A 141,673-nucleotide genomic window follows, 5' to 3' on the forward strand; every position below is an offset into this window, starting at 1 on the left:
GTCCTGAGTGAAGTTTGAAATGTTAACAAGCCGCTGCAGACAGAAGATTACAGAGCGTCCTGGTCCAGAACCGAACATGAAACCAGCAGGAACATTTGTTTACACTGAAATGTCACAGACGGACCTTAACGGAGTTTCTCCTGTCCAACGTTTCAGTCGGCTGACGACCAGCGGAGAGGTTTGACCTTCGTCAAGGAAATCACAGACAGGATCATGGATCTGGTCAGCAAGAGGAGCGCCAACAGCAGCATCATCAGCGCCATCGCCGAGGTCCGTATCCAGAGACGACAGAACCACGACGCCAGCGGTGAGTGTCTGAAGGAGGAACCAGCACCGCTGCTTCTGCTGCAGCCTGAAGTGGATCCGTCTTCCTATGGGACAGAAAGTCAACGAGCACAATGTCACACTTTATTTAAAATAACATGACAGAATTGTTTTTGTAGCTGATGACAAAATCAATCATCACAATACGTTTGATCAGATCTCGATATTGTGACGATATTGTCAGATGACTGTAAGCTCCAGTGTTTCAGTCTGAGGTGTTCGCTGACCTGTTTTTCTCTCCGTCATCAGACCACCTGGTTCCCCTGCTGGTTTCCACGGTGATCGTTGTGTGGGCGTTGGCCATCGCCTCCATGTTGCTGTGGTGCGTGAGGCGGCGGAGGAAGCCGAGCGCCCACACGGGCGTCAGCACGCAGCCGTCCTCGTCCTCTTTGGCTCCCGCCGCCGAGAACAACAACGCCCTGCAAAACAGCGTCATCGCCGCCCGCGAGCAGCTCAACCACATCAAGAACCCCATCGAGAAAAACCCACTGAACCAGCACCACCAGCAGCAGCACCACCTCCTCCTCCATCACCACCTCTGCGAGGACAAGAACTCCGTCAATGCCAAGATCAGGAAGTCAGACGCTGGGAGCCAGTCGGACGAGGACGAGATGGACAAGAGGCTGCAGAAGGCGAGGTTTCCCCGGGCGCCGCCAGCGTATTCACTGGTAAACTGGGAGGAGCGACCGCACCTCCACCTGACAGGAAGACCTCCGCACTGGAGCAGCAAGCAGGACAACAGGCAGCTGCAGTCGCAGAGTGTGAACAGGACAGAGTACATCGTATAACCAGCCGGCTCACAGGGACTCGATACTCCAGAGACGTTGTGACCTCGAGGGGATTTCTGCTTATGCCTTTTTTTATTCTGTTCTGTTTCTGTTCGGAACTGAACTTCAAGATGGATTTTTGTTGTTTTAATTTATGTTTGGACTCACACTGGTCCGAGCGGTCCACTGCGGTTGGCTGGATCTCCGATTATGTGGACGCCTTCGCAAAAACACCAGAATTTAGTTGTGCAGGAACCCGACGGCTCCGTCAGGATCTGAATTTGGAATTTAAAAAAATATTTATTTAGTGTTTTTGCGGAAAGTCGATATGAAGAATCGTCCTTGTAGAATGTTTCTGTATAGATTGTAAATATTTTTTTTAATTAATCATTGTGTATATTTAACTTAACTGTTCAGAGCCGTAAGATATTTCTTTTTTATTTATGAGTATTGTTTCAAGTCGAAGCTTCTCGGGCCTCCGACTTCTTGTTGGAAATATTTTCTTGAGATACTATTTGTCGGCGCTGTAAGTGTTCTTGAAAGAATTGTTTATTTGTAGCCTTTTGGATTTGGGCATTTTTGTGCCTCGACTGAATGTTTCGTACGTTGTTGTTCGATGGCGTTTTCTCGGTACGTTTGCCGGGATGTTCGAGTACTTCCTGTAGATGGAAGAGGAGGCGGGCAGAGACACATTTTGCTGCTGACATTTCTTTTTATACAGACCAACATGGTGGCAGATGTTTTCCTTTTGCTACTGAAAAATTCTTCAAGGGACGAAACTGTTTTTGTAGCGATTTGTATATTTTGTTCAGTGTAAAAATGAGAGCTGAGAAACAGGCTTCAGATCCTGTTTGTAACAATCTGATCAAAACTGCTCAATTAAAAAAGGAGCCCTGTGGAGTTTTCTTGTAAAATCATTGAGTGTATTTCCTTCATTAAATCCCCTCATCCTCTCCTCCTGATGATATAAAGTCCTCCTCTCCTCCTCCTGATGATATAAAGTCCTCCTCTCCTCCTCCTGATGATATAAAGTCCTCCTCTCCTCCTCCTGAGGATATAAAGTCCTCCTCTCCTCCTCCTGATGATATAAAGTCCTCCTCTCCTCCTCCTGATGATATAAAGTCCTCCTCTCCTCCTCCTGATGTTAATATAAAGTCCTCCTCTCCTCCTCCTGATGATATAAAGTCCTCCTCTCCTCCTCCTGATGATATAAAGTCCTCCTCTCCTCCTCCTGAGGATATAAAGTCCTCCTCTCCTCCTCCTGATGATATAAAGTCCTCCTCTCCTCCTCCTGATGTTAATATAAAGTCCTCCTCTCCTCCTCCTGATGATATAAAGTCCTCCTCTCCTCCCCCTGATGTTAATATAAAGTCCTCCTCTCCTCCTCCTGATGATATAAAGTCCTCCTCTCCTCCTCCTGAGGATATAAAGTCCTCCTCTCCTCCTCCTGATGATATAAAGTCCTCCTCTCCTCCTCCTGATGTTAATATAAAGTCCTCCTCTCCTCCTCCTGATGATATAAAGTCCTCCTCTCCTCCTCCTGATGATATAAAGTCCTCCTCTCCTCCTCCTGAGGATATAAAGTCCTCCTCTCCTCCTCCTGATGATATAAAGTCCTCTTCTCCTCCTCCTGATGATATAAAGTCCTCCTCTCCTCCTCCTGAGGATATAAAGTCCTCCTCTCCTCCTCCTGATGATATAAAGTCCTTCTCCTGATGATATAAAGTCAGGTCCACAGAACAGTTCTGAAGCTTCACAGTAAAACAGAGTTGCAGCATTCTGCTGAACAACTGAAGCAGCTCAGACTTGATTTAAAACAGAGAAATGACCACAGAAACATTCTAAGTTTAGGGACACACGATACATATCACTTCAGAACATCTGATATTACTGGATGATAATGAAATAAATGGATCTGATAATCTGAAGCCAAACTGCTTTAAGGCTTGTCAGCAGTCCAACAAGAACCACAAGGAAGACAACTAAAAGATGATGCTGGTGGAGTTACATGGAGGTTAAAAGGTGATTATGTCAGTGACCACAGATCAAGATGGCATTTCAACATTTAAGCTCAACTCAACTGGATATTTTTTAGAAGACCACTGAACATTTTCCAGCTTTGTGGCCACAAAATCAGGTATTTTAAGCCAATTACTCACTACACTCAGGCACTGTACAGCCCTTCAGGGCTACACTCTGCTGTCCACTTTTATCGGAAGGAGAAAAATCATTCTTTTGAGGACAACAATGTGAATGTCTTGTCCGTAGAAGACAGATGGTTTGAAAAAGGAGAGAAATCATCCATCTACGTCAAACTGGAATGACCGTGTTTGAACAGACAAGGTGGACTGAGACATCACTGATCATCACCTACAGTTCAGCACACAGGTGGCCCTAACAACTCTGAAACCCAGCTCACATGTGTCCTTAACTACTCTGTAAGGACACTCCCACACCATGGAAGGACACTCCCACACCTTGTAAGGACACTCCCACACCATGGAAGGACACTCCCACACCATGGAAGGACACTCCCACACCATGGAAGGACACTCCCACACCATGTAGGGACATTCCCACACCATGTAGGGACACTCCCACACATAGTTTAAAGCCAGCAGCTCCTCCAGTTAGTTAGTGAAGTGAAGACGCCTCTTGGACGAGAGGTGAAATGTCTTACAATACAGCGCTCAGAAATATTTACATTCTTTTTACATAAGATGTAAGCATACTGTTCTTTACTTTTAATTGTAATTCTGATGCATTTTTCCAGATTACTGAGGTAAATACAAATCAATGGCTGCCTGGGAGGCTGGAAGAACAAATCTGAACATCATCAATAATGTAAAACGTGTTAATTGTAGTTAATAATCTGAAACATGCAACAACACACCAGCTGTCAATCACTGTTGGCACTAAAGACACATATGGTGAAACCCTAATGTCACACACACACACACACACACACACACACACACACACACACACACAGCCCAGTGTCCCTTTGTTTTTTTGGTGTTTTTAATGGTCCGACTCATGAAATCTGAACCTTCGCTCTCTCGCCACTTCAAAGCCGCTGGCAGCGCAGAGCTAACGTGATCATCAGGATCACCAACGCCTGGCCGCCTCCGCAACGTTCCACTAATCCATCTGAGAAACCCGAGTCCGCCTTGATGTCGACCACGGAGGGGGACGGCGCTGACGGTAAAGTCTGGATGTCAGAGTTGATGCTACGAGCCTCGGTGGAGCAAGGCACCGACATTAGCCAAGGGGTTGAGGGTTCAATGCCCACTGTGACAAACTGCATTAATAATGTGAACAGATGTGGAGCTGTAAGGTTTCAACCCTGAGAGAATCAATTCAAAGTTCAGCTCCAGTCTGGTTGTTATGGCTTTTGTAATATTAGAAGTAAGTGTTTTCACAAATTGCTCTGTAAGGGGTGTGGCTGAAGTGTGTGTGTGTGTGTGTGTGTGTGTGTGTGTGTGTGTGTGTGTGTGTGTGTGTGTGTGCGCAGCAGTGTGACTCAGCTGTGCAGAAACAGTTGTGGGAACTGCAGGAGTCTGGAGACGGCGAGCAGAACGGGCCTGACGTCAACTCCCTTGGGCTGAACACAGACGAGTAAACGAAACGACCGTCATGATTCCTGACATGTTTTACTGTCGCTCCCTCATTCTCTTTGTCTCTCTCCACTGTGTTTTCTAAAAAAGCTCCAACATCTTGACTCAATTTCTCACAATAAAATCTGCAAACAGAGAAAAAAAAAACAAGACGTCTGCACAAAGAAGCTGGTTCTCGGAGAAAAACCTCCCACAGTGCCTGAACACACACACACTCAAGACAAAACTCCTCCTAAACGCTTGTTTCTTCCTCGACATGCTGTCAAACTGAGACGCCACATCACGTCTCGCCACGTCCAACCCCGTCGCCTCAGTAAATGTTGGACATTCTGCACAACACAGACATGTTGAAACTTTATGTTTCAGGGCCTGATTTCTTTCAGTGATGGTCCTGGAGCAAGTTTTGGAAACTGTGACTAAGAATCTTCAGCAGTGGTGGAGGCAAAATGTCCCCAAGTTTTGGACCCAATCTGAAAGGAACCCAAGGAAGGTTTGACTTAGTTTTTTGCTTCAGGAGCATCACTGAAACTGAAAGGTAAAGTTTCATGACATCACATGTCTGTGGTGTGCAGAGTGTACAACATTTATTCAGGAGACTGGTTTGGTCCTGGCGAGCGTGGCGAGGAAGTCGGTCACACCTGAGGCTGCTGAGGGCGCAGGCTTTCAGACCTGAACACCAAAAGCAGTAAGCAGATGAACCACGGGAAATTACCCAGACTCCCTCATAAAAACACTCAATTCTGTGAGTTGTTGAGTTTAGGAGGAATTTTATTAACTTTGTGAAGCTCTGTTTCTGACAATTTCAATGTTATTTGGACCTTCTTGTAAATTTGGCACGTTATTGCCTTAAGACGCTGCAGCCTCCTCAGCATCCATGCAGATACAACTAGCAGCTACAAAGACTGACTTTCACGTCTCCTTTAACACAAAAGGGACAGACTCTGACATTACAGGAACATCGAGGACAAACTTTGGTCCCAGACCAGATTGTTAGTCGAAGCAAATCAAGATCTGAGTTGGTCTAAACTTGCTGTATTATGAGCCGGTTTAATCTTTAGGGTTTGTATTATTCCTGCTGATATCTGATATACAGCTTCTCCTCTGACGATCATTCAGATTCTTCACAATCAAAACTCAGCTGAGGCCAACAACAGTTTTGTTCCAGCTGACCTGACGCCAGATCCTCTCGTCCAAACTGCAACTCTGAAGCCACAGCAGAGACCGTCGTACATACCACAGATTCCCATCCCAGTGTGTGTGTGTGTGCGTGTGTGTGTGTGTGTAATGACTACCACATGCTGCTGTGTGTCAACCTGAGTGTTTGTTTCCAGTCTGACTCACAGGATAATGGCCGAATTTTGAAGCGTGTGCATCTCCAAAGCCACATGATGAAGAACAACACGATTTGGACTTCAGCAGCTGAGATGAGTCATCATCCAACCGTCCGCTGCCTGCCAGTCCGTTCGGGGGCATTTTCAGAACCGACTCGCTCTAATCGGCTCAGTCCAGTTTGGGTGGTCTGTTGTTTCTAACAGATATCCACCGCTCCGAGTTCAGCCTGGTTCACTGTTCCCAAACGGAGCAGTAGGTAGCGCTGACAGGAAAAGTACTGCTTAGGATGCAGTTTCTCTGCTTTGGTTTTGGGGTAAACATCTGCGGTGTTGCTCATCAGCCTCAGGGATCCTGAACCTGGAAGAGAGCCACGTGACTGTGGGCCGCCAAGCCACGGTATCCACAATGCACCGACATCCTCAGAGCAGAGATGGAAATGAGTTTGACACCAGCTGCATTAGCCGTGTTTTGGCAGAACGACCTGAGGTTTTATGGATTAGTTGTAGTTAAAAACAGGGAAGTGGAAGAGTTAGTGCAAAGTCAGGATCAAAGTCAGAAAATGGAAATTAGTGTTAGAAGCTCAACACGAGGTCGGGCCGTTAGCAGGGTGGTCTCATCTCAACTGACAAGGCAGCAGGTCGATCTGTACAACCTGAACATCGTCTACAACCTGAGCGTCGTCTACAACCTGAGCGTCATCTACAACCTGAATGTCGTCTACAACCTGAGTGTCGTCTACAACCTGAATGTCGTCGCCACCTGAACGTCGTCTACAACCTGAACATCGTCTACAACCTGAGCGTCGTCTACAACCTGAGCGTCGTCTACAACCTGAACGTCGTCTACAACCTGAACGTCGTCTACAACCTGAACGTCGTCTACAACCTGAACGTCGTCTACAACCTGAATGTCGTCTACAACCTGAACGTCGTCTACAACCTGAGCGTCGTCTACAACCTGAATGTCGTCTACAACCTGAACGTCGTCTACAACCTGAACGTCGTCTACAACCTGAGCGGCGTCTACAACCTGAGCGTCGTCGCCACCTGAACGTCGTCTACAACCTGAGCGTCGTCTACAACCTGAACGTCGTCTACAACCTGAATGTCGTCTACAACCTGAACGTCGTCTACAACGCAGGTTGGTCTCATCGCCCTCTCAGTGTCGAGGTCATCAAGCTTTAACTTTTACAAACCATAAATGTGCGTTTGATCATAGTAACTGGATTTACTTTGAACTTTTTATTCCACTAATAATCAGAACAAAATATAAATAATACCAACACATTAAAGTCCACTTCATGTAACCATGGAGACTCAAGAAGGAAAAGTAGAAGAGGAGGAACGGGGAGAGGACTCATTATTCAGCTGCGTCCTCCTTCAGCTAATCAATATCAAATTAATCCTGTGAACATGCTGCGACCTCTCGGGGACACGGGGCTGATTGCTGCTGCTGGTTTAAACACAATCTGGTTATAAACTCAGAGAAACAGAAAATCCGCCTCTTTACAATCAGACAACAGCTCTTTAAAATGTCTTTGTTCTCATTCTCTTCTCACAAATAATGATTACTAAATTAATATTTGAAAATTGAGATGTTTGCAGTGACATGACTGCTGATGAGCTGCTGTCTGACTTAAGTTTTAGAAACATCAGGATTAAAACAGTTTCAGTAATTAAAACAGTACAAGTGAATCATGTTGATGTGTTCTCCACCGTCTTCTGTGGCGCTCTGATCTTTAAATGTTTGGTTTTCTGCTACAAACAGCCAAAGAAGCAGACAATCCTCAGCAAGAAGCAGGGCGTGTTCAACATGTTTGAAAGTTTAAAGTGGATTAAAGACGAAACCTGTTACTCACAAACATGTTCAGCATGCTGTTGAGGCTCCACACAGCTGATAGGATGAAGAAAGGTCACTGAGGCTCCTGGTGGACAGGTGTGGAACTACGACACATCTGGAGCTCCCTGTGGTGCGTTCAGGGGCTTCTCAGCAACGTGTTAAATCAGGAATATTCAAACATATTAGACATTCACTGTTACAACAACAGAGATCTGAACTGAACAACAGAGCTCATTAATCACATTACCTTCACACGGCGAGATCACATGAACAGGAACACGGCGGCGTGGAGAGTCTGAAGGCATGAGGACGGTCAATGACTCTAATCGTCTCTCTGAGGGATAATGAGACATCGATTTGTGATTCAGCAGAAACAGCCAACACTGTCTGCAGACTGGTTCTGTGACCTCGTTAAAGTTATTGATCCAGAGGAAAAGTTTTAATATATTCAAACAGCCTCTCATGTAAAAACATGTACGGCTGTTCGAGCTGCGAGGACGATCGGTCGGTCCAACACAGACAGTCATGGTCCCCAGAGACTAAATCAAACTGATCATGTCTGTAAAGTCGGTACTGTGCTACTGCATCTGGTTCCTGGTCTGGTTCTGGGTCTGGGACCTGGTCGGCGTTGAGGTCTAGTACTGCACCTCCAACTGTTAAAAAGTCAACACATGCAAACCTGAGTGACATCACCAGGTGATGAGATGAATCTGAATCTGACCACAGAAACATTAAATCATCAAAAATGCTTTGAAAATGTCTTTGGTCCATTAAAATCATACAAAATACTGGCCTGTCCTGGATCTGAGTCTGGTTCTGGTTCTGGTTTTGGGTCCTGGTCTGGTGCCGTACCACAGTGAGTTTGAACATGCCTCCCCAGGTGAAGGTCTCGGCTCACGCTGACCAGCACGGAGAGGCGCTGCTCCTCAGTCGGACTCTCCAGCGCCACCTGGTGGACAAGCGATGCCACGACGGCTGCAGTCAGATCCTGAGGCCTGCAGACGGTCGCCACGACGACCACGCTGAAACACCTGGACCAGAACTGAACACCAATCGACGGTGACCACGAGCAGTTGATGTCACCTGATGAGAGTCTGCTGAGCGGACAGTGTAAATAAATCTGGTCTGAGATCAGTTAGTGATGTGTTCTCTGCTACAGACTGATCATAGCAGACGAGCTGTACGAGACATCTGATGTTGTTTCTCTGTTTTAAATCAACTCTGTTTTACTGTGAAGCTCCAGAACTGTTCTGTGGACTACGACACTGTATTTAACTTTTTGGGTGAACTGTTCCTTTAACAGCTAATAAAGCAGTGTATGAAAACATCACAGCCTCAGTTTTCAGTCTGTGTGCGGTCTCATCTGATGAGGTTCAGTCTGGATTTCAGGTCCAGCAGAGGATCCAGACCCTGAACTGTTTGACTGAGGGAGTCCTTGTCAGGCTGCAGGGTTTCGATCTGGATCCTGTAACCTGATCTGTAGGAAACAAACACGCCGAATGTCATGGCAGTTTTTTTTAAGATAGAAAATGTTTTCCGTTCCTCTCTGATGAGTTACGGCCCAGTTGTTTCAGCTGTTCCCCTTCAGCCGAGTCCATCAGAACTGGACATTAACACAAGTTTTCTGAGATGTTGAGTTAAAATATGCAAATTAACCATTATTGTGTGAAATACAGAGTAAAGGCATCAAGTCCCAGAAAAGAAATGTGAACACTGAATAAACTAAAATAAATGCTTACATGTGTTTTTGTCAACAACCAAGAAAAGGAGGAATAATGTTAGGAAACTCCATTAAAACTTAGCAGAACTCTCTGTTGGCACTGGATCACTGTGGTACTGAAGAAAACATAAGAACATGATGTCTCTAAGGCAAGTTCTGCTCATGTTCTCGTGCCAGTCTGCAGGAGAGAACACATCACAATCTGATCTGAGACCAGATTTAACCCTTGACGGTGTAAAAAACATCTTTACGAATCATTCTTGCTGTGAAGCTCGAGAAACGTTTTGTGACTTTCGATCAGCATGTGGGACAAAGATGACTTTTATTGGGGTTTCCTTGGGGTGAACTGTTCATTTAACTACCAGTGAAGGTGTGTATTTCTGATTCCACACCACCTTTAAAAGAGGAAAGTCAGTGCAAAAGGTCAAAAGGTGACTGAAGCTTTTCCACAGGTTGACCTCTGAACACTTTGCTCTCCCATCTGATCACTGAGGTAAAGCTGGAAAATAACATGGAATCTTTGAAATAACAAGTCGATTAAATAATCCTTGAAGCCAATAAGAACCAGAGATCTACAGAAACACAGCAGAGAAATAAGGTTGTATAGTTTGTTTACAATCTGTAATTTAACCATCATACTGTCCCACTAACTGATGGCTGGTTTGGGTCTGAACTCCAGATTCATGACAGTAACATCTTTGCTTCGATAAACATGGTACTTGGTGTTAGATGAACTCAGAGCTGGTTCTGTTCTGCCTGGACTCCTTTAAACTGTGAATCTAAGATCAATAAGGACACATTTTGGAGTAAAAGCCACAGCGTGATCGATATATTTTTGTTTTAATGTAGTAAAACAATTAAACATCCACACATTGTTTATCCGAGCTGTTTCAGTCAGCAGCTTTACTCCCCGTCAGCTCACAGGGAGTAAAGCTGCTGACTGCATGTTTTATTACCTGATTGATACTTCTGATCATTTTATCAGTCTGCTGATTGATTTAAAATCACAACACAATCAAATCAAAGAGGATCACAACAAAAACTGTGACAGAGCAGCTTCGTCACCACAGTTTAATCATGTGAACATGGAGGATAAGTGAGTTTATCAGTGAGTGTTGCTCTCGGTCCTCCTCTGTGGTTCTGTCCCACACAGCGAACAACCATCAGTCCAGTTTTTCCTCTGCAGGTTTCTGTTTGAGTGCCGCCTCAGAGCGCACCAAGCTCTTTATGGCTCTCTGCATCAGCCAGGTGGTCAGATGGATGGAGAGGAATGCTCCGCCGGCCACCCACAGCCAGTTCCTCCTGATCCAGCTCTGAGGCTTCATCCTGACCCGTCTGCAGGGGGGACAACCAACAGAAACTTTATTCATACACAAGGAGAGAAACTACAGAAGATGAAACTACACAGAACTGTTAACTGGACACTGATGAGCTTCAGAGAGAAGAGAAGTCATGAAAGCTAGTAAAACTATATTATATGTCGCAGCTCTCAGGATGAAGACAGCAAACAAGCGGTTCTGTGGTCCAGTGATCCGGCACCAGAACAAAGTTTACCATCGTCATATTACAGTTATTAATTACATCGTCACTGTGCAGCCTGCAAACAGCTGTGTATTCAAAATATGTTGTGTCTTTTCTTTCACTTGCTTTCATAATAAATGCCAGCAGAGGTTGTCGAGGACATTAAACGTCCTCACAGCAACACGGAGACTCATCTACTCACTAGTCCGTCTTTACAGGCACTTTAGTTCCACACTGTTCTAACTCTGACTTTACAACTTGGACACTGATCAGTTTATAGACAACCTGGATAGTAATTGTGCAGTAAGACTCTAAGTGGTGGAGACGTTTCAGTCATGTGACCGTGATGTCGTCTGTTTGTAGCCTAACATTAGCTTCTTACTGCTACACAGTTAATGTAGCTTCACACATCACAGAGTGGAGTTCATCTGTGGAGATTATCTGGATCAACAGAACCTGGACGGATCAGAACCCAGTTCACTGATCCCACAGAGGAACCAGAGAGATGCTAACTTCTATTATTTCCAGAAAGACATCATACTGCTGCTCTTTATCACAAGATGGAGATCGTGAAGTTATTGAAAAGATGACAGGATCAAGCCAACACCACCTTCATTTATTCCATTTACTTCCACCTTTGTATGAGGCTTTAAGATGTTATTAGAAAAAAAACATTTGATGAAACTGTAACAAGCTTTTAAGTTTAAAGTTCTGTTCCTTTAAACTGTGTAAAACCTGCACTGACTTTGTGTATATAGAATGAACTTTGCAATTACAGGAGTTGTCTTAGAGCATCACCTAGAGGACAGAAGAGGGACTGCAACTGAGCTCAGCCTGTTAACTGAGCACAGACCTGCAGGTGCTGCAGACTTCATACCTCAATCTGAGTTACTTGCTCTTGGCAGCAGCAGGAGCAGCAGGTGCAGCAGGTGCAGCAGGTGCAGCAGGAGCAGCAGGTGCAGCAGGTGCAGCAGGTGCAGCAGGTGGAGGAGGCGCAGCAGCAGCGGGACGTGTAACGTAGGCGACAATGCCGGGCTCCGGGATGAACTCCTCTCGGTCTTTACGCAGCAGTGGGTTTGCCTTTAGGTTGTACCAGCCCCAGTGGATCATCCCCAGACTCGTTCCCATCACAATCAACACCTTGTAGCTCTTCCAGAACTCCCGAAGGCCCATGACTGACCGGGACCAAGCTGGTGAAACACAGACGAGGATGAACGTCAGCGTGATCAACAATGGAGAACAGAAATGTGATTCTGTTGGTGTCATTAAACCCAAACACACTGACAACTCACACTGACAGTAATTTGTCTGGGAGATCTGTAGATCATATATCACTGAAGACATTTAACAGGTCCAAAAGATTTAATGAAAAACCAGAAGAGATGACAGACACCTTTATTTTCTTACAGATGCCGACTGGGATTTATAACTGTTCAGTTCAAAGTGAAGTTTATTATTTCAGAGCACTAAAAAGTTTGTATTTAAGATGCTCTGCTACAGATCTGTGTTTGATAATCATATATAAGAGACCACTGGGAAAAACTTAGATCATCTTTGAAACAATCAAAACAATAAATCAGTTTTTTTGAATGATAACGTTTCGAGGCTAAATAATTAATTAATTTGGCTGAACTACTGCAAAAGAATCATCACTTATTTTTCACAATACATTCTGAATATAAGTCTGTTGTCTTGCAAAAATAAAACTCCAAAGCTTCTCTGAAGAGAAAATGTGCTGATTTTCAGTCTAAGCCAGGTGTGCCTCACCTACAGGTAGCTGCTATGGGTTGACAGATGCAGTTTTTTCAGGGCCAATACAGATTATCAATAATAAATCAGACTGATAACAGATGACTGGAACTGATCGACACTTCAAATCAACCTTCAAGCTTGAGAATAATCTGTGAACAACTACGAACACCATAATTTCCTCAAGTGTTGTACTTGTGAACAAATAAACAGGTACTTTGCTTCAATATTTTAATTTTCTGCCACTTAATACTTTCATTTCATCTTATTTGATGAATTTAATCTGCTGGTCAGCTGTTACTATCATCACATTGTCTCAGATCAGAGCCAAAGTACATTTAAATTAATGTATTTAATCAGCAGTCAGACACAGAAACACTGATAATCAGCCAACCAACTGTTATATTACAACGCAAACCTGCTAACTGTTCAGCTACATGCTCCACTGAAGCTCCAAAACAACGAGGAACACGTTGAACTGAACAGTAAAGTTTAAATAACACGCAGTTATCTAACCTGCTAACAGGGAGCTAGCAGGGCTAGCAGCGTCATGATGCTAACAGGCTGCTAGCTGCTAACTGTCAGGCTCGTCTGTTGTCTGTTTGAACCGCCGAGCAGCACAAATCAAACTTTACTCTTCATTAAAGTAATAATCGAGTGTGTGAGGACATGAACGAACAGCGCTCACCTTCAAAGATCAGCCGCCGCTCCTGCGCCGGGCATCATGTCCGGACCCCGGAAGTGAAGCTGCCCGACCAGCTGCCTGAACGGATTTACCACCGGAGTTAAGGTTAAAATCAACAAAATGATTTAAAGAGCAAATAATTTAATGTAAAGCGTGTTTATTCATTGTACATCGTTTGAGTGTTTTAAGAGAGCAAACGAAGAAGGCGATGATTTTATTAGGTTTTACAGTCAGGCAGCCGTGAAATCTGTCACGTGACTTTTATTGACGGACGTTTTGTCCTTTTATAAAAATGAATAAATCTATGTTTTTAAATGTTCGTTTTCACTCTTAAACAAATTAAAAATAAGCCAATAATTAAAATACAATAATTAAAGGTTAATTATTATTTTCATATTATCAACCATGTAGCGGATGTCACTGCATTAATGTTGTTACCTATTCGACCTACATGTAGATACAATGAGCCTTATTTATATGGAAATGAAACACAAATTAAGGCGGCAGAGTTTAACAGATGTATTTTGAATTTAAATTTGTCAGAAACGTGAGATTAAAATATGGTTTTAAAGTATTTAACATCTTAATTGTTAAAATCAATGTATAAATTATAATGTATAAGATTAATGGTTGATAAATCTTATTTTGCAGGACATATTTGTACAAATATATGTTTAAATATATGTTTTATATATAGAATATATAGAACTGCTTGTTTTTCTTATTCACTAATGTTATGTTGGTTTGTTTGTCTAAGAAAATGTTCACGTTCTAAATAAAGATTTCAGTCAATCAATAGATGAAAAATATTGTTTTCACCTGTCTGCTCTCCTGAAGTGGACACCTTGCATGAAAAGTTTAACAAAGTTTTCAAGGTTAATTTATTTAGCATTTTACAAACCAGGTCGCACAACGAGATTTAGCATCCGTTCCTTTATGTCTCATCAGAGAATCAGAACAAAACTAAACTTCCTGTCCTCACTTCTTCAGCTCTGTAACAGTGTGTTAATAAGTGTTGCTGGGTCTCGTCTTCATCACAATAAATCATAGGACATATTTCAGAGCATCTCTACTGCTCTGCAATATGTCCTGTGATCAATCACCGTTTCTACTTTAATTCTGGAAACTACTGAACAAACACTTTTCTAATTAAAGGCTCTGTTCAGTACTAGAACAAGATATTCAACCTTGTTGTTGAGAAATCATTCAAAGATTAAGGACATAAAACAATAACTTGATTCTGGTTATATTGGCCAAGTTATTGTAATCATATTACAATATTGCATATTTGTTCAATGTTAAATAACTTTTTTTAACAGTATAAATACAGATAATTTATTATGTGCTTTACTACCAGAACATTATTTTAAAGTATTGAGACTCAGAACATGCCAACAACATGATTATTTACACACAGATGATGGAAATGAACCAGAAATAACTAGAATGAAAAGCAATCTTTGATGCTCAACTTCATGAACAATAATAACTCATCTCAGTTATAAAAACTGTGGAATCATATTTGTAAAAAATGAAATGATCAGTACACATTTTTACACTCACCTGATTTTAAACCTTTTGAAGTGTGTGTGTGTGTGTGTGTCCTACAAAGACACTGAGGAACCAAATGACCTGAACCAGAACCCAAATCCAGGATAAAGAGGTTGAGTGAATGTGGTGTTGAAGGTGTGGAGGTGGATCAGTGAGTCAGAGACTCTGTAGAAGGACAGAGTGCCAGCAGGACAGTCCACATACACTGCTACTCTGTTAGAGACAGAGGAGGAGGAGGAGGAGGAGGAGGAGGAGGAGGAGGAGGAGGAGGAGGAGGAGGAGGAGGAGGGGAGGTCTGTTCTTCTGTTATTGTGCCAGACACAGTAACTACCACCATCAGAGCACAATATGCAGCATATTAATCCACAAACATCAGATCGTAGCGTCCTCAACACATATATGACATATTACTCCAGTGATTTATTAGGAGGAAAATGAATCCAATCAAATGAATCAGTTTTACTTTTAAAAGCTGTGAATTCTGATTACATTGACCTCCATCTCTGTCGTAAAGGAAAACACAAATACAAATGACTTAATTCAAGATATTTATTGAACTCTTCAGGGACATGGAAGATGGATGAGCACCAATAAACATGTATTCATATGTACATATATACAGTTAGAGTAGATAAATGATAAGACAAGAATTAATTGTAAATTCAGTCATTAAACTGTTGTAGACAGGATGAATTAAATAATAATATCCAAAATTATTCAAAACTGAAAAAGGGGGAACACTTCACCACGATCAGTAAAAGCAACAATCATTTAAGAATGAGCTCTTCATCAGCTCTCCAACAGAACACATGAAGATGGTTATTTCCTTCTTTGGTGGTGGATGAGCTGATGATGAGGTGAACTTCTGGGAAAGTGCTGAGCCTGACAGGATCAGGCTAAGACCAGGTCTGTCTGAGGCCACGGAGGAGACACAGCATGTGTTCTTCTGTCTGCTTGTGTTCAGTGACAGGCTGCACAGTTGTGATGCATGAAGCCAAAAACACTTCAAAAGTCAGAAAGTGAACTAACTATAAAGGAGGATCACAACATTCAGGATGTCAAGGAATTTATAACATAACACAGAGTAACAAAACATAACTAATAAACATGTTCATATCTGTAGCTAAGGATTATATAACAGAGGAGCACATATTCAATAATACAAGATAACAGAAGTCAAATCATTAGCAAATCATACTGGTGACTATCTGATACACTCATGTCACACTGACATGATATCATTGTGTTATCACTGTGCTACTACCAAAACTCATCAGAGTGGAATCCTGTAAATCATGATTACATGATCTGAAACACAAGATAAATATATTTATACATCAGTAGATAGAAAGAGACATTTCAGACTCTTGTGGTGAGGAAAGGAGAGGAGCAGGACGAAACACACTCCAACAGGAATGTTGCTCACCACACAGTTTACAGCCCTGGAGAGGTTAAATGGTTCATCTGTGTGGATGTAGTCTGTTTCTAAATAGTGAATCAAATCTGCTTCCATCCTCTAAACCTGAGATCCCAAACTGATGTGAAAAGACGTTATTTCAATCAGAAGAGACATGTGAATGAGAAAGTCAAATGTTTATCCTGACAGATGATGTGAGATGATGAAGTGTTGACAGAACGTCTTTGGCTCTTGGACTCTACAGGGAGATTTTGAAATGGAGGTCCATCTGCACATAACAGCAGCTCTATCAATTTTACATTTACATTTTAGGGCATTTAGCAGACTCTTTTGTTAAAAGTGACTTACAGTGGTTCATGCACCCCCATTTGCTGCCAAAACAGCCCTGACCCATCGAGGCATGGATTCCACTAGACCACTGAACGTGTGCTGTGGTATCTGGCGCCAAGATGTTAGCGACAGATCCTTTAAGGCCTCTAAGTCGTGAGGTGGGGCCTCCATGGATTGGACTCTAATGTTAGATTGGACTGAGATCTGGGGAATTTGGAGGCCAAGTCAACACCTCAAACTCGTTGTTGTGCTCTTCAAACCATTCCTGAACCTTTTTTGCTTTGTGGAATGGTGCATTATCCTGCTGAAAGAGGCCACAGCCATCAGGGAATACCGTTTCCATGAAAGGGTGTACATGTTCTGCAAAAATGCTTAAGTACATGTCAAAGTAACATCCACATGGATGGCAGGACCCATGTTTTCCAGCAGAACATTGCCCAAAGCATTACATTGCCTCCGCCTCCTTCTTCCCATAGTGCAACCTGTTGCCATGTGTTCCCTAGGTAAGCGACGCACACGCACCCGGCCATCCACGTGATGTAAAAGAAACCGTGATTCATCAGACCAGGTAACATACTAACATTGCTCTGTGGTCCAGTTCTGATGTCCACGTGCCCATTGTTTGCACTTTAAGTGGTGGACGGGGTCAGGGTTAGGGTTACACAGAAGACTGCAATGCACTGTGTGTTCTGACACCTTTCTATCAGAACCAACAATTTGAGCAACAGTAGCTTATCTGTTGGATTGGACCACATGGGCCAGCCTTCGCTCCCCACGTGCATCAGTGAGCCTTGGTCACCCATGACCCTGTTGCCAGTTGACCACTGTTCCTCCCTTGGACCATTTTTGATAGATGCTCACCACTGCAGACCGGGAACAACCCACAAGAGCTGCAGTTCTGGAGATGCTCTGACCCAGTTGTCTAGCCATCACAATTTGGCAATGCTTGCCCATTCAACACATCAATTTGGAGGACAATATGTTCACTTGCTGCTGAATATATCCTACCCACTAACAGGTGCCATGATGAAGAGATAATCAGTGTTACTCACTTCACCTGTCAGTGGCCAAAATGTTATGCCTGATCGGTGTACATTCATACACCGATGGTGGTGGCTGCCATGCAAGTGCCGACCAGCACATCAGGAGCAGTTGCAGCACGTTGACCAAGAAGAGACAAAACATCTAAACCCGAGTGTGTGTGTGTGTGCGCGCGCATGTGTGTGTATGTGTTTCCCTCCTACAGACACACCGAGGAACCTGATGACCAAAATCTGAACCCAGGACAAAGAGGTTGAGTGAATGTGGTGTTGAAGGTGTGGAGGTGGATCAGTGAGTCAGAGACTCTGTAGAAGGACAGAGTGCCAGAAGGACAGTCCACATACACTGCTACTCTGTTAGAGGAGGAGGAGGAGGAGGAGAAGGAGGAGAGGACTGTACTTCTATTACTGTGCCAGACACAGTAACTACCATCATCAGAGCAGCCCAGACTCCAGGACTGATTATTCCATCCAAACAAACAGTCATCACCGTTTCCTCTCCTGCTGATTCCTCTGTAACTCACTGATATAAGAACCCTTCCTCTCCACTCGACCTCCCAGTAACAGCGACCAGTCAGATCATTTCTACACAGCAGCTGAGGCCAGGAGTCAAACCTCTCTGGATGATCAGGATATGGCTGCTCCTCTGACACATACGTCACCTTCCTGTTGTTGTCAGACAGTTTGAGGTTTCTGTTTACTGTGTTTGTGTCCACTGTGAGTTCACAGACATCTGATGGAGAGAACAAGACACAATACAGCAGCAGTTTATCATCTAACACAGCTGATGATTTATTTCTTGCTTTATTAACAGACTGACTGTTAATTAGATCAAATCTTTTTGGATCTTCTTTCAAACTGTTGAATGCAGATGCACAAGCTTTTGATTTAAACTACTTTAACATGTGCTGCCTTGTTTTCATAAATCAAAGTGAACACACACTTACATTTCCTCACACCAGGTTTCAGCCTCTGCTCTCCACCATGTTCCACCCTGGAGGGAGAAACAAAGTCAGAAGTCATCAATGATCTTCATAAAGCTTCACTCAGATCACCATTAAGACAAAACAGCTGCATTTATAAAACAAACATACATACACACACTCAAACTTTACATCAAATATTCACAAACAACAACTAAATAATTAAAAGGTCAGACAAAAATATCTCTTCCCATCTCAGTGTGGACTGGGACTCTCAGCAGATCAGTTACCGTCTTCACTGTTATCGCCAGTCCTCAGCTTGTCAGTGTGACAGAGAAACAGTGTCTGAGCTCCTTTATGTTTGTTCATACCAGATAGTGTTCAGTCTCCAGTCTGGATCCTTGAGTCCATCCAACAGCAGCTTCACTCCTGAGTCTCCTGGATGATTGTAGCTCAAGTCCAGCTCTCTCAGATGGGAGGGGTTGGATCCCAGAGCTGAGGCCAGAGAAGTACAGCCTTCCTCCGTGATCAGGCAGCCTGACAGTCTGGACACACACACACACACACACACACACACACACACACACACACACACACACACACAGATTTATGCAACATTTGTTTTTTTAATCTATTCTTTCCTCGTCAGAATTTCAAAGCTTTGAAATTTGACCACTTAGGCAGCACAAGAAGTTGTTAAACACAAAATGGACATACTAACAAAAAGTTCATATTTTGTGCTCATCTAAGCAAACAGTTGCCATCTTCTGTTGAATCTAGACAGAGCTAGCACAGTGGAGAAGAAGAGCAAATGTGAGCTGCAGTTTGTGAAAATATTGGATTTATGAATTATCTACACCTCAGGAAAATCTCTCTTCACCATTCTCAGGCAACAGAATCTGTGAGATCATAAAATCAGCTGTGAAGATTGTGACTGAATCACAGAGTGCTGAGGTTTGTATTGGAAATTATCCTTTGTGAGGTAGAGAGTAGCTAAGTCTCCAAAGAATTTTAGACTTAGCATGATGAATCAGATCTCTTTAATATGTGCCGCGTGAAGGGAAGACAAGAGTGTTCTCTCTCATCCCCAAAATGTAACTGACTTAAGTAAAAAAAGGGAGAGGGTTACCAGCATTTACACACGTCATTAATCATCTCTTCCCCAAAACAACTTCCCTCTGAGGTTTTGGTTGATCATGCCTTTCTAAGGCAAATAACCCTGTGGTGTTTGATTAGGACAGTAAATGTAATCTTATCTACCTTCCTGTAACACCTCATGTAGAGAGAAATGCCCCTTATGTGACTTTCTGACACTTCCATCAAAATGTATTCTCCCCTCTTCCTCTCACATCCTGATCATTTTCTTTACAGCACATTGATTACTTTATGTAAAACTATGTCATTTCTCACAGGTTAAAAAGGAGCAACGTCTCCACCAACTCTTAGGATAAATATCTGTGTGATGTTCCATTTTCTTCAGCAGCTAGTTTCTCACTGTGTCTCTCAGCTGTTTGCTGCGGGGCAGGTAGTGTACAGAGGGTCTGTCAGAGCTTGTTTGACGAAAACAGCTGCTGCTGGAAAAGGTGACTGAATGAAAACAGTAAAGTTGTGTGTTGTAAAAGCATTTCAAATGTATCCATTTACACCAAAAAACACAATATTTCATTCAAGATAGTTCTTGTTTGGTAAAAGCTCCTCATCCACCACAGTGCTAGCTATAACTCATGTTATGGCAGTCATGAGGGGCAACGGAGAATTTTTTTTTTCTGGTGACCTATTTTCTAACTTCTAAAAGTTTTTTTTTCAAGAGAATAGAAGAGCTTTCCGTGAGAGACTTTCCTGATTTTCAGAAAATAAGGCTAATTTCTGTTCTTGTTATCATCGGCTGTGGCAGTTGAGGTTTTTTGTTGTTTCTTATCCCCCCCCCCCCTTCCCGCCAAACCTCACCTTCTCCTTTCCCTGCGTGTGTCTGTGGGTAAGGCAGCAGTGTTTGCAGCAGTGGAAAGCGCACTGGCAGATGGTCCACTAATCAACCTCTGCTATTTAACCCTGGTTTCAGCTCCAATCCAGTGCTAGATTGTTTTGTCCTGTATGGTGATTAGATCAGTGCTCTATCTATCGTCACAGCATATTTCCAGAGTGATTTCATGTCTTGATGTCACCACCAGACAACCCAGCCTGCCTGCTGGCCCTCACAAAGGCATCGTGAGAGACGTTAATGTACGGATCTTTCCAAGCTACTCCATTCCTATGACAAAAGTTTTGAAAGGAAAGGTGAAGAATTCCACTCAGGTTAAGGAGAGGATCCAAGCCACAATTGTTCACAGGGATGGTAAGCAGCTGGTTGTCTTACTTCCAGTAGAAGACCAAATGGACAGCGGTGCATCCGGAGACAAAGTTCAAACCTAGAGGTCAAAGTTTGACTTCAAAGTGGCGATCTTCCAAGTGTTTCCATTGGAAGGTCGAGTGGGAGGTGTCAAGTCAAACTGGAATGAGAAAAAACTGGAAAACTGGAATGAGAAAAATATCACGAGAAATTGTAAAAGCGCACGGGACTGAAAATGGGCGGAACCGATGTGCCTGCCGAGTCCCACCCGGGGCTTTTAAGAGGGCACACAGCACCGGAAGCGGGGAGCAACAGAAGATGGCTTGCTGTCACAAACTTGAGCAGTAGTAAGTCGAGACTGTGCCACGATTGCCACTAAAGGCATGCAGGACTGATGGTCTACAGCACCCGATTGGCAGCCGGTAAGGAACTGAGCTCTGGATGAACGGGAAGAGACGTAATCTGCCGCTGATGCAGATAACGTTAGCTTAGCTTTAGCCGCACGGTCGGCAGCGAGAGACTCTATTTAACCCTTTAATGGTGTCGGTAGTGTTTGTTATTCAGGTGAAGTGTGTCCTGCTTGTGTGTGGTAGAAATCATGGTGAAGATAATGTGAACTTATTTCTAATGCTTTAACATTATGTATGGTGCTGGTTTGAATAATTTCACTTAAGTACTGGGATAAAATAATTGTGGTAAAATGTTTAAATAATTGCACTCTAGACACACTGTAAAATAATTATGAGAAAGTGTTTGTATAATGTGTGTACTATAAAAATGGTTAAAATACGATAAATACTATAGAAAAATATATAAAAACTGGGTTAAAAAATGGCTTGATAAATATGATAAAATGTGTTAAAAAGCAGTTAAAGATCCACATGATATTAAGCTAAAGAAAAAAAAGTAACAGTGTATATTATTTATATTTTCATGGAATGTACAGATGTGTAATTTTCTATTTATTATATTCGATCACAGTAATTTGTATATTTTCTTCTTTTGTGGTTTGAAGGTTTTTCACCTGCTAAGATACCAAACTGCTAAAATCCACAATCCAAATACCTTTTAAAGAAGTGGCTGAAGAAATGAAAATGGAACTGCCAAAATAAAAGGAGGAAAAATGGAAAAGAAGTTTGTGGTTATTGAGTGAAATCCAGTTCATCATCTCGGGGTAGACTAATCAGGTCCCTTTCAAGCAGGGAATCTGCACAAAAACATTAAAAGGCTTGACAGTGTCAGCTACTCTTTCATGAACACTGCCCCAAATAAATACTGTTAAATTGATTTCAAGCCTCTGGCCTCTGCATTTCGGGTCCAAACAAATCCTCACCAGCACAGAACAATCTGGCCAAATGGACCCAGTGGTGACCAGACACCTGTGTTATGCCATTACCTCACAAGGAGTCATGGTTGGACACCATGAGCAGACTCTCCGGGAAGTGATGGATACTTTATGTGGCTTAATTTCCAGTGTAACACAACTTGGAGGCTGCATGGCCAAGGTGTGCACCCAACTGATTTAATTCTTTTCTGATACCAACCTTTTACCTCCACCTGCTGCACCCTCACTTGCAACTGTGGCCAATCTAATTTAAGATTGCACAATCCTCATATCACCTGGTCTAGTTCCAGAATAGTGAGTTTGAGTGTTCACTGCCACTCTGCTGGCTTCCTCCTGTAGTCATTTGACTCCTGCCATTCCAGAAGCTAGTGACCTCTCCTCAGTCCCCTCTGACTATCATGACCTTTGTGACATATTTAGTCATAGTTAGACTGTGCACCCTCTACCACCTCACCGACTTTACGACTATGCCATCGACCTGCTTTAAGGTGCCACTTTTCTAGCAAGCTTGCTCTACAACCCCACCCATCCTGAACAAGACACCATGGAGGGCTTTATAAATGACTCCCCCGCTGTCAGACTCATTCGCCCGTCCTCCTCACCAGTATGGGCGGGGTTTTTCTTTGTGCAGAAAAAGGATGGCTCTCTCTGATCTTGTATTGACTATAGAGGGCTTGACGACATCACTATTAAGAACAATGCCTATTACCCCTCATAGACACCACCTTTGGACTACTTCATCATGCCACCATCTTCTCCAAGCTAGATCTACGCAATGCATATCATCTGGTGCGTATTCCCGAGGGAAGACAAATGGAAGACATCCTTCAATACTCCCCTTGGCCACTTTGAAAATTTGGTCATGCCCTTCGGCCTCACCAACAAGCCTGCTGTCTTCCTAACCCTCATCAATGACATCCTCCATGACATGCAGAGCCAATTTGTTTGTATATTTCAATCAATTTTTTTAATCTTTTCTTCTTCTTGAGGTTCTTCAATGAGTGGGGGCAGATGAGGATTGACCCCTTTAAGGTGCAGGTGGTGGCTGACTGGCCGGCCTTGGAGAGCCATAAGCAACTGCAATGCTTGCTGGGTTTTGCCCTTTTCTATCGACTTTTTATTTGTGACTACAGTACTGAGGCAACACCCCTCACCCAGCTCATTTACACCAAGCTCATCCTTTCCTCTTTTGGACCAACCATAAAAACCTTGCCTATCTATGCTCAGCAAGGCCCACTGGGCATTCCTTCTGGGTCGGTTCAACTATACCTTCACTTCTGCCCCATCTACAGTAACATCATACTAATGCCCTCTCTCATAAGTTCTCCATCTCCGCAGAAGGGACTCTCATCAAACTGATCCTTCCCCCCAAGCATTTGGTGGCCGTAGGTGGGACTTGAAACGGTATACACCGACACCAAGGAGTTCCACTCTGCCTGCTTGGCCTGTGCCCAAGGCAAAGCCTCTAATCTTGCCTGTACTACTGACCCTGGCCCCACATCACCGTGGATTTTGTCACAGGTCTGCTGCCCTCTAATGGTAACATGGCTTTACTCACTATTGTGGCTGTACATTTTTTCCTCCTGCCTAGACTCCCATGTGCTCTAGAGACCACTATCCTGCTAGACCTAGATATCTAAAAGCTCAACGGGATCCCTATGGACATTGCGTCAGACAGAGACCACAATTTATTTTCCAGGCATGGAAGGCCTTTTTCAAGACAATCCATGCGTTGGTCTACTCGGGCAATCACCCTCAGATCAATGGGCAGACGGAGCAGACAATTCGGGACTTGGAGTCAGCGCTGCTCTGTGAGAGACATACGGTCTGAGGATTTATGTGGTGCTCGTAAATTTTGTGCTGGTGCTCGTTAAATTTTCAGTCAAGAGCACCAGTGCTCGGAGTGGCAGAAGTTAGTCTGGAGCCCTGCTACAGATGTTGAATGTTATCATCTAAATAGACTAAAACTTGTTTATACAGCAACATTAAAAGGTTCTTTCTTAAACAGAAGCCGAATCCTGACCTGAGAGTCTCCAGTTTACAGTGAGGACTCTTCAGTCCAAAAGACAGCAGCTTCACTCCTGAATCTTGCAGATCGTTGTTACTCAGGTCCAGCTCTTTCAGACTAGAGGACACGGAGCTGAGAACCGATGACAGAGCATCACAGCTTCTCTCCAACAGATTACAGCCACTCAACCTGAAGGGAAATTAGTGACAAAGACAAACACACAATACTGTTTTCGTCTTATACAATGTAAAACACAACACATTCATGGGTTTCCTGGCTGAGTCTTTATAGTCTCAGGTATATTACTGCAATCGCTCAACAATTTATACAATTAAATGAACTAACTAAATTATACTCATATCTTTGGGATTTAGTCTGACCTGAGCAACAAAGTGACAGAGTTGCTCAACTGATCAACTAATCAATCTGATCACATAATCTTTGGGCTTTTATTTAATTGATATTTGATAAGTGGAAAAAAAAACCCTATATGTGTGATACAGTATCTGTTCACTTACAGAGCTTTGTTGGAGGCTTTGACCACTGGCAGCAGCCTCAGAAGAGCCTCCTCTGAAGCAGAGTATTTCCTCAGATCAAACACGTCCAGATCTTTTTCTGACGACAGTAAGATAAAGCCCAGAGCTGACCACTGAGCAGGAGACAGTTTATCTGTGGAGAGACTTCCTGATGTCAGGTACTGTTGGATCTCCTCCACTAGAGAACCATCATTCAGTTCATTCAGACAGTGGAACAGATTGATGCTTCTCTCAGGAGACAGATTCTCACTGATCTTCTTTTTGATGTATTTCACTGTTTCCTGATTGGTCTGTGAGATACTTCCTGTGCGTGTCATCAGACCTTGTAGGAGAGTCTGATTGGTCTGCAGTGAAAGACCAAGGAGGAAGCGCAGGAACAAGTCCAGGTGTCCATTTAGACTCTTTAAGGTCTCGTCTACAGCACTCTGGTAGAAATTTGCTGGTTTAGGTTTGTCTCCAAGTAGTTTAGACCACCGGGAGTTTTGTTTTCCCTCTGCCACCAGATTGACTCCAGAGTTCATGAATCTCACATGTACATGAAGAGCAGCCAGAAACTCCTGAACACTCAAATGGACGAAGCAGAACACCTTGTCCTGGTACAGTCCTCTCTCCTCTTTAAAGATCTGTGTGAACACTCCTGAGTACACTGAGGCTGCTCTGATATCGATGCCACACTCTGTCAGGTCTGATTCATAGAAGATCAGGTTGCCTTCCTGCAGCTGCTCAAAAGCCAGCTTTCCCAAAGACTTAATCATCTTCCTACTCATTTTATTCCAGTGTGGATCTGTCTCAGCTCCTCCATCATACTTGACATTCTTCACTTTGGACTGAACTAACAGGAAGTGGATGTACATCTCAGTCAGGGTCTTGGGCAGCTCTCCTCCCTCTCTGGTCTTCAACACATCCTCCAGAACTGTAGCAGTGATCCAGCAGAAGACTGGGATGTGGCACATGATGTGGAGGCTTCGTGATGTCTTGATGTGGGAGATGATTCTGCTGGCCTGCTCCTCATCTCTGAATCTCTTCCTGAAGTACTCCTCCTTCTGTGGGTCAGTGAACCCTCTGACCTCTGTCACCATGTCAACACACTCAGGAGGGATCTGATTGGCTGCTGCAGGTCGTGTGGTTATCCAGAGGCAAGCAGAGGGAAGCAGTTTCCCCCTGATGAGGTTTGTCAGCAGCACATCCACTGAGGTGGACTCTCTAACATCAGTCAGGATCTCAGTGTTGTGGAAGTCCAGAGGAAGTCGACACTCATCCAGACCGTCAAAGATGAACACAACCTGGAACTCTTCGAAGCTGCAGATTTCTTTGGTTTCAGTGAAGAAGTGATGAACAAGTTCCACCAAGCTGAACTTTTTCTCTTTCAGCACATTCAGCTCTCTGAAAGTGAATGGAAATGTGAACTGTATGTCCTGGTTCGCTTTGTCTTCAGCCCAGTCCAGAGTGAACTTCTGTGTGAAGACTGTTTTCCCGATGCCAGCCACTCCCTTTGTCATCACTCTTTTGATTGGTTCGTCTCTTCCAGGTGAGGATTTAAAAACATTTTCTTGTCTGATTGTTGCTTCTGGTCTGTGTGGTTTCCTGGATGCTGTTTCAATCTGTCTGACCTCATGTTCATCATTGACCTCTGCAGTCCCTCCCTCTGTGATGTAGAGCTCTGTGTAGATCTGATTCAGAAGAGTTGGGTTTCCTGCTTTAGCGATCCCCTCAAACACACACTGGAACCTCTTCTGAAGGTTAGATTTGAGTTGACGACGACAAAGTGCAGCAACAGTTTCTGAATGAAACACAACACATCAGTGAGTGGATGTTAGTGTGAAGAAGAAAAGAGTTTATTGAGGAAAATCCTCTTACTGCTCTGCAGACAGTCAGCCAGCTCCTCCTGCTTCATCCTCCTCAGGAAGTTCAGTGTGATCTTCAGAAATGCCTCTCTGCTGCTCCTCCTCTGCTCCTCCTCCTCACTGTCCAACACCTCCTCATCCTCACTCCTCTGCCTCTCTGAGTATTCTGGGTGATCTGGACTCAGAAGCTTCTGGAATTTCTTACACTCGTTCTTCACAAAGGTGACAAGGTTCTCCTCAAGATGCTGCAAAAGAGTAAAACTTCAAATGTTAATTGATACATTTCATTTGCAGCTGAAGTGAAGTTGTTGGACATTTACACACCTTAAATATGGAGTCCAGGTCTGTTGGATGCTGTTTGACAGACTGATATTCAGGAACCGCAGAACCTTTTTGTTGCTGAACTCTGGTAAGAACAAAATATGTGATATTTTCTCAATATAAACACATACACATGGTTGTGTCAGAGTGCTGCAACATTTCAATTATATGGTTTCCTGTGTCACATAATCACAATCAGCAACACTTTTCATATCATCGTCTGATGTTCACTCTCTACACATCACCTCTGCTGTCACTTTTTACTGTGAGCCAGGTTCATCATATAATCCTGCTCTGAATTTCTCACAGGATGACACTTAAAAGACTGAGTCACAAACATGTCATGTCTAAATGTACAAAAACTCAAAAAAGACTTTCACTGTCAAAGTAGAAAGACATTAAACTTAATCAATAATAAATATATTTTCGTGCTGTGTGAGAAGGGTTAGGGTTAAAACTCTCATTGACTGTTTTACCAACTAATTTGAATCATTTCCTTCAGTTCAGATCAGAGTCGTTGTCACTTTGTGTTTTTGTTGTCACTTCTTTTCCTGAACTATGTGACTGAATCACTGTTCACACAGCCCAGCAGTTGTCTTCAGTTCAGTACATTGTTCTGCCTGCTTGTCAGTTATAATTTCAGAGATCCTCAGATTTCTTGTCAGACTGTGACCCATAACCATGGACCTCAATTAAAAGCAGGCTGAACAGTCCTAGCTTGTACTTCTACTCAACCTCATTCTTTACTTCATCAATTCTTCTTTGCTCCTGACCCATTGCAGCATTCTCCATCTTGTATTAGACATTTTAAGTAATTGGCTGCAAAATGTGAGAAAAGACTGAAAAATGTTCATCACAAGTTTCCATAAGGTCCATAACTCAAATATATCACATTTACACTGACGCAGAAGATTTAAAAGCAACAAATCATCACCTTTTAGAAGATGGAACCCGAGAGAGATCAAATGATTTGATCTCATTTGATCACTTCCTTCTTGTATTTACTGCTGATTTCTGAGAAATCTTGAATACTAAATGTTTCTCTTCGAAGAAAACATTAAATCAGTGGAGTGTGAAAGTTGAGACCAGCTCACAGATCATTCTATATCAGAACTTGATAGAAGGAGAGCTGCAGAACAACAAACTCTTCTGGTTTACATTCTTACCTTTCTTCAGCAGAGTGGTCTCCATCCTTAAAGTTAACCGGCCAACTCATGGACCGGTCACTCTTCATGGACACTCCGCTGGGTGCAGGAGAGTCTGATCTCTGCTGCTGAACTCTGATAGAAACAGACAGACAAACAAACGCACATCTCAAACCTTCAACCACAAATTTATGTTCAAATGTATCAAAATCTAAAGTTGATTTAAAGAGAAGACATCCAGAAAAACCATCAGAGTTTGATTATCCAGTTTGGGACAATAACCAAAGTTCATATTATAAGATCATTCCTTCAGTTTGAAGCTACAACCCTTTTTAAAATGTGACATGATGAGATAAGAGGAGGTGGACAACATCACAAGAGACTTCTTTGAAAAGAAAAACAGTAAAGTAAAACACTGTCTGAATGTTATAAATGAAACGTTCCTCCAACAACAACATTGTTAGAACATGTAGAGAACATGACGAAATGTTACAGGAACGTTCCTGTTGGCTGGGACTATGTTGACTTACTGAGTCTCTGAAGACTTTTCTTTAAACTCTAATGGTTGTTTCATGGATGTGTCAGTCTTGATGGACACACAGCTGAATCCAGGTCCAGGCCCAGGTCCAGTTCCAGGCCCAGATCCAGGTCCAGGTCCAGGTCCAGGTCCAGGTCCAGGTCCTGGTCTCCGCTGCTCTGTGCTTCAACACAACACACACAGAGATTTGAGTGTGAATCCTGATGGTGCAGTGATTTGGGTGCTGAGCTGTGACATGGAGAAGAGTCATGGACAGTTAGAGATCCTCATCTCACCTCTGAGCTTTGGTCTGGCTGTCATGTTCCCCACACAGAGTGGTTTTAGAGGGAGGGACTCCCTCCTCTGTCTCCTCACACTGATTCATAGCAGAGCCCACCAGAGACTTTCTACCTCCATCTATAGGAAACACTGGAGCAGAGCTCAAACTGTCAGTTCATTCATTGATCAGCTGATTGACAGATCGTTACAGGACAGTATTTTGAATCAGTTACACTCATTTGTTTGCTTCAGAGTTCTTCAATGTCTTTATAATTTAAGCCTTTGTGTTGCTGGATTTCAGATGTATCAATAGTCTGAACAGATGATGGATTGCTAGAAAAACTGATGAAGCTAATTTGATACTGAAGATAATGGTCAGCAGAATCCTGAACTGAGAGAGAAGTAAATTCTTGTGAAACTGTTGATGCTGAATGGTCGTTAGCCAGTTTCAGCCAACTTGGCTGTGGTGAAGTCCTCAGTGAAGAAGGTGGACACCATTTCAGCCTATGCCTCCCTGCAGACTCTCCACTTTCTGGCCCTTAAGGTGACCTGGATCATGCCAGACAACACTGCTACTCCAGCTGCTCTCTCGACTGCCTACTCACTCTCACACTCCCCAAGACAAACAGGTCGAAGAGGAGGAACAGGGCTCCTCAGCACACCCATGTGGTCCCACCGGGTCCTTCCCCTGGAACACCTAACCAGATCTCCATTTGAATTCCTTTCTATCTTTTTATTGTTACTTTATCGATAGTGATCTGTTGTTCTTTCATTCTTGTGACAAATTAACTTATTGTAAGTCTTGCTGGATAAAAGCATCTGCTGAATGTCTTAAATGTAAATCTAAATGTAAGAAGCTTCTCATTGATCCATCAGGAGGAATCAGTTGAGTGGAACCTGCAGCCAGGAAGCCAATCACAGAGCAGCTGGTGTAGTTCTGCTGTCAGTCCACTAGATGTCCTCAGTCATCTGCAGTCAACTACAGAGCTGCTCAGTAAACACATGAACAGGCTTGTTTCCAGATGATCTGCTGACAGTTTCCCAGCAGCCTTCAGTCTGTACAGGAAGTCACAGAAACACTCACTTCCTGTCACATCTGATTCTGATGTATTAGAATGTTATCAGACCAGATATCACATTATATACAGTCTACAGCTGGTTTAATTATGACAGGGTCGCCTGTTGAAACTCTTCACAGACCATCTGTGATTCTGTTTGTGCTTCAACCTCCATTTTACAGAAACTCTCATCATATCAGTGTTCTGCTGTTGATAAATCAGCTGAGCAGACATGTTGCTCCTAAACTACATCAGTACACTGAAACAGTCAAACAGCAGAAAGAAGCACAAGACTTCATTATTAATCTGTCAGAATTACATCTGTACACATGACATGTTATAATGATTCACTGTTGTGTGTGTAGATCAGAGAAGTCAGAGAATTAACAGCTGATGAAGGTTCAGTCAAAGAATAACAAGTTTCCAGGCTGTCAGACCGGTTCTGACAGAAGCTCCTCTCTCAGCAGAGAGTCGCTCACATTACAGTCTCACTTGTTTCCTGCTGTTGATCAAATCAAACTCAGCACAAAAAGGCTTGTTTTGGTCTTAAAGTCACATCTCAGAGAACAATTAGTAAATTAACTCACGAGTGATTAAAACAGTAATTAACAGTGTTGAAAGAATTCATCTCTGCTCTCGTCTACAAGTTCATCATGTGTCCACAAAATCTAACAAATGACAGCAGAGTTTGTTCATCAGAGGTGAGTCATGTTACCTGTCACAGTTCTCACCTGTTAAAGTCCAGATGAGGTCAAAGAGTGGTTCTTCCTTCATCCACAGACTCTGACAGACGCTGCTGGTCTTCGCTCTGTTTTCATTCAGTAACAACACCATTAATGTTTGGTGGCTGAATTTAAAGAGTCCTTCACATGTTGTCACATCTTAATACACAACTCACATGCTGTATGTATGTTGAGAGAGTCGCTGGTTCTGCAGAACTGGACCTTCTCTTATTGTCACATTATAATATGAATAAAATCACAGTCAGACAGAAATGAAGACACAAACAGTCTGATAACACGAGTCTGTACAGGAGAAAAGACACAAATTACACATAAAACTGACATCAAAAACACACATTTACCTTTTTGTCTGCAGGCAGAAATCATGTGAGTCTCATGAGATGAAGTGAAAGAGACGAAGAGAGAAGTGACGCTGCTTTACTGGCTCTTTTCCTAAAGTAAGCAAAAGTTCTGTTTTTATAATCTTTCTAAGTTCCTTATTTTTTGTAAAAACATTTTTTTTCATAGAAAAACAGTTCACTTGGTTTCACACGTAAAATACTTTCAGTTTTTTTTTTAACTCCTCGGGCTATTTGTAAAGTTTTCACAGATGAAAAAAAAGACTTTGACAGATGATCATGTAAAGTGTTTTTACCACCAGCTGTCAGCTCATCAACACAGGAGAGAAAATCATTCAGATCAGACAGAAAATAGATCACCAGAGATAAAAACGTCTTCACTGACCCCTCAGGGCTTCCGTACCTCTCACCGTCCTCTAAACTGACGTCAGTAACATGAACTTTACTGGTAGAGAAACTAAGTCTCGTGTATCGATCAGCCGGTATCAGTTTTCATAGAGACGTAAGCCCCGCCCCTTCCGGTTCCCCTCATAGACATTATTGATCAAACATTTGTCAGGTAGTGAATGAAGAGAGACGGATCATGTGTTGGACTTCCTCTTCATGTGTGTAATTCATGACACAATTCAAACAGGATCAATACATTATTTGTCTCTTTCTTCACTACCAGACAAAGGTTTTTCAAAATAAGTTTACATGGAGTTCACTGGGAGGGGCGGGGCTTCAGATGTTTACTTCCTCCTTTAATATCGTTTATTTTAAAACTGAAACTAATCTACTGTTTCCATCAGTCATGTTAGAAGATCCTTCTCTCGCTCTCACATTAGTAATAATGTCAGAAAAAACATCTTTACAGACGTGTTGCCTTCATCTGGACGAATCGATATTCAGTGTGAACGAGTTTAATTCAAACGTTAAAGATGACTGAAGCTAAATAAAAACATCTGCGCCAGCAGAGGTCGCTGCTGTGACAGTGAAGGATCATCTCATTCATGCTCTCCTGCTCTGAAGGTCCAGCTGGTTAATATTCATGAGCAGCAAACACTATGATGAGCACACACACACACACACACACACACACACACACACACACACACACACACACAAGCACACACACACACACACACACACACACAAGCACACACACAAGCACACACACACACACAAGCACACACACACACACACACACACACACACACACAAGCACACACACACACACACACACACACACAAGCACACACACAAGCACACACACACACACACACACACACACACACACACACACACACACACAGCGAGGAGAGAGGAGGAGGAGTTTGTTCCCGTTGCTAGGAGATCTCAGTAATGAGCTTCGTCAAATTGGACAAATTCAAACCGGAACCTGGAGACATCATCCTTCAAAATAAAATAAAACATGGTGAAAAACATCAGCCAATAATTTTCTCTTAAAAAGCAGAAAGAAAATGATACAATTAATAGAAAATTAAAACTACATTAAATAATTTGAACAACTGAATGAGTTTTGCTTGAAACTGTATTTTCTCACTCTTCTTCTTTTCGTGTTTTTGAAGCTGGTTGGTTATATGACAGTTTCCCATTTCTTTACACAGTCCTTTGCGTTTTTATTGAACACTGTGAGATCCTTTGAGCTGCACTGGTTCGGTATTATGGGGCAGACAAGGCAGTGCTGCATTGTTTGGTCCTCTTCTCCACATTCACAGGTTATTCCGCCAGTTTCATGGCTCCATCTGGCCGTGGCAGCTTTTGACCACCCTGTTTCTGTTCTCAGGCGGTTGAGCGTCTTCCACCGGACCCATGATGCTTCTGAGCCTGAGGGAGGCCTTCAGAGGGAGGGACACCCATATCAGTAGGAGGGGGGTCGTCCTCAAGCCGTTTTGTCCATAGTTGTTCATCTTTTTATATTAACTGTAGTAATGATGTGTTGAACAGTGATGAAATGTTACTACATTGTCTCGTGTACTGTGGGCCGACAGACAGTGTTGAGGCAAATATTATACATTTAAATTCACTACATTTATTTAATGTCTTTAGTCACTTGTTACTGTGCAGATTACATGCTGCTCTGAATATCTTAAAGGAGACATATCGTGTCAGTACAAACACGGCTCCTGAAACGCCTCGTCAGCAGCCCCTCCTTTAATTTGACTTCTTGACATCACCATGTCATTGTGTCACACGTCCGTATTATTTCTGTCTATGCTCACAGTAGAATGAAGCTAACTGGAAGCTTCGCTGCAGCAGAGGACAGTCTGAGAGAACTGATGTGTTTTGTGATCTTTAATGTTTGTGAACGTTGTTTTCTAACATAATAAAACTCTGGACATGAAACAGAGCAGGACGTGTCTCCTTTAAGAATTTTACTCGGTACAACTTGCACAGGTGACTTTTAATAGCGTGATATTTAAACAGGACATCTTCACTTTAACTCAAGTATGATGTCTGGTTAGTTTTCATCGCAGGAAACAGGCTGCTGCTCCTCCAGACGAGGCTTTTATTGTGAAAAGCTCGTACCGGACGTGCCGTTGTGCTCTCCGGCTGCGGACCGACCGGTCTGCGTTGACTGAGCGGTTGTGATCCGAGCAGCGCTCAGTCAGACGGGGGGTGGATGTACCGGAGCGGGATCACGGCTCCTCCTGCTCCATCAGCACCAACCTGCGGGTCTGTTGGTTTGTTGTTTGTTTGTTTGTTTGTTTGTGGGAGCTGCTTCCGGTCCGCCTCATGACGAGCTGCTCGCAGTCCATCCTCCTCTCGTGTCTCCAGAGAGGTCGGACCGCAGACTGAGAGGGAGGCCTGCTGCTCCACCGCAACAGGTCTGAGAGGAGCTGGACCACAAGGAGTCAGAGCCAGAAAACAGATGAGATAAAGAGGACAGAGACAGACAGCAGAGGAAGAGGAGCAGGAAGAGGAGGAAGAGGAGCAGGAGGAGGAGGAGCAGGAGGAGGAGGAAGAGGAGGAAGAGGAGCAGGAAGAGGAGGAAGAGGATGGTGTGAAGGTGTGAAGGTCTGAGCTGAAACCTGCCATCATGATGCCGGTGAGTGTTTTCTCTGATCCATTCATCTGGTTTTCCATCTGTTACCGTCTCCATGGTAACACACATCCTCATCAGCACCACTCAGCTGTGACTTTTATTATTCATCTGCTCTAATGTGAGGTTAGAGTGACGGAGCCGGACCTGCTGCTCAGGGGAGGTTCTGGTTCTGGTTCTGTGAAGTTAATGTGGTTTCTACCATCGTTCATGTGGTTCTAATGTGACATCATTCTGTTATTAATGAGTCTCTGAAGTCATTTACTTTCTTCAATTATCGTTAAAACACACGCTGCATATTTAATGATCTAAAAACAAAAGCATGAGTAGAGAGGTGCTGAGCTGACAGACTCCTTTAATTCAGTCAAGTCTGATCCAATATCAACTGAATCAGGTTTAAATCCACTTTATCCAGATTTATATTTGAGTTGTACTCAGTCTCAGACACCAGCCGCCTGAATACACCTCAGTTGTTTCATCCAGATTCTTCTGTTACTCTCAGAGAAATGAATGAAATGATTAATGAAAAGCGTCTCTCGCCGTGTTAAAGAAAGTGAGAAGACGTTTATGCATCCGTCCTTTCATCTGGATCAGCACACATCTGGATTGTGGACCCGTCCACCGACAAACGATGGGGGTGAAAAACAGAAGCTGTTAGTGATGGTTGTCATGTTGTGTGAGCAGCTTTAACCACACAACTGGAAATGTTCCTGGTTTTCATTTAAGAAATCTGATCACTTTCATATTTCAGTGTTGAGGTTGTTGCTCAGAGTTTCTTGTTGTTTCTGTCGTGAGAGTAACACCTGGAACAGACAGACGAATCTCACAGCACTTTCCCACCATCATCAGTGGGTCGACACAGGTTGTTTAAACACCAGTCAACCTGCTAAAACTCACCTATCGACCCCAATCCCCCAATCCCGTCTTGTTATACTTGTCAGAGGCATTACATCGAGCATCACCGACGTCACGTTTCACATCACGAATGCAGCAGAAACAGGAAACAACACCAGTTCAAGTAAACACAAGCGGGCAGGAGGAAGCCTGGAGGTGTGTGATGATGCTGCGAGCTCAGCTGATAAAAACCTGTGTCGACCATCACTGAGTCCACTGACCCGGTGTGGATGCAGAGGTTACACATTCTGTCTGCACACAAAAGCCTGAACTTAGCAAGTTTGGGATTTTAAACCAGTGGAAAAGAGTCATCCTCCAGACTCACGCCAGTAATGGAGTCACATTTAAAGGTGCGATGTGTAAGAACTGCTGCTAACTGTGTTCCTCTGATACATCCGTGATCTGTAGCTACATTTAGCTTCAGTTAGCCGTGCAGCTAGCCTGACTTGTGGTGTTTATACTGTTAGCACATGCTGGGAGAAAGAGGTTTACAGGCTAGCTGGTTAGCATGCTAACTTCACGCAGCACACGGACGTCTTTGACAGAACGTAGTCAACACAGTTGTTGCTTCACATTCTGTTGGTGAGATTATTTGAATGATTTGAACAATAATTCTCACACATTGCACCTTGAAACATTCATCTGTGAGTCAGAAGGTTAAACGCTCCTGCAGCATCACGGCTCAGAGAACGAGACGACCATCTGAGATTTCAGTTTGTCTTCGTCCTTCGCTCCGTCCATGATGTCTGTCATGAAAGTTGATGTTTCTCTTTACTGCTGCACTGACAAGGTTGCGAGTGAAGCTGCTGAAATAATCTGAAGTTCATTTTGTTCCCCCTCACTATAACTTCAGCCCAGCGGTGGTCCTGATCTGTCGTCTGTAACACTGAACATTCACTTTAAAGGATTCAAGACAACAAGTCACGTTAATAGACGTAAAACAACAAGATGTCAGTCCAAACGTCTGAGACCTCCAGTAGAAATTCTTCACTTTTCTATTTGTTTTGAATATTAAACAGTTTCACAGCTTGAGCAGTTTTTGGTTTGTCCCCCGTCATGCTGAGCTGCACGGACTCCACAAGTGTAAAACCTGCTGACTCGTGTTATCCCGGCATTATTCTGACTGTGCTCCACAAAGCTTCTTAGCTTTTCTCCGTCTTCAGGCGCCTCCAGAAATGATGAATGTGGTTGAGGTCAGGTGACTGTGGAGGACAGTCCAGGACTCCTCGGTCCTCTCTGGTCTTCCTGCCTCCTGCACTGCTTCACCTCAGTTCTGTGAAGAAAACATCACGTTTCACTGTGACTGTCAACCATCATTCTCTGTCCTGATGGCTGGTTCTGGTCCTGCTTCCAGTTGAGATTCTGGTTCCAGTTTTTACCAGCTGAGCTGTTCATAAGCTTTATTACATGCTGTGCTGTGGTCATCAAACCCTAGAACACGAGTCTGCCTGAGAGGCTGGGACGATGGTCTGTAATGTAGCTCTCCAGGTAAAGCGAACGCCTCATGCAGGCTGCTCAGGTTGAGGCTCAGGGTTCACGGCTTTTGTTGCCAGGTAAAAAACCTCTTACAGTTCTTTATACAGCTGTGACGGAAGTAGAACAGATGTCTAACATTACATTATAACAACGTTTGAATTTTGAAGCCTGTAGGATCAAAGAGACGTTTTTTGCTCTGTGTGTAATGAAGCGACGGTAAAACATCTTAAAGGTCTGACGTCGGGTCACAAGGATGAAGGTCTGACTGATCGTTTGTCTCTGATGTTTTCATCACTCAAAGCTCAGGTGAGGTCTGAAGGTTCAGGTTGGACCCAGATCATCTCCATCAGCAGCTCACAGCATGTCGGATCAGAAAACACTGAACTGTTCTCAATTACAGTGTTCTAGCAGTGAAACTCAAAATGGCTGCAGTCACACACCAAAGCTTTGCTCGGATGTAAGAAACTGAACGTGACCAGAGTGGATCAGCTGTGAACCGACCGGGAACAGTAAGTGTGTTTTCTGCAGGTTTGGTCAGGTTTCTTCCTCCTGCACATCAAATGACATTTAATACAGGAACATGTGGAGGTGGAGGAAGGTGTGTTTGGGGAAACGGAGAGCTGAACTTCTCTTGTTTGCAGACCTTATTATTATTCAGACGGTTGAGCGTGACGCCGTCCACGTCACGGCTGACGTCAGCTGCTGTCAGAGAGCATGCTGGTCCAGTGAAGGTGAGTCAGGTGTGTCAGTGTTGGAGCTGCAGCTTCACCTGCTCATCACGTCCATGTTTCCTCCTGCTTCCTTCAAAACGCAGCACACCCGCTTCATTACATGCCGTCCTCACAGCGGTGCAGGCTGGGAGCTGGAGCTCACCGTGCTGCTTGGTTACTGTTGCCACAGAGACCAGAAACACACACACACACACACACACACACACACACACACACACACACACACACTCAAGGTCATTTATGGGAACAGTATTATTTCAGTATTCCTCAGGCGATGAGGAAGTGAAACAGGGAAGTTTTAACCTTCATGTTCATTTCCAGCCGCTGCTGATTCTGGCGGTTTGTTGGGTGTTTGTGGGCTTTGATGTCACGCCGTCCTCGTCGCCGTGCTCTCACACACCTCACCTGTTTGGTTTGGTTCACACCAGCTCTGATGTGTTCGCCTGCAGATTGTTCAGCTGTCAGTCACACCACATGAAATATTGCTGCTCTGTCCTGTTCGAGGTCCAGCGTGACAAACGATCTGTCCCTCCAGGATTTCACCAGCTTTTTTGGGACTGTTGTGACCTAAAATTCCAGATTTTGAGGCAGAAAATGCAAAAATAGTTTTCATTTTTCTTCTCATGGTGTAATAACACCCACATCCTCAACACTTTGTCATTCAAACTACACTAAAGATGACTATGTTTTCTACCTCACCTCGACTCTCAGCTCTCAGAGTAAATGATACATTAATAAAGTTTATTTATATAAAACAGAGTTTACAAAGTGTTTGACCAACACGCAAAAGCAGGAAACTCAAGAAGACGAACTTACAGAATAAACTGTCGACACAAGGAGGCCGAAAATGTACAAACACACAAAGTCACAAAGTTATTAATTACAAGTAAAGTGATGAAACAGACACAATTGTTTTGTGTATTTCAAACATTTCTGTGTGTTTTGTGGCAGAAAAGTTGACTTGATGATGTTTTTGTTCCGGTGATAAAACCTTTTGTGCAGAAGTGAAGCACGAAGATTTCTTTGCTCAGTCGTTACAGAGCGAGTGTGGTGACGGACGTGTGACGAGGAAACTGAGACGGTCGGTCAGATTTTATGGGTTAAGTTAAGTTGTGCTGATTAAACAGTTTCTGGTTCAGGTTGACTTTAGGTTGCAGGGTTGGAAAACTGAGTAACAGCTGCTGTGAGTTTTGACACCAGGAAGAGAGCTGATGATGTTTCAGAGTGTCCCGTCAGCGTCGTGTTCACAGCTCTGGGTTCATTTCTGATACGCCAAACATCAAAGTTCTTCACTCAAACACAAACCAGAGTTATATTGAAGTTTTTTGGCTTCAGCGTTGGATTCATTCTCCCTTTGGACCAAACCACTACGGTCCCTCCAGTGCCTGAGACAAAGCCAGGAAAACAGTCCTGTGTCTGAGTTTCCTGTCACTGTCACATAGAATACATGATGAGTGGAACATCAGTCAGCAGTAATGAACCTGAGGCCGAGTACAGACAGAAGCGTGTCTGTAGAATAACATCACCATAAACCAGGACAGATAAAAAGACAGCTACCAATTTTGGTAGCAAGTGTGTTAATGTGAAATTTGAATGTGAATCCAACCAGATGCCCAAATCTCAGAAAGCTTTTCCCTCACTGGCTGACTGTGGAGTCGGAGTCTTTACTGGCTGCTGGTTAACTGTATTAGTTAGTGACCTCACGGTGAAGCTGGAGCTGCCCACAGGGACGAGCCAGTAATTAATCAAGGCTAATCACTGACGAGGAAATATGAGTGAGTTATCCTGATGGGTATTTTAAATGTGCAGCGGGCAGCCAATCAGAACACAGCCCGGTGTCAGAGTGTCAGCAGTGGTTCAGTGAAGCGTCCTGTGTTCATGTTGTTGACTGTGGTAGAATCCTGAACAGCAGGCGTGTGTGTGTGTGTGTGTGTGTGTGTGTGTGTGTGTGTGTGTGTGTGTGTGTGTGTGTGTGTGTGTGCGAGTCGTTAATCCAATGCTGGTGCGTCACGTGACCCTGTCGACCATATGGCTCCAGCCGTCCACGCCGCCTACAAAACATTTGGGATGTGACCTGCAGTGTGCCAGCTGCCGCCTCGTTTCCTGGAGCAGAAACAGAGTCGCAGTCTCAGCAGGACGGAACGAGACGCTCTGACTCACACGGGGAGTTTTAAGTGTCGCCTCTTGATGTGATGTGATGTGAGATCATGACAATGTTGTGTTATGTTTCATCATCTCACAAGAAGCTGCTTCAGCTTTGTTGGTGTAGCTCTGAAATTCAAACATTGCTCCCCTGACGCTTTTCTAAGTTAAGTTGAGGGTTAAGATTTGATTTTATAGTCGAGTGGTTCTGAGAGGCCGACAGGAGGCTGAAGACAGAAAAGCAAATATTAATCAGACGATCAGAGCTGTGTGAACGTCACCTCTGATTGACTGATGGAGGCTGAGTGAGGATTGAGTGCTGATTGGTGGATGAGCTGCAGGTGTGCAGGATGACTGGCAGCAGCAGGCAGGTGGAGCGTCAGGCCCGGTCCACACACACACACACACACACAGGTAGCTCTTAAAACGAAGCTTCCGGACACGTGTGTTGATGTGCTGTCGGTACACCAGGGGGTTTCTGGCTTGTCTCCTTTATTTGGCAGACTTCTGATTGGTCCTACAGTGACATTATATCGTCACCTGTCCAACCAGGAGCAAGATGGACGCGAGACACTGAGAAACACAAGGAAGAGGTCCGGATGTGTTCAGATCAGATTCAGACTCGATACCGATTATTAGACATGAAGGCGAGGACAGAAATATGTGACGGGGCTGATTCTAATGTGCATCTTTTTTTATTGTAACTTTTCTTTTACTTTCTTTTTAATGCATCGTGTGTTGTGTCCAACGTGTTTGGTTTATTCATGACTCGTCTGAAGGCCTCAGATTAAGGTTGATCCCTCCTGGGTACGAGGTGGGACGGTGAGGTCATGTGCTCGTTGTAATACATTATGTAAAATCTGGGTTGATCTGAATATTATAGACTAAAAAACAAAAAGATCAAGGAGACTGAAAACAGATATTTGGGTCCGATGTGCAGAAAAATGAAGTTATTTTCAGGTACTTGAGTATTTCCATGTTTTGCTCCTTTATTCTTCCTCTTCACTACATTTATTTAAAAACCTCAGTTACTTGCAGATTCAGATTACTCGTGTTTATAGGCAGTTAATTGTAACGTTTAACCAAACATAAAGTGTTTTAATTAGTTTGTTTTATCAGCAGTCAGACAGAAAATCACAGATACTGATAATCTGTAGTATAAAACATTCATGTTTGTCCTTCAGCGTCGCGCTTTAACAAAATAAATCCATCTGTCTTTTTCATCAGAAGAAGCAAAATGTCTGACAGATTGATCAGATTCAGATTTTAGGACAAACGTCTGTAATTAGAGAATAAGACATGATAACATGTTTTCACTTCATGTTGTTTTGGACGTGTGATCCTGAGTGTTATGAGGAAAGAAACCAGAAGTGTCCGATGACAGTAAACAAACAGACGTGACGGTTAGTTTTCTTTGTTCAGTTATTGGAGGAGTTGAACTGTCACACGTGTTGGTGTGTCGCTGCCGTGACGTCTCGTCATCGAGCGCTCTCTCAGGATTAGTCTGCAGCTTCACTCTGATGACTCCTCATTGTTTTTGGAGAAGCTGCTGACGTCTTTCAGACGCTCGCGGGTCGTTAATTTCCTCCTCGCAGCAGTGGGGGGTTTATGGGCTGGTCGCTGGTATTAACTAGCGTGATGCTGCGCTAATTCCTGGAGCGGATTAAGAGCTGCAGCCCGGGAGTTTAACGAGTCCCGGCCTGCTGACAGACAGACATCTTGTACTGCAGCTTCCTGTTTTAAGCGTTCAGTGTTGATAACATGACCAGAAGCTGATCTGAGTGGGAAAAAGACTCTGTACACTGAAACAAAACTTGAAGGGTCAGTCCACTGATGTTCATGTCCTTCCATGAGGTAAACACGTGTGAGAGGCAGATCTGGAACACAGTCGCATCAGATTTAAGACACTTTAGCTTCAGTATGTGCGTCTCTGTGGTCCTGTGACACTCTGATGACTGCAGATGTTGGCGGACAGCAGCTTTACTGTCGACACTGAGTATAATCAGTGTTTTCAGCACAGACGCCTTCAGTCTGTATTGAGCTTCTGTAACCGGCCCTGCTGACAGCAGGAGGTCTCACCCCACCTCCCTGTTGTCGTCCTGAGGGACAGACAGCCTCTCCTCTCTGGGCTCTGATTGGCTGCAGTTTCGTGGTCGACCTCGGTTCGGCGAGTGACGGCAGTGACCCATTTCATCTGAGAACCTGAAGGAAGTTTTGGCGCTCCAGTTTCCTTCAGAGCTGAATGTAGGACAGCAGCCTCTCCCTTGATTCTATCATTATTTTTATTAAAGGGGAAACTAAAAGGTCTCTTGATTAGCCTACTTAGTTGTTCTGCTGACACGAGCGCTGATTAAAGTGCTTGAGCTGACAGAGAAATCTCCCAGCAGCCACCTGTTCAGACCAGCTGATGGGCTGCAGTGCTGAGTGACGTCCACTCGGCTGTCTGACAGGCTTTGAGTCTGGATGTGTCATGTGGTGACCAGTGATTGATTGGTCATAACAAACAGCTGTTCCTGTATGAGGTGGCTGATGAAGGCGTCAGACTGTCAGCGGCTGTAGATACGTGTCTCCTCACACTGGCTTCAGTTTGGTGAAAAGACAGCAGATGTTTGTTGATGGATGCAGCTCAGACGCAGAATGAGGACGGAGGAGAGAAGACACAGCTCAGAGAGACATGAAGGACGAATCACAGTTAACATCAGCAGCTGCTTCACCATAATGTCAGATTTCCACCACAGAGAAGCAGCGTGACGAGACTTTTCTCGCTCGTGTCTTTACCTGAGCTTCATTTCAACCTCAGCCACAGCCGACAACATCTGCACGTAAATGATGCTGCAGTCAGTCTCTCCTCCGCCAGCCACCGAACAGAAAGGTCAAAGATGGCAGCTCGTTTTTCACGTCACGCTAAGAGGAGCGGCGTGAAGACGAGGACTGAAACCAGCTCGGTCTGTCAGGAAGAAGATTCAGATCCTCACACTCGGCGCCTCCGGCGAGCCTCCGAGCGAGCCGCCGCTCTGCACCACCCTGCAGGATAAATAAAGACTGGCGGAGGCTGAGCGCTGCCTCCGCGCAGGTTGGCGGGCTGTGGGAGGCGATCTGGCTCCGGGCCTGACAGCAGATACCCTGCTGGAGTACCAGATGGCCCAGTGCATCATGGGAGTTACAATGTGTCCACAAATATCTGTTTTAGTCTTAAATAGCACAAGGAGCTGCAAGAAGGTGAAGAGGGCAGGTTTCATACTGGTTTAACTGTCAACACAATCTGTTAGCAGACACGCTGTCGTCTGCATTTCCTGATTCAGACACTCGGTTTGAAGAAGAGCTGAAAACAAATACTCTCAATATAATAATCAACTCAACACTCAAAGCACTTCACTGTAACATGAAATTGAGTTTAAACTAAAAAGGATATAAAGGTAAGACTCAGACAGGAAGGATGAAGAAAAGTCAGCTCTGATGATAAACTGATGCTGTACCAGGCAGCAGAAAACACACGACAACTGCAAACATGCAAAACTAAAGAAAGTACAATCAGCTCCAGTCGGCAGGTCACAGGATCACTGCTGCTGTCGGGCTGATCAACAGGAATGAGGATAAATCTCCTGTTTAATCCCACAAGTTACAAAGTCGACTCTGAGCTCTGAGTTGGTGAGCAGCTCCGGATCAGAACCACAGATACTTCTGTGGTTTTTAATCTGTGTTTGTTTTCTCCTGCTCTGACTGACTGTCATCAGTCTAATCAGTGTTAACAGGAAGTGACAGTCCAGGACTTTTCCAGGTGAAACCAGTGACAAAAGCTGAAGAGTCTAAAAACACAAATCATCAGATATAATATCCACCATGAACAGACCTGAGCTCAGCGTTCTGAGTGATGCTCCGACATCCAGCTGACATCATCTGTGAGGAAAACATGTGTAACGCCTCTGCTGACGTCTGTGTCTGCAGATGTTCCTCACCGTGTACCTCAGCAACAACGACCAGCACTTCAGCGAGGTTCCCATCACGCCGGAGACGCTGTGCAGAGATGTGGTGGAGCTCTGCAAAGAGCCCGGAGAGGGCGACTGCTACCTCGCTGAGATGTGGAGAGGCTCGGGTGAGTTTCCAGAGAAGCATCCAGACATTTTGAAGCTTGTTACCTTGAGATCATATAATTATCATCACACGTCTCTATTCTGCTTCTTTAACCAATCAGAGCGCGTGGTTGGAGACGGGGAGCGGATGTTGGAGGTGCTGCAGCGATGGGGGCAGCAGAGGGGGGAGGTCCGCTACCTCCTGCATCACCAGAGAGCTCCAGGACGGGAGTCAGGTGAGGGAGGCAGTCAGAGTTTGTGTGTGGGAAGCCAGTGAGAAACAACATTTACATGATCAAAACAAACTCTGTGACATTTGATTTGTCCGTAGAAACTTTAAACTGATGTTACTGATGTGAAAAGTGCTCGTCAGCAGTGAAGTCGCTTAGAGGAAAACAACAAACTTGTACAAAGAGTGAAACTGTGAAACATCTCTGACTCTCTGACTGAAGTGAAACCACTGAGTATAAAAAGATGAATGTTCCTGGCAGATCAACAGCAGGATCAGCTGCACAGTAACAGAGCAGTGTAACCACAGTAGATGACTGTAATCAGCTTACGACTGAAGGGAGTCGAGTGCAGCTGCTGCTTTTTTCATGGATTGTCATTTGTTTGTTTTTCTGTCCTAAAGAACGAGGAAATCCTCTCCGAGCTTTCAGTCGGCTGATAAACAGTCCGAGTCTCGGATCATTTTCAGCTTCACGAAGGCTCGATTCTTTTTTTAAATATTGTTTTAACCTCAAAACAAATCATCAACCCAACAACACGTCAGGCCTTCTGTTCTCTGACTGATCACACTGAGGAAACAAACTGCAGATTCATTTCATGAACCGGCTTTTAGTCAACGTTCGTCAGACTGAATCCACATCAGATCCTCTGGAAGTTCAAGTCAATACATCAAATATTTGACTATCTGACAATAACAGATATTTGTTTTTTTTAAATGTATCCAATTAAAACAAAATACTGGTGTGAGAAAAATTCATTTAATTACTACAAAAAAAAACTGCAAGAAGACATTTTAGTCGGCTGGAATTTGTGTCCAGTTGTCGAGGATCTCTGTGATTAAAGAGATTAAATAAATGACTTGATATTTTCATCCCTGGTCAGAATGAAGCATCCAGGTTTCTTCCAGAAACAGGCTGAATGTGAGAACTGATCCTCCCACTCTGTTTTCACACCACTCACAAACATTTTGTTTTTTCCTCTGCAAGAGGTTGTGAATATCTGCTTCAGTCAGTGATTCAAGTGATGATTCAGTGATCTTTAAAGCTCTAATATTTAACATGTCTGCACACAAATGGTTAGATAATTAAACAGGTAGTAATGTTGCTGTATGTTTCGCTCTGTTCTGGACTTCTGTTGCACATTTTTCCAACGGTTGGAATCTTTGTTTGTTAAAGACGGAATGATTGAATGTCATTTTTTCTAAGGTGACAAAGTTTCGGGTGATTATATGACAATGAAAACATTATAATCAATATCGTACTCTGTTTCTGTCAATCAGTCCCCCAAATCCAACACACAGCTTCATCAACAAAGCAGCAGACAGATTAAAACCCTCACTGGATCATCCAGCTGGCTGAAATGTTCAGCTGTGTTTTCTTGTCCAGGTGGATCGAGAGCTGCAGACCAGCTGATGAAGAGGAGTCAGGGGAAAACTGAGAGATGTGTGGAGAACGGGGTGAGAGCGCATCCAGGACCTGTTTAGCTTAGCTTAGCTTCCCTTAGCTTAGCACAAAGTCTTGAAGCAGAGGGAAACTGCTAGCCTAGCTTCTCCGTCCAAAGACAAGCAAAATCCACCTCCAAGTTTGTTTAAATGTTGTATTTGTTTTATTTGTTTGTTAATGTGAGAAGACACATTAGCAGCATTTAGCTCTGAGCTGTTGTTGGATGGTTTGTCTGCGAGCATGCTAACACTCACACACTGCAGGCTAACAACAGTGAAGCTACAGGAACAGCTTTGTGCTAATGCACTCTGAGGGATCTGATCTACTGTCCGTCATATCATCACTGTGTCGTATCTTATCTGCCTTTAATCCTGCTCAGTGAACACTGCGAGTGCCCATGTCTGTTTCATGCTGTGTGTTAACTTGTCATCAATGTTTGTGCGACGCCCTCTCCTGCTACTGCACAGCAAATCTACCTACGTGTATTAATACAGTAAACTGAACTGAACTGAATTGAAGTGTAACATCCAAACAAAATGTCAGAGTCCTCGTCATCTGCGCTGTAGTTTGAAACCACAGAAAGTTGCGTAATGCGACTTTAAATACTGCAGGAGGATGAAGGCTGCATCTCTGAAAGTTTGTTCATTACAAGGTGAACTCTGACTCAGTGTGTGTGTTGTTGTGTGTGTGTGTTGTTGTGTGTGTGTTGCAGGTCTCAGCTCCTCGTCTGGACGTGACGCTGAGCGACCTGCAGGATCTGGCAACCCGACAGCAGCAGCAGATCGATGCCCAGCAGCAGCTGCTGGCCTCCAAGGTACAACACGCCCAACACACTGCTGCTAACGCTGCTACTGCTAATAACACCATCACTGTCACGCCCTTGCAGACACACACAACCCATCAAATTCATCTTCCGCTGCTTTCCCAGACACTTCTGCTGTTTCCACCACAAACAGTGAAGGTATTATGTGGTCGCTGCTGCTGTTTCGAGTGCGACACCATGACCTGCTGATACAGACGTATTACCTGACTGACTGAGTGACTGATGGTGCGTTCAGTCCAAATGCAAAGAGAATATAAATTCACTTTACTCACGCGTCACTCTACCTGAGGCGGACCGGTGCCCAGATCTCAGCTGCGAGTAGACTGAATGAATCTGTCTCACCACGTCAGTATGAACCCAGAACAAAGAAGTTTCTCTGTGATCAGACTTAGTAAACAGATCAGAAGCTGAAATAACAACATTGTGATGTAAAAAGTCTGAACTCTGAACGCTGCATCACGTCTGTCGTGCTGTGCTGAGACATATTTCCATGACTTACCAGGTAGTCTGACTTCCTCGCTCACTTCCCTCCACAGCAGCTGCTTTTCTGTCCGGGCTCAGTAGAGAAGGTGTGTTATCGTACAGCTGTGTGTGTCTGCAAACAGCCATGATTAATGATTATCATCCTGTCTGCCGCTGCTGTCGGGACAGCAACGTTAACGTCAGTGTTAATGTCATCGCAACACATCACCACGCAGACGCTTAGAAACCTGTCAGTCATGCCGCACGCCACAAATAAATACCGATCCCGTCTATTCACATCTATTCATTGACTTTGGACGTGATCTAATCGTGGATGTTGTGTTTGTGGGCGTCTCAGGAGCAGCGGCTGCGTTACCTGAAGCTGCAGGATCAGCGGCAGCAGCAGCAGCAGGAGGTTTCTGAACAGGAGCGACTGCGGCAGCTCAGAGAGAACGCACAGAACCAGGAGGCCAAACTGAGGCGGGTCCGGGCCCTCAGGGGCCAGGTGGAGCAGAAACGCCTCAGTAACAGCAAACTAGGTCAGTGTGACGGAGGTCTGGGTGACTGCATGTGTGTGTTTTTACATTTTGTGGGATTTCTGTGTTAAAAGTCACATTTATCAGTTTAAAATGTGGCTGCAGTGAAGAAGAAAATCAATCAGCAGCATCCTGAAGTCTGAAGTTTGGGCGCATGAGGTCATATTTACATTCCTCCTCAGAAACATGCACAGAATGAAGACCGGAGGTAAAGATTCAGTTTGCAGCACACAAAGTAACAGGCGTGAAGACAAAAGGCCAAAAAATAAAACAATAAATTAGTTCACGTTGCTTTTCAAACACCATGTTGGCTTTAAGCACTGGAACGCTGTGAACAGTTCAGTGCTGTCACCTCGCAGGGTTTCTGCTGAGCTGCTGAAACAGAGTTACCACATGCAGTTTGTAATTAAACTGAGTCACCACAGCAGCAAACTGCCCCTGTGAGTACCAGCCGGATGTGTTCAGTCTACATCCAGTTCAGGTCATCAGTTCTGACCCCGACTCTTATACAGATGACACGATGGTTCATCCTTTAACATCTGTCCAGCTGTTTGTAGCTTCTCTCTCAGGTTTGCTGGCTGATGAAGTTGTGTGTGTGTGTGTGTGTGTGTGTTGTGTTTCAGTGGAGGAGATCGAGCAGATGACCGGGCTGTTCCAGCAGAAGCAGAGGGAGCTGCTGGTGGCCGTGTCCAGGGTGGACGAGCTGAGCGACCAGCTGGAGGCGCTGAGGAGCAACCGGCTGGAGCATCCTCTCCCTCCTCCTCATCACCACAGCACCTCCTCCACGGCTGAGCTGGAGCGCCTCTACCAAGAGCTGCAGGTGAGACGATCAGACCTCCAACATGGTGTTATTTAAATTAACACCATGATTACAGTGTGAAGTGAAACTTGAACCAGACAGTAATACGCTTTTTATGATTTAGTAAATCCTTTATTGATCCCCGCTGAGAAATGTGGTTGTTGGATCAGCAGAATGAGAAAGTAGAAGAACTAGAAAGGGCAGACACCTTTATAAAATACCTGGCAGGTGATTGGATGAACCATCTGTCTATCAGAGACCAACTTCAACCAGTCAGGTCAACAGTAGGAGCTCTACTGCCAGCAGAGCCAGATGGTGAATCAAACACAGTTTCTGTCAGTGTCACTCTTTTCTCTAATGTAATGACATAAACTCAGCAGTTCTGAAAGAGTGATGCTAAAGTGGCTATGCTAACCTCTGGAGGAGCCGACACACACCTCAAACACACCTGTAGCTGCCGGGAGTTCCTCAGAGGACGCTGAAGAAGCCTGGACATCAGGTGACCAGCTGATCTGAAGTCAAGCTGCCTCACAAGGTGTCACTGACTTTATACTTGAAGCAAAGTTCACGATCAGATTGCCTGGCGGTAAAAGTTCTGCCTCAACACGAGACTTTACCCTCTTCATCAGAACTCACCAAGAATCAGATCCATCAGTCCTGACAACAACCGTCATGATGGAGGAATTTCTGCACACCGTCTAGCTTGAACCAAGCAGGGCAGCAAAGCTAACAAGCTAATATAGCTTTTGCAGTATTAGCTTCCTCCCTTCTTACCTGTTCTTCACTGTGCTTCCTGCCCGACTTCCAGTTGAGGAACAAGCTGAACCAGGATCAGAGCGGCAGGCTGCAGCAGCAGCGAGACAGCCTGAACAAGAGGAACCTGGAGGTGGCAGCAATGGACCGACGGCTGGCGGAGCTCCGGCAGCGGCTCTGGAAGAAGAAAGCTGCCCTGCAGCAGAAGGAGAACCTGCCGGTGAGTGAACACAACCCGGACGGAAATACATCAGGGGAATACACATGATTTCATGATTTCATTCAAGTTGTTTAATGTATTATAGTTATTTTCTACATGGATTAAAGATCCACACCCCCCGGAGGAGCGCCAGCTTCTGAAGCCAGTTTTACCTAGTGGCCAAACTGTGTAATTACATCTTCATGTGAAGCACTCAGGCCAAAAAAATACCTGTGCTGACTGTGTGATCAGGAGTGCTGACAAGAAGCTGCACATGTGTCAGCATCTGGATCCCATCCTCGTTAGCGGAAGGCTAAACGGGAGATAAGCGGCCAAATCAGGCCTCATTTTCTGAATTAGGTATCTTAAAGTAAGCAGCGTATCAACAGTGAAGATAACTTTCCAAATCTCTCTCCTGTCTGCAGGCGTTACGCTCCAGAACAAACCTGCAGCTGATCATAATAAATGTTTCTGTTCCTCCAGGTGGCTTCAGACGGAGCAGCTCCTCAGCACGGCGTTGTCTCCAGAGTGGCGGCGGTGGGGCCGTACATCCAGTCGTCCTCCACAACAAGCTCTCAGGGGCCTCCGGTGCCGGCCCGACAGGAGGTTCTGGTGAAGCCGGCGTACCCGGATGGCACCGCCACCCTGCCCATGCCCGACTCGTCTCTGAAGCCGCCTCCCAGACCAGCTAAACCAGCCTCAGGTACTGAGGGTGAACTCATTTATTGCGTCCTCTGTCCAAGCTGAAGCATCGCATTCTGAACATACCGAACGTTTCTTTTCTCTTTAAAGGTTTCACCGCTGCAAAAACATCCAAACTGTCCGACTGGAGCGGCTCGTTTTCTGAATCCGGTGGAGGTTACAGCCACGCCTCCACCCTGCCTCGCATGTCCAGCCTCAGCGGCCACAGCTCAGGTCAGTCATGCCTCCATTTTAGTTACAGGGAGGCTTAACAGGTCTTTGTTGAAAGATGTTCTAACATTTCTTTGCCTTTTTTTGTAACTTTAACTGAAAAGTGTCATAAAACTATTGTACTTTAAAAAACAAACCCAGAAGGAACAAAGCAGCTTTGTGTTTGGTGAAGTCAGAGAGTGGAAGATGATGGCTGCCCCTATTGCAGGTGGTAAAACCCCCACAGACCAGAAGGGCCTCTCTGGGTCTGATGTCCCGCCCCCTGTCCCGTCACGGACCAATCACACTACTGAGAGCCTGCTCAGGGACAATCAGGTATCAGTGAACTCACTCACGTTCTTTACCGTTACAAACTTCACGTCCATTCATCTTTGACAAGGTGAAATAATGAACTAGATCCTCACGGCAGCAGAATCACTTTTGTTTGAGAAGTTAAAGCTGATGGATGGAATAAATGAAAGGCTCTCTGTTTCTGTTGTGATTTATTCATTTCCTCTTAATCTCATGCTCTTTATTTCTGTCTTCACCTCCAGACCTCGAGTAAAGGTCTGTCCAAGATGGCGGCACCACCTCCAGTTCCCAGTAAGCCCAAACCGTTCTCCTCCTCTGGCCCGCCAACCTTCTCCAAACCCCCTTACAGCACCGGGACCTTTCCTGGGAAGGTGCGTCCAGTTGGTGGCCACCTGAGGGCTCCAGGTGTTCTCTCCAGCCACAGCCACACCCTCCCTCTGCCCAACAAACAGGAGAGTCCGCCGGCCGCCGCCATACGACCGTACACGCCCGACCTCTCGGAGGCTGCCCCCACCGTGCTGCAGAAGCCTCAGACTCTGGCGGCTTCGTCCATCTACTCCATGTACACCCAGCAGGCCACGCCGGGGAAGGGCTACCAGCCAGGCGGCCAGGGCACACTGCCCCGCAGCCAGCCCAGAGGTAAGTGACTGACTAACGAATTGATTAATATTTACAGTTGGATGACACACGTTGGTTTTTCGTTCTGATGTCACTGTCTCTGTCCCCTCACAGTTTACGGGAAGCCAGTCCTCCCGGCCAGCGGGGGGCATCAGTCTGCCGCCTCAGACGGCGGCGTCATGTATTCTGGCTGTTGTGTGTCTGACGGCAGCGAGGCTGACAACAGTTGCCTTGGTAACGGTGAAGGTGTGGGAGCAGAGACGGCCGAACGCGGCACCCCACGACCGCTCAGCCCCACCAAGCTCCTCCCCTTCCTGTCCAACACACACAGGAACCCGAGCGATGCCGACCTGGAGGCCCTGCGCCGCCGGCTGCACCACGCCCCCCGGCCTCTGAAGAAGCGCAGCTCTATCACAGAGCCCGAGGGCCCGGCTGGACCCAACATCCAGAAGCTGCTCTATCAGAAAACCACTCTGGCTGCCATGGAAACCATCCCTATGGAATCAGCCGGTCCAGCTGGGACTCGTCCTGGGGTTCACGAGGACGGGGCCGGCGCTGCGGACGTAACGTTCAGGGTCGACGACAACACAGGAGCTGGCTACCATCAGCCCCTCGCCGAGAGTCCTGAGGACAGCCTGACCCCGCCCCCTCTGCCCCCCCGCTCACCCATCCCTGACCCCGCCTCCTGCTGCTCCCTGCCCCCCCCTCTGGAGGACAAGGACGAGGAAGAGGAGGTGCGTCGCTCAACCTCTGGACCTCAGGACTACTTCGCAGATGAGTTCCCCCCCTACCCTCCCCCACCATACCCCACCAGTAGTGAGGCGGAGCAGGGAGATGATGTCATCAACCTGCAGCCGCCGGAGGTCACAGGACAGGTCACAGCGCCGCCGGTGAGTGTCACGGTATGATAATGGCTGAAACTTCCTGTGCTCAGCAGACGGAGGAGCATTTCTCTCAGTGAACCAACCCTGAATAAATGTAGGTTTTAGAAATAAATAAATAGATAGAAAGTAAAGAAGTATCACAATAACTAACACAGTTAGTGAAGTCGTGTCCACTCTCAGTCTCTTCATGAACGATACCGGTCCCTCTGAGAAAGAGGATCAGCGTCCTATTACCGTCCAAAACTCAGGTTCAGTGACATCACGTACAGGAAGTACGGTCACTTCATCTGGATGATTTTTTAAAAACCTCCTTTGTTTCTCTCTGTTGGTTTCATCATCGCAGGGTAAGAAGTCGATCCTCCGTAAAGTCGGCTCGGAGCGGATCGACCACAACATGCGGGTCAAGTTCAACCCGCTGGCTCTGCTGCTGGACTCGTCTCTGGAAGGCGAGTACGACCTGGTTCAGAGAGTCATCTACGATGTGAGTCGCACCAATATGACACAACTCAGTTTTTACAAACGCATGAAGTTTTATATATATTACATTTATATATCAGAGCTGCTATCAAATGTGACATTGCAAATATGCTAAAATCTGTTCATTTGGATTCTTAGTGTTACATTATAATCGAGATTAACAGTAAAGAAATATACTGGTTGAAATCAGATTGTATGAGGAGCAGTTGATCACACGTCTGTCCTGCAGGTGGACGACCCCAGCATGCCCAACGATGAGGGCATCACGGCGCTGCACAACGCCGTCTGCGCCGGTCACACCGAGATCGTCAAGTTTCTGGTTCAGTACGGTGTCAACGCCAACGCTGCAGACAGCGACGGCTGGTGAGTTCGAGTCAGAACAACGCGGACCATGACGCCATGTTGAGTCCTCATCCGTGCATGTCACCTTTTTTGTGGCTAGCTATGTCGCATGATGACACCCGGATTGTTAAGCCCTCCTGTCTCCTCTCCTCCAGGACGCCGCTCCACTGCGCCGCCTCCTGTAACAACGTTCAGGTCTGTAAGTTCCTGGTGGAGTCGGGGGCGGCGGTGTTCGCCACCACGTACAGCGACATGCAAACAGCCGCCGACAAATGTGAGGAGATGGAGGAAGGCTACGCCCAGTGCTCTCAGTTCCTCTACGGTGAGACTAAACATAAAGCGGCGGGCTGTGCAGGATGTTTGTGGATCCTTCTGTGAGTTTTTAGGAGTCAGTGAGGATTTTGAAGGTGATGAGGGAGTGCAGGGAAACCACAGACACTCCAGAGTCCATAAGGAGAAATTTGAAAGAGTTTAAAGAAGTTCAAGGTGTTTTTAAGAAAGTTAATCATCATGTGGTCTTTGAAGTCTCTCAGAGGTTTGCAAAATCCTTTGAGGGCATCATGGAGCCTCCCAAAAACCAGTGAAACAAACCGTGAGAATGTTTGAATTCTTCTGAAAAGAACCTCAAAGCTCCAACTGACTGGTCAGCATGCTAACTGTAGTAGATTTCTCCGCAACAACAAAAACATACCTCTTTAAAAAAATGTCAAAAGTCATATTTCTTCACATTCTGTTGATCATTTTAATTAATGTTTCATGGGTCTAACCTTCCAGTCGACTCTCTCTGTGATGTTGTTGACTGGATGCAGTTTGTAGACGGTTCCTCTCTGTCTGTGTCCCGGCAGGCGTTCAGGAGAAGATGGGCGTGATGAACCGCGGCGTGGTGTACGCTCTGTGGGACTACGAGCCTCAGGGCGAAGACGAGCTCGGCTTCAGTGAGGGCGACTGCTTGACGGTGCTGAGGCGGGAGGACGAGGTGGAGACGGAGTGGTGGTGGGCCAGATGTGGGGACAGCGAGGGCTACATCCCCCGCAACCTGCTGGGGGTGAGCTGACTGTCCTGACTGCTCAGAGACACAGTGACCGTCGTACAGTACAGAAGCTGGTAGCTGATGTAAATGATCAGATGCTAACAGACCGCTGTGTTAGCGGTTAGCTCGTCAGCTAAAGCCTCTTACCAGTTAGCTCTGTGAGCAGTTGCTACAGTCGTGAATCCATCTAACCGTCGAAGTTGATCGAACTTTTGAGATTTCACCAAAAACAGAAAGAAAGAAGGAAATGAAGGCACGTTTCATCACCTGGTGTAGAATAAAGTCTCCTACACAAAGTGTTGGTCAGGAGTTTGTGGTGAAGGTCACGTTATGTGTGACTGTAAGAGAAGCAGAACCAGAGGTCACAACCAAACCCAGTGTGTTTCCCAAGCACGAGGAGGAAGAAGAAGGAGAAGAAGAAGAAGGACAGAGACAGAGACAAACTGGAGACTTGATCACTGTCTTTGAATTAAAGTGTTTAACAGTAAAACAACAAATGAAGCAAATAGTGAAATGAAAACATGAATGTTAAACTGATATTTAAACGAGTGCGTTCAGAGAAGCCGATCCAACAGTTTCAGCAGAGTCGCCTTTTTCTCTGAACACGTTACAGATATTACAGGAGACATTAGTCAGATATAAATAGTCTAATGATCTGTAGAGAATGATTTGTAAACTGTTAGATTGTGAAATAAAGTCAGTCAGTCTGACGTCCTGCTCTGTTCTCTGAGCTCCACAGGGATTCGAACCGTCGACCCCGCCTGTGTACACTTTTCCTTTTTTTCCCCTAAATCTCATGAGTTTTAATCAGGTTTAAAGGCTCTGAGGATCTCGTTACTCAACAGTCTTATGTAAGAAGAGTCAGTATCTTAATGATGTTTTAATGAGAAGCTCTCCTCTCCTTTATTTCCCAGCTGTATCTGAGGATCAAGCCGCGACAGAGGAGCCTGGCTTAACCGCCGGATGACAAATCCTACAAAAGACCAAAATGTTTGGAGGAGGAAGAGGAGGAGCAGCCGAGTCAAACCTCCGGAACGGGCCAGATGTTTTCTGAACTGCCAATCGGACCTTTTCGACCTCAGAATGTCACAACAACAGATTATCACTTCACCAACACGACACGAGCATTCGTTAAGGTCCATTTATTATTCTGTTTGTTTTCTGTTGAGGGTTTTTCCTTATTTCATCGAGTAGTGACGGCGGACGTGTGGCGAGAGGGAGCGGCGGTACGGAGACACGAGGCCGCCATCTTTGATTTTATTGTTGAAATTAAGGTATTTAAATTTCCAACAACAAATGTAGCAAACACTGAAATTGAAACACATTTTAGGGAGTTTTTACCACATTTGGAGTCTGAAAGTTCTAACAGCCTCTAATTTTTACTTTCTTGAGTTTTGTCCCTAAAATGTTGTTTTTCTTTTTGGATGAATACAAGATGGAAACTTCTGGGAACTAAATCAAAAGAGAGATTAAGTTTCATCAGCTCATCTGTTGGATTTACTTCATTGATTTATTTCTTAATAACTTGTAGTCGCTCAGACAGACTCGTGTGTGAGCGAGCTGCCGTTTGTTAATGTTAGTTTGGATCTGTGGGTGAAGGAGAAGCACTTAACAAATGTTTTGTTTTTTTATGTTAATAAAGTTTATTTACAAGACTTCCTGATCAGCTGCAGCTCAGAGTTTGTGTCATTTTTTCATTCACTTTCACAGGTGCAGTCTGTAAGAAACAGAAACAGGAAGCAGCAGATCAACACGAACTCCTGATGAATGTAGCTGCTAATTAGCTCAGTTAGCACTGCAGTTAGCAACGTAGCTAGGTCTGTCTAACTTTGGATGTCACTAACGATAAGCGATGCCTGTTGAAATCTGTGAATTGTAAACTCGTCCACACTGGACTTGAACCGCAGCGCCACCCTGAGCTGAATGACATCATCTCCCACAGCAGCGTTGGCGGCTCGTGTCTGATGGTACCACCAGAATTTGGTGCTGATTGGTTCCCGAGTTTAAGAGATATGGCTGCAAGTTTAAATTTTCTTAAAAAGACATCAGATTTGCAGAAATATCACGTCATATTGTTTCTGTAGCGCCACCTGCAGGTGGACTTACATCACTCGACAGGTTCTGTGTGGCTCAACAGAACAACATTCACAGATTTGGTCCAAATCAGATTAAATAATGCCACAGGTGTATTTCTTCAGAATGTCCTCTCAGACTTTTCAACAAGAGTCCTGCAGTTGTTTGTTTTTATTGACAACCTGGTGACTAATGTACCTGGTGACCCGCCAAAGTAAAGTGTGTCTGTGGATGTTTGGTGCTTGTTGTTGGTGTGATACACAAAATAATGATGTGAAGTTAAAGAAACAGCAGGGAGGGAGACGAGCGCCAGGTGTTCCCACTTCACTCCTCTGGGCTCCTCCCAGCGAAGCACCTGGAGGAACAACAGCAAACGACCACTGCTGAGGAAAACCTGTCTCTGACTCAGACCAGGTAACGTCTCAGTGTTTCCTTCACTTTATGTGAAGTTGGAGCATTGTTTCAACATCCAGCCGCTTTTAGATATTTTAAAACAAAATACTTACATTTTATATCTTTAATTCTTCTTTTATCTGTTATGCAATTTAATGTTGGTAGTTTCTTCTGGCATGTTAATATTGTGACAGCTCTGATAGAAGCTCAGTTTTTATTATATTGTCCCTAAATTATGGAATTCTCCAAAATAAAAGCCTTCTGAGGCTGTTTAGGGTCATGGCGAGAGTTCTTTGAGGAATACTTGTGTTCCTTCACAATAGTTTGGTTCCCTCCACTGTTTTCCATCTATAATGGATCGATCACACGGACCTGCTGATGTGAAGATGAAATCTGAGGAGGATGGAGAAAAAAAATAAAAACACCTTCCTTCCTTAATGTTCGACTTTCTGCAGAAGTAAGAAGTAAACGCAGGAAGACATTTCAGTCATGGTGTTACAGTTTATTTATTATCTAGAGGGACGGTCGGGAGAAACAAGCTGATGAATCTTTGAAGGTCTCAGCTCAGCGTCCACGTCTTCAGCGTTCTGCAGAATCAGCCAGCGAAGGTCTCAGCAGACCTCGCCGCATCGACACACATGCAGAGTCAGAATACAAAGTGCAAAGTCAACAGTAACTCCATTTGAACAGTAAGCAGTTTCAAACGCTACACAGGATCCATGGAAAGTACATTCGATATTTAGGTTTACAATTGCACAGAACCTCTGAAAGAAAGGAAAACAAAAAACAGTTTCAACACTGGATACATAGTGAGTTTTTCTTTCTGCCAGTCAAAGAGCATGCAGGTTATGTTGAGCTGCAGGAAGCTTTTTCTATCACCACAGGAACAGACGGAACAAACCAGAAGAGGCAAAATGCTTCATGTCAGTCTGTAAAACGTAGAGACTGTGAATGTACAAAGCTTTAACTGTTCAAAAGCAACTCGAGTAAAAGATCCGAACAGACGACATGAATCTCAACAGACTGAATGTAAGGCCGTTACAAAACCACCGATTTTTGTACAAAAACATCGTCTTAGTCCCCGAAAAAGTCGCAGAAGTGTCCTTTAATATTTCAGCAACACATCGAGCTCAAAAACTGAGCAGCAACAAACAAAACACACCAACATCTAACTCGACCGATAATTAAAGGAACAGTTCAACCAAAAATGTAACCCCAGTCCTCCATCAGGAGGAGGAGAGGAGGACTTTATATCCTCAGGAGGAGGAGAGGAGGACTTTATATCCTCAGGAGGAGGAGAGGAGGACTTTATATCCTCAGGAGGAGGAGAGAAGAACTTTATATCATCAGGAGGAGGAGAGGAGGACTTTATATCCTCAGGAGGAGGAGAGGAGGACTTTATATCCTCAGGAGGAGGAGAGGAGGACTTTATATCATCTGGAGGAGGAGAGGAGGACTTTATATCCTCAGGAGGAGGAGAGGAAGACTTTATATCATCAGGAGGAGGAGAGGAGGACTTTATATCCTCAGGAGGAGGAGAGGAGGACTTTATATCCTCAGGAGGAGGAGAGAAGGACTTTATATCATCAGGAGGAGGAGAGGAGGACTTTATATCCTCAGGAGGAGGAGAGGAGGACTTTATATCATCAGGAGGAGGAGAGGAGGACTTTATATCCTCAGGAGGAGGAGAGGAGGACTTTATATCATCAGGAGGAGGAGAGGAGGACTTTATATCCTCAGGAGGAGGAGAGGAGGGCTTTATATCCTCAGGAGGAGGAGAGGAGGACTTTATATCATCAGGAGGAGGAGAGGAGGACTTTATATCCTCAGGAGGAGGAGAGGAGGATGACCGCAGTTAGGAAGGAAAAAAAAGTGAACTGTGGATGTTGAGAGTCTGCAGATGATCCAGATCAGAAGGGATTCGTCATCATGATTAAAAGTGAATAAAGTGCAAAAGAACGGAGTAAAACAGAAACGAGCTGCTGTGTTTTTAATCTGCAATGTAAAAACTGAAACAATATAATTCTGTCCAATCGAATCAGTCCAAATTCTTGTGGAGCTCCGGAGGTGTCGAGAATCGTCTTTAAAAAACTTGTGACAGCAGAATTCGTCACATCTTTATGAGCTGCCCTGCAGCTGCCGAGCTAACATGCTAAGTAAGCTGGGTAACGTGCTAGCGAGCCATAGAAGCCAATTTACACTGAGGAGTATTTGTACGTGAGGGGACATCCTGTCAAGAACTGACCCTCAACAGCCACCGTGCTCCACAGAAACCACAACATGTTTTAAGTTTATGAGCTGAAACATGCAGACTCAGCGTTCTGGTCCTAAATGTTCTGATCCACCTCAGAAACTGCAGCTCCTTGTGGAAATAATCCCCCTCCTCGCGCATCACGTTAAGTCTGAGTGTGTAGAGAAGCTGCTGTGCTCTGGAGAGGTCGACCTTCCTCCTCTGCTCGTCTGAACGCACACCACCGTTCCTCAAATCCCTCAAAACAATCCCGCTGTCTTCTCGTGAGGAAAACGAGCGTCTTAAATGATCAAACTGTGGCACGGCATCAGATTAACCGTCCAGGCTTAAGTCCACTGAGGTCAGCCAGCTTTAACTCAACACACGAATGTCTGCTGGCAGGAAGATGAAGCTGATGATGTTGATGATGATGATGAGGGAGTCTCTGACATCACAACGGGGGCGAATGAGGTCAGAAGTTTAGATTCATGACAGGAGGATTAATACGCCGGCATGTGGCGGGACATTAAACCCGATCAGATGACGTCTGACCAGTCAAAGTTCTCACGGAGCTCAACATCTGTCGACCCTCTTAAGACGGCGGTCTTTAAAGCTCCTGCAGGTTCTGGTCGTGGCTCTGGTTCTGGTCGTGGTTCTGGGAGGGGGGCAGCAGGCGGGTGACGTGGCCAATGCCTTTGGTGACGCCCTCCCTGAAGAGCAGCTTGGCTCCCAGTCGCAGGTACTCCGGGTGTTTGATGAAGCGGAAGCGGACCACGGCTCTCTCACCTGTACGCAGCTCGTCCTGCAGCGAGAGGAGGCGTTACACACAAACAGCCACAAGATGGCGACCAAACGTCCTGTGATCTATAACTGACCTTCCCGTGAAGACACTCCACGGTGGCCGTCTGCCGGACGTTGCCGACGTGCACGGTGACCTGTGAGCCCCGGCGGAAGGTCTTGGCGTGGAAGAGCAGGACGATGGCGGCTTCAAACTGACAGCAGATTGTCGGGTTCATCTTGGGGCTGACCATCACCATACCCTGCGACAACCAATCAGAAACCAGCGTCATCACCTGTCAGGGCCTGAGACAGATTCAGTCACAGACATCTGAAGAACTTGTTGTGGTTCAAAATGAAAGTTCTTATGATTTATGGATAAAAACCTCAGCAGCAAGCAATGCTTTTATTCATCTTTATTAAAAGCCATGACTTGCTCATCCAACCGGAATATTAACAAACCTGACGACTGTTGAATATCTAAAAGTTTGACATCACCTGGACATCGCTAGTGAACACTGAACACTGAAAAGACGTTAATTATCTGACATCGGGACATCAGAGCGAGGAGGACGTGGGTGGACATTATGGTCTAGGCCAGTTCCCTTATTGGGATCAAGTGAAAGACGACGCTGGCTCCTGACAGAAACAACCTTTTAATTTCAGTCCAGGTGGACGATCTCTCAGAACGTTCTGGAGCTGGTTCTGGAGCTCTGACACACTGACACCAACTGCGAATTTGGACCTTAAAAGAGGTTTTTTCTCTCAACTTCAAAGCAGAAAACAGACAAACCTGGATGGAGTAAAAACTGCGGACTCTGTGGGTCATGTGACCTCTGACCTTGCGCAGCAGCGAGCGGTCGAAGCTTCCCAGAGCCAGCGTGGCGGCCTGTCCGGCCCTCAGCACCCTGCAGGCCGAGCGGTTCCTCTGGATGCTGCCCACCTTCAGACGCAGGAACCGGCCCTCGTCAGTCGGCCCGACCACCAGCCGCTCGCCCTCCCGACACACTCCGCTGAGATACACACAGGGGTGTTATTACTGCAGGTCCGTCTGGTCTGGTCTTAGATTTAGGATGTGGTTCTATACTCATACATACTGATGTTGATTTAAAATCACTCTTATAGATGTTTTACTGTATGTGAGACATGTGGAGGATAAAGACTGATGATCAGGACATTTTTAGGGTCGAAATACGTGAGTTTGAGTTTTTCAATCAATGAAACTTTATAAATCTACAAACAAATCAAAAGGAACAAAATATTAAGAAAACAGAAACCTGAACATCTTCACTCGTTACTGGTTTTAGAAACAGGCGGCAGCACATTCGTTAAGAACAGACGATTCCATTTATCAATCAATCAGCACCCAGCAGCCAATCAGAAGAGTCCAGACCCTGAACTGATCTCACCTGTACAGAGTTCCTCCAACCACCGTCCCCACATCAGGAACAGAGTAGATCTCATCCACCTGCACACACACACACACACACACACACACACACACACACACAAACACACACACACGATGGAAATCTATGAGTTTAAGTTTGCCAATTTTGAAAAGTGTGTGTGCGTGTGCACGTGTGTGTGTGTGTGTGTGTGTGTGTGTGTGTGTACCTGGAACTCAGTGAGCTGCTGCATCAGCTCCTCCTGCTCCTTGCTGTTGCTCAGTGGAGGGAGGATGTTCAGGAACACCTTGAGGAGGTCCAGACTCTCTCCAGACACACTGGACAGGGTGAAGATGGGTGTGATACTGCACACACACACACACACACACACGCACGCACGCACGCGCACACACACACACACACACACCATGGTGAGGGTAACCATACCGACTGTTTCTAACATTCGGTTCTTGTCTCGTCTCTCTCACCATGCCGACTGGGTGAACTGCTGTGCAGCCGTCACGGCGTCGTCAGGGTTCAACACCACCATGGGAACCTTGTTGCAGCCCGGTTGCTTCAGGACTCGCTCCAGCTGCCGGACCGTTCGCTCCACGGTGCCGCGAGAGCACAGGTCCACTTTACTGACCACGATGAAGATGGGAACTTTGAGCGCCATGGCCAGGCCCAGGTGCTCCCGGGTCGTACCGGCTGGACGGGGGAAGAGCAGGAACACCGTGAGCATGTTGATATCAAAAAACAATACTTCATTACCCAGAAGCCTTTACTGCTCGTCGTTTATTCATTTATAATCATCTCACAGTACCTCGTGTGCACAACAGAATCTAAATAAAAAGACATTTCTCTTCTTCTGAGACGAAACAAACAAATGAAAATGTTTTAAAAGGTTTGTAAGTTTGACATAAAATCAGTTAGACTGATGCAGAACAATCCTCAGCCACAACCAGCGAACTCTCAGCTTGGTGGTTACAGAGGTCGAACAGAGACGGAGTGTGAAGTCCATCAGTCACAGCAGAGTTTCATAAACCAGCTCCAACTCTCAACTCAGAGCTGATCACTTCTGACCTCTAGTGGTGAAGCAGAGCAGAGCAAGGTGGAAGTAACAGACTGAATATAAGCTCCATGTTGCATCGTGAGATGACTGATGATCTTCTGTTATGGACTGTTGTGAGTCAGATCAATCAGATCATGATGGATTAACATCAACAGGCCTGAAACATTTAGTCAATTAGCTGTTTATCATTAAACTGCTGCTCACCGATGCCCGTGTTGGCGCTCACCACCAGCATGGCGAAGTCGGGGCAGTAGCTGGTGAGGCCGAAGATGGTGGTCTTCAGGTACTTGTGGTGTCCGGCCAGATCGATGAAGGTGATCATCTTGGAGGAGCTCTCACAGATCTCCTCGGCTGTCCGAGACTCGCTGTAGTTCACGACCTGCACCACCACGACAACCGTTACCAGGCCCAAATGTTTATTAAACTCTTCTGATGAGTACGACATTTTGTTAAAGGAACAGTTCAACTAGAGCGTCAAAAATAAGATTTACTGCTGAAGAGAAAAGTACAAAATATTCACTTCAACCATCTTGAGATCATTTGTTGGTTGTTTTAATTGATTTGCTCATTTTGCTCAAATAAGATCTTTGTCATCATCTTAAAGGAGCACAATGTAGTTGGTGGATAAGAAATTCAAACTGCTGATTCTGGATCAAAGCTGAAAGTGTGAAAAAGAAAATCTGCAGGTTCTGTTGGTCTTCTCTGCCTGTGTGCAGTCGGGCTCACCTCTCCTTTGCTGTTGAAGCCCAGGATCTCAAAGCTGATGCTGGACGTGCGTCCCGTCTGGATCTCGTGCAGATGTCTGAAGAGGTTGAGTCGCGCTCGGCCTCGGCCGTTGTCCAGTTCGCCCTGCGTCAGGACGCCCAGCAGCGTTGACTTCCCCGAGTCCACGTTCCCCAGAACCGCCACCCGCAGGTCCAGGAACTGTCCCGGTCCAAAACAACATGAGGGAGGACAGGGATCATAATCTGAATAGGCTTCTGTTTACAAGAGGCCTGCTGCTGCCGGCACGCTGTGAGATTCACTGTCTTCAGCCGTATTACTTGGGTTTGGACCACAACAACCTCACAAAGACCGTTTAGAGGAAGTGATCTCTGTCTAGTGACTAAGTCTGGAGCATCGATACCTGAGCCTGAACCGTCAGGACGTGTTGGGAGGGGCAAGGATGAAATCAGTCGGATCATCTGACACGATGCGTTCAAGGTCTTTTAGCGAAAATGTAGCGTCAACATAATTAAATATATCACAGAAACCAAGTGATTACTGATGATAAGTGATGGACCACCTGCTCGTGCCCTGTTTCGTCCTGAGCTTTGTTATTTACATGATGCAACACAAAAGACTGACGTTACTTTCCAGGCAGCAAACACTCATTCAGCTTTAAATCAGCTGCTGCGGGTCTGGACGTAAAAAACAGAACCAAGTGGAGGTCACGGTCGGGCCCAGTTAGTCCAGTTCTGGCAGGAAAATGTGGTGAACGTGATCTGAGATGATCCGACCGACTACGAGGTGAAGTGATTTTCATGTGTGTGTTTTTTTTAAAAGATGAAAAGAAACAAAACCAACACACAACAAACTCTTTGGGGAAATTCTACTCCATAAATGAGCTAAAAATAGTGCTTCAGATTTGTAATAAGTAAAATAATTAAACTGATATTAATGAGATATTGTGACAAGTAGTTACACAAATAACAGATCTGAACTTTTTGCAGTAATGAACTCATCGACTGATTCAGAACGGACCAGACAAACTGACGGCAGCAGAACCAGGACCTGGAGGACGGACTCTCACCTGCTGATCGTCGGGAACTTTCCGGACCAGGACTTCAGCGATTTTGCGGGTGTTTCTGTCCAAGTCGTAGTCGACCTCGCGCTCTCTGAGGAGGGTGATGTCGGCACCGACTCTGATGACACACAGAAGGAAACCAATCGTTACAATCATTTCTCACCTTGGCAGCTTTTAAACCTCTTTCTAGTGTTTTGCTCATAAAACATGTTAAATTCAACATCATCTTTACACAGGAGAAGATTTTATCTCCCTCTCAGGTAAACTGCTCCGAGGTTACAGGAAGCGAATGCATCACAGTGGAGGGTTTAAAAAAAATGCTCCCTCACATGATGATAACACAGCTTCCACTTTAACATGGTGTCGTTCACACTGAAACTCATCCTGTGTTCATGCGGGAAACACTCGTACTTGTAGGTTTATTCTTTAACTGTACAAGAGATCCAGACATGTTGTATTAGTCAGTGAATATATGTAGATGTACAGATTATATCAATTTGACTGAAATTAAATATACAACTGAGACTAATCTAATATTCTCTTCAGTATATTTCCATGGCTACCAATTTACCTCAGTTTAATTTCCTGATTTTATCATTGTAGTAACAAACTCTGAGTGTTTCTGTGTCCAGGATCGTCTTGTGTTGTAACACCTGACAGCAGAACATCACCTGCTGCAGGTGTGACATCATCCTGTCTGATATCTGGACAGTTTGTTGTAGAAAGACGTGTTTTAGTATCTTAACTTCATCTTAAACTTTCTGTCTGTGTCTCTGCCACAGTTTTTGTTCACGTGTGGAACTGTTTCTGCTTCACTCTCTGATTCGTGTTTTGACTCTTGGCAGTATTACGTCCACTAGCAGAGTCACCTGTTGACGAACAGACGACCTTCATCAGGGAGGAAACAAGCCAATAACAACAAGTCCAGCGAAGAGAGTTCAACAACACGAACAAACCTCCCAGAAGCAAGTAAGAAGCAGTTTTAAGAACATGTGAATATTCTTAAATGAGACCAAAAGTCTCTCTGACGCTCACGAAACCTTTCAAACTTCATTAAAGAGAGACGTCTATATTCTACAGATGTGCTGATCCAGACTCTGGATCCAGGAGACCTACTTCTCTGCCATCCTCTTCAGAGTCTTCAGCGAAGCCTTCATGTCGGCCTCGGTCAGGCCGACCAGCAGGCCGTTGTCCTCCACTCCGATCTGGTAGACGGCCTCGCCGCGGCCCTCCTGCAGACGCCACTTCAGCTGCGTGGCCAGATGCTCGAAGCGGTACTGAGTGGGATTAACCAGCTTCAGCTACGACAGCAGCAGAGACGGAGCAACGGAAACAAGATGGAGGAGCAGGTAAAACAACCCGCAGACGACAGTCTTTACACATAATGTACAGACAAAAACTCTAAACCTTTAAACTGGTTCATAAAACAGTAAAAACTCCAAAGATATTCAGTTTACTGTCACATATGACAAAGAAAAGCATCATATTCACATCTGAGGAGCTTCAAAACAACTACAACAAATATAAATGATTATCAAGATAATTATAACATCATAACTTCTATATAGATAGTCATCATTAAACATGACTTTAATCTGGATAAGTAGAAAGAAATATGTATAAACAGCTTTTCCCCCAAAAATACAGTTTGATTATCTTTGTAAAGGACGTTCAGCACTTTTTAAAAACACTGACGGTTATAAAAACATCTCAACACTCAAAATAAAAATCTGACGTAGAAGTTTGTGGTGGTGAGAAACCGGAGCAGGAAATGAGGAGCTGGTTACCTTATACTCAATGTTTCCTTCTTCAGCCTGGAAACAGAGACAGAGAAGACGGATGAGGATGCTGAAGGACAGCTTAATGTCAAAAAGACTTTACATGACTTTACACTATACAATAATGGAGTATACTATCTGTCTGACTCTGTTCTGGACACACAGAGATCACACTGATTAGTGAACTGATGTGAAGCGGATGATGGTTTGTTCCTAACTATAGAAACACCACAGCTCCTCATGACAGCAGCAAGATGCACCTCCTCCTGCTGCACGCACATTTCTGACAGAGAAGAAAATGTCAACCGATTTCTATTAACTATTCACGCAATTTAAAGTTGGTTTTAAAAAAAAGACGTAACAGTTGACATACAGAGCCTGACTCTAACCTTTTCCTACATCTGAATGACAAACTTTACTATTCGGCATTGAACTGATTTGCCTGTTTGTCTGTTTACACGTTTGTTCCCCTGGTTTCTTCAACCTACATAAGCGTTGGCTTGAAGCCTTAAAATAATACTGCACGGTAGAAACTCAAAACAGTCAAGAACACACTACTTCTTATTGTTGAAGTATATGCCGAATTATTAATTAGGCTTTAATTTATCAGAAAAGACACTGAGGCAACTTCTATGCTCTATGTGCCATAAACATTAAGACAACAATGTTTTTAATTGTCAGATATTTAAGCGGAGTTTGGTGTGACGTTGTTGCAAAGTGACCGCAGCGGTAGACGGTGGCGGTATGAGTTCCTGTCTGAGAGTGACGCACACGAACAGCTTCATCACGACATGTTGCAGATACTTTATTGATGGTGTGAAGCTACATGTGTCAGTAGTCTGAAGCTAGCTGCTGCAGCGCCGCTAGCTAGCTGCGTTAATCCGCGGGCTAACGAGCGGAAGCTACCTCCGGAGGGAAATACGGCGGTGGTGTTTTGTTGTTCCTGTTGTTCTTTTTATTCCTTCTTCTCCTCCCTCGTTTGCCTCTTCTCGTTCGTGACTTTTTCGACGTTTTCTTCCCGTTGTTACCGGAGCCCTGTCCGTGTCTGTTGTGTCCGGGCGACACTGCACCGCACTCGGACAAATCCACCATCGCTGCGCTCAGGGTGTCACCGGCGGCCTGCAGCTGGAGATCAGCGCGAGCAGCCTGAACTCACGGTGATAAAACATGTGATGATGTTCATTAAACTCCTCTTTCTGCCATCACGGCAGCGAACACTCGGCCTGCCTGCAGCCTGCAGCCTGCAGCGGAGGATGCTCTCTCCTCAGCATCATCAGCGCATCACACTGCGTCACACACAAACAGCTCCGCTACCGGATGTCACTTTCAAAATAATCTCAGACAGCAGTCGAATAGGAAACGATCTTAAATGTCAAAGTAAAAGTTCACTACTACTTATACTTCACGGCCGAATGAACAAGAATAACTAAATAGTTAGGAATGTGTTGTACACAACGTTTCTTGTAGTTTACACAGTGTCTCCTAGTGCAACAAGTCTTAAAATTGTCGTTTTTTCAGGGAGTCTTCTTCTGGTTCTCTTCTATTGTTCTGATGAGCTCGGCCTGGCTTCTCTCAACAGTTACCTTCAGAGAAGTGAAGACCTGAACACCTTCTGCTATCTCTCTGTCTGCATCGTTCTTACTGAGCTTCACTGAGTCCTTGATCTCCTGAATCTTCAGTCGTCTCTTCTTGATCATTTTCTTAATTTCAGCCTCCGTCTTCTCCAGTTCTGCCTTCTTTTCTTAAGATTCTTCTTTCAGAGGAACAACATCATGTGTCTTGTGGTCTGAAACTGTACAAAGCATACAGACACACATCTGGTCGGTCCTATAGAACAGCTCCAGAAGTTTATCCGCTGCTTGGCTGCAACTCAGAGGAAAGTTAAGTTTAATTTCTGGAGTGTGACGTTGAAATTCTCATGTTTCCAGTGTTGCTCCACCTCAGGTTGTGTTTCCTCATGCAGGTTTAGACATGAGGACAGTTGCATTCATTTTGCACAAGATGAGTTACATCTCTGAATATGATCTCAAATAAAAGTCAATCCAACATGTGAGGACATATCTTAGCAGAGAACAACGGTCACTTTTGAGTCCTCTGCAGCTCTGACACAATCTCACAGCCAGTCCAAAGTTCAGCTCATTATCTGTCCTGTGTTTTTAAGTTGTGTTTCCTCCTCCAGGTGTAGACATGATTAAATATTTAGCACAAGGTGAGTTTGATCTTAAGGGAGACTTGTTGTTGTTCTGCCTTCTTTTTCCTGCAGCCACCATAAAGTGTTACTAAATGCATTAAACAAAAGTCACTCTTTAGTCTTTTACAGGTCTGAAACAATCTAACAGTCAGTCCACACATCAGTATTTGTCCTGTAATGTTTTCTTTGTGAGACTGAGTCAGAGGAAGTTGAAGTGCTTCCTGTGTTCATGTTTTCACAACCTGTGCTGTGATGCTGACCTCTAGTGGCCACACGAGGGAAACACATCTGACAGTAGTTTAATTTAGCACAAGGTATGTTTTATTCCCTTTACAGTAGCTCATATACATTCAGTATATATGAACATTTGTTTTGTCTGAGGAATGATGCAGAGACTCAATGTTATCTGATGACCAGGGCAGTCAAACACAGGCCGAACTGCCACCCAAAGTGCTTTTTATAAACCATCAAAAATAAAATCATGACAGAGGAACAAGTCAAAGACACAAAGGTCAAAAGGTGAATTACTATAATAGCTGAAATATAATTTATGCAGATTTAAAAATGATTTTAAGCAACATTGTCTTGCCCAAAAAGTAAGATCTTAAACTGGAAATAAAGAACAGTGACAGCACAATCTCATCCATGGTTCTCATCCAAGTTAATTTTCACCAATGTTATGAATAAAACAGATGTTGAGTCATTGTTTCAATCAGAAAATCATTATTCAGAAATCATAAATCATCAGTATGAGAAAGTCTCTCATCATTGTGCAACAGCAACTCATTATTTTGAGTTAAGTCATTATTTGAGATACTAAGGCATTTTGAGAACATACAGATTTTTTTAGAGTATAGAAGCTTCCATGTGATGAAAAAAGACCCTGAAAGTCATCATAACGAACACCTTTGTCAACACAGTGATTCAGTATGTCATAATAATTACTCATGAAAGCAACAGAAGCTGCATCTAAAGGCTTAGTCTGATGTATCACAGCAGCTCCAAAGCCACTTCAATCTGCTCGGTTTATAAATCCCCGTCTTTTAAGATTTGTCTCACCACTTTGCTTCTACTGCAGAATACTGAACTTTTTCTGTACAGGTTCTAACCCTGAAGCTGTACAACACACTGAGACACAATCACATAGAAAGATTAATCAGATTCAGATGAAAACAGCTTTGCGGTGTACGAACGCTACGAAGAATAACAATAAAATAATCACCTCATCATCGTTTGGTTTCATCAGGATTGTCTGCTGTTACTGTATCAACATACGAATACTCTGTCTGATCTGTTGTTGGCAGCGCTTCATAGTTCAATAAATTGCTGGTCATAAAAATGTCAGATAGTTTGACTGACAGGTGAGATGATCAGAGGAGCAGAGTTTCTACCACCATCGTTCCTGCCCGGACTGAAGAATGGGAGGAGTTTCTCAGTGAAGCAGCAGCCAGTAAAGGAGAAGATCAGAGCTGCAGCATCTACGTCATAAAAGGAGACCAGACCCTCCTCATAATCCACAAACACCCCCACCTTCTGAGGCCGAGAGGCCAGAGACAGACTGACTGAAGGGTCAGCAAGAGCTCTGTACTCATGTCCGTTTCTCAGCCACAGACTCCAGTAACCCTCGTCAGGACTCATTTTGACTTCTCCCTTCCTGTTGATCGACTCTCTGGCCACTCCTAGATTCCATTTAGTCTTTCTTCTAACCTGAACCTCAAAGTAAAACCTGCCTGAAGAGAAACTCTGACTTCCTAAAACAAAATTATAATGAGAAAATCTGTCTGGGTTGTCTGGGAGATTCTTCTTCCTGTTACCATGACTGACTGTTTTCCCGTCATCAGACAGGAGGAGCTCAGGATGTGCTGTATCAGCATCAAGAGTCACATCCACTGCATACTGCTGGACCCTCCTCAGCTTGGACTCAGCATACAGCTTCTTCATCTTGTTACTGAGTGTTTCCTCCAGCTGAACCAAAGCTCTCACCACAGTCCCCTCATATGACGAAGGACGGGTGCTGACCTCCGTCCAGTCCTTGGTGGGTGGGACATCCTTCAGGGATGGGAAGCTTTGTAGAAGATGAACGTGGTCTTCAGACTGTGAGAGCTGCTCCAGCTCACTTCCTCTCTTCTTCAACTCAAAGATTTCTTGTTCCAGCTCTTTGATGAAGATGTCAGCCTGTTTCTGTGTTGTTCTTTGGCTCTTCTGTATTCCATCAATGAGCTCATTCAGGCCTCTCTCAACAGACTCCTTCAGAGAAGTAAAGACGCGAACACCTTCTGCTACCTCCATGTGTGCATTTTCCTTGCTGAGCTTTATTGACTGTTTGATCTCCTGAATCTTCAGTCGTCTCTTCTGGATCATCTGATGAACTTCAACCTCTGTCTTTCCCAGTTCTGCCTTCTTTTCTTCAGATTCGCCCTTCAGAGGAACAACTTCATGCATCTTGTGGTCTAAAGCAGGACAGTGTGTGCAGACACACATCTGGTCGGTCCTACAGAACAGCTCCAGAGGTTTATCATGTTCAAGACACATCCTGTCCTCCAGGTTCTCCACAGGGTCGATCAGCTGATGTCTTTTCAGACCTGAAGCTGTGAGATGAGGCTCCAGGTGAGTCTGACAGTAGGAGACCAGACACACCAGGCAGGACTTCAGGGCCTTCAGTCTGGTTCCAGTGCAGACGTCACAGGGAACTTCTCCTGGTTTGGACACTTGTTGCTCTGAGCTGCTGCTGCTGGCTTTCTGTTGAGCTGACTGTCTGAACTGAGAAACCATCTCAGAGAGCAAAGTGTTGACCTTCAAGTCAGGCTTTGTGGTAAAAACCTCTTTACACATGGGACATCGACACCTGTAATTAATACTCCAGTTTTTAATGAGGCAGGTTTTGCAGAAGTTGTGTCCACATGGTGTGCTGACAGGATCAGTGAACACATCCAGACAGATGGAGCACAGAAACCGATCTTCAGTCAGCAGACTGCTGGCAGCAGACATGTTGACAGTCTGAAGACAGACGACAAAGTTTTATCAAACATTTTGTTTTATGTGCATTTAGATTCTTGCATTATTGAGATTATACCAACAACAAATACTTGAGTTTTTAATTTTTTTAATTTGACCTTCAGAGCTACATTTAACAATGCTTGTGATTCTCTGTGTGTTCAGTCTCACCTCACCTGTGTTTTACTTTTCACTTGACTGGATTAAAATTGAGTCGATGATGTCAGAAAATAGTTCAGACAAGTTTGAAAACGTGAAATAATATATATGTATTAAGGTAAAGAACTGAGATCAACATTTTGTACAGTGACACTGAGATGACATCATGTGGTATTTAGGAAACCAAACAGGCTCAACAGGTGTCACACAGATAGAAAACCTTGAGGTCAATGCAGTACAAATATCTACTGGGTAAATAAAACCACTGAATGAGAACACAGCCACTGAAAAGTAGAAAACATTAGCTAATTTTTAAAAATGATTAAATGATGTTGTTATGTATATAGATGCAAGATGCTTTTAAAAATGATTCTTTGTTCGGGTAAGAATGATTCATTGTGATTCATTTAATGACCGTAAACATTCTACAACCACTATTTAAATGAACACATGAATGAAAATTATCCTCAGGGGTTTTTTTTGGATGTTTAGGACTCAAATTCAGCTCCAAGGTCCAATTTTGTGTTTTTACAAAACCCACAAGCATGTAAATGTTGTGAGTCTGGGGTGAGTTGGCATGAGTCGACCCACAGATGTGTTAAACTTAACTGAGATGTCCGTCTGATAAGTTTATGAAATGAAAACACTTCCTGTCTGACTACAGTAAGTTCTGTGTTGGTGCTGTTTGCTGACTGCACTCACCTGGTTCTGAATCTGCTGTGGAGAGAGACCTGATGAATTCAGTTTAATATTCCCTCAGACAGAAACACAGACACTCTGCAGCTCTGCTGACTCTCACTAACTCTAAGTTTCATTTCTGCAGAGTGACGCTGGAGCCTCCTCCCTCTGGTGCTGCTCCGCCTCTCACTGCAGCTCTGTGGCCGCTGTGTTTCCTGGTGAAGACATGATTACAGATGAGTGTTGAGTTCAGCCCTGCTGGTCACAGCAGGGAAACACTGACTCCACTTACAGAGAGACTCCAGTTTCAAAATGTTTCACTTGTACAGATTCAAATTCTGCACCCAAACTCAGCATTACATTAATGATCGTGGTCACAACAGTTAAAGCAGCAAACAGAATCATCATGTGATGTGATGATGATGAGACATGGGTTTGTTCAATAATGTCCATGAGGGGAACAGGAAGGGGTGGGGCTTAAGCTCTCTATAATAACCGTTATGGGTTGATCAATACATCAGATTTAGGGGTTTCCACCTCAAACCTGCAGGGGCTCCACAGGTAGTTACTCTTCACTGATGTCAGCTTGGCAGACGGTGAGCGGAAAGGAAGCTCTGAGAGGTCAGTGACGTTTTTTATTTCTGGTGATCCATGTTCACATTTTCTTAACGAGAAAAAAATAAATCAAAATATTTTATGTGAGATTTTATTTTCCATGACAACAAAAAACAATTCACACATGAAAAACACGTTTTTTCTCCTGGATGTTTTTACAGATGAAAGAGAAAAATGATGAAACTTCAACAGATCATGACGACAGAACTTCTGCTTCCTCTTATAAACGTCCTGACGGTAAACCAGCCTCACTTCTCTCTGTGAGACTCACAAGATTTCTGCCTGCAGACAAAAAGGTAAGTGTGTGTTTTTTCATGTTTTCATGTGTGATTTGTGTCTTTTCTCCTGTGAGGACTCGTGTTATCAGACTGTTTGTGTCTTCATCAGTTTGACTCAATCATCGCAGTAGAAACTTGAATTCTGTGAGAGGTGTCGAGCTGGTCGATAGGATCTTGTGGTTTTGAACAGTCTGAAATTGTGCAAATCAGGAAGAACTACAAGATCTCCTGCTGTAATATCACAGTCCACATTACTTTACACTTCTTTCACTATTTGATGGCATCCACATTTTTTCATCCATTTCACTCTTAAAAACAGGAACTAAATGTCTCAGAACAGCTGAAGTGGCATCAGAGGATGTGGTGTTTGCTGAGTCAGAAGCACTACAGCACTACAGCTCACACTGGGTTTCTGCTCTCACGTCATTGACGTGTTTGGATTTGTATTTAGATAGATAGATAGATAGATAGATAGATAGATAGATAGATAGATAGATAGATAGATAGATATACTTTATTAATCCCAAGCTGGGATATTTTGGCGTAGCAGCAGCATTTACATACTTAAGAGATATAAGAACACACTGAAATAAAAAGAAAAAATAACATATTAATTACAGTACTCTTAAAATGCAGTGTACACGTATACACAGTAAGTACAAATATACACAGTTATGTACAAATATACACAGTATAGATAGTGTATAAAAAGAGGTAGTTATTGAAATAAAATATAATAAAATATAAGGTGCAGTGAAACAGATAAATAATCAGCAGTGGACCGGTGGGCATAAGAAGAACAGATAAAGTGTGCATGTACTGTATTAGGTGACCAGATTATTAACTATTATTGTACAGTATGATGGCATGTAGCAGGGAAGAAAAACAGAAGAAACAGGTAAAGTGCGTATGGACTGTATGGGAAAGACCAGATTATTTAACTAATGTTATAAAGTCTGATGGCATGTGGCAGGAAAGATTTCCTGTATCTGTCCTTTCGACAGCGGAGCTGGAGCAGCCTGTGAGAGAAGGTGCTCCGCTGTCTGTCCACTGTGTGATGGAGAGGATGCTGATCATTGTCCATGATGGAAAGTAACACATTCAGCATTCTCCTTTCCACCACGGTCTCAAAAGTGTCCAGCCTGAGACCGAGCACAGAGCCAGCCTTCCTGATGATTTTGTCAAGTCTGTTGGTGTCGCTGGCTCTGATGCTACTGCCCCAACAAACGGCAGCAAAGAAAATGGTGCTGGCAACAACAGACTGGTAGAAGATCTCCAACATCTTGCTGCACACGTTGAAGGATCTCAGCTTCCTCAGGAAATAGAGTCTGCTCATCCCCTTCTTGTAAACAGCCTCCGTATTAGACTTCCAGTCCAGTCTGTTGTCGATCACCACTCCCAGGTATTTGTAGTCCTCCACCTCTTCCACCACCTCCCCCCTGATCCGCAGTGGCTGTGAAGGCATCTTCTTCCTCCTGAAGTCGATCACCATCTCTCTGGTCTTGTTGACGTTCAGCCTCAGGTGATTCTGTTTGGACCACTCCACAAAGTTGTCTACCAGTGTCCTGTACTCACCCTCCTCTCCGTCTCCTATACACCCGACAACAGCTGAGTCATCAGAAAACTTCTGGAGATGACATGACTCAGAGTTGTACTGAAAGTCAGTGGTGTATACGGTGAAGAGAAAAGGAGAAAGCACAGTTCCCTGTGGAGCTCCTATATCACTGACCACCACATCAGACAGGACACTGCCCAGACGGACAAACTGTGGCCTGCCTGTCAGGTAATCAGTAATCCAGGAGATCACTGTGTCGTTAACACCCATCCCCCGCAGCTTCTCACCCAGCCGCAGTGGTTGAATGGTGTTGAAAGCACTGGAGAAATCAAAAAAAGTGATCCTCACAGTGCTTCCTCCACCATCCAAATGCATGTGGGCTCGTTGCAGCAGGTGAATGACAGCATCGTCGACACCTAAGTGGGGCTGATAGGCAAACTGTAAAGGGTCCAAAAACATCCTCACCTGTGGCCTCAGCTGGGCTAAGACCAGTCTCTCCAGGACTTTCATCACATGAGATGTGAGGGCGACTGGTCTGTAGTCTGCCGGGTCGGATGGCCTCGACTTCTTGGGGACTGGAACCAGGCAGGATGTCTTCCACAGCGTCGGGACTTTCTCCTGACTCAGGCTCAAGTTGTAAAGATGTCCCAGTACAGGAGACAGCTGGCTGGCACAGGTCTTCAGGATCCTGGGTGTGATGCCATCAGGGCCTGCAGCCTTTCGCTGGTGTAATCTCTCCAGCTGCCTCTTTACCTGGCCTGTAGTCACTGTTGGGTGGGGGTTGATGGGGATGTCATCAGTTGAGAAGGTGGAGGGGATGGAGGGGGGACAGATGGAGAGGTGTTGTAGAGGAGAAGAGTGCTGGGGGGAGGGTCGGGCCATTTGGGACAGCGTGGGTGTGTGGGGGGCTGGAGGTGTTGAAGGGGGGCTGGCCGGAGGAGAGCTAAACCTGTTAAAAAAGTGGTTGAAGGTATGAGGAAGTGACGGCTGTCGGTCAGATGAACACAGACACCAGCTGCGTCTGTCAGAGTCTGTAGATGAAGGAAGAACCACTCTTTGACCTCATCTGGACTTTAACAGGTGATAACTGTGACAGGTAACATGACACACCTCTGATGAACAAACTACAACATCAACTTGTAGATGAGAGCAGTGATGAAGTGAATGAAGATGATTTAAAGTTTTGAATGTTCATGAATTAACTCGCTAGTTATTCTATGAAATGTGACTTTCTCAACAAAATGAGTCTTTTCATATCTTGGATGTCTGGCTGGTTTTCCTTCAGGTGATAACACTACCTGTCTTTAGCAGGGAGCCACGATGACACCAGAGGACATTTTCAACACTCTGGAGGATCTAAAAGTTGATGAATTCAAGGATTTCAAATGGTATCTGAAGCTGCCTGACATCCTGGAAGGCTACCAACCCATCAAACAGTCCAGGCTGGAGACAGCAGAAAGACGGGACACAGTGGATCTGATGGTGAACACCTTTACACTTGATGGAGCTCTGAAGGTGACCAAGAAGATTTTAGAGAAGATCAAGAGGAATGACCTGGTGCAGAGTCTGTCAGCCAACAGCTCAGGACCAGAAGGTCAGTCACATTCTTTATTTTAATATCATTTTCAGAAGAAGAGAGTGAGTTGACCACACAATACCTGTAAAGGAACAGATCTCTCAGTTCAGAGGCTCAAACGAAGAGGCCTGATTTCATAATGAGGAGAAAAGGTTGAAGCATCAATAATTGTTACTGGAGAGGATGGAGGTTTGATGGTGCTCTGGTTCACAGAAATAAACTTTGTTTCACTGAGCAGAGATTCATTTTAATGGTGCAGCAGAGCTCTGCCTGAATTAATATCTAGATTAACTCATTTTAAACTAGTTTTACTAAACTCAGATTACATCTGATTTTAGATTAAATGAATCCTTGTTGGTGCAACCCAGCCATAATCTCTGTCTTCACCTCTCTCAGTGTCAGTGAGTGTCGGTGATGTTGGTGAGACTCCAGAGAACAGAGGACCTTCTTCCTCTCAGAGTGAAGGTAAAGCTGCTGTATTCTCTGGTATGTACAGAAGCCCTGAAAGACAAAGTTTAGTTTTTAGGTTGGAAAAGTTAAAAGTTAGTAAGAATATTAAAACTGATGCTACAGGATTCGTCTTTGTGACATTTCGACCAGAAGATGGCAGCAACACCAACAGCTGCTCAGTGGTCACCAGTCCAGAGCTGTGGTTGTACTGACCAGCTCCCCGTTGGACAGATTTACATGTATATGTTGTTGGGGTACATGAGAGAATGATGAGATGAAATACTAATGTTAAGATAGCTTCTGTAACACAACTACAGATATCACACTGTTACAGTAGTTTCACAGACAGATCTTTCTCCAACTGTAAATTTAGTATCCTGCATTTCAGTTGTTTATTGTCTCTTTTTGTCACTCAGATGAGATTGTTCCAGTACCAAAGCCACAACCCATCTCATATTACCAGAAAATGCTTCAGTCAAACCTTGAGGATCGGTTTAATTGTGCACAAGAGGGGTGGGCACAGAGGAAGGATGAGCAACCTCTGGTTGATATCTACACAGAGCTGTACATCACAGCTGGGGGTGATGTAAACCTCAACAAACAGCATGAGGTCATTCAGATGGAGGTGAAGCCAACAACAGAGGAATCAATTCAACCCTGCGACATGTTCAAACCCCCCTCTGGTAAAGGAAGATCCATAAGAACAGTGCTGACCAATGGAATCGCAGGAATTGGCAAAACATTTCTTGTCCAGAAGTTTCTGTCGGACTGGACTAACAAAGAACACAATCAAGATTTACATCTCATATTCCCCTTTACCTTCCGCCAGCTGAACTTATGGAAGGATGAAAAGTTAAGTCTGACCGAGCTGATCCATAAATCTATCAGAGAGACCAAAGACATTCATGAAGAAGCTCTTAATCACATCTTTACAACTCTGCAGTCATCAGGAAACACCAACTATGACAAAAGTAAATTCAAACTAGTGTTTGTTTTGGATGGACTGGATGAGAGCCGCCTTCAACTGAACTGTTCGACCAATAATAACAAAGGAAGAGATTTTGATGTGACACAGTCCACCTCAGTGGATGTGCTGCTGTCAAACCTCATCAAGAGAAATCTGCTTCCCTCTGCTCGCCTCTGGATAACCACACGACCTGCAGCAGCCAATCAGATTCATTCTGATTTTGTTGACGTGGTGACAGAGGTCAGAGGATTCACTGACCCACAGAAGGAGGAGTACTTCAGGAAGAGATTCAGAGATGAGGAGCAGGCCAGCAGAATCATCTCCCACATCAAGACATCACGAAGCCTCCACATCATGTGCCACATCCCAGTCTTCTGCTGGATCACTGCTACAGTTCTGGAGGATGTGTTGAAGACCAGAGAGGGAGGAGAGCTGCCCAAGACCCTGACTGAGATGTATGCAGAGTTCTTGGAGTTTCAGATTTGTCAGACAAAGAAGAAATATGACCCAAACAAGTTTGACCAAAGCATGTGCATTCAGAACATCAAGACATTAGCAAAACTGGCTTTCCAGCAGCTGAAAAACGGCAACCTGATCTTCTATGAAAGAGATCTTAAAGAGAGTGGCATTGATGTCAGAGGAGCCTCAGTGTTCTCAGGAGTGTTCACAGAGATCTTTAAAGAGGAACGTCGGAGGAAGAATGATGAAGTCAAGATGTTTAGCTTCGTCCATCTCAGTGTTCAGGAGTTTTTGGCAGCTTTGTATGTAGAGATGTCACTTGTTAACAAACACAAGAATGTGATGTCTGAACCAGCCCAATCTTTTTTTGAACTTGTGCGAAAGATCTTCAGCAAACCATTAGTGACAGAGGTCTACAGGTTTGCTATTGACAAGGCCTTACAGAGTCCAAATGGACACCTGGACTTGTTCCTCCGCTTCCTTCTGGGGCTTTCACTGCAGACCAATCAGACTCTCCCTGAAGGCCTCCTGAAAAATAAGACAAGCTCACAGACCAATCAGGAAACAGTTGAGTACATCAAGAAGAAGATCAGTGAGAATCTGTCTCCTGAGAGAAGCATCAATCTGTTCCACTGTCTGAATGAACTGAATGATGATTCTTTAGTGGAGGAGATCCAACAGTACCTGACATCAGGACATCTCTCCACAGATGAACTGTCTCCTGCTCAGTGGTCAGCTCTGGTCTTTATCTTACTGTCATCAGAAGAAGATCTGGATGTATTTGACCTGAAGAAATACTCTGCTTCAGAGGAGGCTCTTCTGAGGCTGCTGCCAGTGGTCAAAGCCTCCAACAAAGCTCTGTAAGTGAACAGATAACTGCTAGTTATTGTATGTAGTGTCACAAACTGAAGTCTTTTTAATTCTTATTTATTAATCAATTATAAAAAATAAAAAATAAAAAACTGTTGTTTTATTAGTTTCATTATAGCTTTCCATGTTAATGCAGTCATGCAAGACAAATCTGTTGTATTTGAGTTCTTTTAAAGGTGCTAGAGAATGATTGTTGATAACTGATCAAATAGACAAACATGGCATAGAAGTGGATTTTGCCAAATCACAATCCTGCCTGAAGTCTCTCAGTTTCCCCAAAGTCCAAACTTCACACTATCAGAGGGAATAAAAGTACTCCAATGTCAAAATTGTAATCCACAGCATGTTGGCAAAAATGGTTAATCCGTTGTGCTCTTAATTCCTTGGTCTGTTTCTGCTGAAGATTTCTTGAAGTCCTTTCTGCAGTGTTTTGGCTGCTCACATTCTCCGTCTCAGGTGTTTCTTCGAGGTTGGAGCGAGTGGAAGAATGAACTTTAGTCTGTGCTCCTCAGGTTATATACACTCTTGCATCGGATACTGGCTTGGTTTTGTGTCCTTATTAGGAATTGTTTTAGCATCTCTCCATCCACTGGCTGATAACCCTTTGATTAAGATTTCATGATGCTTCGTTAAGAAATATCCTAGGCTGAGGTGTGTCCCTCCCTCTTGTCCTCGTGCCTCCATGATCAGTTCTTCAACACTTTCTCATGACCTCAGCTCAACACTGCTTCTTTACTGATCATCATTAACTTTCTAAACTTTGACACATTGATTTCAATCACATTGTACATTTTTTTACCCTACTTATCGCTCAGTTTAACATTTAATTCTTAATGTGATTCTGTTCAAGGCCTGAGTGCACTCTTCCTCTTTTCATACAGAATCTACTACTTCCTGATATATTGATTTCAAACATAATCACACATCCTTTTACTTTGCAAAGCTAATACTTAATTCTCATTCTGATCATCAGAGACAGAGTGACAGACAAAACTCTGAGTGCAGCACACACCTCTTTTCTTAACACACATACAGCAGTGACACACAAAACACAACATGACATAGACAGCAACCTGAAGACATAACCACTGAAATTGACAGAAATAGAACAGTTGTCCCTCCTGACCTTTTCACAAATGTGAAATGCTAGTATGAAAAACACTAATTGTCGAGACTCTCGATCGGTCGACTCATCAACACAATAACAGTTTCTACAGAAATGTGATGTATTTTGCATTGTGGATGACAGAAACAGTATCACTAATTATCTTTCAGGCTCAGTGGCTGTAATCTGTCAAAGAGAAGCTGTGAAGCTCTTTCCTCAGTTCTCAGCTCCCAGTCCTCTAGTCTGAGAGAGCTGGACCTGAATAATAACAATCTGCTGGATTCAGGAGTGGAGCAGCTGTCTGTTGGACTGAAGAGTCCACACTGTAAACTGGAGACTCTCAGGTCAGAATAAAAAAAAAGACATGTACAGACTGAACAATAACTGTTCCTTTATGTTGTCATTGTTCTCCTGTCATTTTACCAGCTCTTTCTTCATACACTTCTCTGAAACTGAATGCAACAAAATACAACTGCAAGTTAAATCGAACAGAGCGTAAAGTCTTCAAATGTGTACTCTACAATACTTTTTCAGGCTGAGTGGCTGTAATCTGTCAGAGAAAAGCTGTGAAGCTCTGTCCTCAGTTCTCAGCTCCCAGTCCTCTAGTCTGAGAGTACTGGACCTGAATAATAACAACCTGCTGGATTCAGGAGTGCAGCCGCTGTCTGTTGGACTGAAGAGTCCACACTGTAAACTGGATACTCTCAGGTCAGAATTTAAAAAGACATGTACTGAGTGAAAAATAACTGTTCCTTTATGTTCTTATTGTTTTCCTGTCATTTTACTAGTTCTCATTTCAGACACTGCTCTGAAAGCTGAGTGTAAATGAGTTAAATCAAACAGGGGGAAAATTCTTCACGTGTCACTTGTCTTCTTTTTTTTTTAAGGCTGAGTGGCTGTAATCTGTCAAAGAGAAGCTGTGAAGCTCTGTCCTCAGTTTTCAGCTCCCAGTCCTCTCGCCTGAGAGAGCTGAACCTGGGTAACAATGACCTTCAGGATTCAGGAGTGAAGTCACTGTCTGTTGGACTGAAGAGTCCACGCTGTAAACTGGAGACTCTCAGGTCTGACTTCAGTTTCTGTTACATGACTACTCAAATGACTGCTCAAATGTTGTTTTGCATCTTAAGATACTGTATAACAAACATTTGTAAGAGTTTTGGACATTGTGTATTATTCTTAAAAGGTGTACAATGTCCTCGGAGACTACATCATTTATTTTAATCTACAGTAAAGTTATATTCATCAGGTACAACAGGTGTCAATGACAGAATTTTATCTTATGACATTGTATTGCCCGTCAGCTCTATGAATTGTTGCATCTAAAAGACCTTTTTTGGGTGTTTGTTTGTTTGTTTTTTGTTTCTTCTTTTTTTGTAATATGGTTACAGAGCTTGTCCAATGCAGCTTAAATATCTGTCTGATGTCAAATCATGTCTGCTGTCAATTTTATTCATAAAGCCCCAGATCATTTTCACATTCCCTCAGTGGGCTTTACAATCTGTACCGTGAGCACATCCTCTGTCTTTTGACGGAGGCAAAGGCAAACTTCCCATATTGAAAAAACACTTTTAACAGAGAACAAATCATCAGGAAGAGGAGGATCCTTCTCCCAGGCCTGACAGTTCATGTTGCGTGTACAGAACAAAATCACAGTTCACAGAATGTCTGTTTCTATACATTCATAGATAAACATTGTCCTGTGTGTGTGTGTGTGTGTGTGTGTGTGTGTGTGTGTGTGTGTGTGTGTGTGTGTGTGTCTCCAGGCTGTCAGGCTGTCTGATCACAGAGGAAAGTTGTATTTCTCTGGCCTCAGGTCTGAGATCCAACCCCTCCCATCTGAGAGAACTGGACCTGAGCTACAATCATCCAGGAGACTCAGGAGTGAAGCTGCTGTCGGCTGAGGATCAAGACTGGAGACTGGACACTCTAAGGTATGAACAGATATCATGAGCTCACACACTGTTTCTCTGTCACACTGACAAACTGAGGTTCACAGTTTGAACCAGCAGCACTGCTGATAACCGTGAAGACAGTAAATGAGGTGATGAGAGTCCCTGTTCACACTTAAGGCCCCCACACTGCCCAGACTCAAACCAACAGCCAACTGCCTATATCTGACCATTCTGTTGCCTCTTGTCTGACCAGTTTGGCACAAAAGTTGCATTGAACACTTCGACGTGCTGCCACCTCCACAGTAGCGTGTACGTTCTGCGCTTGTGTGAGATGCAATAAGTGGGTGGCGCTAGTGTATAAAAAAGATGCTGGATGAGAGGTTTATGCATGCAACTCTCTTTATTTTCGAATCAAAACTAAACTTAACTATTTCAGAAAAAAACAGCGGCATACTAAACACGCAGCGAGGCATTACCAAACGAACACAGATTAATTTATCCTGAATGGACATAACAGCTAGTCTTGTGCCAGTACTCCAAACTATGAAAACAGGGAATGACGGAACGGAGTGCACAGAAAAACAAAGCTCACCCCACCCCTCCCACACACCATGCTGATTTGCTAGCACACCGCCAATCAGAGAATCCAATGGCTCAGACGGCCAACAGCCAACCTCCTCAGACTTCGCATGTTGAATCGGAGCAGACAACGTCCGCGCAGCTCCGAAAGCTTCTGACGCAGCTGAACACACCGAACATATTTGTTCCTGACCTCGTCCAAGTCTCTCCCAACACTTCAGATATCCAACGGTTGGGCTGTTGTGTTCCTGCCTTTAGACTGACCTCCTGACTAACATCACACCACCATGTGCTGTTTATCATTTAATGGCACTGTAATACTCTATTTGACAGACATAGTTAAATTTAATAAAACAGAATAAAAATTTGTCAAGAGTTTTAAAGTTAATTCTTGATCGGTGATACAGAAGATGAGAAACGACTCAGCTCGTTCATTTAATAGTTGTTCTGGAGATTCATTGTGTTATTTGAGAAAGTTCTTAAATTTTAAGTTAATGACGAGACTCATGAAAAGTCACATTATTTAATGTTAGGTATCTAAATATAAAAGTTGTGTATCACTCATGAGTATAACTTTTATCTCTTTATGTGTTTGGCCAGACAGCTTCCTTCTCTCAAGTAGAAATAAATACATTTTATTGACGGTCACAAAACTAATGACAGACTCAGGAGTCTCCAGGAAAGACACAAAGTTTTATTTTCTGTGTTCGGTATCAATAGAATCTGGATGGGACCCTCCACTTTTAACGAAGAACCACAGTCGACAACCAGTCGACTTGGTTGTTTAACAACGGACATGTTTGTTTAACAACAACCAAGTCAACTGATGTATGATTATTACTACATGATGATGCAATCAAAGTTCATATGTGTCTTGCCTACCCATTTATAACAGTTATTATCAAGAGCTGGCTGGAAAAAGAACTGAACTGAGCATTTCTATCTGCACTGGGTAATCGGTAATCAGCTGGAACACCTCAAAACAGCTGGAACACCTCAAAAAGGACATGGCTGCACTGATCGCGTCTATCCCGGCATCTATAGCAACTTTTCAAGAAATGGTAGAGACACTGGGGAAGAGAGTCACCTCCATGGAGACCACAGCAGGTGAAAACTTTGAAGCCCTGTCTATAGCTGAGAAATCCATCACCGAGCTAAAAGTCCTGAACACTACGCTGGCAGACCGCATCGACGATCTGGAGAACTGGTCTAGGAGAGTGCATATGCATATTATAAATGTGCTGGAGGATAGCGAAACCTGTGGGGATTTAGACATGGTGACATTTGTTTCCACACAAGACGTCACAGGGAACTAGGTTTTTACTACACCGTCTGAACTGGAGTGGGTGCATCGGGCCCGACACAGAAACCTAAAAATGGTAAGCTACCCATACCCATCGTTGTCGCCTTACACAGATCCCAAGACCGCAAGCGAGCTCTTTGCTGGGAAAGGCAGAACAACATGGTGTACAAGGGGAATACGATTACGTTTTACCTGGACCTCAGCGCGACTCTGTCTAGGAAGCGTGCAGCCTTTAGGAGGGTCAAAGCAACTCTCTGCCTGAAGGGGATCCTCAATTTCTGTTCAAGTCTGACAAATAGGGAGAGAAAGAGACAAAAATCCGCTAATTGATGCCATATCCGAAGTGGATTATAAGGATTCCACCTCTCCAAGTCCATCCCTTTATGAAGAGAAAATGGCATTACAAACTCAGTTTTACTTAATCTCTACCTCTGAAACAGAACAACTTATTATGAGATCACATGGGTTATACTATGAACATGGAGAAAAAGTAGAGTGGCTTTTGGCACGTCAACTAAAGTTAAAGTCATCACTGATTATATCACAAATTGAAGATACAACAGTAGTAAACACAACAGATCCCCAGACAATAAATGTTCTATTTTGATTTGTATAACTCAGAATGGCTAAAAGACACTTCGCTCTTTCAAAATTTCTTTGAAACCGTAGAAGCCCTCACCCTGTCTTCTGACCAACTGGAATGTGTAGATCCACCAGTGGAACTTGGAGAACTTAGAATTGCCATCTCTGCAATGCAAAATGGAAAATCCCTGGGACCGGATGGCTTTCCAACTGACTTCTATAATATTCTCTGATCACTTAGCCCCCCTGTTATTATCAAATCAACCTTTTTTTATGGCGCTTTTCATACAAAAAAGTATCTCAAAGTGCCTTACAGAGATTTACAAACAACAACAGCAAATAAAATCAAGAGAAGAAAATTAAAAGAACCCAACCCGCCCACCCCCACAGACATGCACAGAGACATACACAAACACATACAGACTCACACTCACACCCACACATACACTAGCTGTCACTAAGAGACATGGCTGGGAAGTGAGACCTGAGGCAGGGAGGAAGCTACCTTTGGGGGGGGCCAACCACACTGAGAGAAATCTCGGTCCAAGGCTGCAGGGAGTGCCGCCACAGAGACCACCCCAACCGGGGCAGACAGAAATCATACATGTGACAGCACCCCCAGCGGTGGACCAGAGACAACTCCCAGCCTGGCAGGCGCCCATGAGGACACATTGGAGATAATATGTAACATAAAAGCATAAAGGCTTAAAACACCAGAGACTAAAACACAAAAGCATAGAGGTTAAAAACGTTAGAGATTAGACATGTGTAACCACGCATTGTCGCAAGGGAAATTGCCTGACTCCCTTACTGAAGCATCCATAACACTTCTGTTGAAGCCAGGTAGGGATTCTTTAAAATGTGGATTATAGACCAATATCACGTTTACATACTGATATAAGAATACTTTCAAAGTTATTGGCTACATGATTGGAAACACCCTTACCACATATAATATCAACTGACCAAACTGTTTTTTTCAAAGGGTGGCATTTATTTTCTAAAATAAGGTGCCTTATGAATGTGTTGTATGGTCCCTCATCTAATGTCTTTTGTTTCTTTTGAAGAAGTTTGGTTTTGGTAAAATGTTTGTCAAGTGGATCCAGCCTTCTATTATTCAGTCTAGCAATAGGACCCCTATCCCTTGTGCTGAAGTCAACACCCTCCATACATGGAGTTAGAAGATGGAGATTGGAAACTAAGTTATCCTTATAAGCAGACGACATGCTGTGTTACATATCAGGTTCATCACAATGCAATAATTAGATAATTTTCGTGTTACATACTTTTGGTCAGCTCTCAGGCTACAGACTTAACTTATTGAAGAGTGAATGTTTACCAGTAAATTAATTTGTTATGCACATTCCAGACCAAGCTGTGACATTTCATATCTCAAGATCATGATTTAAATATTTGGGTATTAACATAATTCAAAAACCTCTTTGATGGAAAATTTGCCCCACTCATTTCTAAACATAAATCAGACTTACAAAGATATCAGGCAGGATAAACTGTGTTAAAATGAACGGTCTGCTTAGATTTCTATTTCTGTTTCAATGTATCCCTGTTTACTTGATAAAATAGTTCTTAGTCAGATCAATAAAATGATCTTGGACTTCATATGGAGTGGTCAGAACCCTAGAATTAGTAAAGATTTATTTCAACGACCAAGAACAGGGGGTGGGTTGGCTCTACCAAACTTTAAACACTACTACTGGGGAGCGAATGTCAACAGATTTCATACTGGATGCAATCTCCAGATACACACTGCCAGTCTGTAGAGCTAATGGCTCCAATCGCCAGTCTCCACTCTCAAAATATGGTCTAAATTTAGGAGGCATGTGTAACAAAATCACAACTTCTTACCAGCCAAACTAGGAAAGGGTTTATAAAGTTCAGTATCTTTATGTGGATGGAACACAGTTCTAGTTTCAATGATTTGTGTTTCAAATCTAGCCTCCAACAAAATGATCTATTTCGCTACTTTCAAGCTCTTCAGTTGCTAAGAGCCATAGCCCACAGCTTCGAGCCTCTCAAAAAAGTCACTTGCAAACTTTTATTTGGAAGCTCCTTTTGGTTTAAAGGGTTTTACAGCACACTCTTACTCAATGATCATGTCAACAGATGATGCAAAGCTGGACAGGATCTAAACTAGCTGGGAAAAAACTGTAAACTCAGATGATATTTGGACTGAAGCTTTGAAAAGAGTGAACAATAGTACCGCCTGCGCAAGACTGGGCGTAGTTCAGTTTAAGGTGGTACATCCCCTACATCAGAGTAGAGCTAAAATATCCTCCTTTTATCCAAATATAGATAACAGTTGTATCAGATGTCATCAGGGCTGGAGTGGGACTCATTTTGGGCCCAGGAGTTTCATGCCTCAGACCGGACACTTTAGATCACAACCTTTTATATTAAGATAATGTAATTATAACTTTACATGTTAAGCCTACAATAGTGCACTGTTCTCTAAAGATATATAATTCTGTGTATTTTTTCTAAAACAATGTGGTCGAATATACAGCCCTTGCACTCCATCACCTGAGGTTTCTGTTTCACTTGGTCAGCACGCAATGACATTTGGTTGCCAGTCAACAGGCTGTTCTCATCTGCCTTTTGTACATTCAGAACGTATGCATCTGCACTATTTCTGTCTTAATTTTTTGTGTTCCACTATTCTTTGGTGGATGTGTTTCCACTCTTTCACGTCTCCCTTTATGAGAGGGCCATCACTAACCAAAGGCGCAAATGCTAGACTAACAGAGCCTTACAGAACCACTTGCGGTTGGTTCCATCTTTGCTATTGAAAACTTTTGGTATAGCAATAATAGGGGTTTGTTGAGGATTATAAGAAGAAAACATATGTATATCCTGTGTTTGAGGGCGGGCAAAGTAGTCAAAACTATCAGCAGACTCATCTTCATCTGTCTCATTTCTAACTTGTTCTTCAGGGTTCTGCTGCTGAGCTGCTGCCTCTGTAATCGGTCCCTGAGTGGACTCTGCTCTCCCTTTCACACTTCCTCCAGTTTCCCTAGACTTGCCTGCACCTGTATCACTAAAAACCAAAACTTTATCAGGCTTTAGCATACATGACATGGAAAACACATTTTGACTGAACCAATTAAGAGTTTTCCTATGGCAAAATCTGCAGGCTTATTCCATATTATTTTCATCCTATTCACTTTCAAATGTGTGCTTTGATTACTATCTTACTTTTAATGATGAAAAGTATATCGGGCCATTACTATCATTTGGTCATAGAAAGTGGTTGTACTGGAAGTGATGCTTGCTTGTTCACACACTAGCTCACCTGTTCCTTCCATGACAGCAGATATCCCTTCCTCACCACTGGCTCCTGGTTTTTCCTCTGACACTAAATCACATTTTAAAAAAGGTCAGAATTCTCAACACAAATCTTCCTTTTTGCAAGTCAGTTTCATTATTGTAGTGCTGAATCATCTACTATCATCAATTATCTCAGGGCATTTTTCATATAGAGCAGGTCTACACCATACTCTTTTGGTGTTATATTAATTCTAATAATACTCACTCAATGAGCAATCCTTCCCGCCCACTCTGGACCTGTGGTGGGCTCATGGCTGCTGCTTGGTGCTGCGTCTTGCATCTGAGGAGCTACAAGACAAAGTTTCCCAGTTATGTGGCGTCGCTTCATACAATGATGTATCGTCAGGTTAGGTAGGCTATATGTTACGCCATGCAATTCATTAATTTGATGTTTTACATTTGGAGAAGATTAAGTTTGCAATAAGAGGCTTAACATTTTTAGTCAGTCTGGGAACCTCTATTGTCATAATCTGCTAACCTTCAAGAACTCTCCAACTCATTGATTCTCTAAATAAGAAGATTCCAGCATCAGTTGAGACCTCAAACTTCTTTTGTTCTGTGTTTACAAAGAAAAAAGAAAAATCTTAACCTTTAATTCATTGTTTATACTCTTTGTTTTGTGTTTAGATACCTGATCTGACCTGATATTCAGCAGGACTTTGTCCAGTTGTCAAGATTTATTTCTGAACACTTTGAGGACGTCTCGTTTATTTAGTTTTAAAACTCAAGGTTCAAAGTTCATTTCAATTTTATTTTATGTTTAATATATTTTCCGCTGCGGTTGATTCTGTCACTTCACATTATTAAATGTCAGGAAAATTAATTTATTCATTTAATATTAAGTCAACCAGCTTTTTATTATTTACTTGTTGCTTGTTTGATGTAAATTTGAGTGTGTGTATGAAGTGTGTTTTATAAATGCAGATGTTTGTCTGAGTGAAGCTTTATGAAGCTCATTGATGAGGAAGCTTCTGAAGGATCATTCTGACTCTGTTTCTCCCTCCAGGGTGGAACATGGTGGGGAGCAGAGGATGAAACCTGGTCTGAGGAAGTGTAAGTGTGTGTTCACTTTGATTGATGAAAACGAAGCAGCACAGTAAAGTAAAGTAGTTTAAATCTAAAGCTTGTGTATCTGCATTCAACTGTCAGTTTGGAAGAAGATCCCGAAAGATGATTCAATGTGAAGTTTTGATCTAATTACAGTTTTTCTTGATTGCTTTGACCTGCTTAAAGAAACTGGGATCCACTCGGTTTTCATCATCACTGTCTCAGCAGAGCACAAGACACCTCTTACAAATGTGTTAACCCTTTCTCATTGGATTGACACATTTTCCCCACCCATTTGCAGAACAGTTAACACAGATGTCATTCAAGCAGTCCAAACTGCATTGTTTTAGCTGTGGTAACCGAACAGAAACCATCTGCTCCTAACTATTAGAAACTACCTACATCAGTATGAAATCACTGAAGCACCTGTTTGACACTCCTTCACACAAATCTTCACTGAGCAATCAGTCTGCAGGCCTTAAAAGGTGCAGAGTCTGTGTTGTTCTTCACCAACATGGATGGAAGAGGTCTGAGGCAGGTGAGAGTGAGAAATAGGAGCAGAGGAATATCAAGGTTGGATGAGGCATGCAAGAAGATTTTTCTCTCAGTTCATTGCAAGAGAAGATAATGAATGTGATGTGGATGAGGTCATGTGGCCCCATCAGCAAGACAGGAGAGACTGAGTATAAATAGTATTCTAGTATTATAAAGAGTATAATTTTTATACTTGACTGTAATAGATTTTATCTTTATCTTCTTTTCTACATTTTAAAACAAGTCCCAGCTACGTCAGTTGTTCAGGAGAATGCTTGCTGTGAAGCTGCAGAAATGTTTTGTGGACTATGAGACCACAAGATTTCTTCATTTCTTATAATCTAATAGATTTTATTTTGGTTTCTTTTCTTTCATTTTGTGTAATATTTACAGTATTTCAGTTTTCAGCCACACTTTGAAAAAACAATCAATGGAATCAAAAAATGCATCAAAGCATCTCTGATTCTGGATCCAGTTCTTTGCAAGAAGGCAAATTTGACAACAAATGGCATGAAAGCTAATCACAGTAACAGGCTACAATGACAAGCAATGGTGCACTGATTCACACTGAGTGCTGTATGTTGTATTTTGTTGTCCACCGTGTAATGGTTGATTGGAAGAGCTCATACACTTGTTTGTGTAGTTGTGTTGTTTGAAGGCAAAATTTGCTTTTGTTGGGCGCTGCTTCGCTCGGTCGGTAGCGCACGGTTAGAGCCTTTTGCAAACAAAATGTCATGTTGACCATGTGTGCCACTGTTGCAGCCTGTCGTTAACTGTTTTGAAAATGTGGAGTTTGAATTGACTGCTGCATCAAAGCAGTCAAGAAAAACGGTAACAGTCAGTCTGTTAATAAAGCAAGAAATAAACCATCAGCTGTGTTAGATGATAAACTGCTGCTGTATTGTGTCTTGTTCTCTCCATCAGATGTCTGTGAACTCACAGTGGACACAAACACAGTAAACACAAACCTCAAACTGTCTGACAACAACAGGAAGGTGACACGTGTAACAGAGAAGCAGCCATATCCTGATCATCCAGAGAGGTTTGACTCCAGGCCTCAGCTGCTGTGTGGAACTGGTCTGACTGGTCGCTGTTACTGGGAGGTCGAGTGGAGAGGAATGGTTCTTATATCAGTGAGTTACAGAGGAATCAGCAGGAGAGGAAACAGTGATAACTGTTGGTTTGGACGGAATAATCAGTCCTGGAGTCTGGAGTGCTTTGATGATGGCCGGTACTCTGTCTGGCACAATAAGAGAGGAACAGTCCTCTCCTCCTTCTCCTCTTCCTCCTCCTCCTCCTCCTCCTCCTCCTCCTCTGTCTCTAAAAGAGTAGCAGTGTATGTGGACTGTCCTGCTGGCACTCTGTCCTTCTACAGAGTCTCTGACTCACTGATCCACCTCCACACCTTCAACACCACATTCACTGAAACTCTTTATCCTGGATTTGGGGTCTGGACATCTGGTTCCTCAGTGTCTTTGTAGGACACACACACACACACACACACACACACACACACACACACACACACACACACACACACGCACACACACACACACACACACACACGCACACACACACACTCTGTAAATCACAGTAACAGAAATGGTTCAGTTGTTTTGTCTCTTCTCGGTCAATGTGCTGCACATCAGCAGTTTTAAATCTCTTTAAATATGTTTTGAACGTTCAGATTTCAGTTTTCTGAACTTTGTGATCTGATTGTTTTCTCACAACAATCAGTCTGTATATACAATAAAACCAGGCTGCACACACACATGCATATAGATCATCATAATGACGGACCTCCATTACAAAATCTCCCTGTAGAGTCCAAGAGCCAAAGACTTTCTGTCAACACTTCATCATCTCACATCATCTGTCAGAATAAACATTTGACTTTCTCATTCACGTGTTTCTCCTGATTGAAATAACATCACTTTACATTACAGACATCACAGCAGATGAGCTGTATGGAGACATCTGATGTTTCTGTGGTCGTTTCTCTGTTTTAAATCAAGTCTCAGCTGCTTCAGCTGTTCAGCAGAACGCTGCAACTCTGTTTAACTGTGAAGCTCCAGAACTGTTCTGTGGACTACGACACTTCACTGACTTTATATCATCAGGAGGAGGAGAGGAGGACTTTATATCATCAGAAATGCCTCCACATTTGCGACAGTCACGGCTGGAAGCATCATGTTTGCAGGTTGTCCATCCGTCCGTATGTACACATGTTCAGTTTCACTCGAGAATGAACTGATTAGAATTTGGCTGTTGGGGATTTTTAGCCACAACTAAACAGTTAATATGATATTTAGGACGAACTTATGCACAAATATCTAACAGGAAAAAATTATGAAGTTATAACATTTTATATCCAAAAGGTCAAAGGTCAACTTCACTGTGACATCAAAAGTTTCTGCAAAAAAATCTTCTGACCGTTATTCAGCGCCACATGAAGGCATGGAGGTAAACAACAACGAGGCAGTAGATGTAGTTTGTTTTAATGTCCTGTTTGCATGATTCATATTATGTCCCATATCTGAATGGAAAGCTAGATCAGAAAATTGAATGTTGAACATGTTCATCACCTTTTAATGTCCCCTGGAAACTCGTGTCATTCAGGAACTCATGTCTGTTTTCCGTTGTACTGTGTTGAGTCAGTGCAAACGTCAAGCAACCCATCGACTCAAAATGAGCAAATTAATTGTGATGTTCATCTTGTTTACAACCTCCACTGACCCAGTTGGCTCCATATTGGTTCTGGTGCTGTGTTGATGAGACGATGTAGTTCACTGAGCTTTAACACTAAACTACATGAGGTTTGACTTTAATCACAACAAACTGACACTTTACTGACAGGGGAAATTATCTTATCTCATCATCTGTGTGATTCATGACACAATTGAAACAGGATCAATAAATTACTTGTCTCTTCATGCACTACTGACAAAATCAAATAAGGTCCCATGAGGGGAACCGGAAGGGGCGTGGCTTCCGCTCCTCTATTATTTGAGTAAATATATTCTCTGCCACTGATATATAAAGTTATCTGTACATGAAGTTTTTGGACACCTTAGTTGTATTTGACAATTATATTTTAACTACGTTTATCACGAATCATCACAGGTATTTTATTTTGAAGATATCACCCGGAAGTAGCGTTAATTTGTGTTGCGCTAGCTTGATGCTGAGAGAGGAAGCTGGTGGACCAAACTTCTCGAGTCATGTACCGTCTGACAACAGTGACCCCGGTTCCGTTAGGGGAGTCCGAAGTCTAACTGTCCGTGTGAGGGTCTTCAGACACCGGGCCGCTCAGTCCACCGACCCGCTCCGAGTCCTACAGCCACTGTTAGCCTGCGGATGCTAACTTCAGCTAGCCTGAAGCTACCGTAGCTACCAGTTCGCCACAGAGCAGCACAAGCTGCGCGGACAGGAGTCCTGCTGTTTCTGGCTCGGTTCTGCTCTGCCACCGGAGCACCAGCAGCGCCGTGAGGGATGTGGAAAGTAACTTTACAAGCGTTCGCTGTTCTGCTGCTGGCCTGGTTCTTCGGGAACTTTGTTCTGGGCTGGTTTCAACAAAACAACGCAAAACCCAAAACGCAGCACAGCGAGCATCTGAGCAGAGCCCCGGACGGCCAGGACCAGAGCTGCTTCTGCCAGGTGAGTCACCTCGACACGGTGCTTGTGTGACAGTTCGGTCGGGAAGATGTCGGTCAGGGTTCTGTGGGCTCACGGAAAGCTCCAAACGTGGCGACACGACAACAGTTACCATTCAGGAAATCTTCTAGCATTTTCTACTGTCATCTTAATTTGACGTCACCGTGTGTGTGTGTGTGTGTGTGTGTGTGTGTGTGTGTGAGTGATGCTAGCTCGCAGCAACACTCCTCCGTCTCTGTGTGAAAGTCATTACAACTTTAAAAACAATAATAATAATAAAAACAAACATTCCAGCAACCTCAACATCAGTTGCTCGTCATATGTATCCGGATAAATCCAGGCACAAAATGTCGGCAAATAGCTAACTAGCTTAAAAACCAACGTTTGTTTTTCATTCTTCTTCTTCTTTTACATTTTGTATCCATGTAAAAAACGGCTTCGGTTGTTCATGTGAGTCGTGTGGAGCCACGTCTGTTATTACACACGTATAGACTCAGAATATACTCAATATATCACATGACTGTCACATTATTCTTTTATTTAAAAATAAATAAATAAACACAAAAATGTCTGTAAGTAGCATTTGAGAAAGATGTTCGTCGTCCTTTCGAGATTTCTAGATTCGCGACGACGCGGACAAACAGAAATGAGCACAAACATGAAATTTTGAACCAAACTGCTGTTATTTCTACTCCTGCTTAGAAAAGCGTGGTGTTCTGTGATTGGCCGTAGCGGAGCTCCCGCCTCTTGCCCTCTGACGGGAGTTGTAGTCTTTTGCGCCACAGCCAGCCAGCGCTCCTAGCGGCTCCACGGCCGGAAGTGGACTACAGACTGTGATGCGCCGGCAGAGGGGGCGGGGTTTAGTTTGACAGCTGGTTGTTTGGGGGCGGGGCCGCGGGTGAGCGTGGGACTGGAGGTCTGTAGTGACAGCTCAGCCCGCAGACTGCTGCTGCTGCTGGGACACCTGGACACCAAGTTCACTGAGAGGAAGTTTTAATTTGACAGGAGATTAAAACACAGAAAACAGAAATAGGAGCCAACAACAGCATGCTGAGAGAGATCTGCCTCTGCCTGCCTTTCCTGGCGCTGGGTGGACTGCTGCACACAGAGGTCAGCTGAGGTTTGCTTCATGTGATGTGTTGTGTACCATACGGAGACGGTCAGGGCTTTAAATACAAATACTCTGACTTACTGCCACAACCACAAACAAGCAGGCTCCATGTTTAACTTCTTCTAATAATTCTGTTTGTGTGTGTTAAGTTTATATTGGTCATTTTATCTTTTGTAGAGTATTTTCTTTGTAGTGTCTCTGAAAAGAATTATTTAATTTGGCTCCAATCATCAGTTAAATGAAGTTGAATGAAATAAAATTTTATACCAAACACAATATTCACTGACAGTTAGCTGTCAGTGACAGCTGTTAGTGGACACTCAGTTAATCACATGGATGTTGAACTGCAGTGTTGTTTAAATACACTAAAAGTCACATTTGAGTAAAATTAATGGAGTAAAACATACAATATTAGACTCCAAAATGTAGTGAAGTGGAAGTATAAAGTAGCAGAAAGTGGAAAATATTCAAATGTACAGCATTTGTGTAAATATACTTAGTTAAATTCCATTACTGTTGACTTGTATGTTTGTTCAATAACTAATTTCACATGTTTGCATGTTCAGTTTACCTGATGTTAACAATTCATTGAGAACTGGTTGGTGCTAGTTCAACACCCTCTATTTTCCCAGTAATAAGCACCAAATCAACAGTGTTTCCCTGGGAACATCCTTGTAAATGATGAGGAAGTTACAGGTGTTAGCGTAAATAACTGTTGTTTAGTTCACAGAATAACTCAGGTATGACGTTAGCTGGATATATAAATAAATCATAAACAGCCGTAGATGTTTCACACGTGGCATTAACCTGCGTCTGAGTGACCACAGTGATCAGATCTCACTTCCCAGCTCTATATGCAAAGAAACATCACTGGACAAAGAGACATAATATTGGTATAAATAATAATATAATAATATAACCGTGTTTTATTTTTACTCAAAGACAGAAAGAAGTTCATGTAGAACATTTGCTGAATGAACAAGAAGGTCCAAATAATGCAGAATGAGTCAGAGACAGAGTTTCACAGAGTTTATAAAGTGTCTCCAACTCAACAACTCACTAAACTGACACATTTGTTAAGGGAGTCTGGGGACTTTCTCCACGGGGACAAAGAAGTCGCCTATATTGTTCCTGTTTAGTGTCTTTGTAACATGTGACATGTTTAGATCAATAACATGTTTCTTCTTTCATAAATGGAGTGTAAATGGTGAAATCAGTGTAAACAGTGTGTTCAAACAGCTGATCAATGTTGGCAGGTAAGACTTTAGCACTTTAGACACAGAAGCAGACAGGCTGGTACAGACATGCTGCCACAAACTGACACTTTTTACAAGGAGACAAACAACTTCAGCTTCTGGTTTAATGCTGAATTTACAACAAGGACACGATGAGTCAGAATCTGTCAGAGACACAGTTTCATAATGTTTATAAAGTTTGTTTTAACTCAACAACTCTGAAAATCACCACATTTGTTCATGGAGTCTGGTGCTGCTGAGGTGACTGGTTCAGTGGTTGGATGAGCACGGTGTGTTCACAAACAGCTGCTGCAAACATCGACAGGTTAACAGACACTTAACATTTAATTTACATCACGGTGAGATCAGACAGTGTGTCATCATTTCACCTGGTTGTTGTGGCTTCTTCTTCTTCTTCCTCTTCTTCTTCTTCTTCTTCTTCTTCTTCCTGTCATTACAGCAAGCATTGCGTCCTACCTTGATGACGTCCTTGTCAGGGACACATCAGCACTCACACTGCAGAATACACGTAGTCTCAGTTAAACTCCACAGGTGGTTTGAGTGATCAGATCACGATGCATCTCGTTGGTTGTTAACCTGTTTATTTAGAGCTGTGTCTTGTGTCTGGATTACCTGTTAATTCCAGGTGTAAACGGTCTCATTGTGATTTCTCAGAAGCTCATGAGTCGTGATTGTCCGACCTGACAGGCAGCAGCTGGCTTCCTTTTTACAAAACTGTTTGTCAGTAAACACAACTTGGTCACTGAGTGAACACACCAAAAATCCCCAATGAGGTCGTTTTACGTTTCACAGCAGGTGATCCAGTGTGTGAGCTCGACGCTGAGCGGCAGATCTGCTTAAATGCAAATAACGAAACCAGAAGAGACACGACGGATAACAAAACTTTGAATAGAGTTTGAATTAGTTTCACTCATACACGAGGTATCATGTTGTCGTCAGCAGCTCATTCAGTGAGAGTTTTAATAGATTTTCTTCAAGGTTGGAATGATGAGTCATCAGAGCTGCAGGAAACTGTGTTGGATTGTTTTCTGACATTTTATTAGAAAATCATAATTTAATTTTCAATAATATATCGAGTCGACCAAATCAGGGACATGAATCCCTCAAATATTCTGTCATATAAATGTCTAAAAATTCCAAAACTTTATTGGGAATTCAACAATTATAAAAAACTTGTAATAATTATAAATAAATATAATTTGTTTTGTATTATTGTGTTCTTTCATGTTGCCTCACAGGTGCCAAGAGGCCGGACTTTTACATTCCCTCACCTGTGAATCTCATAAATTACATATCTTATATCAGTCCGCCTTAAATGTATTGAAGTGCGTGAAAGAAACCAAACCCAGCAGAGTGGGACTCAGTTTGTCAGTTGAACCAGGTGTGTACACTGGATCGGCACTCCAGGTGTTGGTAGATTAGTGGCAGGTAATTAATAAGCCTCTCATTAGTGTTGTCAGCTGCACTGGTTCCTGGTTGTTCAGTTGCTCTGTAGTGCGATCGCATCAGTCGAACATGTCAGCAGCATCCTGTGGGTCTGAATGTGACCTGTGTGGCATCAGGTAACCACAGGTGGGAAGTAACTAAGTATGAGTAATACCTCCTTACATCTGAACACAAACCTCTGAACCTCCTGCTCCAGACTCTGTGGATGAAATATGGATTATTTGCCATCATAGAAGACCTTCAGAGCCTGTAATCTATTACTTTTACTGGAGTAAAGCTGAATCAGTACTTCTGCTCAGGTAAATACTGTGCCGCCTCCTCAGGCAGCAGCGCAGCGGTGGTGGATGTATAATGTATGACAGTCTGTTCTGTCTGTGTCTGCTGGCCTCCTGCTGTGAAGAGGTAACACATTACTAACGCAGCGTTTATCAGATCAACATGTAAAGTACATTGATTTATGGCACACGTGCAACAATCACACTGACGTGCAGTGTAGAGAAAACTAATGAACTCAGACACCTGCTGCTACAAACCTTTTACCTGAAAGAAAGAAAGAAAAACTCCTCATAAAGCCTTATATATTGTCTAAAAGTATTACAGTGTTTGGTTTTTTTAAGGCCATATCGCTCTGACTTATCAATCATTAATTAGTTAATGAGTTAATCTGCACTCACATCTCATAAATGCTCTGTAGATGAATTCACTCTCAGCTTGTGAGTTTTATACACTGAGATAAACGTATAGTTTTTATTATAGTTTTTTTTCCTCTGGTCAACATGTGACTGAAAACTATCGCTGGTAAAGTTTCTGGATTTAATTTGAGTGATTTATTCAGTTGACCTCTCTTTACAGAAGTTTCATGTTGGGCGATTTTAATAGCTGTTATGCAGTAAACGGATGTTCATCTCTGCTCTGTTTTCAGCTGACTGGAGTCCTGGACGACTGCTTCTGTGACGTCGAGAGCATCGACGTGTTCAACAACTTCAAGCTTTACCCTCGGATCAAGAAGCTCACAGAGAAGGACTACTTCAGATACTACAGAGTAAGAGCTGCTGCTGCTGCTGCTGCTGCTGCTGCTGCTGCTGCTGCCACATTCACACCTGTCAGCCCTTTTGTAAAAAAGATGGTGAACATTTTTAGATTTTTACAACTGAATTCAGAGTGAACTGTGAACAGTGAGAAGCACATTTGTGTTCTTCCCCTTCCCCTTTTTCTAATCTCCCTGAAAGTGGAAGTGTGACTGAGTTTGGGTGTGTGAGCACAAAAATAACATCATTTAAAAATGAGTTATGTTCTGCAGACAGTTCAAACAAGTTCTCTCTCAAGTTCTCTTTTTAGTTTACACATGTTGGACCTGTTGGACCAGAACCTTTCTGTCCTTCACTCCGCCTCATGCAGACTCGTGAACAGCACACTCCTATTCATGCTCGTGCTAATACAGCGACAAAACCTGTCTGTTTGGATGCTTTCAGCTGCTTGTTGCTGCTCCTGGAGGACGCAGACATCATGTTTCAGCTGCTAGCTGTTGTTGTTTTTCTTGTGTCTGGAGTGGCTGTTACACCACAGGAAGGAAGCCGATGTCTTCATGAAATATTGTGAAATACTTCTGTGGCTGTCCACCAACACACGTAGCAAGAAAACGATGTTTGAACTGATATTTGAGCGTCTGGTGACGTCTGACGTTTGCACAGGTGGATGTTTTAGCAACAGTTAATCACATCAGCTGGAGAAAACTAGAAATGTATTTCTTCTGTTTCGTTTAAGTCTGGGATTTTTTCATCTCCAGCTGTTGGAGCTAAAAACTGTGATTGAACATTTTCACAATCAGGTGAAATAATGAAGTTGCTTGTTCTGACGACGTCAGTGGGGAGACACCAACAGAGATGGAGGAGTTGGTTTCGTTGAACTTTCTAAAACTTGTCGAACGACGGCGACTCACAGACCTTTTTTCTTCTTTCTGTCTCGTGTCCAGGTGAACTTGAAGCGACCGTGTCCCTTCTGGCCCGACGACGCACACTGTGCCATCAAAGACTGCCATGTGGAGCCCTGTCCCGAGGTCAGAGGTCAACCACACCAACACCAGCTCACACAACAACACAAAGAATAAGACTCAGAGATTTCTTATGTGGCAAATTAGATATTTTTAAAAGAAATAATCACGAACAGTGCAAAGCTGGAAGACACATTAACACCTGTCTGCTCTCTGACTGGTGTTAAACACACATAACTTTAGTCTGTTTTCCTTTTACATGTGAATATATATATATTTGTGATCGGTTAATCATTCATCAATGAATTTTTCTGTTCAGACGAAGCTGTTTCTTAACGTTTGTTTGTCTGTTTGTTTGTTTAGAGTAAGATCCCAGTGGGCATCAAGTCTGGGAACTACAACAAGGTGAGACCAGAGGAGACAAACGTTGGGTTTGACTCACTGAGACATTTAACTTAAACAGAAACTCCAACTAATGTTGTTTGTTCTGTGTTTGTCTCTTTTCTTTGGTAATTGAATGAATAAATACAGGATTGTACTGAGGTGCAGAGAGAGTCTGTAACTGTAACTGTACAAAAAGATCAATTACACTAAATGAACTTCAGTTTTATGGGAAACAAGCATTAAGATGCATTATTATTATGCATAATATTATCATCTGTGCACCATTAACACAATATCAATATTTGATATTTTGTAACGTGACACCTTTAGTTCTAATTAATCTAACTAAATTATTCAAAGGGAATTCCTGCATTTTTAAACCTTGGTTCTATATTTACATGTTTCACGTGTAAATGATTGATACTTACAATCCTCTGACACGACCATCACAGGCCGAGGTTGTTTCTCTGTGACAGGGAGATGTTCTTCATAAATATTTAGATCCTTTTTGAAACAAGAAACACTTCAGTCTCACTCTGAAATCTCACGAGAGGTGAGTTGTTGCAGTTGTTGCCTCATCTACATCTTCAGAATAAGCTAAATATTCACTCATGACTTAGGGAATAAATTCTCGCTGGCAGTTCATTGAGGTCAACTCCAAACTCCTGCAACACAAACGATCTTATTGAATTAAAAGTCTCTCTGTAGGAATCGTTTCTGTGACGTCGTCAGCCTGTCGGAGATAAAAACACTTTTAGTCGATGTAACTTTGAAGGTTGCAGTCGCCTCAGTGGGTTACGTCGCAGCCGTGTCGCTGCTGATGGCTGAGGACCGGTCCACCTACTGGACCGATGATGAGAATTATTTGGTCATCAAAACATTTAAATGTCGAGTCCAGGTTTGTTTATCAAACTCTCATATCGGCACCTGACGAAAACAAAACTCTTTTTCATAAAGTCATCTGATCAACATGTTTGTCTGTTTCTTAGTGCTTCCTATTTGTGGCTCTTCGCTCCGTCGGTTCCTCCTGAAGTCTTTAAAAACACCTCAGAGTTTCATGTGTAAACAGGTTCAGTTATTCGCTCACCATAGGTTTTTTTTTTAATCAAAAAATATCAGCAGACTTTCACCAAACAGCCGAGAACTCTGCAAACTCCTGATTTTATGGAGTTTAGGAGCAGCTGCATGTGTTCCAGCACTTTCTGTGTCATAGGCTGATTCGACACACACACACACACACACACACACACACACACACACACACACACACGCTTATCTCCTCCATAGTTTCCATGTAGAGACCGAGGCTCTGAGTGTTTGCCAGCCGCTGGCTCGCAGCCTGGTGTTTGTCTTGTAATGACCCAGAAGTGTTTGGACATCTGCGCTCGTCTCAGTCAAGGTCGACTCCGCTTCACTGACCGTCAGCCAGGAAACTCAGAGTTTCTGTTCGAACCGGCGGGAGGGAGCGAAGGAAACACCAGCTCAGCAGTGTGTGAGGAAACAGTCTCAGGAGTTTATACAACGTAACTCCACCACGACATGTGTGGCAGACTAACCCCACTGGGGCCGTCACGATTGCTGGAGCTCATCTGTGATCAGGTTGTTCTAGACGACGCTTGTGTTTCCACCTGCTGCGCCTCAGCAGCGTCTCGTTGCTCTGCTACACAGAGAAAAACCGGCAGGTCTACTTTTAACGGAAGCCACATCAATCTGCATGGAGCAGATCAAGTCAGATTGAGCGTCAGGCAGAAGAATGACATAGTGCTTCTAGTCAAGTTTCAAAATAAAAGACCTGGTGCCAAGTCAACATCATCAGACAGGAGTGACGCTCCTCTTCATCACTCCTGTCTGATGATGTTGACTCGCTCCGGGATATGAAGTCACCTGGAGGACGGAACAAAACACCGTCACGCTCGCCAGATAACAGTCGTGCCCGGTGGATTCAAGAGGTTGGGTGCACACAGGAGGAGCATGTTGGGATTCTTCTTCTAGAATAATGTGTATTTTTTTCCAATAAAAACTAAACGCTATGATTATTATGTCTGTGCACAAAGAGATGAAAAAACAAGAAATAACTGATTGTTAAGTTGATGGGTATTTTTTCCACCACATGTGGTCAGTTATGTCTGACGTCACATTGCTGCTGGATTTAGTCTAACCAGCTGCTGGTTGTAGCTGCTTTCTTTATTTTACATATCCTCTTTGCTGCTGTAGCAGTTAGGAATGCTGATGATTAATCGATTAATCGCTGTGAAGAATTGAACCGATTATAAAACGTCTGAATAGACGATCAGACGAGTATTGGACAATAACAGATTACAGATAGTTGTTTTTCAAATGTATCCAGATGTGTTCGATGTATGTGATTAAATTAAATTGTCATTTAAAAACTACAACAAGACATTTTATTCAAACTTTTATAAAGACATTTTAGTCATTAGTCGCCTCAGTGTCGGCTGGATTTTGTAAAGGATGTTATTTTAGTGTGGCGTCCAATATTTCCGGTGTATTGATCCTTGATCCTGGTCATCGGCTGTGATATTCGTCTCAATAACTGTGTCTCTCTCTTTCTTTTCTTCAGTACTCCCAGGCAGCCAATACCATATCGGACATGACTGACTGTGAACAGGCCAAAGAGCTGGGCGCCATCAACAGCACCCTGAGGTGACGCCACACTCGGTTTTAATCTGTCAGCTGCAGCGGCTCATTTACTCACAATGCAAAGCAGCATGAGCAGCTGATAGTAGGCAGTCAAACATTAACCAGCGTCTGACAGACAGCTGCTGCTCGCTTCCCACCGTCCCACAGGAGCAGACGACACTGATCTTCACTGCACCTCTGACACGGAGCGTCGTCACAAGTTGTACAACAGTCTTGATATTAAAAAAACAAACTCTCGACTCAAAAGTCTAAAAATAACCTCAGAGCAGACTTGAAGGTCACCGTCTCTGTTCTGTGTTGCAAAGACGTCTACTGGAGTTAGCATGCTAACAGTTAGCTTCCTCACAGCCGTCTGTCTCTCAGGTCTGACAGCCTGTAGCTTCAGTTCACTACTGAGTCTAATAAGTCAACAACATAAACTCATAAATGTGAAGAAAGGAAATATTTTGACAGAAAAATATCTGTTTTGGTGCCACCTTTGTTTCATTTCTAGTCATTTCTTACGACAGACATATCTTACTTACAATTTGGTGCTGGCTGTTTGTTCTCTTATTTATAGTTGATAGTTTCCTTGTGATTTTTCAACAAGTTTTTCTCACTTCCTGTTTCAGTAATCAGAGTAAACAGGCGTTCGCTGACTGGGCGAGACACGACGATGCTCAGGACCACTTCTGTGAGCTGGATGGTGAGAATCTACTCTCTGTTTGACCCGACAGCACAACACCTGAACCAGTTCTGACCCAATCTCCATGATATGAACCGTTGATATTCCTGCTCTCCAGGGGATGAATCCCAGCGATGTTCCTGACAAATCAACGTTTGATGGGAATAACTTGATCCATATCTATTCTAGATGATGACCTCGTGATTGTTCCTGTTGCTGTTGAGACTGATGATCACTACATACTAAAGTGTGTGTGTGTGTGTGTGTGTGTGTGTGTGTGTGTGTGTGTGTGTGTTAGATGAAACCTCTCCAGATGCAGAATACGTGGATCTGCTGCTGAATCCAGAGCGATACACCGGATACAAAGGTCCTTCAGCCTGGAGAGTCTGGAACAGCATCTACGAGGAAAACTGCTTCAAGTGAGAGACGCTCACTCACACACAACATCAAGCAGAGTTATCAAATACAATTTCAGATATCAGAATATCAACTGTATTTGTTAATCAGACTTTGAATTCTGTATAAACTGTGTATGTTATTGAATATTGGATCCTGTATTTGTTTTTCAAGACTCTCACAAAAAACAAAAAACAGCCCAAATTCTGTGAAATGATCATTGTTGGTTATGAAAAGACTCTCGTGACAGCTGTGTTTTTATGCAGTTTTATTCTTTATTCAAACAAACAGCAGGTGGCAAAAATATGTTGATTCCACAAGTGAAATAATAGCAAAAGTTCATATTTAAAGTCGAGCCTCGTGTCAGTGTGACTGTATCATTAATACAAATCTTTTTCTGTTCAACAGGCCCCGATCAGTGTACCGACCTCTGAACCCTCTGGCTCCCAGCAAAGGTGAGGCTGAAATAAAAAATCAATAACTGTTCTGTTTAGAGTTCATCAGCTGCAGCTTCAACAAACTAAGCTTGAATCTGACCTCCTAACCTCGTTACTGAAATCTGCCTTCAAACGTCAGAATCATAATCCGGTTCACGGATTCTTTGATCAGACAGATCGACTTTCACATGATTTAGAAATGACCCCCACCAGTGTTTGTGTTTGCTGCGGGAGAAACTAAGTCTTTATTTGAATCAGATTTACTGACATCCCAGATGCTCCTTAACTGTAGTTTTCACTGCTGTTCAACATCTCTGTCCTCCAGTAGAAGTTCAGATACAGCTGCTTTGCTCCAGTACAAGTAGAAGTTCTGATCCAGCTTGTTTCCTCCAGTACAGTAACAGAGTTCAGGCTCTGACATGGACTCAGAGTATCAGAGTAAAAAGTCTCCCTCTGAAGGACATTTGTGCTCAAAGCTAACTGAAGCTCACGTCATATTAATAGAATTCAAAGACTATTAAAGTTAAAGGTAGAATCAGTAGGATTTGTCCCAGCTGTTCCTGAACGCACCACAAAGACAGTTGATTGTTGAGTCTCATTCCCAGGACGTCAAATAGACACATGTTGGGTTGGTAAAGCGTCCCGAGCAGCAACAAAGAGAGAAAATAAGACAATCCGGACAAGAAGCTGTTCAGTGTCGACAAGTTTCAGCTGAGACTTGATGCGACTGAGGAAGTCTAAGTGCACTCGTGACTCATCTTGATAACCTAAACTCTAAAATGTCATGTCATGTCATTGTCCGTAACCGCTTATCCCTTTCCATGGGGTGGCGGCGTGTTGCTGCTGGAGCCAATCCCAGCCTTGTCTCAAGGCGAGGGCAGGGTTCTCCCTGGATAAGTCGCCAGCTCATCGCAGGGCCCTCACTGATGAGCAATGTGGGGTTCAGTATCTTGCTCAAGGACACTTCGACATGCAGCTCAGCCTTGCCCGGTGCCGGGATTTGAACTAGCGACCTTTCGATCACTAGTCGACCTGCTCTACCCGCTGAGCTACAGCCGCCCCTTAAACTCTAAAATCTCTAGAATATTTAGAATATCTCTTGTTTTACCCATAATGCCTCACAGGAAATGAAACCCAACATCAGACACAGTGTGTGAAAGAGTTTAACTTTTGAAATTATGGAGTTAAAGCAGCCGGCGTCCTCCATCAGTCTTAGTTTGAATCTGCTCTGGATCAGCAGAAACAACTCAAATGAATCATATTCATATTTAAAGCATCTGCTCAACACTCCACCATAGAAAATAGTGTTTTTCTAGCATGAAGTGACGACAGCTTACATTTTGTTGTAGAGCGATGATGAAATGAACCTTGAAGCTGCAGCTGAGACCTTTTCATGTGTGTTGGTGTTTATTAATAGAGCAGATCTAACAGCTTTGTTTCTCTCTGTCTTTCTGCGCTCAGGAGACGACGATGGTGAGTAAAACTACTGACACTCGTCTTCACGAGTTTATTTTTAGTTGCGTTTCAAAAAACTGATAAGATCTTTTTTCTTTTTTGTTTCTCAAGCTGCAGGAGAAGGTTTCTACGACTGGCTTGAAGGTAAATACATCCTCATCTCACATATTTCTACAGGAAACATTCTGTGACATCCTTTACCTTTTTTTATTTCTGCTTCCTTCTCAAACGTTTGCTTCCTGGCAGCTCTGGACCTAGAAAAAGTCTCAGGTGGTGTCAGAGTTTAACAAGTGAAGCACTTTGAAGTTTCTAAAGGAAAACCTCAGATCTTTAAAATCTTTAAAAACAAGCTCAGACACTTTGAGTTTGACTCTCCATCGTCGTGTAAATGAAACCAGAACTTGTAATAGAACTCATCACGTCTCTTGTCGTCTTCAGCAGCGTGAGTGTTTGTACAAACAGAGCTGTCGGTCATCTGTGGTGCAGAGAGAAACTGTGTGCTGGAGATGAGTGAATGATAGATGATGATAGTTTAGTTCAGTAAATATCTTAAATATCATATTTTATTGTATGTCAAACTGAAGCGTTCGTTTTACCTTGTTTCAATATTGTGGATATTAAATCTGCAGAGTTAACTTCCAGTTTCAGTCCCTGATCTTACGTCTCTCTGCTTCAGAGATCCAGAATCATCAGTCAGAAGTCAGACGTCACCAGAAGCTTCTGATAAAAGAAGCCTGACAGCTCTGTGCTAAAGTCTATAAATACACAACAAAACAGTTCATTCACTGAAATAAAACTGCTTCAAGGGTCAGAATCAGAATCATTTAATCCTCGTGTTTTGTGCAATCTGTACCTGACCATTAAGAAATTAGCTAACACCATCAACAGCCAGGTAGCACAGCGAGGACAGAACATGTGTGGTTTTGTTAGTTTGGGTGGACTGAACCTTGAAAGCAGCACGTTCTTCAGGGTTCTTGAGTTTGTTTTGACTGTAAAACTTCTCTCTTCACTTTCAGGTTTGTGTTTAGAGAAGAGAGTTTTCTACCGACTCATCTCCGGCCTCCACAGCAGCATCAACATCCACCTGTGTGCCGAGTACCTGCTGGACGGTACGACGATAGTTTAGCACATTAGTCATGAGAGACTCTGTGAACTCTCTCGCTCTACGAGTGTTGAATCCTGCTGTAAACTGTTGTTGGTGTTTCCTCAGAGGGTTGGGGACGCTCAGTCTGGGGTCCAAACGTTCAGGAGTTCCGGGAGCGTTTTGACACGGCAGTGACGAAGGGCGAGGGCACGCGGCGGCTGAAGAACCTGTACTTCCTGTACCTGATCGAGCTGCGGGCGCTCTACAAGGTGGCGCCGTACTTCGAACGAGCCTTCATCAACCTGTACACAGGAAACAGTCAGGAGGACTCAGCCACCAAGGAGCTGCTGCTGCAGGTCTTCAACGAGATCAGGTGAGAACGGAATCATGTATTCCAGCAGTCCGTCTGTTCTTTCAGCAGTTACTATAAAACTAACGGCTCCTTTATTCTTCCAGAGCTTTCCCCATGCACTTCGATGAGAAGTCCATGTTCGCTGGACAGAAACTGGAAGCCAAAACTTTAAAGGTGAAGCCGGAATTCACGGGGACGAGACACAAGTCGTGCATTGTTTGTTTTTGTGGTTTCGACAGAGCAGCTGTCTTTTCTATGTGTCTGTGTCGTCGGACTCCTTTACCTTTTTAATATCTGTGTACATACGTATGACCTCAGTGTTTCAGTGATGAACTGAAACGTCTCATTCATGTTTCAGGAGGAATTCCGCCTCCATTTTAAAAACATCTCCAGGATCATGGACTGTGTTGGCTGCAGCAAATGTCGACTGTGGGGAAAACTGCAGGTGAGACACTGTGTGTGTGTGTGTGTGTGTGTGTGTGTGTGTGTGTGTGTGTGTGTGTGTGTGTGTGTGTGTGTGTGTGTTGGATCCTGCTGGTTCCTTCATGTAAGAATTTAATTTAAAGGAACAGTTCAGCATTTTGCAGGTGGAGAGTTCTCATGGTTGTAGAATAAATATTAACTTGTCATCCTCACAATGATTCAACAGTTCAGTTAAATGAAATACAACATGTTAATAAGCTGGCTAAGCTAACCAGCTGCAGGCTGTAGCTTCATATTTAACATGCAGACATGAACGTCTCCTAAAACTCTCAGCAGGAAGTGAGAAAACATTTCATTTCACTTTAACAGATGCATAAATGTGAAGCTAGCTGCTCCTAGCTCATTACTAACACCACGTTTGTCTTCCGGCTTTTAATATGAAACAACGTGAAGAACTAGCAGAGCTTTATAACTCTGTGTGTGTGTGTGTGTGTGTGTGTGTAGACTCAGGGTCTGGGTACAGCTCTGAAGATTCTCTTCTCCGAGAAAGAGATCCAGAACCTTCCAGAACACAGCCCCTCCAAAGGCTTCCAGCTGACTCGACATGAGATCGTGGCCTTAATCAACGGCTTCGGCAGGTACGTACGTTCAGGAGACCTGCTGCCTGATTGGTTCCTGTATCAGGTGGAGGCGGGGTCAGGAGAAAGCTAGTGTTTTCTTCACGTGAAGTTTACATAGTAGACATTTGTCAATGGTTCTGGCTGTTGTCTCCCTTAGGTTGTCCACCAGCATCCATCAGCTCCACAGCTTCCGCCTGCTGCTGAAGGACAACAGGTAACAGCAGGTGACGTCTCACCCGGCCAGCAGGAGGCGCCAGCCCACAGAGAACTGCAAGAGCCTCATCCTGGCCCAGAAGAAGGACTTTTCCATGGACATCAGGATCAGCAGCGATCAGCAACACAGGCGCCCTCTCTTCTCCCGATCGTCTCTCCTTTATGAATGTTAACTCTTCTTGCCTGTCTCAGAAAACTCTCTGAGAACTTCAGCTGACGTCTTTTTCCCGCTCTGCTGTCGGGCGGTGACGAACTGGCTTTTATTTTATTGTTATTATTTGTTTTTTCTGAGAAGACTTTTTGAGACGACGCAGATCCAACTGTGTCCAACAGGAAGTGACTGACTTTGGTTTAAAGCTTAGATGACGTCACCGTGACCCCGCCCTCTGCTGACATCACATCCTGTTGGATTTGACTCTCATGTGAACCCGTCAGACCTTTGCGGCTCTTCTGTAAGGACAATGATGCGTGTTGTCCTGAGACTGGACTCAGGTTGGACTGTTGGTCCAGACTGAAGCGTCGGGACGCTGCTTCCTGTTTGTTTTCCTCCTCTTCTTCTTCTTCTTCTTCTGCTTTTAGAGACGTTTTTTTGTTTGCAGCCTGAGGATCTGGACCAATCTGCTCGTGTTTACCATCTCAGGCCTAATTTATGTCAGCTCGCTAAAGTGTGTGTGTGTGTGTGTGTGTGTGTGTGTGTGTGTGTGTGTGTGTGCAGAGTGGAGTTGCCACTGGTCGCATGTTGGTGGATCTGCACCGGCCTTTTCTTGCAGACGTCGCTGAGTCTCCTCGTGGTTTTCAACCTCAGCCTGGTGTCTTGAGTTTCTCCTCGCTCGTCGCCTCCTGCAGCTGTTGGTCTCAACACGACGACCTGCTGCTCAGTGTTAAATTCACTTTGAGGTGAATAATCTGTGATTGGTCAAATCCGCCTCAGTAACAGCCTCTAAATGTCTCTGTGCTCATTAATTATGTTTCCTCATGTCGTACATCAGGATAGAATTCTAATATCTTGTGATGCCGGTGACGACTCTTTTTATCTTCGTTGATCGGCTGAACAAAAACAAATGTTTAATTCAGTTAAGATGAAAGTTTATTGTTTAACCTCGCTGGAATAAAACTGACACTCAAGTGCTCAAATCTTAGCGGTAAACTTTGACGTCATGGAAACACAAAAACCACAAGTTGATAAGATGAGCAGGAAATGTAAACTGCAGAATCAGGATCCACTAAACAGGAAACTGATATTATTAGTATTATCATTTTCTTACATGAACACACGTTTAATTTTTTCAAGAATTATGACCAAAAGTCAGAAATCCAGCTTTAATTTCCCAGTGGTTCTGATCGTCCTCCATACGCAGAAGTTCTGGATGTTTTACGGTTGAAATGAAACTCGTCCTGTGACCCACGAGATGAGCACCGTGATCGCTTCCCTCTCAGAACCAGGAGTCCTGTTCCTGGTTCTGAGAGGTTCGGTTCTGATCCATCAGCTGCTGAGGTGACTGGACGACGCCGTGTCTGAGCTTTAACACAAGACTCAAACAATGAAGCCGATCGTTCAGCTGTTCAGTGAAGGAAACAGAACTGTGTGTGTGTGTGTGTGTGTGTGTGTGTGTGTGTGTGTGTGTGTGTGTGTGTGTGTGAGATCAACAGTTGCAGCTATAATTTAACGGACTACGACTTGATTCCATAATTAACCATGAACTTGATCCAGTAGAAGATTTCTTTGCTCTCTCGTGATGACAAACGTTTGATTCTCCGTCTGTTCGTCTGAATCCTGTAAAAGAAACAAAACGCTGCCTGGTTTTCGCTCCGGTTCTCTTCTTGCTCGCGCCTCGTTGTCTTAAAGCACAACTTTAACACATTTAGTAGATTTATTGAAACAGGACAGTTTATTTTCTGGACCGCGGCGGTGCTGTTTCCTCGGGTCACTGTACATAATAAGTTCTTATTAAAGGGTCAGTCCGGTGTTTCTTACTGTTAACAGATCCCACGTTCAGACTCAATCCAACAATGCTCATGGTTCCTGCTGGAGACGTTAAACTTTAAAAGCACCTCACAAACATGTAGTTTTCGGTATTTTGGGGAATATTTCCTGTGCGGGTCATCGATGTGTTTCTTCATGGAGCTGGTCGACGCCGAGGAAGAAGCTGATACGATGAAGTTGATTTTAGTCTTTTTAATGAGGATTTGTCGACAATAGGAAACATCTGGAGAAGGAGATCTGATACGAACCTGCTGACGATGATCAATAAGCAACGTACGACAAGCGAATGATTCCGAGGAGTGTCGGCTGTGGAGTGTGTTAATAAAGTTGTTTAAAAGAGGATTTATGAGTTTCGACAGGTCGGTCAGTGGACGCTTGTTCTGCCGCGTGAAGTCGACCAAAGAAGTTGAAGTTTCCTACGTTAGTTTCAGTGTTTCTGTTTTTACTCGGCTGTTTAGTTTGTTGTGTTGAAGATTTTCTGGTCTCACAGTTTAATAAGGATTAGGTCATTTTATATTGTTTATAATCTGAAGCAGTGATATGAAACTCCTGTCAGTCAGCATCATCATCTGACTTTACTGAAGAGAAAGAGTGATGATTTCAGCCCTCAGTGGTTAACGTGTTCCTTCCTGCTGCCCCTTCACAGTAAAAGCGTCTCCCAGTTTGCAGCCAAAATTACGTCTTTAAATGCAGCTACGAAAAGTTGGAAACATTTAGGTTTTTTTCCCTCAATAAGCTTCAAAAGTGAACATTAATGTTGATCCACGAGCAAATCGGCTCTTTGTTTCAGTACTTTCATGTTTTATTGACGCTCTCCACACACTGGGAGACATTTACATCATTCTGTTATTGTGGGGAAGAAACACACAAATTGACTTATTTTTCAGGGTATTTTCTATATTTGATGACGACTTCAGCCCCACTTTTATTGTGAAACAGCAGCAGGAAGTGTTCCAAACAGGAAGTTCAGTTTAAATATCTTCCGATTGTGTTTTCAAGGTGAAGTTTTTCATCCTGAACATTCAGAACAAGGAAACAGTTTATTAACGAGATGAGAAACTGAGTTTGTGTGTGTGGGTGTGTGTGTGTGTGTGTTTTGTGAGTATACGGAGGCCTGAGTGGGACAAATTTAACAAGCTTTCATTCATTATTTAACAAATGAAATAATTGATTTAGTTTGTGACATATAGAAATATTAATTCCTAAATGTAGCAGTCGACATTTAACTCAGATTATTAAACATTTGAAAAATAAAAACCTGCAACTGTAAAATAATTATTTTCAAAAGCTCCTAAAATGTGTTTTATTCAGTTTTGTCTCTTCTTTAAATTTCATTTGAAAATTAGTTTTCAGTTTCATTTATTACTCCTTTAAAAACAGAATAATTCAATTAATTTAGACATTTACTGATTATTTTACCACATTTTCATTATAATGTAGAATTAAATTAGAATGTTTTCAATACTGAATTCTTAAAGGTACAGTACGTAAGGATCAGCTCATCACCAGAATCACATCAGTGAACTGGAGACATCCATGACTGTTAGCTCTTGTTAGCCTGTTAGCTCAGTTAGCTGTGCAGCTAGCTGAGAGGAGCATTGGTGTTCACGCAGAGGAGACTGTTGATGATGTTTCTCCACCTTCAGTTAATAATTCTTAGTTCATTTATTAATGTTTAGGTGTTTTTTTTGTTTTTTTTATATATGTTTCGAGCTTAAATTCTTACATATTGCACCTTTATTGTTACATCTAACTCTACATTTGAATTATTTGAAATATTTATTTTGGGGGAAAAAAAAAAAAAACCTTTGTCAGAATTAATCTGATTAAAATTTATTTTCCATTATCTCCAAAACAAAAACATGTTAAAGGTGATTTAATAAATTCAGTTTTTTTCTTCAAATACAAACAAATTAAATGTTCAGTTGCTTGTTGAAGTGATAATTATCATGATATCACAGGTTATCAGTTATAATGAATCAGGTGTGTGTGTGTGTGTGTGTGTGTGTGTGTGTTGCATGCCCTCTAGCAGCTGGACGTCTCTACAATCCGCTCGTCAGCCTTAAAACTAAAACAAAGTCTTTTGTTTGGTGAAAGAAGAAGATCATCTGGATCCTGCTCCAGATGTTTTGCGCTCCTTGTGTTGAATCCACATGTGCAGTTTGTAAACGGCAGCACAGTTGTGGAAGTTTTGTTTGTTTTGCTTTCAGATTCTCTATGATTATATAAAGTTGCATCATTTCGATGTTTGAACCTGTTGACTTATATTTATTTGAAAAGAGGAATAAATATTTCTGGACATCGCTGCACTCGACTCGTCCCTCCAAACAAAGTCAAACAACGTTTTCTTTTGTATTTCAGATGTTTTGAAGCTGCAATATGTGACGATAGTGGTTTAAAACATTAAAACATAATAAAGAAAATAACAGTTTGGACGTCGTGTCACAGACGTGTGTGTTGTGCTGCTGTGATATCTATTGGAGTTAGCACGCTAACCAGCTAGTCGTGACCTGAAAACTCTTTTCTCCCAGGCTCTGTGCTAATGGTGTGGTCGTCTGGCTAGCTGCACAGCTAACTGGGCTAGCAGGCTAACAGCCTCTACAGTCATAAACAGAATGCAGCTAACAGCAGTTAGCTACAGTTATGCTGTCCCTTTTTGTTGGGAGTTAAACAGGTGATCAATTCTCACGTGCAGCTCCTATAAAGGAAGAGGAAATACATTTAGAAGTGACACCGTCTCTGTGTTTCAGGTATAAGGTAAGTTTCTGATAACATCTTGGTTTCACAAAATATAGATAACTGTCAGAAGCAGTAATAAAAAACAAGGTCAGCAATTCACCAGTCAAAGCTAACTGAAGCTCACGTCATATTAAGAGAATTCAAAGACTATTAAAGTTAAAGGTAGAATCAGTAGGATTTGTCCCAGCTGCTCCTGAACGCACCACAAAGACAGTTGATTGTTGAGTCTGATTCCCAGGACGTCAAATAGACACATGTTGGGTTGGTAAAGCGTCCCGAGCAGCAACAAAGAGAGAAAATCAGAAACTCTCTGCAGATACGAGACACTAACACGCCTTTTCTCCACATTCCAGCCTCCCTCTCTGTCTGTTTACGGCTTCTTACGGCTTTGTCTGAAGCTGTGAGGAGGAGAAAGTTCAGGTGTAGAGAGGAGAAGTCACGCAGATACTCAGGTAAATACAGATACTAAGTAATTTATTACTTTCAGCCTGTGTTGGTACGAAACCCACTAAAATATTCGAATAAAATGGAGAATTTATCTCATGACGGTTTGATTTATTGAAGTTCACGTCACAAACAAACGAAGCACAAACACCACAACGCTCAACAACACGATCGATGATCTCAATACAAAGAACTTTACAAAACCTGCGTCTGTTAGAAATATAGACTTTAAACTTTTTCTTCTGCTGCCAAACAAAGTCCATGTTCACAGAAACGTCACAATGGCTCGAGTCTTAAACTCGTGTTTTCATCAGGATGGTTTTAAAAGATTCTTTATCTGAAAAATGAAATAAAAACTAAACTTTTTTAAAAACTAAACCTGGAATTTTCTCAGAAGAAAAATGTTTTTATTGATAAAAAATAATTCAAATTAAAACTCATAACATGTTAATGTGTGAATACAACATGACACAGGTGTGTGTGTGTGTGTGTTACAGGCTTTGAAGGTTTCATTTTTTACAGTCAAAAACTTCCAACAATGACTTGAGGAGTTTTTCAAAGATGATTCAAGACAGGAAATTAAATTAAAACTTTGACTTGAGTTTAATGTTAAATAATCAGCTCGTCCAGATGTGAGGACGCTCTCTCACCTTCGTCCCTCAGCAACATCTTCATCATCGTTTCCAAAGTCAAGTCTGGATAGTTAGCTTACACAAAATGAAAACGTGACTGTCTCGTTCGAAAATCTCCTCAAACTGCTGAAGAAACATTCTCTCACACATTCATCACAACATGGTGGGCGTACGGTGGAACATGGACGCTGTCTGAATGATCCTGCACAGCGTTTCATCACAGACTCGCAGCGACGTATAAATTAAAATTCTCATCTTTGAATCTTTTCTGATTGTCACAAGACGTTTTGCAGGACAGAGTTCTTTCTGTCGCTAACAGGTTCAAACCTTCATGTTTCTCTCAGGATCAACTGCTGACATCATGCTAGTGTTAGCTTGTTAGCATGCTGCTGTTAGCATTGAGCTCAGCTTCACAGCTGTTAGCACGACTGCCGACTGTCTTGTGTTTTTTGGTTCCCTTTGTCGTCGTCAGCTCGTTCGTGTGATTTTGATTATTGATCTCTTATTTAAACCTTGATATGAAGCAGCTACATTCAAAGTAAAGTGAAGACTGAAGATTTTAACTAAGTTAAGGATGAAAAACCACAGAGGATGAAAATGTTTATAAAGAGCTGAAGCCCCACCCCCTCCTGTTTCCCTCGTGGACCTTATTTGGTACGACAGGAAGGGGCGGGACTTCAGCTCCACCTGTGCAGGATCCTCCTGGTCTGCTGTTTTTCTCTAAATTCTCTACTGTGACTTTACAAACTGGAATGTCAGTGAGAAGAAGAAACACAATAACTGATCGGTGTCAAAGTGCACAGTGATGCTGTACAGTGAAGAGAGGAATCATGGGTAAGGGTGGAGCTCTCCTCCGGTGGCGGCGGCGGTGGTCAGGCGCTGTTCGTCGCTGTTGGTGTGCACAGTGAAGCTGCTGTGGCGGCTGCCCCAGTCGTAGCAGTCGGAGGAAAGACTGAGAGAGAGACGAGTCAGTTTGTAGTCAGTTTACTCCTTTAACTTTAGTTACTGTGCAGATTCTGATTAATAACATCTTAATATAATCAACATCATTGATCTCCAGGGTGACATTCACAAGCTAGTAGCAACAGCACATGAATACGACATTGAAAGGCATTCATAGTGGCCAAACTGTTTAAACACGTCATCACCCGTTGCAAAGACTTTTCCCCAGAAGCTTACTTTGTAAAAGAAGCATCTGTAAAACGTCAGATAAATTTTTTGAGTGTCACAACCCCGAGAAATGGCTCGTTCAAACATCAGAATTTGAGCTATTCAGTCCAATAAATTGTGGAAAGTCTAGACGAGCCGCACAATTAAATGCTAAAGTTAGCCGACACTCGACTCTCAGAGATCTCCTGATGGTGGACGATGTCCACTCATCAGTATAGTGACAACATGCAGTCACGTGATCCATTGTTGACAGCAAGATATACATTTTTTCGCTGCTGTAATTAAATAAAATGGAGAAAATGCCACTGCAGCAGTGAAATTATGATGTCAGGGATGATGTTCCTACCTTGCTGATGCATTATGGGGAGGAATGCTCCATGCCAGGTCGTCGTCACTGTCGTACCGCCGAGGATTGTCAAAGAAATATCCTCTGGAGGAGAGAACGTGGTTTGGTATCCCAGCGGTGCTCTGTGGAGACAAAGAGTCATGTTAGCATGCTAACAACGTTTAGACTTGATGCTAATGTTGTGAAAATCAAAACATTTTTTGTCGTTGTATTTGTATCCATCGCTCAACAGAGACGCCAGGAGGACTGACCCTTTCCTGAGGCGGCCGTCGGACCCTGAAGAAGAAGACGACCAGCGAGGTGGGCAGCAGCTCCCAGACGAACAGAATCACCCCGAACACGATGTAACCAGCGTCTCCCAGCGACGACCGCAAGTCCGCCTGGAGGCACACAGGACAGGTCAGAGGTCACATTCTGTTTAGGTCCACATCTGCAGGCACCTGCGGGCAGGTTAAAGTGTAAAACAAACCCCACCTGGTCTGAGACGTTGTACCAGTCATAGTCGAAGGAGTTGATGGTCTCGATGTTGGTGAGGGCGAGCACCACCAGGTTGTAACAGGCTCGCGATGCATACAGAAACACCACCATGATGCCGATCAGAGTCACCTGGCACACTGACGTTCCCTGAAAACAGATGAACAACTCATTGTTATTCACTTTTTAAGTTCAGGCGCTGTGTGAAATCTTTCCCAGTCTGTTGCCCCGGTTTGTTTTAGAAGCCATGACTTCACCTTTGACTCCAGGTAGATGTTGGCCAGCGACATCTTGGCGACCTTGTAGAGGCAGACGGACAGCGAGACGGCACAGAGGACGAACAGGCTGTCGTTGATGGTGACCCTCACCAGGACGATGGTCTTGACGTCAGCGGCGGTCATTTTGACCAGCAGGGCACAGACCAGGTTCACCACCAGGAAGAGAAGACTGACGCCCAAGAAGACCAGGTACAGCGGAAGTCTGTGAGGACACAGTATGACAGTCACCACTGAAGAAGAACAGTTTTCATGGATTATCTGTATTCCGTCAGAATGAGGAGGCTGAGGAGGTTACCTGTACTTGAGCAGTGCAGGTGAGTACTTGGACTTTGCCTTGAAGTAAACCTGTGAGAGGAAACAAACAAACAGGTTACACACTTACAGCTGTGTATGACTCTTCAGTGATTAGAATAAATCTCTTGCTGCGTCCCTCGAGGAGACACGACACTTGACTGGTTAGAGTTTTTTCAGCTAGCTGCTGAGCTACAGCAATGAGAAACAGCCACAGACAGACAACATGTTGATGCAGTCGTAAAGTCTTAAATCAAAGTTCCTTCTGTCTGTTACTTAACAGAATCAACAGTCCACCACATCCTGCAGCGACTGCTCAGCTGTGTGGTTTGATTTTCACTCTCCACAAAACTGTCTTTGTCTTTTTTTTCACGTGCATCACTGTGAATGTTTTTTCAGGAAAGACAAGGTGATGGCTCTGAATAACTACAGATGATTCTGACTTCTGTGGTCACTCAAGACCCACAACAGCTCAGCCCAGGTTGTAGACTTGTCCGTGGTGGATTGAGATGTCTCGAGAGAGCAGACAGCCTGCAGCCGCTCATTTAATCGATTCATCATTAAGGAAATAAGACGCCGAAGTGTTGAGATGGAAAAATAATCAGAGCTGTGAGGATCACGTGGAGCGAAGCTGCTGTGAAGTGAAGCTGCTGTGGAGCGAAGCTGCTGTGAAGTGAAGCTGCTGTGGAGTGAAGCTGCTGTGAAGAGGCTCGTTTCTCTCCCGTCTTTATTTTCTGATCTATTTCAGAATCCGGCAGCTGCTGTGGATGAATGAGTGAATCGCCCCGGAAAAAAATGATGTGAGGTTCAACTCTCAGTGAAAACCAGGATGAGAAACATCTTTTCATTTTGACTTGAGAGGCAGCTGCAGCTCAGGAGGTGGAAAAGGGTCGGCTGTTACATGTTGTGTTGGTGGTTTGATTTGACTCTGATCTCTTCACTTCTCCTAATGTTTGTATGTTGCTTTGGACAAAATCTTGTAAATGAAGGTAATTAATTAACTTTGAATACAGGTGAAGGATCAGCAAGAGCAAAGCTGCTGGTCATCAGTCATCTGTGAAGCGTCTCGACACTTTAAGGCCTCGTCTTCTGCTCATTTTTCATTTCTTGTTTTTATTTTGGATGTCATCTAGAAAATATTTACATGTATAAAGTTTTTTTTTTTAAAAAAGGTGCCTGTCTCTTTAAGGCCCCCCTCCCCAAAAAAGCCCAGTCTGTTTTGATTGGTCAGCTCACATGGCATGAACAGGTAGTTTGAAGGCTGTACATTGAGAACATATTTTAATCACTATTTAGCTGCAATTTGTTAAAGTTTGTGATCAGGCCGCCATTTTGTGCCTGCTTGAAACCAGACGAGCCAAAACCTAAGTATGACTCAACTACATCCTCGAATGGGAGCGATTCTGATCCGTCCAGGTTCTGTTGATCCAGATAATCTCCACAGATGAACTCCACTCTGTGATGTGTGAAGCTACATTAACTGTATAGCAGTAAGACGCTAATGTTAGGCTACAAACAGACGACATCACGGTCACATGACTGAAACGTCTCCACCATTAAGAGTCTTACTGCACAATTACTATCCAGGTTTCCTATAAACTGATCAGTGTACAAGATGTAAAGTCAGAGTTAGAACAGTGTGGAACTAAAGTGGCCTGTAAAGACGGACTAGTGAGTAGATGAGTCTCTGTGTTGCTGTGAGGACGTTTAATGTCCCCGACAACCTCTGTAGCCTCATTCAGACACTTGTTAGCAACCGCTAACTGTTGTTAGCACATGAAGAGCTTCAGGATTAAACTGTGGGACATTAATGATGAAAAATGAATTTATTAAATGTACAGACTTTATGATGAGGGAACCAGACGTGCTAACATGCTAACTGATTTCCGGGTTTGAGAGCTAATTTCTGTGGCTACTTCTCAGTTTCTCACTTCAGATATTTTCAGAAACATATTTTGGTTGTGATCAAGCCGCCATTTTGTGCCTGCTCAAAACCAGACGAGCATAAAGTATGGCCAGACCTGCAGAACGTTGCCCACCAGCCAGAAGCGTTTCTTGGTACAAGGTGGTGCCGTGCAATCTGGGTTTGAGAGTTTTCTACCTTTTTAATAAAAAAAAATTACTGCCAGCTTCTTTCTCTCTGTTTTCTCTCTCCATCTTTCTTCTGCAGCGACGGACAATGAAGAGAAGCGATGAGACACTTCTAACGTCTCCACAGCCGGCTGATAAACTGTTACTCTGCATCACTGGTGGGTGTGGTCAGACGTGTGCTCTGTTGCACCTGTAACCACGCCCCCCAGCAGTGATGTCACAGTGTAACGAGTACTCTGTGACATCACTGAAGCAGGGACAGAAGTTAAAGCACCGGAGCTGCTGCTCTGTTACTCTTTAAAGAAACAGACTTCATGCCTCAGTGTCGCCACCATCTCCTCCACCAGAACCAGAACCAGCACCTTCGCTCCACCAGCCTTCTGCTCACCTGTGCACAGTAGAGGTTCATGAGGCTGAGCGTGAAGAACTGCAGGCAGACGGGGAAGCAGTACAGCAGCCAGAAGGCGAAGGGTCCGAGAGCGTTGGCGGTCACACAGTCCCTGAAGTAGAAGGAGAAGAGGAGGGCGCGCAGGGCGGCCCACAGCAGACACAGGAACAGGAAGGCCGTCTGGTAGCTGAAGCGCTTGTGTCGGTACCGCAGCACCAGCCAGAGCTGGGCGTAGACGAAGGCGAAGAGCAGCGAGTAGAAGATGGTGTAGGCGATGGTCAGACCAAGCTTCACGTAGGGAGGGATGGCAGGCGTGATGGTGGGAGGGGGAGGGAGGTGTGAGCCGTTACCGGCATGCTGCTGTTCCTGCACCGGGTTCCCCTCCATCGCCTCCCCATTCATCCCCCCGGTGGTGCCCAGCAGAGGGAGGGAGGGAGAGACGGAGCAGCAGCCTCCGAGCTCCAGGAGGAGAAGAAGAAGAAGAAAGGAAGGAGAAGAAACGTGTCAGAGCACATCCATCAACGCTCTTTCAGACACACCGTCTGACTCACAGAGAGGAGAGAGGAGGAGGAGGAGGAGGAGGAGGAGAGGCACCACCCCTCTTTTAGCCGGTGCCTGGTGGAGAGCTATTGGTGGCTGCTGGTCACATGGTCATGCTTCCCAGGAGGTGATTCGCCAAGCAGGAGGAGGGATGCTGCAGAGAGGAGAGGAAGGTGGAGAGATGGATCTGGAAGGAGAGAGAGAGAGAGAGAGAGGTGAGCTGGGAGGTGTGGTCCTACCCACCACACACACACACACACACACACACACACACACACACACACACACACACGCCATCACAGCATCACACAGGCGTCGTCGGCTGATGCTGGTTCTGATTGGCCGGTGTCAGACGGTTATGATGGATGAGGATGAACGAGTTCTCTGGCAGCCGATTGTTTAAATGTAATTTTGTTTTTTTTATGTTTTGCACAGAATGAATAAATTAATTAATAATACATCACATGTTTTTGGGGCTCTATATATAAATGAAATCAGAAAACACAATGAAACAATAAATAAATGACTGAATGGTAACAAACAGCTGCAGACAACAAATCATTAGCTCACATTTAGATTTAAAAAATGATAAATATAAATACGTATGAATAAACAGAAGAGTTATCAATGATGAACTTAAATTAGTAAGTGAATTAAATGATTGTAAATATTCACAGATCATTATTTATTCAAAATATGAAATAGTGACATTTCACTTATTATTTGTCCTCATTCGGACATAAAGGAGGGAAACTTTTAGAATAAGAAGAAGTCACTTAATTTATGCAAGTCCTGAAATTCACTTTGCGCTTCACTTTATGGCACCAAACTATAAAAAATGGTGATGATGCTTATCTGCTGAGGTGATCTAAACTGAAGTGTAAATCACTTAACTGACCTGCAGAAGCTGAACAGGAACTAGCTGTTATTTTTAAAAGATTCTTTATTAGCTGCTTGTTGGAAAAAAAGAGCAATATTGTTATCAAACAAACTCCAGAACATCATTAAAACTTAGCAGAATTATCTGTTAGCACTTCCTGTTAGCAGTGAACCTGTGGATGTTCAGACAGCTGTCACTGGATCACTGTGGTACTGAAGGGAACCTAAAAACATGATGTTTCTGAGGCAGGCTCTGAACACGTGAGGAGAGACTGTTTGAGGGTTTCTAAGCAGGTTTATGGAGTCCTCCTCTCCTCACACACACCTCATGGACAGGAAACGTCCTCCGACACATTTAGATGTTAACTTAAGATCAAATATCTGTTATGAACATTTATGCAAATATGTGCATATTATTATTATTATCAAATGTGCATATTTAAAGATGAAATATCAGAAAATGTGCACATCGTCCTGTCAGACTACAGTATGAACCAACAGCCAGTATCGACCAGATATCAGTTGATTGACTTAATAGACTTCCTCCTCCTCCTCCTCCTCCTCCTCCTCCTCTTCCTGGTCCTCCTCCTCCTCCTCCTCCTTCTCCCCCTCCTCCTCCCCCTCCTCCCCCTCCTCCTGGTCCTCCTCCTCCTGGTCCCCCTCCTCCCCCTGGTCCTCCTCCTCTTCCCCCTCCTCCTCCTCCTCCTCTTCCCCCTCCTCCTCCTGGTCCTCCTCCTCTTCCTCTTCCTCCTGGTCCTCCTCCTCCTCCTCTCAGTCATTATGTAACAGGCAGCTTGTTAGATAACAGAGGAAGCTGTGCAGCTCTGTTTCATTCAGCGCTCTGCGTCACAGTTTTATTCTCTCTGATGACACGTTGATACATAAATATATAGATATATAAATATATAGATATATAAATATATATGAATATAAATATATAGATATCTATGTGTTGGTCACATCTCTGACGGCACTTTGCTTCCTTTATTTCAGAATGTGTCAGACACGATCATGACGTGATAATCTGACCGTCAGTCTACATGTGGGATCTACTCAGTCTGTCATGTGACTGCATGCAGTGATGGACAGTAACTAATTTACTCCACTACAGCTGTCGGGTGCTTTACTTCAGTCTGCTGGTACTCCACTACATTACTCCATTACACTGATCTGACAGATGAGATTACTAGTTACTTCACACAATACAGTTAAACAAACGAATATGCAAAATACAACCCACTGTTAAATATCACAGTACTTCTACTAAAGTACTTTTACTACATGAAGCTGACAGATACTACTGATACTGTAAAATAATTATAATAATACTCTCTACTATCTAGTATTTTGAATGCAGGATGTACGATGGATTACTTTCACAAAAAAGTATTGATGCTTTTTTACATCACTGACGGACACTAAGATGTGAAAATGATTTAAAAACAATTATTAGACGTGAAATTCTGTTTCCTGCTCGATGTGTAAATACTCTAAAGAATAAAAAGTCTCATCTCATCCTGGTGGAACTAAGTTTTACAGTATTCATGATAAAGTATTTGTAACTCAGAGTAAGAAGACTGAATCATCCTGACAGAACATTAATATTATAAAGCTCAGCGAAGCTTCAGGACTCATAAACTCACTGAACTGCTCGTGTTCTGCCCGACTGAGAGTCTCACTGCTCAGGTTCTGCTCAGATTCTGTTCAGACACTCATGAAGCTTTTAAAAATACGAGACAGTGAAACAGCTGGACAGAAAAATAAGAATGAAAATACTTCATTACAAGTAAAAGTCTATAAGATCATCTTGTGTTTTCCTCCACACCCTTCAGTTTATCTCGAACAGTTAACATCCTCACGGCTGGACGGACTGTGGGTCCAGTTCTGGAGAACCTGCGGTTCTGAATGCTGGCTGTTGAAACGCTGATGAATACGTGAAGAATATGTGAGAAATGTGGAATCTGAAGGAGCAACTTAATCATTTAATATTAAGATTTTTTATGAAAGTTTAACATTTCAAATGTTCCATGTAGACTCAGAAACATGTAGCTTGATTTTTTTCCTAATATACTCAGTTAGATTCTGACAGATCAAGACATTATGAATGAAACTGCAGGAGAATCAAACAGAGCAGCAGGTGGAGGTGAGGGTGTAGTTAGACTCTGTGTCCACTAGATGGTGCAGCAGCATAAAGGTGTTTTAATGTGAAGTTTGTCTTCATGTCCATCTGGAGATCATACCAGGGAATCAGTGAAATAAACCAAATAATAGTTAATTTGTTTAACTGTCATGCTGATACATTAAAGGAACAGTTTGCCCAAACATGTAAACTCCAGTCCTCCTCTGCTCCTCCTCATGAGATAAAAGATGATCTGCTCCCGTCGGATCAGAACAGAACCTGATGAGACTCCAGGTGAGACCAAACAAACATCCAGAGAGGAAAAGTGCACTGCAGTTGAGTTCAAGAAACAGTGCTGTGCATAGAGGTGAGCCCATCTAAATCTAGTTGGTGCTGCCCCACCTCCCACACCAGCACCTGTTCCTTCCCCCATAAGAGGAGACATTTCCTGTCCTGAGGACCAGTCTGATGCCAGGAATCAGTTCACCTTCCTTCTTTTGCATGAAACTGGCACACACCCGACCTCAACGCCTGTCCCTGCTGGTAGTCAGCCCACAGGGTGGCGTCTCCATGTAGTCAAAGACCAGCCACCAGATATTCACCAGCGACCTCCACTCCCAGGTTTAGCTCCAGAAAGGTGCCCTGACTTCTCTTTCCCCTCTCAGTCTGGCCCCTCCTCTGGAGCTAATTAGCTTTGTGAGACCTGCCAGGGTAATTCAATCTGTAATGAAAAGACCACTGACTGCTGATTGTTAAATTGTGTATTTTGTCTCCCACTTTTTTCTCTTCTTTCAGTGAATGTTGGTCTGCAGGAGGTTTTCCATAAACATAAGATCAGTCTGAGGAGGAGAAGTGAACGTGTGACTGAAGGAAGTGATGAAACAGGAAGTGGAGTGAAGAGGTTAATACCCAACATGAGGTGAGGCAGCTTGACACAGAATCCAAGAAGAAGACCTTCAGTGAAACTCCAATCAGGTGCTGCGACATCTTTAAAGCCTCACCTGACCAACAGAGATGCATCAGAGTGGTTCTGACCAACGGCGTCGCTGGAGTTGGAAAAACCTTCTCGGTGCAGAAGTTCACTCTGGACTGGGCAGAGGGCTCCGAAAACCAAGATGTCAGTCTGCTGGTTCTGCTGTCGTTCAGGGAGCTGAACCTGATCAGAGATGAGCAGTACAGTCTTCTCAGGCTGCTCCATGTTTTCCATCCAACATTACAGAAGGTGACAGCAGAGAAGCTCGCTGTCTGTAAACTTCTCTTCATCTTTGACGGCCTGGATGAAAGCAGACTTTCACTGGATTTCAACAACCATGAGGTCGTGTCTGATGTCACACAGGAGTCATCAGTCAGCGTGCTGCTGACAAACCTCATCCAGGGGAAGCTGCTTCCTTCGGCTCTCGTCTGGATCACTTCCCGACCTGCAGCAGCCAATCAGATCCCTCCTTCATGTGTCGACAGGGTAACAGAAGTACGAGGCTTCACTGACGGAGGAGGAGGAGGAGTACTTCAGGAGGAGGTTCAGTGATGAAGATCTGTCCAGCAGAATCATCTCACACATCAAGACCTCCAGGAGCCTCCACATCATGTGTCTGATCCCAGTCTTCTGCTGGATCACTGCTACAGTTCTGGACCACATGTTGACTACAGGCCAGAGAGGAGAGCTGCCCAAGACCCTGACTGACATGTACTCACACTTCCTGCTGGTTCAGACAAAGAGGAAGAAGCACAAGTACGATGAGGGACGTGAGACGAGTCCACAGGAGCTGACGGAGGCTGACAGGGAAGTTCTTCTGAAGCTGGGGAGGCTGGCGTTTGAACATCTGGAGACAGGAAACATCATGTTCTACCAAGAAGACCTGGAGCGCTGTGGTCTTAATGTCACAGAGGCCTCGGTGTACTCAGGGGTTTGTACAGAGATCTTCAGAAGAGAGAGTGTGATCTTCCAGAAAACAGTCCACTGCTTTGTTAATCTGAGCGTTCAGGAGTTTCTGGCTGCAGTCTACATGTTCCACTGTTTCACCAACAGGAACACAAAGGTTCTGCAGGACTTCGTGGGAGGTCAAAGTTATAACAACTACTCTTCCCTGGATGGGTTCCTGAGGAGAGCCATGCAGAAATCCCTTGAAAGTAAAAATGGCCACCTGGACCTGCTTGTTCGGTTCCTTCATGGCCTCTCTCTGAAGTCCAACCAGAGACTCTTAGCAGGCCTGCTGGGTCAGACAGACAACAGTCCAGAAATCATCCAGAGAGCCATCAACAACCTGAAGGAGATGAACAGTGATAAGATCTCTCCTGACAGAAGCATCAACATCTTCCACTGTCAGACGGAGATGAACGACCACTCAGTCCATCAGGAGATCCAAGAGTTCCTGAAGTCAGAGAACAGATCAGAGAAGGAACTCTCTGAGATCCACTGCTCAGCTCTGGCCCACATGCCATGAGGAAGAAGTTTAGCGAGGAGCTGGAGATAAACATGCAGGGCTGGGTTATCAGCAAACAGGCACACCACGAGAGAGTGTCCGGTAAAATGATCAGGGCGATGGACAAACAAATGTCCACCACCATGAGTGACGGTAACGTGTCTCCAGTTACGGTAACGTCATTTCATCTCATTACATGCATGGTCACACTTCTGAAGAGTATTTGACATGGCTCCGTACCTTTATCTTTTGCTCGTTTCTCCTCTTTTTCTATTCTCTTTTTCCTGAACTGGGCACCTGATGGCTGTGTCCTCTTCTTATCCATTTGTTTATTTGACACTCGGGAATCAACACGTGACCCCTCCCAACACCGTCAACCAAGAGTTAAGACTAAACCAGTTCACCTCATTTTGGAATATATTTCATATAGCTGTAGCTCAGTGGGTAGAGCAGGTCGACTAGTGATCAGAAGGTCATTGGTTCAAATCCCAGCTCTGGGCAGTGCTGAGCTGCATGTCGAAGTGTCCTTGAGCGAGATACTGAACCCCACATTGCTCATCAGTGAGGCCCTGTGATGAGCTGGTGACTTGTCCAGGGAGTACCCTGCCCTTGCCCTGAGACAAAGCTGGGATTGGCTCCAGCAGCAACACCCCGTGACCCCAAGGGATAAGCGGTTATGGACAATGACATGACATGACTTCAGTTCACATCTCTGTTTTAAGAACAAAATTTCAATCACAGACTTTATCCTACTAATTTCATTAGTTGTGCACTATCAGATGAATCCCCCTTCCTCCACAATCTCTGTGTGAGACTCTGAGCAGCAGCAGATGCACCTTTTATAAAACAGAGGGCGCCCACACAGCAACACGACATAATTGACTTGACGTGTAAATGAGCAATACAAAAACCAGAGGAAATGAATGCAAACAAATACATTCATTTATTTATTTATTTTGCTGGCGCTCATGCTGCCCCTCCATACTGCCCATATGAGAAACTGCCCCTGACAACATAACATCAACACAATAAAGTGTCACATTTTATTGTTTTAATGTTCTATTATCTGTCATCACAGATTTATTGACTGTGGACTCTCAGAGAGTCACTGTGAAGTTGTGGCCTCAGCACTGAAGTCCAACCCCTCCCATCTGACAGAACTGGACCTGAGTTTCAACAAGCTGCAGGATTCAGGAGTGAAGCTGCTGTGTTCTGGACTGGAGAGTCCAAACTGTCGACTGGAGACTCTGAGGTCAGTTCATGTGTTTCTGTGTTGATCTATAAAATTTAAATCCATAACAGAAGTTTTAAATTTCCTTCAGTTCACTTGTTTTCTGGGTTTGTCTGAGCTCAACTCACAACAACTCAGTTTAAAGTTTGACAGTCTGAACAGTTTGACTCCTAATTATATATTTATATCACACACACACACACACACACACACACACACACAGGTGACACTACATTATTGTATATTACTGCCTAACGTACAACATCCACAGATACACAGAGATATAATCTATAAAAAAGGAGTTTGGATGATGTTTAAGTCACGCTGGACAAAAGACAAACCTCCTTTCATGTGTTTATGTGCTCTTAATTGGATAAAAGTCTCTTTTTATTTCAATATTAAGGATTATTACGTACCTTGTTAATGTGTTCTTACTGTAGTTGAGTGCACATAAAATGAGTCACATGACAACTATGTCCCAGTAAATTAACTTCAAATTATTAACAGAAGAATAAGAATTATAATAGGGAGAACAAATAAATGTAACCATCCACAGTAAATCACAGTAAACTCAAAATGTGTTTTTCTGCTGACCTTGTTCTAAATGAAAGTTTAACAAGTCAAACCAATGAATTCAGTGCAATGTTCCTTTAACCTTGTTTTGTTACTATTCACTGTCAGTTTACTTTTGTTCGAACACAAAAATGTTGTTTTAACCTTGTCTGCTATTGATCACTGCTAATGAACTTTACCACAAAAGACCTTCATTAATATGAAACACAGCAAAAGAACTCTTATAGAAGCTTTAAGTGATACTTAGTTAGTTTGTGGGCCCACACACACCCAAACAAGTTGCAACCAGGGAACACAACAAAGAGAAATAAGACAGACGTCACGCTGCAGGCCTGGAGGAAGCTGGGGAGTGTGGTGGCCAAATACAGTTGAAGCCGGTTCACTTTGAGCTGCAGAAACAACAGGTGAGTACTCACTGTAGTAGAGCTCAAGTCACCAGAGTCCCAGTAGGTCACCTCCATGCTGAAGGGGACACACAGCAGGCTGATGGCAGGCTGACTGTGGAGGACCCTCGGCGGCGGACATCTAATTTCTCACTCGTTGGTCTCAGAGCTCAGCTAGCTGCTGCTCTCACTCGCACAAACAGGCAGCAAGGCCAAGCAGCAGTCTCAGTTTCACTCCTCGGAGCTGAAGGGGCAGCGGGTGGGTTAATTCAACTGTGTCAGTAACAGGAGCTTTAAATATTAGAATCAAATGTTCAATCAGTTTCTGTGGGTTTTCATTTGGCTGCACAGCATGAGTTTGTAGAGATGGAGCCTCTGGTGGAACATCTTTATAGAAGCAGCAGCACGTTGTCATTAATATTAATGAGAGCTCTGTTTCACTTTGGGTATTTGACAGTGTTGAACCTGCATCCTTTTGGGTTCAGGTGTTTGGAGTTTCATTCTGTAAACGTCGACATTCTAAACCTTCTTCAGCTCTGAACAGATCATTAAACACTGAATGATTTCAAGCAGAAACATTGTCTTTTAAACTTCATCATTTATTTTTATTATTTTTTTTACTTTTTCATATATTCTTTATTCAGATTGGAGGACTGCAGTTTGTCAGAGATCAGCTGTGCTTCTCTGGCCTCAGCTCTAAAGTCCAACCCCTCCCATCTGAGAGAGCTGGACCTGACAGACAACAACCTGCAGGATTCAGGAGTGAAGCTGCTGTGTTCTGGACTGGAGAGTCCTGTTACACCCGCAAACGTAATAACTGCCCACAAACGTAATAAACCACAAACGTAATACAAATCTGCAGCTTTGAATGTAATAATCCCGCAAATGTAATAAATTTCCCACAAACGTAATAAAATTTGCCTACTGCAAACGTAATACTGAATTTCCTGCAAATGTAATAACTATTACATTTGCAGGAAATTATTACATATGTGGGAAAGTGAAAATCTGTAAATGTAATAACTTCCCACAAATGTAATATGAGACAAAATAATGATCTTTGTGGTTGTTGTTGTTTATTTGTTTACTTATAAACCTGCCAATAGTGACTGAATGTTGACAAGCAACCCGCAGGTCAGGTGGGGCAGGTCAGAAAGTGACAGAGCAGTGTTCTAAGTTATTAATAACACACACACACACACACACACACACACACACACACACACACACACACAGGTCATGCTCATAATTTTAAGGGCTATGGCTACAAGCCTATGCTGGTGGCTTATGAGAGCCAATGTTTGAACCATTTAATGTCTGCATATCAAAGGCCGGGGCTGCACAGTGGCCCAGTGGTTAGCACTGCTGCCTCACAGCTAGAAGATCCGCGGTTTGCGTCCCGGTTAGGACGCCTGGGATCTTTCTGTGTGGAGTTTGCATGTTCTCCCTGTGCAGCGTAGGTTTTCACCGGGTACTCCGGCTTCCTCCCACAGTCCAAAAACATACTGAGGTTAATTGATTATTCTAAATTGTCCGTGGGTGTGAATGAGAGTGTGCCTGGTTGTTTGTCTCTATGTGTAGCCCTGTGATAGACTGGCGACCTGTCCAGGGTGTCCCCTGCCTTCGCCCTAAGTCAGCTGGGATAGGCTCCAGCCCCCCCGCGACCCTGCAGAGGATTAAGCGGCGTACATATAATGTACAGATAATGGATGGATGGATGGATATCAAAAGCCAAAAACTTGAATAGATAGTCCATTCTTTGAAGTACGCCTAATGAAAACATTTGTCAAGATTTAAGACTGGTCCATGTTCTTTTTGATAGTAACATGGACCAAGACTGTCTGAACACTGACAATTAAAGACTTGCAAATAAATAATGACTGTAACTTAAATTAATCTACCATTGTGAATGCAGGAAAGTGAGCAGGCTCTAGGGGTGATTGCACTGTTCTTTTAAGGAGAAGTACTTTTGGTCAAGCAACTTTTTCCTATCGAGCGGCAAATTCTTGGAACTCCACACCAAGTGCCTGATCTACCCACTATTGCTTCATTTTCCAAGCATCTTAAACTTTGGAAAATCAAACCTGTTGCCACTAATTGTGATCATTTTTAACTTGTCCACTGCTGCTGATTTGTTGTGTGTTATTATCTATTGTATATTATAATGTTTAAGTTTTACATGTCCACATAGTTGGGTACTCACAAATTATAACTGTTAATGAATTATTGTAGTATGTAATAAGTCTGCAATTCTATCATCTTTTATTCTTAGGCAGTAGAGCAATGTGCAATTCAACAAGCACTTTATATTTCTGTTCTAGTTCTCTCTGTATTATAAAATTACCATTGTTGGTATTTAATTATTGTAAAATGTATTGAGAATTGTGCAATTAAAATAGCACTTTATATCTAGTGTGCAATTGGGCAAGTTGCAATATAATACGCATTAAACACGTAACTTTGCATGAAAAAAATGCTACATCGACACGTTTGACAATCTAGCGGACTCAATTTTTAAGGTAGCGCAAAACCAGCGGTATTATATGAATCTTGAGATTTCAACGAATCCATTGACACCAAATACATCATGCTTGCTGACCGGGTAAGGAGTGAAAAGTTGTTGCTGTTTTACCGCGAAGTGACTATAGACCTTTATTTAAGCTGGCATGTGGTGCAGCTAATTATGTTGGAGTATCATGCTACATAAGAGGAAAAAAATACAAGAGGGACACTTTTGACAATATAGCGGACTGAGCTTTAAAACTACTGCGAAACCATCATATATCTTGAGATTTCAATGAATTCATTGATACAAAATACATCATGCTGACTTACCGGGAAAGGGGTGAAAAGTTCTGCCAAAGTTGTAGCCTGTCAGTGCGTCTTCTTTGTTCTGATTGGCAGAGTGGTGGTGCATACCCATTCATTCATTTATTTGCAGCAACAAATCATCAACAATTACATCACACTTAATTGAAAGGCCGTTTATTTAAAATAATGTAACATAATGTAACATTGGGAATTTTTCTGTTACTTACGGTAGCCTACATGGCAGTTCTCACTTTCCTGCATTCACAATGGTAGATTAATTTAAGTTACAGTCATTATTTATTTGCAAGACTTTAATTGTCAGTGTTCAGACAGTCTTGGTCCATGTTACTATCAAAAAGAACATGGACCAGTCTTAAATCTTGACAAATGTTTTCATTAGGCGTACTTCAAAGAATGGACTATCTATTCAAGTTTTTGGCTTTTGATATCCATCCATCCATCCATTATCTGTACATTATATGTACGCCGCTTAATCCTCTGCAGGGTCGCGGGGGGGCTGGAGCCTATCCCAGCTGACTTAGGGCGAAGGCAGGGGACACCCTGGACAGGTCGCCAGTCTATCACAGGGCTACACATAGAGACAAACAACCAGGCACACTCTCATTCACACCTACGGACAATTTAGAATAATCAATTAACCTCAGTATGTTTTTGGACTGTGGGAGGAAGCCGGAGTACCCGGTGAAAACCTACGCTGCACAGGGAGAACATACAAACTCCACACAGAAAGATCCCAGGCGTCCTAACCGGGACGCAAACCGCGGATCTTCTAGCTTAAATGGTTCAAACATTGGCTCTCATAAGCCACCAGCATAGGCTTGTAGCCATAGCCCTTAAAATTATGAGCATGACCTGTGTGTGTGTGTGTGTGTGTGTGTGTGTGTGTGTGTTATTAATAACTTAGAACACTGCTCTGTCACTTTCTGACCTGCCCCACCTGACCTGCGGGTTGCTTGTCAACATTCAGTCACTATTGGCAGGTTTATAAGTAAACAAATAAACAACAACAACCACAAAGATCATTATTTTGTCTCATATTACATTTGTGGGAAGTTATTACATTTACAGATTTTCACTTTCCCACATATGTAATAATTTCCTGCAAATGTAATAGTTATTACATTTGCAGGAAATTCAGTATTACGTTTGCAGTAGGCAAATTTTATTACGTTTGTGGGAAATTTATTACATTTGCGGGATTATTACATTCAAAGCTGCAGATTTGTATTACGTTTGTGGTTTATTACGTTTGTGGGCAGTTATTACGTTTGCGGGTGTAACAAGTCCAAACTGTCGACTGGAGACTCTGAGGTCAGACACCATTTTTTCCTTCTGTGCTCAGATTAATATGATGTGAAAGTTATGCTGACACTAAACTGCAGACATCAGGCTGATATTATACTGATCCACACTAGGGCTGAATGATATATCGTTATTGTATCTATATCTAGAAATGAAAATTCAAGATATTAATGTCGAAGAAGAAACGATATAAATGATATAGATTTCCCCGCTCGCCCTGCATGTACAGCTTTGGCAGTCACAACAAACATCATTTTTACGATTGCCCTTGAATGCACCGCTAAGGCCAGCCAACAACAAACCTCATTTCATGCTTGCTGTGGATCGACAGCTGAAGCCAACCAGTGACAAACATGAGGGCGGGAGTGAGGGAGACACACGCACACACACACACACACACAGTGTTGCCAACTTGGCAACTTTCTCGCTAGATTTAGTGACTTTTCAGACCCTTTGAGCAACTTTATTTCTAAAAAGCGACTAGTGACAAATTTAGCGACTTATTCAGATCATCAGGGGAAAGACGAGAAATATATTATATTGTGATTTTCCTGCTGCTCAGAGTCATCACAGTCCACGGCTCCTCTGCAGCAGCACCGGGGTCTCTCCCCTCCCGAGTGGCTGTGCAGGCGGCAGGCCGGTGTGTCGGGGGCTGGCTGGGGCAGCAGGAGCGACACCGCGGCTGCTCGCTCTGTGGACTTGAGCCCGGATAGCTGCCATTTACTCTGTTGATCTGTTAATTCTCTGACTTCTTTCTAAATTCCACTGGTACTTTACCGATAACCTGAAGCTGCTGAGTCTCGATCTTCACTTTCACTCTTTCTCTCCAGATTAGGATGTCATCGTTCATCTTGTAAAAATGCACATAGTTCATTTGATCTTCTCCCTCCCTTTCCTGTTGTTACTTCAAATATATTTTTCTCTGTAGAGAGTTTGTGATAATTTGGTAATGATTTCTCTATCAACCATTTGTATATGGCTTAAAATAATCTCTTTATTTTTCTGAAAAATGCTTGGTTTTCACCGAACCTGTAGTCATATTGTATCATATCGATATCAAGATATCTGGCATGAATATCGAGAAATTTTGTCCATATCGTTCAGCCCTAATCCACACTGAGTATCTTAATGCTAAAGTCTGTTTTCTTCTTCTGTGGTTTAGTCCACTGACTGTGGCAGAGCAATGTTGAGCTGCACATTTAAAACCTTCATCTAACAATATGAATAATTCACTCTAAACATCCTCCCCGATCAGGTTTGTTTTACCCCGATCCCGATCTGAGTCCTTTGATATTTAGTATCTGCTGATACCAAGTCCTGATCTGATACTCAGCCTGAACTAATATATTCCTGGATAATACAGCTGCATTAAGGAAAAAAAGTACTTGCATCCAAGCTCTTCCTGAATATTTTTTTAATCTTGCTAAAACAAAGTAAATACAGTGGAACCCTGTCTTACGAAGTGAATTCGTACCAGAGGGTCTTTCGTAAGTCAAAATTTTCGTAAGTCGAAGCACCTTTTTCCCTATAAATAGCCTAATTCATTCCAGGCCCCCTACCAGTCGTGTATTTCTTCCACAAATATGACTTAATATTATATTTATAATAATATAAAAAAAACGCTAAGAATATTCCAAAATACAATCTGAAATGAAGAAAATAATTTATAAATGATAAATGTATTAATGAATATCAATAAAATAAATTATGTATGTACCTTTTGAGTGAGGCGATGCTGGCTGAAGACAAAGTTCTTGGTGGAGGAGGAGGTGGTGGAGGTGGCTGAGACTGAAGAAAGCATACGTAAGCATGCATACATACGTACGTGTACATGTACATAACATTATGGAATTTAATTCTAAACATTAAAACTAAAACTTACATTTACGTTAATTAATCTATGTACGTACACTGTGCAATGATATTTTTTTAAACATTTTTTTAAACTTATAATTTTTTAAAAATTTTCCATTTTATAATTTTTTTTCAATTTCGGTCGCGGGAAATTTGAAATTAACGTGAATTTTCCTGTATTTGTGGGATTTCATTACGCGGGCATTTTGCCGTACCACGGGCAAAAATATTGCCGTTAAGTGCCTTCGTAACTTGAATTTTTCGTTAAATGGGGTCTTCGTAAGCCGGGGTTCCACTGTACTTTCATTTGGCTCTTTCTTATTCTGCATATGCTATTAGAACATTGGCCTCCACCTTCCTTGTGTTAGCAGGTGAGTGTGTGACGCTGCAGTGTGACAGCAGACCCTCGTGTACAGCAGCTGAAGCATGTGATACGCAGCCACGCTTTCTGCCTCCATATCATCCACTGCTTCTTACATATTCCTCATGTTGTCACATAAAATGACGTGGACGCGTTGCTTGTCTGTTTCACAGCATTCAGCGTCTCCTCGACTGCCTGTTTTACATGTTCTGCTGTACCAGCACGTTGTAATGCAGAGATGGTAGGACATACCGGAGATTTAAAAACTCCAGGTGACGAAGAAAACCCTGGTCCTCTCCCACGGAGATGAGCTGGTTATCCAGAGTGATTAATTTAATTACCTTATCTGTAATATTTGTGGCCGTGTTGCTCTCTCGTGGATATTTCTCTTTCCTTTTGAAGGTATCTGCGACTGTTTGCTGCTTCGGTGTCCTCGCCTGTACTCTCGAGTGAGCACGTTGTATTCATGTTTTTTTTGTATGCCGTGTCAAATGAGTATTACATGCAGTTCCGCGAAACGGCTGTACCGCAGATGTTACATGTCACTGTTGGACTGCTTTCGCTTTCTAATTTAAGTTATTTCCACCCTGCAGTCATTTTATCCACAGGTTTACCAGAGTAACATTACACGCATGTCTGAGTTCTGCCACAAATTGCGCTCTGATGTAAGAGAAAAAAAATAAAAATCGGGCTTTGGTCCACGTTCAAAATTGCCGATTCCAATCAGCGGAAAAATGCCCAGATCGGCCCCAATCCCAGTCGTACAGATTGGATCGGGACATCCCTATCCTCAACTATTGATCTTCATCTTAGATTCCAAATCATGTTTTTTAAAATGATTTTTTTAAAGTGGTGATAAAAATACATGCTACAATGAAAAGTTAAATAATCTCTATTTTAATTCTCAGACAATAACAAACATACTCAGAATTGTCTTTTTAAATCATTTTAATGAAGCTTTGTGAAGTTTATACTGACTGAATATTTAAACTGTGAAGTCACATCTTTTATTCTTTATTCAGATTGGAGAGCTGCAGGTTGTCAGAGATCAGTTGTGCTTCTCTGGTCTCAGCTCTGAAGTCCAACCCCTCCCATCTGAGAGAGCTGGACCTGAGTAAGAACAACCTGCAGGATTCAGGAGTGAAGCTTCTCTCTGCTGGACTGGAGAGTCCAAACTGTCGACTGGAGACTCTGAGGTCAGACACCATTTATTCCTTCTGTACTCAGATTAATATGATGTGAAAGTTGTGTTGACACTAAACTGCAGACATCAGGCTGATATTATATTAATCCACACTGAGTATCTTAATGCTAAAGTCTGTTTTCTTCTTCTGTGGTTTAGTCCACTGACTGTGGCAGAGCAATGTTGAGCTGCACATTTAAAACCTTCATCTAACAATATGAATAATTCACTCTGAACATCCTCGACTCGGGATGTCCCGATCAGGTTTGTTTTACCCCGATTCCGATCTGAGTCCTTTGATATTTAGTATCTGCTGATACCAAGTCCTGATCTGATACTCAGCCTGAACTAATATATTCCTGGATAATACAGCTGCATTAAGGAAAAAAGTACCTGCATCCAAGCTCTTCCTGAATATATTTTTTAATTTTGTTAAAACAAAGTAAATACTTTCATTTGGCTCTTTCTTATTCTGCATATGCTATTAGAACATTGGCCTCCACCTTCCTTGTGTTAGCAGGTGAGTGTGTGATGCTGCAGTGTGACAGCAGACCCTCATGTACAGCAGCTGAAGCATGTGATACGCAGCCACGCTTTCTGCCTCCATATCATCCACTGCTTCTTACATATTCCTCATGTTGTCACATAAAATGACGTGGACGCGTTGCTTGTCTGTTTCACAGCATTCAGCATCTCCTCGACTGTCTGTTTTACATGTTCTGCTGTACCAGCACGTTGTAATGCAGAGATGGTAGGACATACCGGAGATTCAGAAACTCCAGGTGATGAAGAAAATCCTGATCCTCTCCCACGGAGATGAGCTGGTTATCCAGAGTGATTAATTTAATTACGGTATCTGTAATATTTGTGGCCGTGTCGCTCTCTCGTGGATATTTCTCTGTCCTTTTGAAGGTATCTGCGACTGTTTGCTGCTGCGGTGTCCTCGCCTGTACTCTCGAGTGAGCACGTTGTATTCAAATGAGTATTACGTGCAGTTCCGCGAAACGAATTGCCGATTCCGATCAGCGGAAAAATGCCCAGATCGGCCCCGATCCCAGTCCTACAGATCGGATCGGGACATCCCTGTCCTCAACTATTGATCTTCATCTTAGATTCCAAATCATGTTTTTTAAAATGATTTTTTAAAGTTGGGATGAAAAAACATTCTACAATGAAAAGTTAAATAATCTCTATATTAATTCTCAGACAATAACAGACATATTCACAATTATCTTTTTTAATCATTTTAATGAAGCTTTGTGAAGTTTATGCTGACTGAATATTTAAACTGTGAAGTCACATCATTTATTCTTTATTCAGATTGTGGGGCTGCAGTTTGTCAGAGATCAGTTGTGCTTCTCTGACCTCAGCTCTGAACTCCAACCCCTCCCATCTGAGAGAGCTCGACCTGAGTGACAACAAGCTGCAGGATTCAGGAGTGAAGCTGCTGTCTGAACTTGTGGAGAGTCCAAACCGTAGCCTGGAGACTATGAGGTCAGTAGAGAGTTGGAGTCAGTCCGTGCTGGTTTCAGCAGTATTGTAATAAACACAGTCAGTATCAAAGTAAAGATCCAGTATTTCCTGTTTTCCTCAGTGAAGCTGTGAGAGGAGAACGGTGACAGGCTTCAGGATTGGACAGAAAGAGATAGAGGGGGAACAGTCAGCCAATCAGATGAGCCAGAAGCTTGTTGTGATCGTGTGTTTGAGATGAAGTGAAGACGACTGTTGTTGTTGTGTTCATGTCTACAGGAAGTAAAGCTGGATCACAGCTGACAGCATCACAGGATGTGTAGAGACAGTCGTCCTCATTCATCAAGCTGTTGTAGCATCAAATCTTTCTCTCATTTCAACACTGAACAAGTGATCAGTCCATCTGTGTCACAGCTCTCAGGTCTACGGTGGCCCTGAAGGTCAAAACACAACAACATTCAACCAAATATCTCACTGTCACCAGAGACTTGGGTTCTTCAAGATCGCGTCCCACTTTTTCCATAATCTGAAGTGTGGTTGTGTTTGGACCTTCAGGGCCACTGGACAGATCAGTCTGACCGAAGCCTGCAAATCACTGACTCTTATTTCAGAGAACCGTAGTTACATTCACAACCTCTGCTGAAGTCCAGTAACCACAGCTGATGTTGACTGTTCAGTCTTTGTATGAACATGTAGAAGCTTTAGCATCAAATATGTATCTGTCCATCTGTCTTTTATTGTATCCACATTTTTTAGAACAGACTCCATATTTACATATTAGTAATATTTCAAAGTAGATGAAGTATTCAGGTGTGACTGAGACTCTGGTTTTTAACAGCAGTGAATCATCATTAAAGTGTTTTTGCAGTCATGATGCGTTCAGGGACTCTGAGCAGTTTATTTCACTGTGTACTTGAGTGAAACCTGCAGAGTAAACACACTTGATGTGTCTGCAGGTCTGTCAGCTTCACTCCAACACGTTAGCATGAAGCTGAAAGGAAGCTGGCTGCGCTACACAGCCGCTCCACTTGTGGTCTGAACAGGACTGAAGTCCTGCTGGTCTTTATATCACTGACCGACAGCTGATGGAGGGAGTCTCTGGAAACACTCATGGATCACTTCTGCTCTCTCTCATTCTCTCATCAGGTGGAGGTGATCTCTGTCAGAGAGATGAGAAAGGTGGAGGTGTTGAGAGGATCAGCTGTGTCCTGATGATCCAGAGAGGGTGAAGCAGCACCATCAGCTGGTGGGTGGAGAGGCTCTGACTGGGCGGAGAGGAGAGCTTCATCCAGCAGTGACTGACGGACCAATCACAACACGTGGAGATGACTGTCAGTGCTGCAGTGTGAACTGCTCTGAGATCAGCTCCACTGTCCAGTCCAGCATCATCCCTGTGTTCCTCTGGATGTGACAGAGTGTCTTCAGTGTATCTGGACTGCTCTACTGCATCTGCCAAGCAGCCGTCACGTTAGGAGCAGACAAAATAATGAACTCATTACTCGTTAATAGAAACTTGTGTCCTCTGCAGTTAGCTGGTAAAAATATGTGCAGATATCAGCGTGGCCTAAAAGGCAAAAATCCAATATTGTTCATCCGTTGGGTAAATCTACAGTCATTTAAAGTGTCCACAGGTTAAACTAGTGTGAACTAGTGTAACGTCTCTGTTTTCTCTGGGACCTTATTTTCCTCTGAGGACCAAAAGTTTTTATTATCACCTCATTAATACTGTAAATATTAAACTTCTTCTATAAAACTACTCAGTGCTGTTTTAAATAGTGTTGTTGTACTGTACAGACAAACAGTATTACATCTATTAATTCTGTGTCATAATAACAGAATAAATGTTATAATGACATTAAAATGTCTTTATTTTTACATTAAACACAATCATAATGATGTATCATCACTTTGTCATTTTAAAGTCAAATTAACATGGTGTCCAACAGTTGCCTCTTTAAATGTAGAGGCACAATAAAAGCTGATACACATCCACATATTTCTACCCAGGATAACAGTAAGACTTCATTTCAGAAAGCAGAGCAGGACGTGTCACGTTTCTTTAATTATCGCTTGGCGCCTGATTTGTTCCTGACAGCAGCTGAGCAGCATTTTGTCGACCTTGTGTTGTTCTTCATTTGTGACAGCAGCACAGTAATATTAGGGCTGTGACATCATCCAATCAAAACCTTTGGAAACCCTGATGATGTCACTTTGTTGGCTCTGTACCAAAGCAACATGTTTTAGTTTTGTACATGTGGAGAACAAGATGTGTAGGTCAGGACGTCTCTGCAGCGCTACAGCACTTCATTATAATGATGTCTGTCACACATTTGACCTTCATAGAAACACTGCAGCCTCAGTGATTTGGATACTTGGTCAGATTGTGACTTTAATAGTGTTTTGATGACGTGTGCAGCCCTTAGTAACAGTTTGCTCTCCCCCTGAAGGCAAACACAGGACAAGATATCAAAGAATACACCTGAACTGGATCTTAAAACAAGTCCACTAAAATCTATCAGGAAGAAATGAAACAGGAGAATAAAAGTGTTCATTTCTCTCAAACTCTCCAGACTGATTCTACCTGCAGAACATCAGACAGTAGAACACCTGGTCTACCTGCCCTGCTGATTGTAACAACCACTGAGCCGCTCTGTGCTCTTAAATCACCAGTAAAACTGGCTTATTGTAATTACTGGACGAGCTGCCTTAAACACAGCTCACAGTGGAGCTCAGTGCAGACTGACATCAGACCAGAATTACACAGTACGTCCACTAACGAGCAGCAGAGGTGCCATTACACAACTAATCAATACAGCACTCCCAGTGCAACAATGGTGAACCTGCAACCAGCAGAACAAATGAGGGCTTTTGGTCAAATGTGCACATATTCCATTAAAACACATGTCAGAAACCAAAAGTACAAACTGAATGTTGTCTGTCGTTTCTTCTGTCTGTTACACCTGCGCAAGGTGTCGGCGCTGTAACTCTAGAAAGACTCTGCTGATTGGAACAGGACTGTTCTGAACAGTGTTGTATGAATGAACACAAACTCCAGCTTGAATGATGATCAGACTGGACCTGCTGAGGAGACTCAGGTGGTCCTCAGGAGTGCAGGGCCACTCCCGAGGGCCTTGCCTCACTCTGCTGTGGCGTCGGAGGCCATTTTCTACGGAGCGGTCGGCAGCATCAGGACCGCTGACAGGAAGAGACCTGACAAAGTGACCAAGAAGGCCTCGAGATGCCCAGCGGTGCCAGTGCAGCTGGTGGGAGACAGAAAGGGGGACGACAGCTCAGCTGAATGAGCTTTAGACTGCAGCATGCTCCACCAATCAGAGCCTAGCTGACTAATAATCATATGGATATTAAACAAAGTGATAATAAGCAGGATAATATCAGTAATAAATCCTCAGCATTGTGACATTTGATGTTGTTGTGATAAAATGATAGAAAAAAGATCCACAACCGAAACCAAAAACAAGTTTATAACATCAAAATACAACTTTTTAAAAATGGTGACGTGTGAAAACAGAAGAAACAAATCAACATAATTAAAGTAAAAGCGTGTCACAAAGTATTTTCCATCAACCAGCACTGACACGCCTGAAAGCAGCAGGAAGAAGTCGACACTGATTTAATCTCAGCTCTTCTCCACAACTCACTTTCTTTTATATTATATATATATATATATATATATATATATATATATATATATATATATACATATATATATATATGTGTGTGTGTGTGTGTGTGTGTGTGTGTGTGTTTAAAGTCCTCTCTCATCTCTGGACCTTTTGAAAACCACCTCGTTGGACCTTGTTTGGACCTGGATCATTGCTGCTGTTTGACGTGTCATTACTGTCAGTATGAAGAGAAGTGGTCCAACACTGACCCCTGGTGGACTCCACAAGCACTGTCCAAACAGGACCACATGTCCTCACCCATCTTCAGACTGCTGCCTGTGACCTGAAGAGCTTCTCAGCCGGGTCAGAACTGCCCCTCTGGTACCACACCGCTCATCTTTATTAATCCACCTGTCACAATCTTTCTTCAGATCAATAAATACCCAGCTGCATATTTCTTTTGGTCTCAGCAGACTATGATTTCTTCAGTGACTGCTGAAGATGTTGATCTGTTGGATCAGAATCTGTATCGACTGTCAGTTAGTCGATCGTATGTATTGATGACTTTGTTCCGGCAGAGAAACAGGCTGTAATCTGTGACGTGGCGTTTGTCTCTACATCAGATCACCGTTCTTCTCTTCAGATGTCACAGAATCACAGATTCTTACTGACAGTGTTGCTCCAAACATTTACAAAGTCATGATGGAAACCATTAACTACATCATCCATGTTGTTAATGACCATATCAGTAAAGTGTTGATAGTCATTAACTTGTCTCCAGTAACACTGTTGAATATGTTCCATATACCTTTAATATTGAAAAAAAAAACTTTTTTTAAATTACACTCTATTGTGTTTTTTTAATTGATTTTTAAAGCATGTGTTGAGTCTTTTGACGGCGTCCAGTGTCTCCACTCAGTGGCATTTTCAAAGCTTTAACTATATTTGATGTGTACATTTCCTTTCTGTAATGAAGAGCAGGGCTTCCATTACCTTCAGTATCTATTACTATTCTGGGAATAACAGATTTAGAAACCATGTGTTGTTTGATAATGTCTGAGTAAGTTAGCCTCTCTCCGTCTGTTATCACATGAATGAAGCTAACAGCAGCTCAGTTGAGAGTTTATAACGTTTAACCAGCAGCTGACATGAAATATACCTGCAGTGCTGCCTGTGACGTCACCAAGCAGACAGAGAAAAGGTCATTTTGAGCAGCTACAGTAGTTTATATAATCATTATGCAGCATCATTGTTATCTGCACTTTAAAATCATATTACTGGTCTGTAAAGCACTAAATGTTCTCAGGACTGAACACATTTGGTTTACCTGTACTGTGATCAGGAGGGTTATTTAAAATGTTTGTTCAGGCATGAAAATCACTCACCTTTCGGCGAAATTCGCCGTTTTGAAACCAAAATAGGTGACCTACGTGAATCATGTAGATCCGATAAGAAAATATTTTTTTTGGGGGGATGTGTACGGGACATGGAGGTATACCACAGAATGAACTGCGACCATGTGCGCGCCTGATAGGAGCTCTACAACTCATTTCAATTACCAGCAAGATGTTCAGGAAGATCAGGAAGCATGTTGGATTCTCTGTCAGAGAGACAATGAAATTGTCTTCAAAATAAGAGCTTTACATTGCACCCCATTGGAGTTTAGAACTGGGCTCTTAGCGGAGGGCTTTTAATTTGAAAGTAGCGACCGTTCGTAGCTTGCCGCTACAACAACAAGCGGCCAGAAGACAGCTACAGAGACCGAGGAGACGCTGCATCTCCTGGATCTCTGCAGCTGTCCAGCTGCTCATCTTGATGTCTGCAGATGAAGTGATGGGCTGACTGCTGTGATCAGCTGTTTCCTGGTTTTAAAACTCCCTGGCTGTGAGTCGCACAACAGTGCAGGTCATCGACACCTCAGCTGTGGCCGGCACGTCAACAGCTTGGATTTAGATAACGTTAGCAATGGAGGTGGAAATAAGTGTACTGAGGCGGCAAATTTGCGGACTAAAACAGACCCTCAAATATACCGTCCTCTGTCTAAATCCACGGACCAAGCCGCAAAGAGGACGGCCAAATTGGCGGCTTGCTGTCCAGTTTAAAAACTACTATTAACTATGCAAACAAAGGCAGCCATGCACTGCAGACACACTGTCAAACAGAAGTGCACAGGTAGAAGGTGCAGGTCATAGCATCAACACACTGTAGCCAGCACCTTTCTTCCAAGCAGAAAGACAGAAACTTCTGCAAAACCCATATTCATCTTGTCAAAACACTCTTTAAGGGTTTGCTTTTTTCATTCTGGGGCAGATTGCACTGTTAAAGTTGTACTGTTGCGCAGGTCATGGGACAAGTTGCCAGTCTCATTTATTAAATAGCATAATGTGACCATGTTTATTATACATTCATAGTCTCTTGTAATTTTGCTTGAGTTTTCTCTCAAAATGCATCAGATTGATGCATTTAAATATGAAATATTCAAATTTTTCTTCCAGGGAGCCTGGACCCCCCAGAGGAGTCCAATTCTTCTCACCTTTTTCACCCCTGACCCGTTTTCATGCCTGATTAACAATCTTGATACAAATACCTTAGACTTTATCCAGGCTAGTAGCAGGACCACGAACAGCAGTGTCCTTTTTTCCACAAATCCAGGGTGGCAACCCTACCACCACTAAGAGTCTTACTGCACAATTACTATCCAGGTTTTCTATAAACTGATCAATGTACAAGTTGTAAAGTCAGAGTTAGAACAGTGTGGAACTAAAGTGGCCTGTAAAGACGGACTAGTGAGTAGATGAGTCTCCGTGTTGCTGTGAGGACGTTTAATGTCCCCGACAACCTCTGTAGTCTCATTCAGACACTTGTTAGCAACCGCTAACTGTTGTTAACACATGAAGAGTTTCACAGTTAAACTGTGGGACATTAATGATGATTTTATCTCTGAGAAACAAATGCAGTCATCACGCGTACAGACTTTGTGACAAGGGATCCGGATGTGCTAACATGCTAACTGATTTCCAGGTTTTAGAGCTAATTTCTGTAGCTGCTTCTCAGTTTCTCACCTTAAATGTTTTCAGGAACATATTTTAATTGTGATCAGGCTGCCATTTTGTGCCTGCAAAACCAACCGCCTCAGAAGAACACACAGAAGAGCTTTATAATCAAACCGTGGGACATTTAAATGATGGAGTTCATATCTTTAATATGTTCAGCCTGTAACCACATGCCTTATTTCACACATTTAACTGAAAACGCAGCAGACTTTGAGATGCGGGTCTCAAAGTCTGAGTTTTGTTGCATTTACGCACTTCCGGTTCCCGCGCGAAAATGCTAAGGGATTTCCGGCTGTTAGGACTACAGATTGCAATATAAAGTTCACTGTGTGTTCGTGTCGCCACTCGTAGCTTCTGTTTAAACTCATATTTAACTCACTCTGGAGATTAATGCGATCTTTTTCTTCGTCGTTAAGACTTTTGTTCTGAAGAGAAGTTGACCGGAAGTCCTGTGGTGGTTACTTAAACACCCCCCCGGCTGTTCCCCCGCTGTTCCCCCGGGCGGTCGCTCCTCCCTCCCGCCTCTCCGCCTCCCTCAGTCCGCATCTGTTCGCCGCTCAGTCCGCTACTCGCGTCGCCCGCTGCCTCACCTCCTGCCCGGCTTACTTCACGGGGGAGCACCGCTGGTCTGAGCGCGTCTGTAGAGCTGTAAAGAGAGAAGATGAGTCCCGGGTCCCGGAGCTGGTTGTGGGTCTGGTCGTACTTGCTGAGCCTGAGTGTTTGGACCCGAGCTCTGGTGGTGGAGGAGCTGTTCGAGTTCG

The 141,673-nt window shown here is 43.4% G+C and overlaps 10 protein-coding genes across 20 annotated transcripts in view; 6 read left to right on the plus strand and 4 right to left on the minus strand.

Annotated features, from left to right (window-relative positions):
- LOC119023462 (protein jagged-1a-like) overlaps positions 1-2,008 on the plus strand; it is a 19,821-nt gene extending 17,813 nt beyond the window's left edge. Inside the window, exons 25-26 of the mRNA XM_037105410.1 lie at positions 157-307; positions 574-2,008. Coding sequence (XP_036961305.1) covers positions 157-307; positions 574-1,112 — 690 coding nt within the window. The 3' untranslated portion in view covers positions 1,113-2,008. The remainder of the gene's footprint in view (positions 1-156; positions 308-573) is intronic.
- A 13,632-nt stretch (positions 2,009-15,640) lies between these two features.
- LOC119023501 (NLR family CARD domain-containing protein 3-like) lies at positions 15,641-31,719 on the minus strand. 2 transcript variants are annotated; one of them, XM_037105497.1, is made up of 13 exons: positions 31,661-31,719; positions 31,279-31,369; positions 30,926-31,002; positions 29,154-29,286; positions 28,871-29,041; positions 28,362-28,475; positions 27,199-27,280; positions 26,888-27,119; positions 25,013-26,810; positions 24,510-24,683; positions 19,187-19,360; positions 18,840-18,886; positions 15,641-18,625 (listed from the first exon to the last, which is right to left on the minus strand). In XM_037105497.1, exons 3-13 carry the CDS (start codon positions 30,966-30,968, stop codon positions 18,093-18,095), a joined length of 3,501 nt encoding a protein of 1,166 aa, XP_036961392.1. In that variant the 5' UTR covers positions 30,969-31,002; positions 31,279-31,369; positions 31,661-31,719; the 3' UTR covers positions 15,641-18,092. The 2 variants fall into 2 exon arrangements, with proteins under 2 accessions (XP_036961392.1, XP_036961382.1); XM_037105487.1 differs by lacking the exon at positions 31,661-31,719 and adding an exon at positions 31,093-31,143 and having other exon boundaries at positions 31,279-31,378.
- A 2,076-nt stretch (positions 31,720-33,795) lies between these two features.
- On the plus strand, positions 33,796-55,102 carry tp53bp2b (tumor protein p53 binding protein, 2b). Of its 3 annotated transcripts, XM_037105599.1 has the most exons (18): positions 33,796-34,327; positions 43,510-43,657; positions 43,757-43,870; positions 45,248-45,318; positions 46,017-46,118; positions 46,948-47,128; positions 47,749-47,945; positions 48,733-48,897; positions 49,360-49,579; positions 49,669-49,791; positions 49,997-50,103; positions 50,322-50,718; positions 50,812-51,587; positions 51,925-52,062; positions 52,288-52,421; positions 52,556-52,722; positions 53,246-53,445; positions 54,345-55,102. In XM_037105599.1, exons 1-18 carry the CDS (start codon positions 34,319-34,321, stop codon positions 54,384-54,386), a joined length of 3,291 nt encoding a protein of 1,096 aa, XP_036961494.1. In that variant the 5' UTR covers positions 33,796-34,318; the 3' UTR covers positions 54,387-55,102. The 3 variants fall into 3 exon arrangements, with proteins under 3 accessions (XP_036961494.1, XP_036961503.1, XP_036961512.1); XM_037105608.1 differs by lacking the exons at positions 43,510-43,657; positions 43,757-43,870; XM_037105617.1 differs by lacking the exons at positions 43,510-43,657; positions 43,757-43,870; positions 45,248-45,318.
- A 2,758-nt stretch (positions 55,103-57,860) lies between these two features.
- Positions 57,861-66,303, minus strand: gtpbp2b (GTP binding protein 2b). Of its 2 annotated transcripts, none has more exons than XM_037105926.1 (12): positions 65,834-66,303; positions 64,937-64,963; positions 64,266-64,450; positions 63,156-63,267; positions 62,090-62,287; positions 61,568-61,742; positions 60,780-60,999; positions 60,521-60,656; positions 60,313-60,371; positions 59,697-59,916; positions 59,002-59,166; positions 57,861-58,928 (listed from the first exon to the last, which is right to left on the minus strand). In XM_037105926.1, the coding sequence occupies exons 1-12, from the start codon at positions 66,017-66,019 to the stop codon at positions 58,734-58,736; spliced, it is 1,878 nt and encodes a 625-aa protein (XP_036961821.1). In that variant the 5' UTR covers positions 66,020-66,303; the 3' UTR covers positions 57,861-58,733. The 2 variants fall into 2 exon arrangements, with proteins under 2 accessions (XP_036961821.1, XP_036961828.1); XM_037105933.1 differs by having other exon boundaries at positions 59,745-59,916; positions 65,834-66,281.
- A 1,113-nt stretch (positions 66,304-67,416) lies between these two features.
- Positions 67,417-71,080, minus strand: LOC119023854 (E3 ubiquitin-protein ligase TRIM39-like). Its single transcript, XM_037106087.1, has 2 exons — positions 70,974-71,080; positions 67,417-70,115 (listed from the first exon to the last, which is right to left on the minus strand). Exon 2 carries the CDS (start codon positions 70,104-70,106, stop codon positions 68,460-68,462), a length of 1,647 nt encoding a protein of 548 aa, XP_036961982.1. The 5' UTR covers positions 70,107-70,115; positions 70,974-71,080; the 3' UTR covers positions 67,417-68,459.
- A 372-nt stretch (positions 71,081-71,452) lies between these two features.
- Positions 71,453-90,007, plus strand: LOC119023475 (NACHT, LRR and PYD domains-containing protein 12-like). Of its 4 annotated transcripts, none has more exons than XM_037105461.1 (12): positions 71,453-71,570; positions 71,726-71,860; positions 74,368-74,477; positions 74,683-74,991; positions 75,370-75,438; positions 75,840-77,709; positions 78,995-79,168; positions 79,359-79,532; positions 79,712-79,885; positions 80,588-80,755; positions 87,532-87,578; positions 89,031-90,007. In XM_037105461.1, the coding sequence occupies exons 4-12, from the start codon at positions 74,718-74,720 to the stop codon at positions 89,585-89,587; spliced, it is 3,507 nt and encodes a 1,168-aa protein (XP_036961356.1). In that variant the 5' UTR covers positions 71,453-71,570; positions 71,726-71,860; positions 74,368-74,477; positions 74,683-74,717; the 3' UTR covers positions 89,588-90,007. The 4 variants fall into 4 exon arrangements, with proteins under 4 accessions (XP_036961356.1, XP_036961343.1, XP_036961351.1 ...); XM_037105448.1 differs by having other exon boundaries at positions 74,706-74,991; XM_037105456.1 differs by having other exon boundaries at positions 74,709-74,991.
- Positions 90,008-91,138: 1,131 nt separating this feature from the next.
- ero1b (endoplasmic reticulum oxidoreductase 1 beta) lies at positions 91,139-110,542 on the plus strand. 4 transcript variants are annotated; one of them, XR_005076365.1, is made up of 17 exons: positions 91,139-91,763; positions 96,496-96,615; positions 97,546-97,629; positions 97,927-97,968; positions 100,529-100,611; positions 101,220-101,293; positions 101,571-101,691; positions 102,077-102,123; positions 103,567-103,578; positions 103,672-103,704; positions 104,577-104,669; positions 104,771-105,017; positions 105,101-105,170; positions 105,355-105,441; positions 105,924-106,057; positions 106,197-107,889; positions 110,220-110,542. XR_005076365.1 is itself a non-coding variant. In XM_037106202.1 (16 exons), exons 1-16 carry the CDS (start codon positions 91,599-91,601, stop codon positions 106,255-106,257), a joined length of 1,473 nt encoding a protein of 490 aa, XP_036962097.1. In that variant the 5' UTR covers positions 91,139-91,598; the 3' UTR covers positions 106,258-110,542. The 4 variants fall into 4 exon arrangements, 2 of the variants coding, with proteins under 2 accessions (XP_036962097.1, XP_036962112.1); XR_005076366.1 differs by having other exon boundaries at positions 106,197-106,961; XM_037106202.1 differs by having other exon boundaries at positions 106,197-110,542.
- Positions 110,543-111,527: 985 nt separating this feature from the next.
- On the minus strand, positions 111,528-117,627 carry gpr137bb (G protein-coupled receptor 137Bb). The gene is made up of 7 exons (XM_037106370.1): positions 117,090-117,627; positions 114,615-114,664; positions 114,299-114,521; positions 114,042-114,191; positions 113,819-113,947; positions 113,568-113,689; positions 111,528-113,003 (listed from the first exon to the last, which is right to left on the minus strand). The coding sequence occupies exons 1-7, from the start codon at positions 117,489-117,491 to the stop codon at positions 112,880-112,882; spliced, it is 1,200 nt and encodes a 399-aa protein (XP_036962265.1). The 5' UTR covers positions 117,492-117,627; the 3' UTR covers positions 111,528-112,879.
- Positions 117,628-122,225: 4,598 nt separating this feature from the next.
- Positions 122,226-134,760, plus strand: LOC119024102 (protein NLRC3). Its single transcript, XM_037106562.1, has 5 exons — positions 122,226-123,200; positions 124,126-124,299; positions 132,606-132,779; positions 134,087-134,260; positions 134,342-134,760. The coding sequence occupies exon 1, from the start codon at positions 122,262-122,264 to the stop codon at positions 123,066-123,068; it is 807 nt and encodes a 268-aa protein (XP_036962457.1). The 5' UTR covers positions 122,226-122,261; the 3' UTR covers positions 123,069-123,200; positions 124,126-124,299; positions 132,606-132,779; positions 134,087-134,260; positions 134,342-134,760.
- Positions 134,761-141,192: 6,432 nt separating this feature from the next.
- The window catches only part of LOC119023411 (nidogen-1-like), a 26,326-nt gene continuing 25,845 nt past the window's right edge, over positions 141,193-141,673 (plus strand). Inside the window, exon 1 of the mRNA XM_037105328.1 lies at positions 141,193-141,673. This exon is cut by the window's right edge and continues 107 nt beyond it. Coding sequence (XP_036961223.1) covers positions 141,574-141,673 — 100 coding nt within the window. The 5' untranslated portion in view covers positions 141,193-141,573.

This window comes from Acanthopagrus latus, chromosome 1 (genome assembly GCF_904848185.1).
Source record: "Acanthopagrus latus isolate v.2019 chromosome 1, fAcaLat1.1, whole genome shotgun sequence".
In the NCBI taxonomy this organism is placed as follows: Eukaryota; Metazoa; Chordata; class Actinopteri; order Spariformes; family Sparidae; genus Acanthopagrus; species Acanthopagrus latus.

Coding starts and splice junctions, on each gene's coding strand:
- gpr137bb (XM_037106370.1), bottom strand. CDS start 117,491: ATGAATGGGGAGGCGATGGAGGGGAACCCGGTGCAGGAACAGCAGCAT. Junction 114,522..114,614: donor CCTGCACTGCTCAAGTACAG/GTAACCTCCTCA, acceptor GTGTCCTCACAG/ACTTCCGCTGTACCTGGTCT. Junction 113,690..113,818: donor GACGGCCGCCTCAGGAAAGG/GTCAGTCCTCCT, acceptor TTGTCTCCACAG/AGCACCGCTGGGATACCAAA.
- LOC119023475 (XM_037105461.1), top strand. CDS start 74,718: ATGACACCAGAGGACATTTTCAACACTCTGGAGGATCTAAAAGTTGAT. Junction 77,710..78,994: donor AAAGCCTCCAACAAAGCTCT/GTAAGTGAACAG, acceptor ATTATCTTTCAG/GCTCAGTGGCTGTAATCTGT. Junction 79,886..80,587: donor TGTAAACTGGAGACTCTCAG/GTCTGACTTCAG, acceptor GTGTGTCTCCAG/GCTGTCAGGCTGTCTGATCA.
- LOC119023501 (XM_037105497.1), bottom strand. CDS start 30,968: ATGAAGGAAGAACCACTCTTTGACCTCATCTGGACTTTAACAG. Junction 27,281..28,361: donor GACCACTCTGCTGAAGAAAG/GTAAGAATGTAA, acceptor TGTTCTTACCAG/AGTTCAGCAACAAAAAGGTT. Junction 26,811..26,887: donor GGCTGACTGTCTGCAGAGCA/GTAAGAGGATTT, acceptor TGTTTCATTCAG/AAACTGTTGCTGCACTTTGT.
- LOC119023854 (XM_037106087.1), bottom strand. CDS start 70,106: ATGTCTGCTGCCAGCAGTCTGCTGACTGAAGATCGGTTTCTGTGCTCC.
- gtpbp2b (XM_037105926.1), bottom strand. CDS start 66,019: ATGGTGGATTTGTCCGAGTGCGGTGCAGTGTCGCCCGGACACAACAGA. Junction 60,657..60,779: donor CAGTTCACCCAGTCGGCATG/GTGAGAGAGACG, acceptor GTGTGTGTGCAG/TATCACACCCATCTTCACCC. Junction 58,929..59,001: donor TGGAGTGTCTTCACGGGAAG/GTCAGTTATAGA, acceptor CTCTCGCTGCAG/GACGAGCTGCGTACAGGTGA.
- ero1b (XM_037106202.1), top strand. CDS start 91,599: ATGTGGAAAGTAACTTTACAAGCGTTCGCTGTTCTGCTGCTGGCCTGG. Junction 97,969..100,528: donor AGTCTGGGAACTACAACAAG/GTGAGACCAGAG, acceptor TCTTTTCTTCAG/TACTCCCAGGCAGCCAATAC. Junction 100,612..101,219: donor GCCATCAACAGCACCCTGAG/GTGACGCCACAC, acceptor TTCCTGTTTCAG/TAATCAGAGTAAACAGGCGT.
- LOC119024102 (XM_037106562.1), top strand. CDS start 122,262: ATGTTGACTACAGGCCAGAGAGGAGAGCTGCCCAAGACCCTGACTGAC.
- tp53bp2b (XM_037105599.1), top strand. Junction 47,946..48,732: donor GCCTCTACCAAGAGCTGCAG/GTGAGACGATCA, acceptor CCCGACTTCCAG/TTGAGGAACAAGCTGAACCA. Junction 48,898..49,359: donor AGCAGAAGGAGAACCTGCCG/GTGAGTGAACAC, acceptor CTGTTCCTCCAG/GTGGCTTCAGACGGAGCAGC.